This window comes from Magallana gigas, chromosome 5, assembly GCF_963853765.1.
Source record: "Magallana gigas chromosome 5, xbMagGiga1.1, whole genome shotgun sequence".
NCBI lineage: Eukaryota > Metazoa > Mollusca > Bivalvia > Ostreida > Ostreidae > Magallana > Magallana gigas.
Window position 1 is genome coordinate 44,757,636 of NC_088857.1, and position 120,998 is coordinate 44,878,633.

Below are 120,998 nucleotides of genomic sequence, written 5' to 3' on the forward strand. Positions count from 1 at the left end.
CTGACCTTTGAGATTAAATTACATTCTTCGTTATATATTTAACATTTTTCTTAGATATACATATTTTTAAATAACTTTGATGCAAGAAAAACTTGTCGATAATCAAATTTACAATATACATGTATATATATGCAACCTATTATGACTGGAACAAATGTGAAATATTTTCTTTCCCACTAGAACCACTAGAAGTATTGAAAATAGTATGCCACTTTATGTACTGTTTGTCTTGCTGAATTTGATTAGGCAATAAAGGGCAAGTTTTGTCTAGAATTAATTTAAGAACTTAAAATTAAGATAGACTCAATTTTTAAGACGGTGAACTTTCGTGACTTTTATGTGCAATATGTGTGGATTTTGTAAGTGTTTAGTATCTAATTACATGTATCAAACTTCATTCAACCGTGTTTTACGCCTTTTGTGAGTACTAAAAAATTTTTGTAGGCGTAGATTGTGGAAAAAAAGTGTAGGGAATCCCTTAAAAATCAATGAAAGTGAAAGTTGTGCAACTTAATTATTCTATCAAAGTAACAATCAGTATGACCCGTTGTTGTGTACCTCAATATTTGTTGGGTTCTTTGAAAGAAAATTCACATGGATAGCAATTAGATTTTGAATCAGATTGATGCCCCGTATATTAAAATCGATCACGTACAAGCTCTCGCCATACAATCGTTCCATTTTTTAGAGCAAACTCTTTGTTCATCCGCCAACGAGTAGGTCTGAATAGATTGTTTACAGTATATACGGATTTTTGACACCTCATCTCTGTCAAGATCGGCGTAGATCCATTTCGTGGTCTCATACAACTAAAATAAGTAGGCGAGGTCACATCAATTAGAGATGTGTACACACAAATTAATCCGAAATTGGAAAAACCCTATTGATATTTTCTGTAAACCATACAGTTCATCTCCTTAAAAAATATTTCAAACTCACAGTAATATGAATACTGCTTTTTTCATACCTTTATTTTGCAGTGTCTTTGTTTTGGTGTTTAGGCGTTTATTTGTGCGTAGGTTTTTCCCCTTATTTTTTGGATGAATTTTATTCTACATGTTCTTTTATTCTCGTTTATTAACACTGTGTTGTACATCTCATGCAATATTAAGTTTTAACAGTTAATAAATATCTTTTTGTACTTTTACATATATTTTCAAGTTATTTTCTTCATAAATTCATCATTTATTTTCTCTGACATATGTAATATACAATTACAAGAATGGCTCTTAAATGCATGGTTACATTTTATGCTCGGCATCATAATTTTTTTTTCAGTTTTGATAGTATCAAGTTTCATATAATCGATTGATTTTTTTTCCTAACATATAATTCTGATGGGTAAAATTTCTAGGTGAAATACTGCTTTAATTAGTGTTTTTCATATAACTGAAATTAATTACTCATATGTTTTAGGACTGTTGTTCCAATTCTTGAAAATATCTATTTCACTTTAGATAGTTATTAGTCTCATAAATGTAAAAACGCATAAAATGTATTCATTCTATTTAATAAGTACGATCTTTAGCAAATTACAATATAATTTTGCAAACTGTTTATTTACTTTTCCTAATATTATAGTACAAAAATGCGTAAACTTCCACACTTGCTGTGACAAAGGTTATACGAAGTATCGATATGAACCAAAACTATTTAATATTTTGTCCATATATGCTTCCTAAAAAACGTATGTAGCAAGATTATTTAGTTATCTTAAAGGGTCTAATGTGAATACTAGAATGTGTTGTGAAATGAACAATGTCATGATCAAAATTTTATTCGTTTTTTAACTAAACAAACATTTTCCTCACATCATATTAACTGTTTATTGTTTTATCTCTAAGAAAAACTTAATCCAAATTATTTTTTGATATTTTGATAGAGGGAAAATGTGTACTCTTTACCGTATATCTGCGGTATTACATGTATATTTTTGCCACACTTCCATTTTCAGAAAATTAATACACATATCTATTTACATACATGTACATTTTTTTTAATTCTTAAACGCAGTTGCAACAGTTGCAGAGTATGAATAAACAAAGCTTAATATGGTCAAACTCTTAGGAAGTATTACAATATTTAGTTGCAAAATATTTGTTATTTGTGACTGCTTTTTGTTGTTCTCTTTGTTATTGTTTATGCTATTCTTATAACGAAATTTATTTAGTTAACATGCAGTTATAAACTCATATTAATTAAATTGTTGTAAATTTCAGTTTAAGCAACATTCACGAAAGAAAATCTGATGGAAGTAGTATTTTTAGCATTGGTGGTGATGACAATTAGCTTGCATTAGTAGTACCAGCTGTAGTAAAATTTTGTTAACCTTCGTGCAGAAAGCGCGAAGATTTTAGCGATCTAAAAGACAAATCGTGACGCATTTAACCCGGAAAAAACTATATCACTCTAGGTTTGATTGAATTCTCTTTGTTTACGAAGAAAAAACATACATAATCATACCTGATAATACATAATGGGTGATAAAAAGGGCAGGTATTGCAATTGGGCATTCCTGGTAGATCACAAGCTCTGGAGGCCGGCGTTGACTGGGAAATCCCTGCACGTGGAGATTTCTACAGCTATCACGTGCTCTTGTATTTAATTAATTTGGTTCTTATTTGTGTGACGATGCGATTCCGTTTCTATATAAAGATATTTACACCTGGTCGATCTTTTGTTTTACTTTCACTTACCTGTTCCGCGTTGAATTTTCAAAATGCTTTTGGAGCTTGACGAGTTACCGGACTGGTTGGAGTAAGTACTTTACTCATTTTTTTTAAAAGTATATTTTCTAGATTTTGAAATATGCATATGGTGTTGCAGCATAGTAGGAAAATATACCTTGATACAAATGTACTTATTTTTTTAATTTTGCAATTGTTTTGACAAAACATGTGGTAAAATTTTGAAATGTTTGTTATGTCCATAGGCATGTACTTCCATTTTAATTAGTCATTTAACAATTTTGCATGCAATAATACATTTATACATATAAGTACAGCAAGTTTGTACCGTGCTTCATAGACTTTAATCTATGGAATTTATCAACTTTATCAAAGTTTTAAGCAAAAGCCTTATCACAAACCGTATAGATTTTAAATTTTATAACGGATGGCTTGGACTTAATTCTCTACTATATACAAATGCTTTTGGGGTTTCAATTTAGAATTCTTTTGATTTTAAGAGAAATGCAAACCAAATCTACCCCCCCCCCCTACCCCTCCCCTTCTTGGAAAAAAACAGAGAAATATTTTTTTTTCAACAGAATACATCTTCTTTTAAAATATATCCGATAAGATTATGTTTGCAAGTCCAGTACGTTTGCAAATGTTATTTTTAAGGGGAAATGTTTGCAAAACAATTGTCACAAACATTATATGTAAACACAATTCTGAATGAATTCAAAAACGTGCAATTTTTAATTTACATTTGTTGAGTATGTTTAGCCAGGGTCATGTCATTTCCCAATACCTCGGACCTATTTTTCGCATTCAAAATTGTAATCTTTATTTTTTTATTCAAAGTAAAAAATATTAAATTGAAATTAGATTTAGCAAAATTTCTATCGTAAAATTTACAATCATTGCTGAAAAAAATTAGTTGAAATACAGTATGTATTATAGAATGTATACACAATGTACATGTACATGCTGAAGCTCTGAGGGGAGTTTATGTTTAAACATTCGTAGAAAAAAAGTAATTATATACATGTAAATGATAAAGACATTCAATTTTTTCCTACTTTAAGAGTCCACGGAAGAATATGCGTCGTTGTGAAAAAAAATGATGTAAACCATAATAATTATTTAGCTGGATTTGATTGGGATGAAATAAGTACATTACAGGGTAACTTTCATTGAGTACATTGAGTTTGTAATGCATGCAATAAACTACTGTTTCCAGATTACCTCAACTTAATTAAGTTTTTAACTGTTTAGAATTTATAGATCTAAAACACGTTTCTTTTTAAACTAACTACGTTTGTCCAATAGTTATTTGTTTCATGCTTGTTACACGTATTTTGATACTAATTTGATATTGCAACGTTAGGTATCTTTTAATATTTCATTCTATAATTTGTATATTTTATCATCCTACATATTTTACATTGTTGTTTTTATCGTCTTGTGTTGTTATTGTTGTTTGTGTGTGTATGTGTGTGTGTGGGGGGGGGGGGGGGGGGTGGAGGACAAAAATAGGGCTTTGGAGAATTTGAATGCAAATACATGTACTTCTTTAAAGTATGGAATGTTTTATAATCGTTAACTTCTTGGTTAAAAACAGCAAAATGCATAGAAGCCTAAAACCGGACCTTTTAGCAAATACTGACACATTGGATCAGGTTTTTTTTCGAAATCAGTTACTGTCAATCAAGAGAAAAATTGAGAGAGAGAAAGAGAGAGAGAAAACGAGAGAAAACTCGAAACAAAGACTTTAAAAGGGGGGTTCTTTATTCTCTAATAACTTTCAATATGGTTATTTACAAAATAGTGTTTTGGTTTTAGGTTATAGCTGTATAAGAATGCGTTTCGAATACTTTCATCTCACGCTCCAAAATAAAGAGGATAGGCAGATTTGCATGAAACAAAGACAAGTGATCGTTATTCATATTTTGTTTAGTTAAATTCATTGCTACTTTCATTATATTCAATGCGCTTGTCATTGTTTAAATGCAGTTAACTTTTCAAATTATTATGATTTCGATAGTCCATATGATCATGTTTTTTTTAGATAGGGTCAAAAGGGTTTGGAAAGAGGAATAAAGGGGGATTATCAGAGAAAATAAGCAACTATTTTTTAATGCATTGGGATGTGTACTTTCCAAGAATGCCGTTGATTTAATGAATAACTAGCTTAGCATGTAAAGTTACTCACTTGTAAACAGATAGCTCAAGAGGTGGTGAAATGCATAGTTCACATTAGGTAATTTTTCGTAACTCGAATTCCATCGCTTTCTTTCAGCTTCGCCGGTACATGTATATATTAATCTATTTCTTCTTTTAAATGCTGTCATGACAGGTGTTAGGTACATGATTATATTTATTTATGTGTAAAGACCTGTGCGATTTCAAAGAGTTGAGGTTTTCAAATTTAAGTATGATGCAGACGATATAAAATATATGCACCGTCCATATTTATAGACAAACTTCATATATATTAAATTTTTCATCATTTCCTTAGTTATGAATTGCAAGAACAACAGAAAAATGCATTTCTCATTTTTAGACCAGACAGGCATGATTTTTTCTAACTCATAGTTATCATTTGATGAATGATTAACATAAAATATGAAAAATATTCAACTCATGACTCTTCTCAATAAATTCCCCTTTCTGGATTTTCCCGCTAGCTCATGGGCGATGCTAAATATAAAACACAAAAATCCGACATTGTCTTTTCAAATTGCATAACTATTGTACAGTGCTTCTATTTTCTGAAAATGCAGGCATAATATGCAAATTATACAGGTCCTTGATTGATGATAATAAGGACATCAGTCACGTGGTCGCTTTGTTTTGTTTTTTTTGTTTTGGTCTTTTAATTGTCGTAGTAAACTTTAATCACTGTCTGTATAATGAGTCAATTCTCAAACCCATCAGCTGGTAAGTGTAAGCATTTTTTTTCATCTATCCATTTACCGGTTAATATCTTTCATTCATTTTTCTTTCGCTCTAACGATGAAGGCATGTTGAAATAAGTGGTTTAGTACATGTTAAAATTGTTGTGGTGTAAAAAAGGGGGTAAGAGACACAAGGGATGTTGTATATTTAAAGTGACATAACAGTTTGGGCCTAAGCCGCGCAGCCAACAAACTGACTCAGATTCGTGAAACCCTCCTCTGATAATCGTCAAGGGTCGGGCGAGAAAACTCGAGTGCGAGTTTCCCGAAAATCCGGATGCACTTGTGTTTTTCCTATCTGTTCATGTGTCGCGCAGCGGAAAATATTATTTCGTCAAACTAAGCCGTTGCCGGTCTAAAAAATATTGCTCTTTGCTTCGTTCATAATGTGATTTGTGTGCCAGTCGATTCATCAATTATTTGAAATATTGAAGTCAACGTCAACGGGAGGTTTTAATCTTCTAAGGGTACCGGAATATTGTTCATTCCAAAAAGTATGTTTCTCCATCCTTATACGAAATACTGCAACGCTCGGTGAGTTATTTTTAGATAATCTTCCTGGTTCGTTGCTATTTTCGATGAATGAAATTATTTTACTACAGTATTTATCATGATGAACAAATAACACATGCCTTTCTTCTTTCGCTATGCATAGTCTGTATTTGTCTGTAATACTAAAATATTTTCATAAGCATTTGATTTGTATTCAAATTTGTCTTTGAAATATTGTATCTTTAATATAGGTAAATTATGTTAAGGACCCCGTTTTTGGAAATGTCCAAAAATACATTTTCAATAGTATATATTTTGAAAGTTTTTTTTTATTTTTGGGCAATAAATTATTAAATATATATTTGTTTGAAAACCCGATTTTGAACTGAAATTGTGAATATATTATATATAAACAGCTTCGTGTGTTTTTATTCTTCTTTTTAAAATTCTGTGTGAATCACTTTGTCCTCCAATTTTATGCAAGATCGACTGCACTTTCTCTGCATGACTCTGAGCATTGTATATACACATATTAAGTCAATAGTCTCGGTGGGATTGCTGCTTAGTTGGTTGGTATGGTATAACCGTTATTAGGAATCGAGGAATCCTAACAGCACTTGTTCGTGATCATATAAAAAATAACTGAATAAAAATGAAGATTGTCTATACTATCTAGATTGAATATACATATAATTATGTACATTGTCATGAAATGCGAACATACCGTTATTGTATACATCTTAAATAAACCAAGGACATTTATAGTCATAATTTCTCAACCATAATTAAGCGCGCCCTTTTCGAACACCAGTTTGTATTCGCTATCCTCTTTACTCTGAAGTGGCACAGAGTACATCAACTTACAGTTACGATCCGACTCAAAATACTCGGGAGGAACATGTAAAATCCTTGTCTACTTCTATATATCTAAATTGTGTCACCGACACTTTGAAACGCACATGCGTTCATTTCCATGCATGTGCATGGGTGCATACATCACCATTACATTCGCTCATACATTGCAAAGACAATCATTTTAGTTGGTAAGATGCATCAATCATTAACATTAACCATGTTTAATTTCCTTTGTTTGAATTATTTTTTGCAACTTTCAAACATTCAGATCAGATGATCGTTCACCTTAAAATAATCAAACACATAACTTAGCTGTTTTTAAGATGACCCACTCATATATACAATGTAGTTACATAACATTCATTTCAGGCATATAGAAGGAGGTATCAAATGTGATCACACTTCTTAGCTTTGAATGTTTTCTATCATATATGTTGTTTACTAAGTGTTGTTTGCGAAAACAACTGAGATATTGTCGTCCTAACAATATCAACTGTTTGTGCAAGGACAGTGCTATGTTTTGTTTAATTCTCAACAACCACATTCTTCTCCGAATTTGGACAGGCATCTTTTATAGTTGCTTGTTCTCCTGTTTAAGTCGTTAAGATAATCTTCTCATTTTCTCTGACTATGTTTGGTTTCTTAAAAAGGATGTTTTTCATGTAAAATGTCATGTTGTATATTTTGAATTTACTGGGTGTAAATACAAAATTTACAACATGACAACTTTATACCCACCCAGTAAATTCAAAATTTACAACATGACAAAACTTTAAAACAATTTTAAAGCGGCGTTTGTTCTACCCAGAAAATTTGACTTGTTGTTCTATAGGGTAGTTGATCACGCATGTAGCTAGTCTAATTTTTGGGAGTCAAAATCACCAAATTCTTAGGTGGTCGGGTTTCATTGGGTAGAAACTTTAAAAAATAAAATATTCTTTAGATAAGGTAAGTTATTATCTGGGTTGATGTTACATGACCCAATGATCAAAAAGTAGACGCCATCTGTGTTTATACAAGCAAACGCATTCCATCATTTATTTTTTTCTTTTCAATGTCAACACTGATTACGTGTCAACTTCAACTTGCTGACACATCGTTTAAAGCTATCGCATACAAGAAGCTAAAAAAAATAATAATAAATTAAAGCTAGAAACACGTATTACATGTAAAAGCCGAGCAAATATTACTGAATAAACACATTAACATTACTGAAAATTTTTAATGGCTATAAAAAAAAAACCACCTGGCCGATTATCATCATCATCATCATCATCATATATAGCTTTTATTTAAGCATTGAATCATTATTTTTTGAAAGATGTGGTCTCATAACTGCAACGGTGTGTGCATACAAATTGAATCACGCGCGCTAGCGCGTAATGAAAATTTGTTTGCACACATCGTTGCAGTTATGAGACCACATCTTTCAAAAAATAATGATTCAATGCTTATATTTACGTTTTTTAACATTTGTTCTTTTTCCGGATATATGATTTATTTAAAAAAATATCGGCCTTATACAACGAGTAATGCGCAATTAACGGAAGTACCATTGGAACAGCCGAATTATGCTGGCAAAAATAGTGAACAGCCTTTTAAATTCTACTAACACAATTTTATTTTTCATTCTGTAATTAGATGAGTTTATTTTTGGTATACTAAGAAATTAATCAATTGAATTCATTTAAATCTTTAAAATATATTTACATCCATGAAATATTAATCAGCCCAAGTATATTATCATGTCGTGATCCGGTTTGAAGTCGGGAGGAGAGTCAGTCATGTTCTGAAGGAAGACTGAATGTATTCATACGCACCAGATTTGGTGATTGGGTCTTCTGTGTTATGCATAAATATCACTCAAATCTATCAATGCAATTTAATGGGAGGAAAGAAAGTGAATGTAAATATTAAGCATTGAATCATTATTTTTGAAAGATGTGGTCTCATAACTGCAACGGTGTGTGCATACAAATTGAATAACGCGCGCTAGCGCGTTATGATAATTTGTTTGCACACACCGTTGCAGTTATAAGACCACATCTTTCAAAAAATAATGATTTAATGCTTATATTAACGTTTTTAAACATTTATTACCTTCCTGCAAATATGATTTATTTTTTAAAAGCTCCGCCTTATTCAACGAGTAATGCAAAATTAACGGAAGAGCCATTAGAACAGCCGAATTATGCTGACAAAAATAGTGCTCAGCGTTTTAAATTCGAATAACACAATTTTATTTCTCTTTCTGTAGTTTGTCGGATTTACTTTTGGTATGCTAAGTAATTAATCAATTGAATTCATTTAACTGTCAAGACATATTTACATCAAATAATAATCAGCGTAAGTATAATATCAGGTCGTGATCCGGTTTGAAGTCGCGAGAAGAGTCATTTCATGTTCTTCGAGAAATACTGAAGGAATACTGAATGTATTCATACGCGCCAGATTTGGTGATTGGGTCTTCTGTGTTATGTGTAAATATCACGCGAATCAACCAATGCAATTTAATAGAGGGAAAGAAAGTAAATGTAAATATTGCTCATTATCAGTGAAACTTTCATTGTCACCCCAAGGATAAAGCTCTGTCATTCAGCCCACTGCATGAAATCTGACTGAAATGTAATTTAGAGGTGATTAAATGACATACATGTAGCTACGCCATTTAGTGATCTTTCATTTAACTTATCTTCATCATAATCTAAAATTTGATTTAATCATTATCATTATGTTTATGAAATATCATTGTCGTCGTCATTTTTATACATCACATTATTATATAAATACCGTTAAGCTTATCATAGGCGTCGGAACCGGGGGGGGGGGGGGGAGGGGGGAGGGGGCACTTTTTTTTGCAAAGTTAGAAAGTTAGACCTAACCATCAGACACATACATGTAGCATCAGGGACAGACCAGACCCACACTTTTTCTCGCAGCAAACATAATTGTTCCTAAATTTACCTAAAAAAGAATAAAATATTAATAGTAATTTTGAAAATTGGAGTTTTACGTATAGTAGCCCCCCCCCCCCCCCGGATTAGGAAATTCATGATTTAGATTAAAAGAAATTTGGGGTTTTATAGGTATACTACACCCCCCTCCCCCCCCCCCCCCCCCCCCACGGATTAGGATTTCTAAAAAAGAAATGGGAATCCTCCCCCTCCCCCCTATTTTTTTTTTGTTTTGCTTGTGAAGATTTCTGATGGTTAGTCTAGCCCCCACCCCCACTTTCATCATCATCAACACAACGACATCATAAATAGACATGAGTAGGAGTTTTCATAAAAAATAATTGAAAAGGTTTTTGTTTTATTCTAAGATGCAAAAACCTGTTTGAGTTTAAAGTACACGAACAAAGTATACAAGTTGTCCTCAAGCAAACTTATACTTGGTCGGTACATGTAACACGCGTTCCTTGATATATTTTGATCCTTATATATATAATACATTTTTCGATAGCGATGAAGTGTGGCAACACAATTATTGTTTAAATTAATTAAAAGTGAATTTCAGCAAATAAACATTCGACGCTTTTACTTGATTTTGACATGCTGAAGTTTCTTAACAAATACCAGGTAATTCTTTTTTTTTAATTTATCGTCACAATACACACAATAACGCGATTTGAAAAATAAAATTAAACAGTATCATAGAAAATAGTCAATATTCCTTGAGAAGAGTAATGTGTATCGACAAGTCAGTCTCAAAATTCAGAAAAAAAGCATCTATCAAAAACAGAACAATTTAATTTGTAATGTGGATTTTAAAAAGAATCAGAATGTTGCAAGTATATACATGTAAGTATTATTTTTCAACGTTCACCTAGGTAAATATTTCCTCCAGACCCACAGTACAAACACGTGTTCTTAAGTAAAAAGATACAGATCAAGTTTTTTTTTTTTATTTTGCACTGTTTGTTAAATTTTACATTTTAAATGACGGTTGAAGGTAATTTTTTTCGGAGGCCTCGAAAAACGAGGGGCAATGAAACTAGAAACTGGATCAGAATGATTGTAGAATACATTTACATCATGTCCACACCCCAAATAAGATCGTCATATTCCATTATATCCTAGATAATATACCCCGGTTATAAACAGCTAGAGTCTAGCTGTCATACTTAAGATATGGTTTTAGGTTGAAAAGGTAGATTATTGTAACATTTTACAAGTGACCGATTATTCAACAGTGTGCATTTAAAAAACAACACCTTAAAAATGAGTATACTATTTCCATATTGCGCCTGACATTTATAAAGGCGGAAGTAAATTATACTTTGTAATTTGCTTCACTGTCAGGGGCGTATAACACACCTTCATTATCACAAACTTGTAGATCCGCCTATGATAATCATAGGCTTTGTTTACATGCGCGAGTAATTCGGAACAACGATACTAGCCTCTCACAGAAACACACGGAGAAGGAGAGAGTGGTTTTCTGTTATGTAAATTAGGATTTTATATTTATCAATTTAAAAAAAAAATGGGGTCAATAGTTTTTTTTTCAATTATAAGTGAAGGTGTGTTTGTTTGTGTCGGTGAATGACCCCGTATTTGACCTTCCGAGAGCATGAGTATCGAACGTAAGAGTGTACACATAAATTAAATGCCGATCTGTAACTCGTACAAATCCCGGATAAGGAAAAGAGCAACAGAAAAAAGAGATATGGTATGAATGTGTCCTGTTTGAAGGTCAAAACGTTCCCTGGCTTGTACTAACGTGGCATAACATCGGCGTGTTACACAAGGATGTTTAATTGAGTGTTAGTCGCCATTGACTATGTGTGATGGACTAAAACATGGATTCTCGTGGAAAGTAAAGACGATATACTTGTGATTTCTACTGACGGTGTTGATTTATTATCTTAGTTACTGGCGTTTACATGCACAAGCCAGCTAGATATGACGAGGAAGTAAATTCATGGTGATAAAAAGGCACGAGGCCGCTACCGCTGTATGTATCGACTCCCAATGATTTGAACACGAAAGGAGGAAGTAGAATTGCTTGCTGGAGATTATGCTATGGGTGGCCATCGTAGACGGCAGGTAAAATCAGGATTTTATTCCCGCCAAAGAAATATACACATTATTCAGTTTCACAGTTGTGTCAGTTTTTGTTTTATATATCATTTCCTGTTCGACTATCCTCGATATATTTCTTGTTTTAGAGAGCGATGGTTGTGAAATACTCAATATTGATTTTTTTCTTCGTCCGAAATGGATTACTGACTCGTCTAAGACAGGCTCTGATCTGCTCCAATTTAGGTTTAGTGGTCATTTAAACCCTTTCGTTAAATCAAAAATTGTTTAAATCTTTATATATGAACTAAATCCTACGCCCATACATGTATCTACACGGCCTTTAACTTTATATTGTACATGTACACGCCTGCGGCTAAATATCTGTGTAGTGTTTATAAGGAAGTGTGGCCCGCTATGATAGCGAAATCTGAGCACGATGCCGAAGTACCTCGGCATTGTTGCTATGTTTATCTTGTGTTCAACGTCGTAGCACATCCTGGATACTAATGTGTGTACAACTAGTTATCTTCACAACCTCGAATAATACGCATGTGTACACACATGTACATGTACGTGTGCGTTTTTCTATGTTTTCTTCTCTCGTTTTATTACGCACATTTATAACCACTTATAATCCACCGGGGATCTCTTAGATTTTATTTCCTCATTTTTTCACAGTTTCCTGACCTTTCTCGATGCTGGGTAAACTGTGTTTGTACAGGCGTTGTATTCAATAACTCAGCTATTTACCGATACATAAAGTGTATAAGAATTCATAGTTCTGTGGAACTCTGGTTGATATCAATGATAAGTTAAGAAAAATTCATATGCAGATCAGGGAGCATGTATCCTCTATTTGATCATTTTCTACCTTGGACATTTTAAATACAAAAACTGTACGAGTTATCGTCCTTACAACGTTGGGGCTTGGTTCACGAGCTTGCATTTTTTATCACAGTTTTTTCAATGTAAGACATAACTGTAACCATAATCTGTTTTCCTTTTTTGTTTTGAAGATTTTTTAATAAGATCATTAGCCCCCCCTACACACACTTTTAATTTGCTTCCGACAGCCGGGTAGGTTTCATTTACATAGCCTTACACTGTTTATTAACATGAATATGTTTATTACTCTATTTTAAACCATTGCATACTATATATATATATATATATATATATATATATATATATATATATATATATATATATATAAGCGACTGCCAAAGCAAGGATTGACGATGACATTCTAACTTCGGCAAAAGAGCAAAACATTTATTTCACAACGGGTGAGTGGTTTGTGTTGAATAAAAGATTCGATATAATTAAATCGTATTACACTTAGGTAAACACGCGCGAAAACTATACATACTATGAATGTTGGAAGTAAATGTCCTTCACAAAATGTGTATAGTTAGAAATTAGTGTTTTAATCTATTGATGGGTTTTTCTTTCTATAGAAGAAAACGAATAGATGAAAAATTTAAACTAATCAATTTAAAACTGATGTTGATTAATTTCCTCTAGTTAAAATGGAAGCCCTTACATGTATGCTTGTAATACATGTATGTATTTTTACAACGCTATATAGAAAATCAATTCTACATTAAAATTAATGTTTTTGAAACAGTAAAAAAGTTGCTTTTCTAATCGAACGATCGATAGTTTTTTCTTACTAAAATACATATGATAATTTATACATCATACCCCGGAATACAATTTCCTTACTAGAATAATTCGATTACAAAAAGACCTTAAGTAAGTCTAAATCAGACAATGAGTTGTCTCTCTTGTATTGAGCCTGTTATATTCTCAATTTTTTGTAATTTCAAAAAAAATATCAGTATTGATTTGACTTACGAATCCCGATTTCAAAATAATGAAGTCATCATAAAGCAACGTCCAGGGTTTCTTATCCGCTTATTTAAACATTTTTGTCAATTTTTTTGTCATTTGTTTTCTATTTTGGGATATCCACGTTATAGCATGAAACCCGTTGAGTTGTTGATTTTCTTTTTTATTGTATTGTGGGTTGTAAATTATACAGTCTTGATAATTTGTGGATACCCTTTATAACTGTTAATTCTATGGACACATGATAAACACCAGTCTTTCCAAAAAGTGAAAAGGCATGCAACCTCTATCCACTTCTCCGCGATACAATATACCTGTACTGTATTTTGATTATGAAAAACGTGTAAACGCCAGAATCGGTGACGGTTTACGCTTCGAACGATGTTTTGACTTACAACTGAGTGAACAACAGATATGTTATATTTATTATCCTTACATTAATATCATTGTATTCCTACAATATAAATTATTTGTTCTTTACAAAAATTTACATTATCGGTCCCGATAATCTTATTTTTTGTAAAAGACACAACTTTTTGTGCGCAATACATACATATTTTTTTTTGTATGGATGGAACCGTAGCTCTAAGATCCGTCATCCCAAATTTCCCGCTGTGCTACAGTTTTTCAGCTAGCCCCAGGTTAATCCATATTCATTTCGAATGCACCCTCTTTGTAATTGACAAAACAGACAAAACAAAAGTCGGAATATTTATAGCTCATTATGATTGAATTCATCTTTTGAAGTTGGAAATAAATTTTTAAAGAAATGAAAAAAGCATCATTTATAAATTTTATCAGCTAAAGGAAAAAATCCTGTCATGGAAATGGTGAATATGGTGGGCGGGCGAGTGGCTGTCAAAAGGGCATCCCTATTGTACGGATTACTTCTCCGACAGTTTTCAAGATAGGAAGTTGTTGTTTTGCAGATCAATTGTGCATATACATGTATATATCAGAAATATGCGTTTTATTTTGATTTTGATTTTTGAGCATAAATGAAAAAATACCATCAGTTGAACTTAGTCATTTTTTCGCATAATATTGCATAAAGGGTAACCCTATTATACGAAGATCTTCTCCTGCAGTTTTCAAGATCTGAAATTTTTGATTTGCAGATCAATTGTACATATTTCAGATGTGTGCATATTAAATGGATTTTGATGATCGAGTATTTATGGGGAAAAAATACCAGCTGTTGCCAGCCATTTTCTCGCATACTGTTGCATAATTATAGGATACCCCTATTAAACGGATGGCTCCTCTTACAGTTGTTGGTTTGCAGATGTGTATATTATTAGGATTTTGATTTTTGATATATGAAAAAAAAACACCTGTTGAAATTAGTTATTTTTTCGCATACTTTTGCGTATAAGGTACCCTTATTGTACCGATAGCTCTTTCTACAATTTTCAAGTTGGGAAGTTATTGTTTTGCAGATCAGTTTTACATACAATGTACATGTATATCAAAGATGTGCATATTACTTCGGTTTCGATTTTGTCAAAAAAGTACCAGCTGATGAACTTACTCATTTTTTCGCATAATATTGCATATAGGATACTCTTATCGTACCGATAACTCCTCCTACAGTTTTCAAGATAGGAAGTTATTGTTATGCAGATCAATTATACATACATGTACATGTATATCAGACATGTGCATATTACTAGGATTCTGATTTATGATATTTTTTGTAAAATAAATCCGCCTGGTGAACTTTTATTAGTTTTTGGCAAAATATTGCATATAGAGTACCCCATTTCTATGGATAGGTAGTGTTTATCAATTCAGGGTTGACTAATGGATTATGGATACTGTTCAAAAGAAAACTCGGTCTGCTGTCAGACAGCTTTTCTCTTGTTTCTTTTGTAAAAGGTTTTAACATTTGTTGATTTTTAATGCATGTATTGAGATTTATACCATGTAGATTTGTTGCTTAACTCCACGGCCAAGTATAGTTGAATCAAAACTCAAATCCGGGGGTGGGGGGGTGGGGGGGGGGGGGTTAGAGTGTAACCGGTTTTGATTGGTTCTGACATTTACACACTCCATAATCAAATAATAGATAGAAGTTCTGTACACATATTACAACAATTGTAACTTTGAAAACATTACGCTAATGTTTTTGGCATGTTTCCCTTTTTGATTACATGTTATAAACAAAACATTGCATACATGTATAAAGTCTTAAATGCAGGTCTGTAGTTTCCGGTCTGAAAAAAAATTCGGATGAATGACCTAGTACGTCCATCCGATTTTTTTCAGACTGGGAGCTACATGTACCTGCGGCTAATAAATACAGTCTTTGATGCCATTGGAAATATTAATATCATTTATGATAGGAATTTGAATAAACGTTGTCACTGCTAAACAAAGCGTTTGTAAAAGTGGTGTAGGCGGACAATACGAGATTGGCTTCGTCAGTGGTTGTATCAAAACGATCGAATTTCATCAGAAATAAGGCAGAAAATACTCATTAGATTCAAATACAAACGTATGATTACTACTGAACCAATAAAACAGTAATCCTGATTTCAAAATTTAAAGAATATATTTAATGGATTTTAATTGATATCTACATATGCAAATGCTTTTAATTCTTGTCTGGGTCGAGTTTTTGTCTCATAGCTATAAAATGTCCACAGATTTGATAACGAACGCATGCAAATCAGATTAAGCTAAATCCGCTCCAGATATCAAGGGGAGGTTTTGGAAATATTAAAGCTTATCTACCCGTGTTTTTATTTGAAGTACATGTACTCCGAAACTTTTGATAAAATAAAGAGAGCGGTATGTAGAATGTGTATGCTGATATTATCGCAGTGACCTATTTGTATATCTGGTTAGATTAAGGAAAATTTCTCCATAAAGATGACTTTAAATTTCAGTCTTCCTATGTGCTATCCACGGATGTCTTAGAAATTTTACACTAATAACATGATAAAGAAAATCTGGTTCCATATGTTGTTTATGTCAAACTTTTATGTGTATTCCATAAAGAGATAATTTAACTTACACACTTCTATTCAACTGATATCTCCCAACCAGGATTAATAGCTTAACAATACATGAATATTATTAAATATATACATGTACGTAAAATTAATGTTTTGAATACGAGGATGCTGAATTAGACATTCTGCTCCATCGTGCTTGCAAAATTATGGAACTCGCATATTGCTTGTAATTTGACCGTTTTGCGTTTATCTTCACTTCAAAAAGCTTTGAATCAAATTCACAAGATTTGCTACATTTTTTTTCTTAGATCTTGTTGGCTTTCGGGTGCTTTGTTGGAGTGAAGTTTCTGAACGGGTACATGTTCTTACGAGTTTCAGTTATGAGTGATAAATCCTTGCCTTCGTATTTCATTCCGATATCCACATTGCGCAAAGGGAGATAAGAAAAGTGCACTCTAAGCTAATGGCAAACACAATGTGCAAAACTTGATAATGCATTTATATTTACCCAAACAGAGGTATTTTAACTCTGCAGGTAAGTCGTGGTTGTAAAAGGTAAACTTCTGAGAAAGAAAAAAATCGTGTCAGCCACTTTAATCCTATTTTCTTCCTTTATGGTCCCGAATGGACACTTTTTCAGACAATTTGATACGTTGACTACGTATCAACGGTAAATGTGTCCTCGTCAAAAGAACCCGGAAGACTTGTGTTTTTGATTTTTTTTTTTTAAGTTTGTTCTTGCCTCTGTAAGCATGGACAGGTCTACTGTTATCTGAGCAGACTTGAGGGTATTTTTTTCTTTCTTTTGGATGACTGTGTTCTCCTCCTTTTCTGATCGACCTGTGGCTAAGTTACCTTAGCTCAATGCAGTACAGGTTAGTTTATACTTTTGTTTTCGGGTTTTTATTTTACTTTTTTTTTTATCATAATAATCTTTATTTCAATTATGTATGTACTTCATAGTCTTATGAATGAAATATTGTGATGTATGTATTATAATTAGATTAGAAAATTCAACGAAATCTAACCTTTCTTTGGTTACAAAGGTATCTGTCTTCTGGTAGTAAAGAAAAACCATGCATGCAAAATACACATTAAAACACCTTTCTACTTGTGAGTTCTTACCTGGAACAGATATTTTTGTTTTTCTGATATCGCGAGCTATTGTGTAGTGAGAGGGGTGGGTGCTATACGCACTGAGCTGTGTCATCAGAATGCAGACAAAAATTGTCAATAATCAATCTGTTTACAAGATTGGAAGTCTTGTCGGCATATTCAATTCTTTAAATAGCACGTACAGGAGTTAGTTACTGAGTAATATGGTAAAAACATGAAAAAGAATCAGATTACATGCAATCCTCAGAATGTAATTTTTGGTACACGCGTACTGTAGAATTAAGTTATAAGTGTCATAAGGAATGCTTCACAATTACAGTTTTGCAGAATATGAAATATAATAGGGACAATTAATTGGCTGTATGTGGCAATGAACCAGGGCAACGGGGTTGTTTCGCATTCATTTAGAAAAAGAATCCAAATATTTTTCGAGTAAATATGTTTTGAGTGTATATTCTTTCTTAATCGTTTTTGCGTTTGTTTGTCGTTGTCATTTTTTTTCATCTCTGTGTTCTTTTTAAAAAATACAATAAGTAAAGAATAAATAAGGAAACATTTAAAAGTAAGAGGCGTCTCAAATGAGTGTAAATGTTGACAAATTGACTTTCATCGAATTATGAGGCACTTAAAGGCAAAAGATAGATTGCACTCATCTATTTGAATCGAAAAGCTTTGAGAAAAAATTCAACCACTTAGAGCTCTTTATCATAGCGTTGTTAAAACGCACTTAGAAATTCCTTGGCTAAGGAGTGACCACACGGCTCTACAAGTACAAAGTAACAATAGTTGGGGTCCATTTTGTGTTGGACGATTGACAACATAAATTGTTCTGCAGCTCTATTATCACTTTGTACCCTGATGTTAGACGTAAGGGCGAGGAGTGTGGGAATATTTTACCTGCCGATGTTGTACAAAATCACGGATCAGGGCGGGGATAATAGGATGTCTACTATTGGCCCCGGAGCGTGAATAAAGAAAAAACCCGGTCTCATATTACAGCTAACGTAGCTAAAACGAAAGTATCCGGGGATGTTTTTAAACATTCAACAAAGTCGGTATATCCCCTCTCGTCGACAGGGTCAGTAATATTCATCACAGCACGGGGTAAGCAGTGATTTCCGATGAGGTGAGGCTATATTTGGGGGAGGACCGGGGCTTAGGGTGGGGTGAGTCGGTATCTCTTACCCTTTGTATTGATTGTAGATAATCCTTAATTATTTACATTAACAGTTAACGCAGTAAATTATGCGTTTTAATTATCATGCCTTGGTTATTTGTTTAACGTCATGCAAAATTTAACTATTGAACAATGCATTAAATATGCCGTAAAATAACAATAATATTGTACTTTGTGATCGATCATCATGACCTAAAATCATTTCTTAAAATGTGTCCTGATAAGTTTTATTTAAAGTAGAAGTTTTATCTAACTGTCTGTGCAGAAAAATCTTGATCCGGAGATCAAATTTTTCCAATAAATTCATTCCGTTTATTGTCAGTAGATTTAATAAAATTTTAGATTTAAATTTTAGTGAGTTTAACAAAGTTTTATTAATATGAAGGAATCGATGTATGAAAGACAAATATTTAGTAATAGAATAATTTACATTTTTGTCATCTTAATCATGTACGTATAACCTCAACCTTTCAGAGAGAGAGAGAGAGAGAGAGAGAGAGAGAGAGAGAGAGAGAGACTGTTACAGCTAGAAATCAGAGTTAATGATAAATCGGAGAAGTATACTTTGTTAATATTGGACTTTTAGTATATTATTTGCATACAGTCTTAAGTTTGATCTTATTTTGAATTTGAATTCTCCCTACATTTCATTTGCCCCGTTGTCCATTTACTTTTTGTACATTTATATTTATCATGGTACATGTAAATACATGCAGTTATGTAATTTGTTATACAATCTACATGTATATGAACAGTAGATAATTAATACAATGGCATGCTCAATCTGGATATTAAATATTTGTTGTGCTGCTTGTTGAACCTTACCCTTGGTCACAAACTGAGGCTGATTTTTTATGCATGCAGTAAATAAACCGTTGCTTAGTTGTTAACCTTGGTGTATTCACACAAGTATAATTATTCAGTTTGCAGTGTTGTCAATATTTTTTCTTCCTTGTTTTGCGAAAAACAGGAACTTAAACTTGCAAATGTGGGTCACATCTGTTTACATACTAAGTAAAAGTGTCCTTTTTAACCAATATATTTCTTTAAATTTATTTCCTCGTTTCGGTCGATAAGTAATAACCGTTGTACACTTGATAGCCGCTCACTATCAAACATTTTTAGTTTTTACGTATATAATGAACGTGTTATGAAAGAAGTTGATATTTTACATTTGCAAATCTTTTGTAATGTGTACATGTTTGTACGGCTAGAGTTTAAATGCTTCGAAAATTTCAGATTTTATTAATTCATTTTTCCCCTAATTTGAATTTTCGTTTACAGTCAAAATTCTATCGTTGTAAATGGGTCTCTGACTGTAACGCTTCTAGTAAAGGATTGATCTGTAATTTGTTTACTAATATTTTGTACGTAGAAATTACATAAACTCAAGTGTTTCTATGAATAATATTACTGCATTACTTAGATTTAGAACAAGCTATCATAAACTGCCAATTTAGAGAGGCAGATGGAATAACGTACCTAGAAATCACCGCTTTTATAATTTATTCATTGGCGATGAATATCACTATATCATGATATATCCAGATTTGAAAGAATATAGAAAAGCCTATTTACCAACAATGTATTTTTGACGACCGAATGCTTTCAACTTTTTTGAATTATTTTCATGTAAAAAAATAGCTGTTATTAATAACCAATGTAAATTTATCAACATTAGAAATGAGAGAGTCAACTCTCCAGTTTGATGTGTGCAGTATACACTCTTGCTTTTTATATAATATTGTATGTATTGTATATTTTCTCTATGTTGTTTTATACAATATGAGAATAGATAAAATGAAAAGAAATAAGATTTTTTTCTAGACTTCGAGGGTTTGATTCTTAAATACAGACAGCTACATGTGTATGTCAACTTTAAAAAAAAAAAGCCCACTCCATGTATTTGAACGATTTGGGGGCATTGACATTTTATCGATATAACCATGTATAAATATACTTTTTATTTCTTTATGACAGGGCCGATGTCTTCAACGGGATTATGGCGGCCCACATTTTTCCGTCGGTAAGTTCATGATATGAAATTGTTTTATTTTAATTTTATCATTAAAAAAAAAAAACTAATAACAATAAATGATATCCAATTTTTAATTTTTAGATATTTATTTTATTATAGATAATCTTGACTATTTAATTTTCACTTTATCAGAATATATTTATTAATGCACACTATCGACATGACTTTGTAGACATTAAGGCCCATTTACATTGTTTTCAATACTAAAGGAATACGTTTATTTTTCTCATGTCCAGTCAATGTGTCAATTGAACGTTGAATTGAACATCTTTTGAAGTAATATGCGGGCATGCATCACTGATACAGTACAGTGGCTTGTAGGTCTTTGGTAGTTACAATTACAGAGCCTTATCTTTGGGGGGGATGGGGGGGGGGGGGGGGGGGTTGTCAGTGAAAAAAAATCGGAGAGGGCTACATTATTGCAACTAATACCGGTATTTTGAAGATACATATTCATGCCTGCTAAGCAATTCAATTGATGTTTGTTTTTTAATGGTCATTCTGTTGCAAAAACAAAATCGACAGTGACATGTATGAACTGTTTGTATGCTCTTTCACAGATTTTAATAGGTACCAACATCACATTACTATGTTTTGCAATTTTATTATCTTTCTCGTTTTTTTATTGGGGAAGGGGGGTATATCATATCTGACCACAATAGTATAAGAAACACGGTCGAGTTGTCATGTTGCCCAAATCTTAACATATCCCCCCCCCCCTCCTCCCCCCCCCCCCCCCCAAAGTATTAAATAGAAAATAATTATTCGGGGGGAATCACCTTTGGTGCATATTTCTATTAATATACTAAACAGCTTTGTCAGGGTAGAATGCCTTGTACCTATCCAGAAAAAAAGGTCATTTAAAAACCCAGGCAGGTAAGGTTGACGTGTGCTATATTGATAAATATTGCGACCCAGATCACTACTGTTTACCGAGAAATTTAACTTCCTGGTCTGGGACGATTTTGCAGCTCGCCGATGTGTTAACGGACTCGCTGACAGCCGAAGATTTTGGACCCCTGGACCTGTCCTTAGGCAATATGGCGGGCACTGGCTCTGACGGGCGCGGTTTGGACGAGAGTGACTTCCTCAATCCTTCAGCACTCTCCGATCCTGAAGGTAAGAGAGAAAAAATGCAGGGCTGATAGCAGCTCAAAGCGAAAGTAGAAATTGCGTGGTGAATATTTCCCTATTTGGATCCAATCGCGTTTTTTTTTTATTTTGACAATGCTGCGTTGCATGTTCAGGTGAAACAACTACCTGCTTTTTATTTACTTGTTTTTATTTCCTTCTAAATTTCTGCTGATTGCCCCTGGTCATTGTAAACACTTTAGCATACGCTTCATTTATTTTGTATCATTTTACGTTAATGGACTTCTATTGCTACTTTAGATTTATCGTTTGAGACAGAGATAAATTTTACAAAAAAAAATATTTTTTACGTTCACGTATCTGTAGTTTGAAACATAAAGAACGTCTCTTTTTACACTATAGATGCATTGTAACTTGGACTTATTTGTCTTCATAGACTTTCTCTTATACCATACCTCCATCGAAAAAGTCCAAGCATTAATAGCTTTTTACGTAATCAATATTACAAATAACTGGACCTACCTGGGTCATATTAGGAACGGAAGTTAAAATGTGGGTATTTTTGAAAGGCGTGTACAAGTATTACATGTGCATGTTTGGTGTGTCAGATTGAATCGATAAGCAGGGATCCATACAGTAGGTCTCTCTCTCTCTCTCTCTCTCTCTCTCTCTCTCTCTCTCTCTTATATTACTGATAAATTATCTTTGTGTTTACATAAATAATGTTTAATCTTCTACATTTATACACAAAGTCATTGTGTCCAGCAATGGTTACTTCGTACTGATTTGTGTAATAGGGAAGAAGTGCAAAGTTTATATTTGTGGTATACATGTAAATCGAAAGTAAATTTTATTTAAAAAAAAAAAGGTTATGTGTATATCAAAAAGCGTACCCTCAAGTACAATACCATTTTGAGCTTTAAACATTTGAACATGGTATAATTTCCTGAAAAGTTGATATTTTCATAAGTTGTGAAACTGAAAGAAACTTGAACAACATAGTTTACTTTGGGTACAATGCACCTTTTACAACTCATGGGGAATCCCTTGCGAGCTGCAAACGACCTTGGATTCCGGTGAATGCTGGGTAGTTCCCAGAAATCAGGGATTCCATTGTCTCTGCGCTCACGGCTATTTAAATATCTCAATAATGGTCGGTGATATGTAATGTTTAAATGCTCAGCAAGGAGCCATTCATTCAGTACTTCCATGTCTTCTCTAGTTTCGTTTCATGAATCAGCGATGCATCAACGAACTCATTTCCCCAAACTCTTAAATTTCATGTAAATAAAGGATATCTACAAATAAAAAGAAACGTTTTACATGTAATTCCAATTGACAGTTCTCCTACTGTTGTACATGTATGAACAATGCTTGTATATACCTGCATACATGAGAAATTTAATACTTGGTATTCAGAATTCTCATGATCTATTTATAATGTCCAATAGTTAAACTTATCTGTACCAGGCATATCAGTGCAAAGATTTTCAATTTTCGTATATGGAAGTAAATCAAACCGGATAAAAGATAAAGTCTCGTACACACCGTCGGCGATTATTTATATAACCCGGTATTTGTTTTTATTTTATAGAGTACGTCTTAGTAGCATATGGATGGCTTTTTATCACACAGATACACAAATATTTATTTTTCAACGTTAGAAATGACTTATGAAAAGTTGAAACTAATCTAAGAGAGAAAGAAGAGATTTGGAAAACGTCCATGGTGGCTATACAGAATGCATATAATTTTATGAACATTTCTTGCATTTAATGTAAATTTTTATGATATCTTAAATAATTGAATTAGGTTGCAATATTTTACAGCGGAATTAACAAATGCATCTTTGTATTCGTTCATAAGTGTACAAACGGAATTTGATGGAAAAGAAATAAAAGTGTCTATATGTCCATTGAAAAGCTCTTGACATTTTTTGCTAGTTTTCCTTAAAGACCCGGACGAGGAAGTTAAAATGCACATAACGCTACTTCAGCGACTTTAAGTTTTCACCCCTTAAACAAGTGTGTTTTTTGATCTGCCATGCAATCTCTATAAAATCTCCTCGTTTTCGGGCTGCCCCGGGCTTTCTCGCTAGCAGTCAGTAGCGGATTTAACGTGTGTGTTGTGTTTTTTGCAGACTCCAGTATATACGAGCTGTCACAGCCCTCCGACCTTCTGGTCCACTTCCCTATGTGGTCAGTCTCCCAGCCCCTCGTGAATTGTGACGGCACCAATGAACTCGGACAAGTTCAGTACGAAGTAGAGGTACCGACCGACGGGTCACTGACGTCATACCCCCACAGCCCCGGATCAACGGGAGATCACTCGGACTATAGCTCAGGTATGCCGTTCATGACGTTCTTTTATATTTTTAAAAAAATTTATGTTCTTACTTTGTAAATATTTTGCTGACAGACTTGTGTAAATTATACCTATATTATGGTGTGAACACAATGCGTGTACAAACCTCATTTATTTTATTTTTTTTTGTAATATGAACTGTTTTAAAATTTTGAACTGTAAACTACATTTTAGATATTCTCAATTACAATTCTGTAAATTTGATACAAACTATTAAAGTCACAGCTTTCGTTCTTGCAGTTTAGTAGCTAACGTTTAAAATATGGTGACGAAAAAAATATTTTAAGGTTATAGTTTTGTTTTTTTTCAAAGAAAATACGTCACAAAGCTCAATACATGTTCCATACCTCCATAATTAAGGAGGTGTATTATATAATAGTGATTTTATTTTCCGGTTATCAGGTTAAATTTGGTAAAGTGTTAAACTTTCTATTGCCAAGAAAGTACAACCGCGCATCTTGTCTTTCAGATTCTTCTGGCGCCGATTTGAATCATCGACAAGGAATGATTGCTCTTCAGCGCATGGGCCACTCTCATCGCGACCCCGCCCTATCAGAAATAGAAGTAAAATCCGAACCCAACACGGGTCTTCCGGATCCATCAATCTTGCCGTCCAAGTACTATGAAGATGAAGATGACGTCATGAGTGAGACGGACAGTGACGAACATTCCAGTAGTTCGGAGAAAAAGAAGCGCCCTGGACGGAAGAAGGGACAAAGTAAGTTTTCACTTAAGCTGCTTCATGTAATAAGTGCCCTCATAGTGTATCATTTAGATTATATAAAACCTGGAGTAGTTTTAATTTTATTTTTCTTCGAATTACCTTCCCCTTTAGAATGTAGTAAAGGCTTGTTGGTCTGGCGAAAGCTACATGTATTTGCCCATAGTTCTTTAAATATTGGTACACCAAGTTTAACCCAAATACCTTCCGAAAAATTATGTATAATCTAACAATAATTATATAAATTTAAAACAACATGATGATAAGATGATATATATTATTACACAGATAAAAAACAATAACAAATCGAGTAGAAATACAAAATGATAAATATAATTTCCTCGATATACAATTTATAAATAGGCGCGAAATAATTACTTAACGAATATATTTACTTTTTCGAGTTGTTTTTCGGTTTTTATAACTGTAATTCAAATGATTTTTTCAAGTGTTGATTTTAATTTTCAGCGTCCAGTGTCTATCATCTGTGGGAGTTTATCCGCGATCTTTTGCACGACGAGCGGTACTGTCCGCGGATTATAAAATGGGAATCGGAAGAGGAAGGGATTTTCCGGGTTGTCAAGTCGGATGAGGTGGCCAAACAATGGGGCAGCAAGAAAAACAACCGGTCCAAAATGACCTACGAAAAACTCAGTCGTTCACTCAGGTGAGCTCCCCCCTGTCCAATGTATCAAGGAAAGACAACTTCTTTAACTTCTTTTTTGAAACATACACTGGAGTTACTTTCCTTTTATTTTTAAACGACGCAAGAATTAAGCTGAAGAATAAGCCTTTTAGAGCATTTTGTAAGACAGTGAGTTATAATTGCATACAATCAATTTACATGAAGGTATAAATGTTAAATTAATTTTGATAAACCGAAACCACAACAAAACGCCACAACACAATTCAATTTGGCCGACATATCTAACATAATTAATCAATTGTCAAGCACATGTATATCAAAGAAATTAAGGATAGCTTTGATTTGCATGGTAAAGTCATTTGCAACTGTCAAGTGGGCTTTTATTCAGTTTGCCATTCACGTTTATGACAATTTGGGTAAAATGAATGCAGATTTTGACAATATAATAAATCATTCTTCTTGATGAAAATGTGTTATAAGGAATATTAAGTAAATATTTTGTCTTTTGCAGATATTCAAGAAAAGAAGGCTACTTTGCAGATATTCCAAAAGACAGAGGCCTGCCAAAGAAACTGTGTTTTAAATTTGGACCAAAAGCACACGGCTGGCATAAGAACTCACTGTAGTGATCTGAGTTGATATTTTAGAGGCTGTATAATACAGCAACTGTTGCACTGATTAAGTGCAACATCTGGCAGCAAAATGAGACTTCCGTGCGAGAGAAGCTGCTGAGTGACCCCGATTTCTTTAATCTCATTCATGTTCACAGCTGACCCTATTGTTATATGCGTGTATATATATCTTCTTCTCACACCACAAATACCTGTACATACACGTACTAACGGCCGGTGTCTGACATTTTGCATCCCAAAGAGAGAGAGAGAGAGAGAGAGAGAGAGAGAGAGAGAGAGAGAGAGAGAGAGAGAGAAAGATAGAGAGAGAGAGGTAAACTTGTAACTGATCATTCACATCGTCTGGATTCGAAGACGTTAAATGGTGGAGTTTATTTTTTTTTTTAGTTTTTACATTTCTATATTTCATTTTTTCGGAATTGTAAATAGATTTAAAAGTGCTTGTAAGGTATGATAATGGTTGCTAGAACCAGCACATGTACCGGAGTACTATAGTAAGTACATACCGGTGCATTAATATGTGATCGGTATGGTTGATGTTACAGTAGATTAGTGTTCGACCAGTCGGCCATGGCTGCATATTCAGTGTTCTTATGGTGGAAACTCTACCGGCGACATATATTAACAATATCCCGCACGGTAGAAAATGATCATATATGATATTGATTTTTGTAAATTTTTTCAAATTTATACTGACACAGAGATATGTATATTTATGCAATTTATAGACTATATTTTTAGCCATATCAATGATAGCCTTTGTAAATACATCTGATCTGTTTAGATATACTTCAGCTGCTGTTAAAAGTTGTTGGTATAGTTTAACATAGATGAAATGTTCTTTTTGCCATAAAAGCATGAAATCAAATAAAATTACGAACTATACACAAAATCCTTTAATCGTTTATATACTAAAAGTCTTCCAATATATTACAAGATCTAAAAATGGTTCTATTTACGTTTGCATTAAAATTTTGTAATTATTAATGTTAAGTTTGCCGCGAATTTAAATACTATTATAAAATGTTTATATTTAACTTAATTTGTCCCAACACACCTATTTGACCTCAAAATTGTAATTTTTCTCAGTCTCGTTTTACTTATTCTAATCCTATGTTAGTGTCACTCGAGTGATATAAATGGTTAAATATGGTTTTTGACACAGTTATGAATTTTTTATTTCGTGTGATGTCTGGGTTGTATACTTCCATTTTTACCTAAGGAACAATTAATTCTTCGAGAAAAAATAGTTAACAGTTGCCAACTAATTTATGATTTGAAAACTCATGTAGTTTTACTGTATGCGAAATTAAGCATTAACAATTGTTTTGATTTTATTCATTCATTCATTCTTTATTTCCTCTTTCCAGAGATTGTAAACACATACATATCAAAAATATATTAGTAATATAACATCATACAATATATTAAGTTATTCAATTCATTCCATCTCACGGCAATTTGCAACAGATGCGATCTAATCAACACCACGGTGAATCATGTATTCACTTCATGTACATGTATGTCGCAGAAATTATAGAAACGTATGGAGGGTTATAGAAACGTATAAATAGTGCAACTGTTACAGCAAGCAGATTGTTGATTGCTAGCAAGAGAATGTGCGATGTACAAAGAGCCAGATCTAAAACGTAAAATTAACTTCATTTCAAACGATTTTTACGACATTATATCAGGTATTGCAAATAACTTATTGACGTGTATTTCTTTCATGCACACTTTCACATGCAAGACATTTTATCACCTTCTACAATTTCAAATGTGTCTACGTGCTGCAGCGATTTCCTGGATGTATATGTCACAGGCACTAGTACTTGACTTTATAATTTTTTCTAATAATGAAAATAAATACCTTCTACCTACAAAACCTTCTACCTAAATTCATAACGTCAGGTGCCTGTGGTACACGTGAATAATTTATAGCAACTTTCCTCGAATTGGAAAAGCGTTTGTCGCCAGGAAACATTCCCCCCCCCCACCCCACCCCCCCCCCCCCCCCCCCGCCCGTCCTGATTTTCTTACAGTGACGTCTTTTACAACTGACCGAGAGGAAGTTTTACCATAACACACGTTACATGGAGAATCATGTCGGTTATATATGAGAGCAATCGGATCCAACGCACCGCTTGACAAACAGGTCCGAAGAGTCTCAAGGAAATATAAGGGGTTTATATCTAAAAAAAAAAAAAGAAATCAGTTTAAGGATAAAAATTCTAGACGCTGTAAACATCAGGTATAAAATTACGTAGCTTAGTATAATTGAAGAGGAACTACGGTAAGGGGGTCACGTTTAGATATTTGTAGGGTAGCATAAAAACACCCGTCATTTTACAGGTCCAGAATCTAACATCAGAGTGATATATATTCATTAGATGAGCCCTGAGATAGAATATCATTTTTATGTGAAGATGAAACAATAAAAGCTGTCAGTGTGAAAACAATCCGGGTTTTCTTTCGTATGAGCAGTATCCTTAATCCAGTTGTCGATCAGAACAAGAGGCCGATAGGCCTTAACGGTCACCTGTGTACCATAGCCCATACACAAACATGTCGAGCAGATTCGTATATGCATTTAATTAAGTTTCATTCTGGAGAAAACAAATTATAATATATTGTAATGACGACCACCTTCCTGCCTGAAATCTTTCAAAAAGGACTATGAGACCTATAATTTAGCGAAAAACTTTTTTCAGGAATGAATTCAATTTTTATTAGTTTTATATGCGTAAACTGTTCCAAACCATTTTATATCGTATAAAAGTAATAAATATTGAATTCATTCCTAATAATTTAATTTTATGCTATCAATTATTGATAAAAACAGTCATTTGATCTATAAAAAGACATCAAATTGTACAAAATTCAAACGTAATGTCAGGCGGATTGCTACATTTTTGACGTTAGTCTCACTTTGACGAAGGCAACATTCTTTATACGATATAAAATAAATTATTCAACCGATCAGAAAGCGTTTTACAACCAGAATCAAATTATAAAGATCATAATAGAGTTCATGACCTGATATTGAAAAGGTAAAATAAAATAGTCGAAAATAAATTTTCCATATTTGTTAACTTTCAAGATAGGTTTTATGTGTATATATTTTTATAGATAAACTAAAACAAGGTGGCTAGTAGACATATTCTATTTAAAACAACCTCCCATCCCCTATCCCCAGAGGCAGACAGAAACTCCCCCTGTGGGCATTTAAACAAAACACAAATAAAAGAGAACAGCTTTAAAAAATTGATGCACAATAAATGTTTTGTCACTTCGGGACCAACAACTGAAATTTCTATATGTATCGGTTTGAAAATACTTTTTGGTATTTATACCAAAATCATTTTACACGTACTGTTTATCAGTGAATTTGGTTATAGTCATTTATTACTTTACAATTAATGAGTCTATTTGTTTATTTAAAGACTTCAAAAACTGTTTTTGTTTCAATAAATAAAATACTTGCATAGTTTTTTGATCATACAACTTCTTAATTACATGATAATTTAATGATTAACAACTCCATTATGAAGAAGCAAGGAAAGATAACTCAATTAGCTTTCACAATATCTTAACTTATACACAGCTTCATTCTTTCTCTTTTCTAAATACACATATATGTGAATAATCTCATTACTTTCATTGAAATTCCTGAGCAGAACAAAATAATAACACAAATATACCCTCCCTCCCAGCCATATTATTAAAGATGTCAGCTTAATGTTTATCAAAATATGCAGTCAGTTTTTATTCTGTGTCAGTAGACCTTTTTTAAACATTCTCTATACATTAACACTAAATGAATTCCAAGAATCCCAACCCTATACACTATAAGAGTGTTTTGCCCCCCCCCCCCCCCCCTTAGTGTCAGAACCCCTACCTTGGGTGACATGAAATTATGAAATTTAAAATTTTGGTAGAGGACTTTCTGGTCTACAAAATTATGAATTCAATTTTCTCTACAGGTGTGTGGGAGTAGAGATGATAATTTTTAAACATTATATGCATTAACACTATACATCCATTTTGGCCCCGCCCTAGAGTATACATCCATATTCTAGGGGACATAAAATTTACAATTTTAATGGAGGACTTCCTGGTTAACATAATTATGAAGTCAGTTTTTCTTACAGATGTGTGAGAGTAGAGAAGATTTTTAAACATTATATGCATTAACACTATATGGCCATATCCCTCCCTTACAGCCTGAACCCCTGACCCAGGGGCCATGAATTTCACAATTTAGGTAGAGGAGTTCGCGGACATCATAACCATGCATTCAGCTTTTTTCTCACATCTGTGGGAGTAAAGAAGATTTTCTAAGATTTAATACATTTTCACCATATGGTTATATTGACCTCGCCCTAGGGCTTTAATCCCTGTCCCAAGGGTAATGAATTTCACAATTCAGGTAGACACACACACACACACAATTGAACTGCAAAACAAAAAAAAGTCCTATCTTAAAAACTATAGGTACCCTTTTGTTAAAAATGGCTAAGCTCAACAGCTGATATTTTTCTCATGTTATATCGTGTTATATCAGATATTAAAGTGCATGTATTATGCACATCTCCGATATATGTACAACTTATCTCCAAAGCAAAAACCTTCCTATACCGCCCGCCATTTTCACCATTTCAATAACCGCATTTTTCCTAAATAAAACCCGAAAAAGCGCATTTTTCTAACCCTGGACGATCCTTTCCAGTTTAGAGAAGCCACGGAATAAAAATTAGTTTTCACTAATTGTAAAAACAGTAACATTAATGTAAAACTATCTTTCTAATTAACTGAAATACTGAAAATGTCTTTTTGACAGATATAAATCAAAATTTACCTTTTTCCATCGACAAATCAATATCAATTTATTCATTACTTCTATTTAGATGAACAAATGTCTCTATTATAGGCGGTTCAACAAATGAATCTTTGCTAATTTTAAGCTCACTTAACACATTATAAGTTAGTACGAAATAGTTTACGTTTTCTTGGCTCTTTTTAACGATTTTGATATTTTACTTGCCAGGAAAACGTCCGGGGGAGAAGGAACGGACGTTTTAACATTCACATGAGTCTTAACACATTTGAATGTACAGTCTTTCTTAAGATTATTAAAATTCATTTTGGTTATCTTTTTTGGGTGTTGATTTTAATCAACTCTCCTATGCAGTTACTCTGGCAAACCGAAAGTGTTTGGACCCAAGCACAAATCATCACCGCTGACAAGACGTAGATCTTGAAAATAATAGATACATTCGGTGAACTGAATGCTGTACCATTGTTTTTCAAAAGAAACGTATTTATAAATACCTTGGAAATAGTCAGATTTTATATAGTACGAACAATTTAATTGTTTTTTGTAGTTGCATGTATTCCTACGCCAGAGTTAAATATAGTCTCGTTCAACCAGACGCTCGGCTGTCTCCGTAAATCTCCGACAAGCAGAGAGTGTCTCTTGGTTGTCGGATATTAACGGAGACAGCCGAGCGTCTGGTTGAACGAAACTATAGAGTTCAATATTGCTTGGATCCAGACGTGTACAATTTTTAGAAATATTTCGATTACTGATTAACAGTTTGATGGAATTAATTCTATCTTTAGATATTACACAACATGATTCATACGGGGTTTTCTCGAAATTCTTGTCGGAAAAGTTCGAGAATTCATATTATAAAAATGTGCGAAATTCAAATACAGATTAGAAACTACTTGCCAGGCAAAATAACATATCGTTATTTTAAAATTGATAATGATCAATAAAATCAACCCCCGACAGTACTTCAGTACTTTGATTTGTATCTAGTGTCGTTTTCAATGCAAGTAAAATATCAAGATCGTTAAAAAGCCTGGAAAACGTCAGATATATCGGACTAATTAAAAGTCTACACAATAGGACAGTTTAGAATTTACATTTTCGTTGACTTATGATTTAAAATCTTGTCGCAGTATCATTTATTAATCAGTCCAAAGAGAAAAATAACATCCGAATAAGATGATGAATTTCACAGAATTATCTTGACAGCTTTAACATCAGAGATGAATAGGATGCGAGGAAATAAAATAAAATCGATTATCTGAGTCACTTGCATGTCTACGCATCACTGTGTAAAATGGCTTCTCTTACAAACATGGGGATATGTATTATGTGTATGACAATCGCAGGTGAGATTCTCTCTCTCTCTCTCTCTCTCTCTCTCTCTCTCTCTCTCTCTCTCTCTCTCTCTCTCTCTCTGTTCATATATGAAAAAAACGAGGTGAATATAATATTTAACAAATCATATTTATTATAAATCTTATATAATTTTACAAGCTGTAATAAAATCTATCTTTGTATTTAACAATCAAATTATTATCCGATAAAAAAAAAATGAAATTTAAAATATGCATTTATAAGATTGCTGTACAAAAAACATCTCTTTTTTTTACTTTATTTTCTAATTTGATTCATATGCACATCTTTTTGAAATATGGCATACTAAAAATTGCTGACCGTTTTGGTACTTTGGAATGATATTGCTTAATTTGTAAAGCCTTATGCGGACTACAGTACTGTATAACAAAATCAAAATTAATTCATCAGTTAAAACTAAACGACAGATGTGTACAAAAATACATTTGAAAATAAACATCGCAAACCATTCATTTATATGTAAACTTTCATCCATCTATCAATACAAATTAAATGGGAAATAAATAGGAGATATATGATTAAACACAAATATAGTGGTACATGTAATGTAAATCAAATAGTTTTCACATTATAACCTTCGTGAGTGTACACGTTACATCTTTTAGAGGTAACTGGTTGTAACTCGCTGTACCAAACAGTGTACATAAATAAGTAGTTTTGCTTTCGACAAAAAAAAAAACAATTTGGGAATGAAAAAAAGTATACGGTTTTTTCAGGATATAGTTATTCATGTGTCAACAACTTTAGTGGCTTTATTATCCGATTTTCTCGACTCCTATCAAGATAATTTCTATATTTGTAGTACTTTCTGCAGTTCCGTTCAATGTCGATGGTTGTGATGAAAGGGAACAGCATGATACTGCGTTCTGTCGGCTCATACAACGATGCCTGTACACGAATGACCCACAAACGTTCTGCAAACACTATAAAAAGCACTGTTGTAAATTGTGCCAGCTAATTGCCAAGAATGAAAATGATTTCAAAAACCAGCAGATAGGTAAGCCAGGGCGATGTTCCACATAAACCACATCTACTGGTTTTTAATTGCTAATTTGCACAATTGAATTAAGTTTTTCTTTGTGCCTAAACTGTCTAGCTCATGATAAATTAATGGAATTCATTAAATATGACAACGTATCATGGGTGTCTGACGTTTTTGCAGATGGCCGGGAGTGTATACAGAATCTCTGAGGTGGATCAGAAGACAATGTCTATCTCCGGTAAAACCATTCCAATAAAGCAAATTGTCAAACCATATATATACAGTTTGCTTGTTTATGTATACTAGCACGTTTCAGAATGACATGAAACTGTTATGAAAACTTCGGATTTCTTCTGAGGTTTAAATTTCTATTTCCTAAGTTGTTAGATGACAATGAACCAGCATTTCCAGCAAAATTCAAAACATCAGGCTCCGTGCTCGGGAACGCATCTCTATGTCGGTCGAAAGATGACTCTATACCAATAGAGGACACACGGCTTCTCTGCAAAGAATCAGACAAACGGCGCAAGGCTCTTACTTTACCCATGTTTGGGTTTGCATTTCTTTCTAACCCTAGAGATTCAGGTAAGATCGAGTTCTTTGGTTCTAAGGAGGGTGATTGGCGATTTAAAAGAGAGTGCATATCAACAACTTTGTTTGTTGGGTTTGATACAGTTCGGTCATGCAGTAGCGAATGCATATCAATTACTTGGTGACGTTTATGGGCGGATATTTCATTTTTCATAGGATTCATTACGTTTTTGATGGATTGCTGTCGAGTTGCACCTGTATTTGCTGCACGAGATTTGGCAGTTGATCCCAAAGTTACACGACTTCTTTCAACTTTTAATGAATTTGAATTACTTGAAGGTGGTCGTTGCGTTGCATCAAGTTTTATGCCCTGCTGATTTAGTGAAAGATTCTGGATTTCAGAGAAAACGTCTGCAGTGGCAATGCCCATTGTTGGTTTTTCCTGTGTGTGCTTAACCGTGTTTCTTGCTGCTTTGGCGATATCAAGAGGTTTAGTAGGTTGGCTTTTAGCTGGATTTTCAATGGTCAATTCTTTGGGCCCTGAGGCAGCGCCAACAAGTTTTAGTAAGGCATCCTCTGTTAGTCTACCCGATCTGTCCAGAATACCAGTTCCTGTGGCCAAATCCACGGGTCCAGCCAAGCTACCAGCTTCCGGTGCAACAGGTGGCAGTGGGTCTGCAACAGGATCCATTATCAGTTGTTCAAAGATACTCAAGAGATCCGTTTCTGATGCTGAATTTAGCGGTGCAGTCACGGGATCAATCGGTTCCGTGTTTTCAAGTTTAACAACTGATGAATTTGTGTCATATACGCTGGACGTTAAAGGATCCAGATTTTTGGGCTCTGCAGTTTTGACTGCATTTATGAAGGTTTGGGGATTGTTACGATTAGCTCTGTGTTCTTCCAAATCTTTCTTGATTATATCCGCCGCTTTTTCGCCAATCATGATAACCGATGCGCGAGTTAATCCTGTACTTTGGGGCATTATTGATGCATCAGCAACTCTTAATCCTTTGATTCCTTTAACCCTGCAAAACGTTATATCACAATTTTAGACGTCTGTAATAAAATATCATGATCCTTAATTATATTATAATGCTAAGTATTTGTGAAACTCACCTTAAAGAACTATCAACTACAGTTGTGTTATCATCTAGTCTTCCCATTTTAGCAGTTCCAACTATCTGGTTTGAACTGTATCCTAAATATCGGATATAGCACCTCCAATAGTCTTGGGAATTGGTTGGGTGATTTTCGCATTCTTTTAGATCTTGTTCCAATTCCGCACTGACAGATTGAAACGCAACAGTCTTTGCAAGTCTTTGAACGAATTCAACACCTGAAAAGAAATCAAATTGTCTGCATTAGTCTATGAATCTTTCATATCATTTAAGACTTTGAAACTCATTTCCAAGTCCAATAATGTTACCTTTACGTAAATCTTCAACATCTACAGATTCCTTCAAGTAGTTTGGGTCAATGATCGGTGGATCGTTTGGGTCGGCACTCCTTAATCGGACAGTACCCCGGCTTTCGGCATGCATCAACGTAATCTCCAGCAAAACGCCGTTTTTGCCCCGTCCTTGTTTGTACCAAGTGTCACGCACCTAGCAAAAGACGTAACAGACATTTTAAAACAAAAATACGGGAAAACGTCTTTGCAGACATGGTTGAGACATGAATGAACTTTCGGTGTAAATCGCTACTGCGTACCTGTTTTTCAACATTCATCTTCATCAGGAGCGAGTGGTCGTTATCTGGTAACATGTTGATGACGGTTATTGCTATGTCTGCATACTTAGACGGTTTACTCGGCAGCGTTCGTAGAAAGAAATGGGCATCGGTAAGTCCATCGGCAAGCTCGCCTGTTAAGAAAAAAAATAGCTTAATGCCAAAAAAATATACTGCAACAAAGGTAAATCGAATGTGTGGATCGGAAATCAGTATGATGCTTTAAAGTCATACTATTGGCTTCCGGGGTAACTTATATTCAATACCTTGCCTTCGGCCACCAGGAAAATTCTATTAATCCTACAAGTTAAAGTTATACGCACCTCGTCTAAGGTAGATGTAATCTCTCCAGCGTTGTACGTTCTCCATGGGTTTGTCCGGCCGGTAGGTTGGTACATTAACGTACATTCGTAATGGTACAGAGAAGCCGTCTTGTAAATTGTTACCCACCGGTAAGTCTTCTAGAACTGTTATCTATAAAAATAAAGACATATTTTATTCCATGAAGAGATTTATTTTGATATGTGAATTCTAACTGTTAATGAAGAATGTGCTTGTATCATTTTTGTTCAAGAAATTACATTTAAAGCTGCTAAGTGTTCGGGCTTGCCAATGCCAGAGAGCATAAGAAGTTTTGGAGTTTCGATGGGACCTGCTGCAAGTATGACGTCATGGCGCACATTGATGGTATAGTTCTTTCCTCGGTAGAAAAAATTGACTCCGGTTGCTTTCAGATTGTACTCATTGATATTTATCTGCAAAAGAGAGATTTTTTTATGACAGGCACGTTCAAAGAGGTTTGATATAAAGGAAATACAATTAGAAGTACTGATAAAAACTACCAACCTTCACCACTTTTGCCTCGGTTTGGATGTCTAGATTTACTCTTCGTTTGACAGGATTTAGGTATGCTTTAGCTGAGCTAATTCGATTTCCCTGCTTTATAGTGAGTTGGCTTCGACAGAGACCTAAACATGGAATGAAGTATTAAAGTAATACATGGACTATCTATTTCACCTATCATGGTAATGTTAACCATAACTGAGGCCATTGTAAACAATGAAAGGTTTTTACCAATGTTCTCGCCTATGTTACATTCTATCACTGGCCAGCCCATTTCGGTAGTTCCAGCTTTAAACATAGAGTATCTGAGTGAATCGTCCGTCTGTTCCGTGATATGTAGAGGGCCGCATTGTCCCCGGTGATCTGCAATTAATCATTCAAACATGTATACCACATGTATAATAAATAAATTAACCTTTCGATCAAACACTAAATATTCTCTGAGTGGACTGCATTAAAAAAAGGCCGCTCTCTTAAACCACGTACTTGTCAGTGGGACCCGTTTGATGTTGACATCTTCTGCCATCTTGAAAAAATCTTTCACGTTGGTAAAATTCCAGCCCGTAGCACCGGATTGTTCCCATTCGTTAAAAACGTGCTGGCTTCCTCTGATGTGTTCCATTGAATCAATGGCCGAGGTACCTCCAAGTACCATTCCTCGTGAAAGTCGAACTTTCTGTTGATTAAGACATAAACAATGTATATGTATGAGTGGTGAAGAAAATCATTATGTGTTATTATTAATTATTTTTGAAAACGTTTAAAGAATTATGTAGCCGCCAAAATTCGTCGAAGCTTTTATGCATACTAACTGCAAAACTCAAACATTTGCAGATTTTTTTTTTCAGAGAAACATATTGATAAGTAATAATGCATAGACAGCACGTGTCAGTGCATGTGTCTTGGTATGCATATGTAGTCAAATTCTTGAGATTTCTGTGGCTATAAGTACCTGCTCTTTGAGGCCGCCGCAGCAGAACTGTTGAGGTTCAGTTTCATACTTCCAGTCCACGCTACTACCCACCAGACTGTATGCTAGACCAGGCGTGTCTATCACGTGACTTTCAAAAATATCATCGTCTGCTTTTCCCGCCTCTAATAACAAGACCCGGATGTCTGGATCCTCGGATAGCCTTGATGCAATAACTGATCCAGACGTACCTCCGCCCACTACAAGAAAACAGAACATGTCTTTTATTGGAAATATATAGGCCTGGTTCTGAAGTATGTAAACATATGGATAAAAAAGATTTTTGATGTTTTTGAAAAAAAAAAACTGATGTGGCCAAATGAAACTTTATTACGAAACGTATGTTCTGAATTTTTCTTCGTACAAATTTAAAAGTAACGATATGCTTGCGACTGTTTAAGAACATTTACCAAATAGCATATTTCATGCACGTTTGGTTTTTTTCCTTGGAAAATATGCAGATTCTAGGTATTATTGAACACCTGGTAAATTCGAAGCTCATATGACTGATATTTCAAACGCAAACCATAATACGTTTGGTTTTGTGGGGTTTATTGTGTTGAATACATACAAAAAAGTGATTCATTCAATGCTTAAAATGACCTCTATTTAGAAAAAAATTATGCTTTAATTTATGCAAAGCAGGATACAAATGTTTAACTTAAGTTTATAGTTTTCATCAAAGTGAATGTCACCATTGTTAATTTTTCATACAGCTATTATTAAAAAAAAATCTAAACGTCATTTTGCCCCTTTACATGTAAAGATGAACACTGTTGTAATTGCTTTAAATCCACACGTGTTCCTAATGGCTTAACGAGAAATTTTGTGCCATCTCTGGTTTCAGATTAAAATAATGAATTTGTTTACAATGTCTTTGAAAAGCTAATTATGGATTTCAAATGAAGCATTGTTGTCAACGATGTAACTTCAATGACCCAAGGTGTCATCTTTGATGATAATATCAATTAATTAAACAGTGAGGTATTGTGACAGGACCCCATTAAAAAGCTGGCTTTTTGTAAAAAGTGTAGATGAATGCCATATGTAGATTCATATACACTGGTTTGACTTCTAAAAATCATGATTAGCTGCCTATTGTTTTAGAAGTGATTGTCAGGGGGTTTGATCGATCACCAATCAGGATCTGTACTCGTCTACATATTAATTCTAATTGATACAGTTAATTGAAATATGAAAGGTATCGGTTAAACCGTGTGTCTAATATATGAACGCATTATGTCATCCAGAATTAGCTTATAAAATTCCATCCTCATCACCATCATCAATATCTAAGTCTATTTCTTTATAATTTTTATTTTCGTAGATAATTTTCATATGTCTGAATGGTGATATTTTTTTAACCATTATCTTCAACCATTAAAAAAGACAATTAAAATAATTCTTATTAATCGTAACATTTTCTTGGCATTACATGTAACTCGTTTCTGATTGATTTATTTGAGATATGGATAAAAAAATAACCTATTTATTTCAAGATACGGAAATGCAACTCATAAATCAGACGGAACAATATGAACAGAAAGCTTTCTGTTCATCTATTTCCTTCATATAAATGCATATTGCATCAGTAGTAAGGGCTTTGATAATTACTTCTTTCATCCCCACCTACTCAATTGCTTTTCTGTTTTTTGTTCTGCAATACATCAAACTAAAGTCTTCAGGGTTCGCCCTATAGAAAGTATACCCTTTTTTGCACGTATTTAATTTGCGTCAATTTCGTAATTAAAGAAACACTAAGGTTACGTATTTATGCTACATGTACATGCGTTTAAGAACATTTATATAAGTTGCAAACTAATATATTAAGGCTTGATTTGATTTTTATAATATTTCATTAAAATAATTATAAAATAATTATTGATGCTCTATTGTAATTATCTTTTTTGAAAGTCTTACAACTTGAAGTAATATTGTGAGATAAATATGAATGCGTTAAAGATACTGTATATCCTCTGTTCATATAACTGAATACATCTTTTATAAGACATTCTTGTTAAGAGTTAGAATGCCTCCTATATATCAAAGAACTTACCAACTATGTAATCGTATGTCCCATGCAAAACTATGCTGCAATCCAGCTGTGCATCTATTACACCGGAAACGACTAACAGAATAAACAAACAGATTCTTGGAAAGGACATATTTCTTCGAAATTTCTTTTTCTTCAGACTTTTTAGGTAATTTGGCAGACCCCTGTGAACTGAGCCTTCTTTAATGCCCTCTCTTCTTTATGGTGAAAGCTCTTAATGAAATTAACTTTTAAACTACCACAGTTATATATGAAGGTAGACCGCCGAATATTTATATATATATATAAACTCATCAGAAACATCAATGGTTTGGGCTTGAATGATTGACTGCAATAGTCATGCCTTCGAGAATGATTTGCATACCTAGTTGCTGGTTTGTTCTTTTCAATAGTCACCTTATGTTTCATTTCACTCATTGAATTCTAATGCATGCTAATAGAAAAAATGAATGATTTACGACAACCACAAACTAGCGGATGTTCGACCTAAAACATCCCAGTGGATGACGTATTTACTCTCAGAAAATCAAGAAACAAATAATCAAGATTATTGTTTGGTTGGTCAGTACCATATAGCATTACGTTTGTATAATCTTTAGAATACGTTAATGTAATATCAGAAAGTACAAGCATGATAAGAAATGGCTTCAAAAGTATAAAGAATAATTGTCATGTGTAAATCTAAATCACTGAGTCATTTTACTACTGAGTCAAAGATCAAAAAATTATTATGAACTATTTCAGCTTTTTGAAGAATATTATTTGCATAGCAATCTAGAAATAGAATGTTTAGCATTAAGCATGTCTCAATCACAATTGTGCAGATTGAAACAGGGTTAATATCTGTGTTGTCATTAAACAATTAATTTTTGGAGCACTTTTAATTTGAATGAAAAAATAAGTACTTTTAATTTGAATAAAAAGAAATAACATAATGTGTGACATATTTCTTGAAGAAAAACAACCCAGAAAAATTAACTAAATAATAATCCATATAAAATAAAAACTTTTAAAATTTGGAATTTGACCATTTGTATTGTGATTTAAAAATGCTAATTCAATTTCACTTTAAAGAGGCATGATCACGATTTTGGTCAAAAATTATTTCTCCGATTTTAATGTTTACAATGCTTCAGTAAGGCATTTTTAATATGCAACCGAAATTTTAGTGTCATTTGTTGAGTTATAAGCAAGTCACAGTGCTTTCAATTCTTTGCTATGTAAACAAAGCCTTTATTTACATTTTGAAAGTTGAAGTGGAAATTACAGTTTTAGACCAAAAATAATGTGTTAAACGTTAGAAACTGTTTTTTATGCTTATAATGAATAAGAAGATATACAATTTAGTTTGAAAAAGATTGTTTGCATTAAAAAGAGTTGTGAACCCTATATCTTGCTCATAACTCTACGATTGACTCTCAAAATTCGTTTGGTCATTGGAAATGCATTCCTTCAGCATTGTAAATAATAAAAACAAAAAAATAGAATTTGACCAAAATCGTGACCATGACCCTTTAAGCCTATGTACATCAACGTACAATGTATACAAGTATATTTAAGATACATGTGTAGACCAAGGAAATTGATATGTCATAAAAAGAGGAAATAAGAAAGGATTGTACATGTATGTAAGGTATAATTACTCAATAAAAAACATAAACGTTGATAAAAGAACTGTCCATAGTAAATTTTAAAAACGCTTTCAATAAAACGTGAATTGCAAAAATTTTTATTATCATTAAAAATCTATACAAATACAATAGACAACATATAGACAAATATAAACTCATTCTAATTAAAATTTGACTTGTAAAACCGCCACGAATTAATAAGATTGCTTAACCACTTTACAAAATAAATATATAAGAGTATTTTATGTATGTACAATGTAGAAAAAACATTGATGGGGAGCAATACATGACAATCATTACTTTCATTAACATAGTGTATTGTTGTGATACGTACATGTATTCATTTGACATATTTTTATCTAAAAGCTCTATCATAAGTTCATAATTTTTTGCGACATTCATTTTATGTCCAACTCAAGAATTTTTAAGTTTAATTGTTCGTTGTGTTCACTCAATTCTATAATAAAAGAAAATGTTGACCTCAGGGTTTTATTTTCGCGGTTTTATCGTATGTCCATTTCTAAAATAAATGTTCCTAATTTAAAGCTAATTGCCTGTTGTCATATGAATTTGTTTTCATTTTCATACTTGAAATATTTTCTTTAGATATAATAATCAGTCCCTTTTGAATCAAAACTTGTAAAATTAGCTAACAATCAAAAAATATGCTGAATGTTTCCTACTATTAACCTCTTCTTCACCTGTTAGATTTGTTTGACATCTGAGGAAACATTGAGGTTTATCTATCTTGACCCGTTCGTGAAGTGGCACAATAACGAGGTTTGTTAAAATCTTATGTTTAACCTGCATTAATTCCCGCTATAAATTGCATAAATTGTTCAAATTTAGAAAACGAAAATTGAAGTAAATGAACGAACATTTTCTAATCGACTGTCAGAAATGTCCTCGGAAATGTTTTTCTACGATGTCAGACTGATTAGCCAAATGAAACTGTCATTTATTTTTGTGTTGCGGCATTTGGCTCCTGTGATTTAAATATCAAGTACATCAAGTCTTTATTTATCAATCCTGACTTTTACGAAACAATAAATAAACCTTACCTTAAGCTTAAGTGCTTTATAAAAACTAAATAAGATATTTAATAATCCAATACATTTAAATACAGAAATTATCATAATAAATAAATGGATTTTATTAACTTAAAAATTTATCTTTTATTGATTCGTGAGTTATAGCTCAAATACAGTGCTTGTGTATACAATAAACTTTTTAACTAAATGTGTTACATGAAAAGGGCATGGTCACGATTTCGGCAAAATTATTTTTCTGATGTTAGTGTTTACAATGCTCAAATCCAGTTAGGCATTTTTAATAGGCAACTAAAATTTGAGTGTCGTTTGTTGAGTTTTAAGCGAGTTACAGAGCTTAAAATACAAAACATTTGTTTACATTGTGAATGTTGAATAGAAAATACCAGTTTTAGACCTAAAATGAATGCGTTAAACGTTAGGAACTGTTTATCTATGTTTAAAATGAATAAGAAGATAGACACATCACCTTGAAATATTTTACAAGTATATTGAACCTATGTAAACAAAATCAGGGCACGAGCCGTGTTTACATGAAAAAGAATAAAGAACCATGTAGCTTGCTTTGAACTCTACGACGGACTCTCAAATATTCCATTTGATCATTAGAAAATCATTTTAAAGCATTGTACATAATAAAAAATGTCCCCTTAAACTCTTCACACATAAAACAAACCGGAATAAACTTAACTTATTAGCATCAATTTTTTTTCTTACAAAATGCAGACGTTCTCAGATTGTTTCTATGCTGTGATGAACGGTACGTCATCTAATATACCGAGAACGCCTTGCATACAATAAAAAGTTTTAAGATATTCGACAAATACTTATTTCTTAAATTTTGATGAACGCTAATTTACTTAAATAATCTCATGCATGTAACTCTACTTGAATATTTTAATTTCGTTGTTTTGTGTCCATTACAAGATTTTTTTTAAATCTGTATATATAGAATGCAAATTGTATTATGATATCAATGGTTGAGTCATCGACCGAGTACTTTCAATCATATTTTGTGTTAAAAAATGAAGTATTGTATGATTTATAAAAATAACTATGATTCACTTGCCTATATAACTAAGAGTTGACACGTGTAAGGAGTGGGAACAGCACTCGCCCTAACCATCACGGTAGGTGTTGAATTAGTCGCTTTGTAGTGGTCCCACTCGAACTCCCTGTGCCATCATGTGTGTAAGAAGTCTACAGATGCGATTAGATTAGTTTAGATTAGATTAGAGGAATTAGATTACCATATTTTTATTTCTTGTTCTTGTTGATTGAGACGGTACAAGTAACCAGCAGATACTGGACGTGTTCAAAGTTTTGAAATACATGCAATTTAAAACTTTAATCTTCCCGTTATTATGGCAGCTTTTTCGGGGATTTCCTTTAAGTCTAAAAAGATTTAAAATTTGTTTTTGTTAATAATCAGAGAAAGTTTATCATATTAAGTTTGTAATGTAATGAGTTTCAATACAGAAAACAACATATTTCTGGTAAACATCAGGATTTGTAAACATGCTGCTACAAGTTGCTGAAATTATTCTACGCACACAGTCCAAATCTTACAATTTAAAATGATATGCAAGACTTATATAATACATGTATTCATTAAAGTCCCTCAATTTAAAATTAAGTTTGATAACATAACTCAAGGGAATCTTTTCTAACTATAAACAATACTTTGAATCTTAAAATTACAGTTCAGTCATATTGCGTCATGATCACCCTTCAAACTTTGTTAAGATGTTGGATTTTACAATAAGAGGACATTTAAGTTCGTTAAAATGATGTCTTCATACAAAAAATGACGTACAGATTAAATGCAGAAAAATACACTCCTTAATTACCTGCACAACATTTCGATTATCATGTAACCTGTGACTTAAAGAAATCAAAGAAATGTAAGTACTGTCTTTCCACAAATATTTATTTAAAGATAACATTTAGTGCTATGGCTAAAATTAGTCTTAACACCAAATGTTTATTGTTAATTAACCATTTATGGGAAGACAGAACCTTTGTGATTGAAACGACTACAATGTCTAAATATGCAGTTTATTTCTACGTTACAACAATAGAATCTATTCATAAAACCAATCAACTGTCAATGTTTTCAGTAAATGATAAAAAGCATTGAATAAATGGTTTTAAAGTAAAACTAACCTGCTAAACAACATTTAATTAAGAAACCCGACCTTCAGGTCATTTATGAGTATTTCAAGATTTTAAACAAACAACATAAATTACTAAGGGTTTATCTGTTCGTAAATATAACTCCATTATTGTTTTCATATTTCATGATAACAATTTTTGTGGTTTCTTTTCTACTGCACTTACTTGCATGAATATTATCAAGATCGTTTGTTTTCCAAATAAACAAAATTCTATTGAGTTCTATTTCAAAATACATCAAATATATCGAAATTGTTTTCCTCATTTGGACTACTTTACCTAACAAAAATATTTACTATTTTGTTAGGTACGGTTTTTATTTCAAGATACAACAGATACCTGTTTTGATATTGTTATGCTAGCGCTATAAGATTTATGAGATGTTCTAGTTACTTTCACTCATTTACCTCATTTACTTTTATTAACAAAGTACTGATATTTATTGATAAATATAATTGAAAACAGTTCGTGTTTAGTACTTCAGATCTGTGAGGATTTTTATAAATGCTACTTGATGCAAAAAATACATTGGGATGTAAAGTTTTAAATGAGTCAAAATAGAGCCTTATATAAAACTTCGTTATCTCGAACTAGAGATGGGACTGTTTGAAAACTTCGAGATATCAGAGTATTTGAGAAATCGAGGGTAAAATACTTTAAAAATAAGTGGTTGGAGCTTACAAATCATTTTGGCATATCCATTGTATTCGAGATACATGTTACAGTATCAGTGTTCGAGATATCGAAGTTCAACAGTATATATATCTATACAGTAGAATTAATATTAACCAACTCCTATTAAAATATTAACATGATTTAACTTATAAATATGATTAAACGTTTAGAACACATACTGCATACAAGAAAATAGTCGCGCCTGTTTTATTTTCGCCCCTTTCGCCCGCTTTGTCACGTGGTGAATATAAGACTGGACAAATGTAAACATTTTTTAAATTACTGTGTTAATTAAAAAGAGTATCTACGTGTATCATCATATGGCAAAACCGTTTGTAAGTGTAAAAGGGCTAACAAATTAAAGACAGGGCTATAATAACCATGTATATAGTACCTACAGTGTATGAATACTTTTTGTTGGCTTAAATTGTAGCATTCTTAAAAATGTACCTTTTTCAATGAGGAATTACTTTCAATTGAAAATAATTGAATGTAATTTTCTTACAAAGGGAGTAGTAAATTGGATGATGTAATTTGTGTTATTTTCATAACATTTTCCTATGAAATAGCATTATTACTCATCATATAATTATATAAACTCGTACATGTACATGTACATATAGGTCTTCATACTAACATGTACATAATTAATTATTATACAATTGTATATTTGTATTTACTTCAGAATACTGAGTACAATAATGTAAAAATGCAGTTATATAAGCCAAGGGGCGGACACGGTATGCATTATAATCTTGTAATTCATGAGATAAAATATGGTAACAATGACTTCAAATGTAGATTGGCAAATACAACAAGGTGATATAATACTATAGTATGGTATCAATTTAGACTTTGGATCTTAATAGGAAACAAACTACCAAAACTACAAAAAACTAATTAAAAACAAAAAAGAAACTACATTTTTTTCATTCCTGATTTTTTATAGAGGGTTTTATGTATTACCATTTTATGAACACTGAATAATGATATATTGTATCGAAAAATTATCACATGTCTGCAATTGAATTAAAATTGAATTGCACCAATATGCAAAAAATTACACTGTGATGAGGCAATATTGGAATTTTATGCATTTTGAATAAAGAGGCATTGTCACAATTTTAGTCAAGTTTTGTTTTTATGTTTTTATTTTTAACCATGCCTTAGGAATGCATATCTAATGATCATATGAAATTTGAGAGTCCGTCGTAGAGTTATAAGCAAAATAGGGCTCACAATTCTTTGTCTTGTAAACAAGGCTTGTGCCCTTGTTTTTGTTTTGTTTTGTTAGGTTCAAATAACCGTAAAAAAATCTTTTTCAAGCTGATTTGTCTACCTTCTCATTCATTTTAAGCATATATAAACTGTTCCTAACTTTTAACACATTCATTTTAGGTCTAAAACTGGAATTTTCAACATTCAAAATGTAAACAAAAGCTTTGTTTACATAGCAAAGAATTGTAAGCTCTGTAACTCGCTTATAGCTCAACAAATGACTCTTAAATTTTAGTTGCTTATTAAAAGTACCTCAATAAAGCATTGTAAACATTAAAATCGAAAACAAAAATTGACAAAAATCGTGACCATGCCCCTTTAAACATCGAGATGCAGTGGGGTTCATTGACACTGCAAATAAACACACAAAATGGATTTATAGGTAGAAAACTGATATAAACACACTTAATACAAAGAATATCTAAGGATTGAAATAGAAAAAACACTACTTGGTAAAAATAATATACAAATAAAAATGATCGTTGCATTTATGTGCACATAATTCGCTATTGCACATCACTACACTAACGCGATAAACGATATCACTCCAGTAAAGCGATAAACGATATCACTCCAGTAAAGCGATAAACGATATCACTCCAATAAAGATATAAACGATATACTTTTAATGAGAAATATTTTATAACATGTCCCCAATTCCCCTGCACATTTACATATAAGGGATTTTTTCCTGAGCTAGAAACTAGAATTTAATTCTTTAGAAATACCGGGTATCACATTTTTTCCTCATGCATCAAGATCAGCCATCGGTCTGCATGTAAGGTCAGTCTAAGTTAAGGCCACACGAGAATCACATCCGGGTGAGCCTCCAGATTTCGCGGTTACAGGAGGGACAGTAGTGTATGACCGTCTTAAGTCTCTTGTCTATCAGCGGTAGCCACGACAGGAGGCCAAAGATGCTAATAAAAAGAGGTTACATTAATAATTTAAGCAAGTTTGTCACTGAACTTAATACATATTTTATACTATACTTGATTGTTTAAATGGTAGTTCATTGTTGGGTTATGCAATACGTGTTTTTTTTTAAACCAAAGCGTTATATGAATTAAAAACATATGACTTAAGTTTATATATGAACGCAATAATATTTGTAACATAACATTCTTTTTACTTGTATGACTGTGGTGTAATATCTAGAAGATAAATAATAAAATAAGGTTATTTTTTCTCCTTGTTTGCTAATCCTGTGTCGTATTAATGTTACTCTTAATTTCTGTGTACTATGCCATTGCCTATATAATACTCACCACGTCATTATCATGAAGCACATCACAAGAAATGGCAAGAACCCCATTCTATAGTTGACTACAGGCTGGACACAGTTTTTACAGTGAGGGCATATTGTCTCATCCGGGTGGTAATAATCATCAACAAATATCAAGGGGTCGGCTTCGTTACTCTCCTTTGCGATGATAACAGGGACATCTACAAGTAGGAATTAAGACTAGACATTAATTATTTGATCAGTGTATGTGTTAACCACTTTTATTCAATCAACCATTTTTCATCGACTACTGTTTGTGTTAACCATTTTTCATATTGAAAAGTGTATATGTTAACCATTTGTCATAACTGAAGAGTGTTTTTGACAACCATTTGTTATTGAATTGTGATTGAATAAACCATATCTCATTGAAAAGTGTTTGTGTTAACCATATCATTTTGAATAGCCTATAAGTGTTTTTGTTACCATTTGTCGTATTGAATAGTGGTTATGTTAAGAATGTTTCATTGAATAGTGTGATTGTATCAACCATTTCTCATTGAATGGTATTCCTGTTCACCATATGTCATATTGAACAGTATCTGTATGAAAATAGCATTTTGCGCATGCATCAATAACGGTATTAATCATTTTTAAAGATATCATGCATGGTTTGAAAGAAACATTGGTTTTCCATTTCACATCAATAAAGACGATGGATATATCTTTGTAGAAATGTCATATTCAAATGGAAGTTCTAGTATACTACAAATATATGCAGGTATATCCGTGGCAATAAGTCTATTCAGAAAGAGGTATAGCGCCTTTTCCCATCATTTCGCCTACACCTGTGTTTGGACGGAAAGTAACAGTTACTAAAAATAGCTTCAGGTACCTAGCAATCGCAATATGATTTTCAAAACCTGGATACACTGTACTGATTTTATAATGCTGTCTGTAACAACTGATTTGTCATAAATTCGGGAAAACTCTGTGTATAATAGTAGTTGATATTCTGAACCGTGATAAGTTCAAGCAAAATGTAATGGATCTATTAAGTATAAATAGAGTACATGTATGGTGTTAATGTATTGAGTGTGCTCATACTCAGACTGAATTAAACAAGATAATTTTAAAAAAAAAACCCAGAAGAATAGATATATGTAACATAACCTCTCTATTCTGTTTATGTTTCAATTTAAGTGAAAAAAAATACTACTTAGTGAATTCGATCCAGCAACCACAAGATCAAAAAGACCTCCACGTTACCACTAGGCCACGCATCTAACAAATTCAGAAGATGCATTTTCAATATATATGGCTATATACATGATTGTTTTAGAAAAGACACTAATTGAAATATTTGTCTAATTTTCAGTACGAAGACCACGTTAAACCAAACCTAATTCAAACTAAACGTGTACTACAATACCTGCATAACATAATTTTAATCGAATGTCTTTGGTTTAGAGTGGTTCAAATAGTCAAATATCCAATTTTTTATCGTATACTAACTACTTTCCTACATATCCCTAACAAAACCTAAATATTCTAATGATGTCGTGTAAGATAATTAAGACTCTTAGAGCATGATGATTGTGTAATTTGCGTTTCTTTGAATACATTTAAACCTAAATATTGTATAATATTGAAAATGTCTGATGTCTTGCAAAAGGCTACATGTATATCTGAGGCCAAATCGTATATTAAGTGTGCAATATACCTCTTTAATTCAATACTATTACTTATTAGGTAAGTTACTGACTCACTACGGAAATATATTGGGTTGATCAATCTCATAGATGGCGAGGCGAAGCCGAGCCTTCTATGAGATTGATCAACCCAATATATTTCCGTAGTGAGTCAGTAACTAACCTAATAAGTGTTTTGTTTTCTCGAGGACTATCAAGCGACATATTTATTCACAAATAGCGATGATCTAAGCAAAGCCATGTATAAGATGCCTAACATCTCGTCCAATTTAACTCGATCATCATTTAAACTCTTCAAAATTTTCAATTTCTCACAGAACAAATATAGAGATATATGAGGTAATCACGTGCTATGTTTAAACCAATGAAAATGTGACATTTCAGTCCAAGGGAAAACAAATATAATTATTGTAAAATTAATGCAAATTAAACTTTTTGACTGTTAAACTTTGATTTGTAGATATCAACTCTGAATTCAATCATTTAGTTTTCATGGGGTCAAAATTGTATTTAGTGAAACTTTTAAATGCTGACTCAACTTTGATAGGTTTTAGACTGGAACATGCCGCCATATTTTTTTCTTTTCTCACCTGTACTTGTAATTGTGTATTTAATTATTATCATCCATTATTATAATACAGACTAAATCAGTCAGTTATAAACAAAACAGAATATAGAGCAATCAACGTCAATATTATACAATCATTTATAAGTATAGATAGCATATGCATATGCAGTATAAATCTACGTCATCAATAACAACTCAATAAAGGATGGCTGGCCATTCAAACGATTGCAGTTAGTACATGTTATATCTAAACTAACATAACTGACAGTTGTTTACCTTTATCACAATCAACGACACTTGAAGCTGTGTTGCACACGTTTTGATCTTCTTTTGTATACGCGATTTCCTCCTTTGTCGTTACATCCATTATTTTCACTCATACACGCCTTCCTGGTTAACGTTGCCACTACGGTAAACTTTTATGATGACTAATCTTTAAAATGTGTTTACCTCGAATTGGGAAGATTTGGTGGATTTAATTTCACTTCATAAAACTTTTACTAAAATGTACCAGTTTTGAAAACAGCAACACGTATTTACACTAATTAAAACATACCCATAGGTCACATAGCTCACCTAAGCAACAATGTCCAACGTTGAGCCACATGCATAATTATACATTATATAAATATAAAAGCTTTAAAACACTATTATACTTAAGAATTTTATTTACACATTGTTTCGCGAGATTCACAGTACGCCAAAAATAAAATTTCATTGTAATAGGAAGCAGGAGACTGATTTTGTCTGAAGCATGAATTTTGATATAAACTGAATGACGTATCAATGAAAAAGGGTGGTGCACACATTTATGCATAAAAGTTATTGTATGAAGTGGCAAAAATATTTTTCAAGCTTTGTACCATTTCATTTTACAAGAATTTTGGGAAGAAAACTGTTGTAGAATAGATGAGTCTGTATAAAAATTTAAATAAGGAGACCGCTGCATGCCTTGCTATAACATGTACATGTATTATAGTACACATATACTACGGGTAATTATTCACAGTCTATATATATATATATATATATATATATATATATATATATATATATATATATATATATATATATATATATATATAGACACACACACGTACGTACGTACATGTATCATTAGACACACACACGTACGTACGTACATGTATCATTACTACAGTTATAATTATCCAGTTATCGCACGAACACAATTCAAGAAATATTTAACTACAGTACCTGGGGTTTCACATGAATATGTTGGGACAATCATTTCTCGATGAATTATATGTAAAAATCTGCAATCTACTTTGGGCCGTTTTTGTGAATTATTTCGGGGGTAGGGTTACCTTCTATACATTTGAAATTAGATCATGGAATTTATGAAGATAGGAAGCAGTACGGGTATCACTATTTATTGCATGAAAGATATAACTGTATAAAGGATTCAAAAACAGTAACCATATTAATATCTATTGACAGTGTAATAATAAATGTTTTTCAGTTGTATGCCACGAAAAATGTAAACAGCAGTGTAACGAACATAAGTACATTATGCGATTCAAGTCGTGCGCCATCATTTCCATTTGATCCGCTCCCATTTGATCCGCTTCCAGTATTAGAACTTCCGCTCCCATTAGATCCGTTGGAGTTACTGGCACATCCGCCAATTTTCGCGCACTTTGGAACTGTACTTCCCACTTTGTATGATTTCACTGCGTCTAGAAAAAAAGATGATGATGATGATGATGATGATGATGCATCTAGTATGGTAAGAAAGTATAGTTTGTACCACATTGCTATATACGCGATTATTTTACCGCGGGGGTAAATTGCGGGAGGGGGTTCAATATATAATTCGCGTTGTCTGTACTGTAAATATAAATTAAAAATGAACTTAAAGATGCATTTGCATCTCAGATGAACGTAAGCTATAAAGACTATTTGGGAAGTGTGTGTGGGGGGAGGGGGGCAGGGGTGTTGAAGACATTTATTTTGGTACGCAACAAGAAATACCTACAAGGACAAATGTTGCACAGAACCGGACAATCAAACGCCACGTTACTGAGCCGAATACATTTGTCCTTGGTGTAGGACAAAGTTTGATAACATAATTCAAGGGAATCTTTTCTAAATTTAAACAATACTCTGAATCTTAAAATTACAGTTCAGTCATATTGCGTCATGATCAACCTTCAAACTTTGTTAAGATGTTGGATTTTACAATTAGAGAACGTTTAAGTTCGTGAAAATGATGTCTTCATACAGAAAATGACGTACAGATTAAATAAGGAATAAGGAGTCATTCTTTGAGTATTATGAGGTGATATTTTCGGTCGGGGCGTGATCAAATCCAATAAAGCCCGAAGGGTTTTATGATAGATTTGATCACGCCCCAACTGGATTTATCATCTCATAATATTCAAAGAATGATTCCTTATTACTTATATTTATATAGTTTTAAGCCATTGTACGATTAACTATTTAAATATAAATAAGCAAACCCCACTGGCGCCCCAATTTGTAGTTATGGGTTTTAAAGTACAAAATCGATACGTAGTGTTATCACAGGCAATGGCACTGGAAAATGTAAATATATGCAGATATATTTCTTGGAAACTTACACTCCTTAATTACCTGCACAACATTTCGATTATCATGTAACCTGTGACTTAAAGAAATCAAAGAAATGTAAGTACTGTCTTTCCACAAATATTTATTTCAAGATAACATTTAGTGCTTTGGCTAAAACTAGTCATGACACCAAATGTTTATTGTTAATTAACCATTTGTGGGAAGACAGAGCCTTTGTGATTTAAACGACTACAATGTCTAAATATACAGTTTATTTCTACGTTACAACAATAGAATCTATTCATAAAACCCATCAACTGTCAATGTTTTCAGTAAATGATAAAAAGCATTGAATAAATGGTTTTAAATAAAACTAACCTGCATTAAGAAACCCGACCTTCAGGTCATTTATGAGTATTTCAAGATTTTAAACAAACAACATAAATTACTAAGGGTTTATCTGTTCGTAAATATAACTCCATTATTTTTCTCATATTTCATGATAACATTTTTTGTGGTTTCTTTTCTACTGCACTTACTTGCATGAATAGTATCAACTAAATATGGATACTTTTAAAGATCGTTTGTTTTCAACCTATAAATATGATTAAACGTTTAGAACACATACTGCATACAAGAAAATAGTCGTCCCTGTTTTATGTTCGCCCCTTTCGCCCGCTTTGTCACATGGCGAATATAAGACTGGACAAATGTAAACATTTTTTTAAGTTACTGAGTTAATTAAAGAGAGTCTCTAAATGCATCATGATATGGCAAAACCGTTTGTAAGTGTAAAAGGGCTAACAAATTAAAGACAGGGCTATAATAACCATGTATACAGTACCTACAGTGTATGAATACTTTTTGTTGGCTTAAATTGTAGCATTCTTAAAAATGTACCTTTTTCAATGAGGAATTACTTTCAATTGAAAATAATTGAATGTAATTTTCTTACAAAGGGATGAGTAAATTGGATGATGTAATTTGTGTTATTTTCATAACATTTTCCTTTGAAACAGCATGATTCCTTATCATATAATCATATAAACTCGTACATGTTCATGTAGGTCTTCATACTAACATGTACATATACAATTGTATATTTGGATTTATTTCAGAATACTGAGTACAATAATGTAAAAATGCACTTATATAAGCCAAGGGGCGGACACGGTATGCATTGTAATCTTGTAATTCATGAGATAAAATATGGTGAAAATGATTCATATGTACATTGGCAAATAAAACAATGTGATATTAATTAAATACTACGGTATGATATCAATAAGACTTGGGATCTTAATAGGAAACAAACTACCAAAACTACAAAAAACTAAAACAAAAAAGAAACTACATTTTTTTCATTCCTAATTTTTTTAGAGGGTTTTATGTATTTTATCTATTTTATGAACACTGAATAATGATATATTGTATCGAAAATTTATCACATGTCTGCAATTGAATTTGAAATTGAATTGCACCAATAAGCAAAAAATTACGTATACACTGTGATGACGCAATATTGGAATTTTATGCATTTTGAATAAAGAGGCATTGTCAGAATTTTGGTCAAATTTTGTTTTTATCGTTTACCATGCCTTAGGAATGCATATCTAATGATCATATGAAATTTGAGAGCCAGTCGTAGAGTTATAAGCAAGATAGGGCTCACAATTCTTTGTCTTGTAAACAAGGCTTGTGCCCTTGTTTTTGTTTTGTTTTGTTAGGTTCAATTAACCGTAAAAAATCTTTTTCAAGCTAATTTTGCTATCTTCTCATTCATTTTAAACATAAATAAACTGTTCCTAACTTTTAACACATTCATTTTAGGTCTAAAACTGGAATTTTCAACATTCAAAATGTAAACAAAAGCTTTGTTTACATAGCAGAGAATTGTAAGCTCTGTAACTCGCTTATACCTGAACAAATGACTCTTAAATTTTGGTTGCTTAGTAAAAGTACCTCAATAAAGCATTGTAAACATTAAAATCGAAAAAATATTTTTTGACAAAAATCGTGACCATGCACCTTTAAACATCGGGATACAGTGAGGTTCATTGGCACAGCAAATAAACACATAAAATGGATTTACAGGTAGAAAACTTATATAAAGATACTTAATACAAAGAATATCTAAGGATTGAAATAGAAAACACACTACTTGGTAAAAATAATATACAAATAAAAATGATCCTAGCAATTATGTGCACATATGTAGCATGTTACATGTAGCACTTAATTCGCTATTACACACCACTCCAATAAAGCGATAAACGTTATGAGTTCAATAAAGCGATAAACTATATGCTTGAGAAATATTTTATGATATTTCCCAAATACCCCAGCACATTTACATATAAGGGATTTTTTTTCTGAGCTAGAAGCTAGACTTAGCTTCTTTAAAAATATCACATTTTATTCTTCATGCATCAAGATATACCGGCCTTCAGTCTGCCTGTAAGTGTAAGGTCAGTCTAAGTTAAGGCCGCACGAGAATCACATCCGGATGAGCCTCCAGATCTCGCGGTTACAAGAGGGACAGTAGTGTATGACCGTCTTAACTCTCTTGTCTATCAGCGGTAGCCACGACAGGAGGGCAAAGGTGCTGTCAAAAAGAGTTACATTAATGATTTAGCCACGTTTGTCACTGAACTTAAGGTACCTCACTACACCTAGACTTACTGTATACTTTTTAAGACACTACGTCACAAGATGGCGATTTAAATGTTTTGTTAAACTGTTTATATCATTCGATTTGGTTGTATATCATCGTAGCTCAGTATTGGGCTTCTGAACCGCAGATCATGAGTTCGAATCCGCCTGGAATCTTTTGTTCATGTTTACTGAATTAAATTTTCGGAAATGTAATTTTTCATCCAAAATTGCTAATTTTTCCCTATTTGACTTAAATAATTCTTATCCATTATGATATCTATCATAATCAAGTATTTTTCTGCTGATTTGAGAAAATATTTCAAGGTGTAGTGGGCCACCTTAATACATATTTTATACTATACTTGATTGTTAAAATGGTAGTCCATGGTTGCGTTATGCAATACGTGTTTTGGCTTACTCTTTTTCAAACCAAAGCGTTATATGAATTAAAAACATAATTACGACTTAAGTTTATATATGAACGCAGTAATATTTGCGAATTAACATTAATTTTTGATGACATTTTTTTGCAAAATACCTGATATATGTACTGTATTGAAATGAACACTATCACAATTTCTTTTTACTAGTATGACTGTGGTGTAATATCTAGAAGATAAATAATAAAATAAGGTTATTTTTTCTCCTTGTTTGCCAATCGATGTGTAATCTCGTATTAATGTTATTCTTAATTTTTTTGTACTACGCCATTGCCTATATAATGCTCACCACGTCATTATCATGAAGCACATCACAAGAAATGGTAAGAACCCCATTCTATAGTCGACTACAGGCTGGACACAGTTTTTACAGTGAGGGCATATTGTCTCATCCGGGTGGTAATAATCATCAACAAATATCAAGGGGTCGCCTTCGTTACTCTCCTTTGCGATGATAACAGGGACATCTACAAGTAGGAATTAAGACTAGACATTAATTATTTGATCAGTGTATGTGTTAACCATTTTTATTCAATAAGGTTTTCATCAAACATTTTTCATCGAATAATGTTTGTGTTACATGTAACCATTTGTCATATTGAAAAAGTGTATATGTTAACCATTTGACATAACTGAAGAGTGTTTTTGACAACCATTTGTTATTGAATTGTGATTGAATAAACCATATCTCATTGAAAAGTGTTTGTGTTAACCATGTCATTTTGAATAGCCTATAAGTGTTTTTGTTACCATTTGTCGTATTGAATAGTGTTTATGTTAAGAATGTTTCATTGAATAGTGTGATTGTATCAACCATTTCTCATTGAATGGTATTCCTGTTCACCATCTGTCATATTGAACAGTATCTGTATGAAAATAGCACTTTGCGCATGCATCAATAACGGTATTAATCATTTTTAAAGATATCATGCATGGTTTGAAAGAAACATTGGTTTACCATTTCTTATCAATAAAGACAATGGATATATCTTTGCAGAAATGTCATATTCAAATGGAAGTTCTACTAGTATACTACAAATGTATGCAGGTATCTCCGTGCATGGCAAGTCTATTCAGAAATTCAATTCAATACATATAATTTTTGTAAAATTAATGCAAATTAAACTTTTTGACTGTTAGATTGTGATTTGTAGATATCAACTCTGAATTCAATCATTTAGTTTTCATGGGGTCAAAATTGTATTTAGTGAAACCTTTAAATGCTGACTCAACTTTAATAGTTTTAGACTGGAACATGCCGCCATATTTGTTTTCTTTTCTCACCTGTGCCCGTTACAGGTCGAAAAATGAATGTGTATTTAATTATTATCATCCATTATCATAATACAGACTAAATCAGTCAGTTATAAACAAAAAAGAATATATCACTTATAAGCATAGACAACATATGCATATGCAGTATAAATCTACGTCATCAATAACAACTCAATAAAGGATGGCTGGCCATTCAAACGATTGCAGTTAGTACATGTTATACGTAAACTATACAATTTTAACATAATTGACAGTTGTTTACCTTTATCACAATTAACGACACTTGGAGCTGTGTTGCACACGTTTTGATCTTTTGTATACCAGATTTCCTCTTTTGTCGTTACATCCATTATTGTCACTCATACATGTCTTCCTGGTTTCCACTACGGTAAACATTTATGATGACTAATCTTTAAAAGGTGTTTACCTCGAATTGGAAAGATTTGGTGGATTTAATTTCACTTCATAAAACTTTTACTAAAATGTAATAATTGTGAAAATTCACTGCGATTAAACCGGATGTAAACCAGTCTAGCAAATTCTTAGGCACTTGGGTGTATAAAAACACCTTTTTCTTCGACGTAACAGCATTGGAGCGGAACGAATGTATACATATGTCGTAAGTAAAGTATACTTGAACGATTTATCGCGAAATTTCGTTTGAGGAACGCCCAGACTTCGTCAAACCCGATTTCGCCCCCAAAAGAGTGTCCTACCCTTACTTTTTTATACATGCACATTCAATATATTTACAATAACTTCCAGGGCCCGTGATTTTACTTAAGAATCTTATTTACACCTTGTTTCGCGAGATTCAAAATACGCCAAAACAAAATTTCATAGAAATGGGAAGCAGGACACTGAGTTTGTGTGAAAAATGAATTTTGATAAACGAAATGACGTATTTTCAATGCAGAAGGGTGGTGCACACATTTATGCATAGAAGTTATTTTAGGAAGTGGCAAAAGGATTTGTAAAGATTTGTAACTTTTGATTTTGCAAGAATTTTGGACAGAAAATTGTTGTAGATGAGTCTGTATAAAAATTTTAAAAAGTGGACCGCTGCGTGTCTAGCTATAACATGTACATGTATTATAGTACACATATTCTACGGGTAATTATCCACAGTATATGAAATTAGATAGATAGATAGATAGATAGATAGATAGATAGATAGATAGATAGATAGATAGATAGATATAATCAAAAAAAAGAAAATGAACAATTCCAAAGTGAATAGAAACTTTGGAACTGTTCATTTTCTTTTTTTGATTATTTATAAGGTGTGATATCACCTTTCACTTTTTTTGAATTATAAATATATATATTTACTACGTACATGTACATGTATCATGGTACTGCAGGTATAATTATCCACAGTTATCGTACGTACATGTACAACAAAAAAATTCAAGGACAGTACCAGGGGTTTCACATGAATAGGTTGGGACAATCATTTCTCTATGAATAATATGTAAAAATCTGAAATCTACTTTGGCCCGTTTTTGTGAATTATTTCGGGGGTCGGATTACCTTCTATACATTTCCTTGTTTCCATATCAGTTGCACAAATTTATTCCTCATAATTTAGTTTGCTTATACATATCTTCAAGTAAAATATGCTTGTGGTAAAATTAGATCAGGCAAAAGATATGAAGCAGTACGGGTATCACTATTTATTGCATGAAAGATAAAACTGTATAAAGGATTCAAAAACGGTAACAATATTAATATCTATTGACAGTGTAATAATAGATGTTTTTCAGTTGTATGCCACGAAAAATGTAAACAACAGTGTAACAAACATAAGTACATTATGCGATTCAAGTCGTGCGCCATCATTTCCATTTGATCCGCTCCCATTTGATCCGCTTCCAGTATTAGAACTTCCGCTCCCATTAGATCCGTTGGAGTTACTGGCACATCCGCCAATTTTCACGCACTTTGGAACCGTGCTTCCCTCTTTGTATGATGTCTCTGCATCTAGAAAAAAAGACGATGATGATGATGCATCTAGTATGGTAAGAAAGTATAGTTTGTACCACATTGCTATATACGCGATTATTTTACCGCGGGGTGAATTGCGGGAGGGGGTTCAATATATAATTTGCGTTGTCTGTACTGTAAATATAAATTAGAAATGAACTTAAAGATGCATTAATTTGCATTTCAGATGAACGTAAGCTATAAAGACTATTTGGGAAGTGTGTGTGGGGGGGGGGGGGGGGGGGTTCGAAGACATTTATTTTGGTACGCAACAAGAAGTACCTACAAGGACAAACGTTGCACAGAACCGGACAATCAAACGCCACGTTACTGAGCCGAATACATTTGTCCTTGGTGTAGGACAAAGCACAGTAAGAGGGATCCTGTTGTCCACTGCAAGTCACTGAAATATTAAAACATGATACATGTACATGTCATTGCAATTACTACTATATTATTTTTGGTACCAACAATTTTTTTTGCTTCATTGTTTACTGTGCTCCATGATGACTTACGTTCGCACTTTTTGCCCGTATAGACATTTGTACCTGGACAGGAGCATTCACAGGTAGTGTGATTCTTCTTGGCATTTGCTTCACAAATCGTTGTACCGCATTCTGAAATGTAAGTGGGAGTGTAACCACTAAAATTAAAAACTTTATTATTTTACAATGTGTAGTTAATTCAAGATTCGGATCACGTTTTTAAGTGTGATCTCGCACAAACAAATGCAATGGGGAACAACGTTATAATTAGCTGCCAATTTCGTAACATGATCATCGAATAACACGTACAACTTCTGCATGACGTAAGAACCACGAGCTTACGATAGTTACCACAAAAAATGAATCATAGTTTTTAATTTCAAACGTGATTGAATATTCGTTTCAAACATCATATTTTGAAAATTGTTGACGCACCACATAAACCGTTTCCGTCGCTGGACTTACAAGGTGCGCCATGCTTCTCGTAGGGGGTTCCCAGTCGGCTAGAGGGGCTGTTGCCTCTTTGCAATGAAAACAGGTCATGTGTAGTGTACATACTATCATATACACACTAGTTTAATAAGATATATGTTTTAGGTTTTTACAGAAGAGAGAAGCCAGTAAGAGTTGACCAAGTATACTTACGCCGGACCGTAGTTACAAACGTAGAAGTGGGTACCATTGCAAACACTGTAGCCACAGCCGAGAACGTAAGATTCCGCCCAGACCAACTGAAAAAATATCAAAATTTCAGGCAGATATAAATATATATAGGAGCTGAATCTATCGATATTCATTGCAAGTATCATTGAGTGCCCCACAATAAAATCAAATACATGTAATTAATATACATGTATAATATGCATCGGCAGAACTTCGCATGGAAAAGATCATGCTGCAATTTCAAGATACATGTACATGGCAGTGGCGTCGGAAGCAAATTGGAAGTGGGGGCTAGACTTACAGTGTATCAGACATTTTTAATAAGTTTAAAAAAATGGTTAAATGGTTATCGTTATGATTATGTATAACTTATAAAAAAAAAAGTTAGGGGATGGGGCTAAGCCCCACCTACATGTAGCCCACCCCCTCCCGGGTTCCGACGCCTATTCGTTACATTTTGACATCGCGGCATTACCTGGGTATAATGGCCAATTTTCATATAGTCGTTTGTGTTTCCACCATACACGAAATCTTTTTCCTCGTCGTACCAAAGTTTGACCACGGCGTCCCACGTCATAGAACCAAAATGGTTGTAGGCGAGGTTCTGTCCCAGCGTGAATCGACCTTAAGAATATGATTGGAGTGCATGATATCTTTGAATTTGTAAACGTTATGACGCTTAATATTAATAATAATTTATATTCAAAATAAAAGATTTCTGCTAATAAATTTGAATTTGATTGATTTGATCTTTGTCACAATACTCTTTTTATAAACTGCCTTCAAAACTGATTTTATCGAGGTCTCTTTTTTTTATCGAAACGGAACTAATTCAGTATCTATAGATGTATAATGATTAATTTAAAAATTCTGCAATATATGAGTGTCCTGAATTTCAAGTAAGTTTAAATTCACCTGGAATAAACCGTTCTCGGTTTCCGTCATGTTCCGTTTTACAGTTTTCCGCCCATCTTTGTGCAATCTTTGCCACTTCCGGGTCCCAGACCATCTTAAGCATGTTTTGTACGCCGTTCTTAGATACTGCCATTCCTCGGTATTTGTTGTGGGCGGCAAGCGCTTCCTGCGAACTCACGATTCCTTAACAAATGAAAATAGCTACTAATTTCTGTTTAAATTTCTAAAATGACTCGTATGTTGAAAAATAAGATTCCTCATTATTCAGTTTTTCACTTAGCCTAACTTTTTACATGTATGTCTCTGTACACCTATTTTATTGTAAAATAATTATCATGTTCAAGCTAGATTCCCATTACTTCACTTTGTTCTTGGAAGAGGGTTTATTCATTAGATTTTCAAATTTATTTACCTTTTATTTTCATTGGACGTGAAGTTTTCAAAACGCTGTCATAAATATTATCATAACAGCTTGCAATGTAAATATTTCATATAAAGGTACATGTAATCTTTTTCTCCTCTATAAAATTCAGCTTATAGGCCTGGGACATATTTGCGAACTTTTTGCAAACTGTAATGATGGAAGTAGCGAATAAAATTTGTTAGCTTAATCTATTTCTAGGAAGTTCATCTTTCAGTCAATTAGCTAAAAAAAGAAAACTACACATGATCACAAAGGTATCATTTAGTATGCGCTTTTTTTTCAAAGGGCAACACAATTTTATCCAATTTGATTAAATATTTCCAACCTCTCCAATACTACCAACCACCAATTTCCTCTTTCCATTTAACATTTTTAGAAATACTTTATGTATGAATTCATTAAACCATTTTCAGTCTACCTGATGAAGTCATCTATCGGGTGACAAGTGTTGACCCGATGACAATAATCGGTGTCCGATGGCAACGCTCAAGTGTCAGAAATCATGATAATGGCGCGAGGTTGCGAATCATTTGTGCTACAAAGCCCGGGGAATTAACACACATCAACGGACATCAAAGACCCGGATTATCTCTCTTACCTGGGCTAGAATTCGGAGCACGGGGAAGACACGCGGTGTGGTGGGGGTACACCTTAAATTTATCATCACAGGCCGACTCCGTAAAGTCTGAAATATACAAACGAATGCGGATTTAATATCATTGGTCAGACACAAAATACCGAATAAAAACTGTGAAGGACTTCGATAAATCAAATTATTCTAAAAATAAGTGATAATCGTCATTCTACAAATGGCGAACTCTAATTAAATGATATCATTTCAATTTAAAAAAAATGTTAAAAACCATCAATTGTATTTTATTTGTATTTAACATAATTACATGTATTACTATATAAAATCACAGGATGTTCTTTTCAGTTTTCGCTGTTTCAGTAGAATTTTCTGATCAAATTGTTACTTGCTTTATATATACATACTGAGTTAATTAAAGTTTGTCAAATATCTACACGTTATACTGACACAATGGATATGAACATGAATTCCTGTCGTGTTATTTACAAAGTCCCTGACCAATTATTTGAGGTGTCGACGAAGCTACGGCGATAAATGATAAATGAGGACCTTAGTATTTTTCTCTGTCAAATTAATAAACTGATTGATATTGATGGATTTTCTTTTAAAATGTAACAGTTTGATTGAAAAAATATCAAAACATGTATTGATGACTTTCGCATTAAATAATGATCAATGGCATGTTAAACGCAAGAAAGCTAAAGACAATGATATATTTCAACTTTCCGTGGAAAAAAGGGAATACTTATATACTGTTGGAGACACATGCACGTTTAGAATCTTGTATGCATTGAAAGTTTTTGATTTAAAAAAGAAAACTTTAAAAAATTTTTTTTTTAAATATTTAAAGTTCGGATCTACCCGGTAGATTAATAAAATTATTCACAGTTTCATGAACTTTGCGGAACTCCTGCACTCAATCAGTAAACCACAATTGATGATCAGTGACTGCTTATTTGCTTGCTCATCAGTTTGACAATGCAAAACCACATACTGGGCTACAGCCGCCAAGTAATTCATCTTGCAATTAAATATACTTAAAAAATAAAAAATATAAAAAAGTAAAATTCATTCGTTAATTGACCAATGATTTTTCAAATTATTTCAGGAATCACATAAAAAAAATTTTTTTTTAAATCATCTAACAAACTTTTATAATTTTATCTTTTTATGTTTGATCGTCTTTTTATTTTATTGCCGGTGTTACATGTTTTACAAAGGTATTTGTTCATAAAAATCTTTTATCATAAAGAATAACAATGATAAATCGACCATTGATGGATATGTACAAGTATTTATCCACCTATTTTTTTTAATTTTTTTTTTTTGGCATTTGATTTTGTCTTTGTAAGATAAAAGTTTGATAAATATATAAATATAGTACCTGAAATTGATAGCAATCTTATGATAAAAATGCAATCATAAGACTGTGATTGAATATATTAAGGAAAGAATATAAAAATCAGATATTTTTATATCCAGAAGAGAGAGAGAGAGAGAGAGAGAGAGAGAGAGAGAGAGAGAGAGAGAGAGAGAGAGAGAGAGAGAGAGAGAGAGATTCACATACCCCACCAAAGGCTCACTCCGATAAGAACATAAAGAAAGCTAAACTTCATCTTTGATCTGTAACACAATTAGGTTTGTGAATGGTCCAGTTGCTCTCCCTTTTAATTCTGACTTTTAAGGGAATGTTATCGAAAGAATAAAATTCTAATATATCCCTTTCATTCATATACCAATTCATTTTAATTGAGCGCATGCGTCTTCTAATGATAAGGTTGCTTTGTAACCATAAACTTATGCCTGTAACACCGGGGTGGAGATTAAGGTTAACAAATACACGTCCAGTAGTTCTAACCAAATCACGATACCGCGATCGAGTTGTCTATTTTTTGTCTTTAAAATTAAACATACAGCAATACATGTATAAAAACATCATGTCAAAAGATATTTCTTTCTTTGAATTTATTTGATATTCATTAGTGTAACATAATTTACATTTCATTGTTTGTATTATCTCTTTTTCTATTGCTATGATTATTTCTATTTGCTAACGGGGCTAGTAATTGGAGTAACTATATATAGAATTATTGTTAGGACATACCCATCTAAAAAGCGAAAAAAAACAACAACAAAAAATGAGAGTTATACTTGCACATTGTCCAAATTAAATAACTAAAAATTTATACAAATACATACAGTCATGTATAATTATTAAAAACGTAATATTTAATTTATTTCAGACAATTGCCAACAACATCATGGAATATTATCGACAACATCATGGAATATTATCGAAATAAAAAAATATGACCATGACCTATACATGTAATGTAATATGATTCATAACTTTCAGTCAAGGTCAGAAAGATTAAAATTTTCAGGATTACGGTAATCGTCAGAAACACGGATCGAGGCGTTAAAAACTACTCTTTTAAAAAACTATAAAAGAGTCATTGAAATTCACAATTTACAGTGTACAACAACTTAACACATATTAAAGTTTAATTTTTTATGTGAAATTAGGACAACCATCCAAAGGTATTTTCAATTCATCATCCAAACTTAACCTTTCAGAGTTACATCTAGCATCTCATATTCATACGTATTCTCTTATTAAGATATTATCAGTCGGGCTCGAAAGACTACAATTTTCAGTACGAGTTGTCAAATGTCTTTTAAACCGGAAATGGAGATCCAGAAAGGTTGAATGAAAGAGGTTTAGATTAGATAGCTAGTAATCCCATTATAATCATCTTTCTAACGTTTTAACACCTTAAAACCATAGCATGACATCGTCTGACAGCTTTCGACCATTCGTGAAAAGTTGGTACTTCTTGAAAGTTGTCAAAGTTGTTGTCTGATCAAGTCTTCCTAGTTTCTGATGGAAAAATTTTTGTTTGTTTTCTTGAAATCTTTTACTCATTTAAGTGATAACAATGTGCTTCAGAACATAGTTTCTGATTGAATTTCATCAAATAATGTGAAGCCAACTTTGTTTACTGCTATTATGATAATACTTTCGATTATGACCCAACTTTTAAACTCATGCCACTTGTCATATCCATGTACATGTATGATGCTCCCATTTGATAGTTTTTTGCGATAGTGATTCAAATGATATTCATTTAAAATGCATATACACTATGCAGTATTTCATTTATCTCATTTTAGAAGTTCTTTTAATTTACCAACTGCACGCACATTTCCTGAATAAATGTTGTCTTGATAAATATATTTGACCACTTAACATGCTTGAAGGCCTTGTATGATGCATATGACCATTTTCATTGCTACAGTAATTTAGTGCATTAATGTAGCCTAATGTTTATATTTCTCACTTAAATGTGCACACAAAGAAATGAAGAAAAATGAAGGGCTTATTTGTTTGTTTTAAAATCTACAGAAATAAATGTAGTATTATTTTGCAATGTTATATATAGATTTATATCTCACTTTATCTAAGACCTTACCAAAACACATTTATACACTGTTTGTCTTTTTGTTTGCTTCTCAACAAAGAACCCTCAGGTGTGACCCGGCAGCTCAGTAAGGATGAGGTGGGGCAACAGGCTCGAGTTCTCCTCAACCAGTTCATACAGGACAGACTGGCCACTGAGCAAAGTGAAGAGCAAGTGTTGCATATGGAGGATTTACAAGACCCCGGCACACCCACAGGTCAGCTTTCCTTGAAAAATCTCAGGTTGTAAATCCCCATTACTTATGATTACATTTTCAATAAGGATATAAATTCTATCTGCGAATAGCTGTAAATGAATTTGATTTTGACAAACTTCTGAAATGGTTTTTTTCTTGAAAGGAAGATGAAATTGGGAGCATACTTACAATCTTGATCATTTTACATGTGTACTTTCAAGCTAATGGGTAATTCTTGTGAATTTATTACACTTGGGAAATTATTTCGATGATATTTCAGGTCCTCCACTGGAATATGTTCGAGAAATTGGCAGAGCTTTACGTTGCATAGGAGATGAGCTAGATAGAAATGAACAAATTCAGAAGTAAGTATTTTTAGATCACCTGAGTCACTCAGGTGACCTTATGCAATGAAATTTTTGTATGTTGTCATGAACATTTTTAACTTCTTCTTGAAAAACACTAGGCCAATTCTTTTTAAATTTTGTATTATGCATTTTTGTGGTAAGGAGAACATACACTGTAAATTATCAATTTCATAACTCTTGCCCCCACAAGGGCCCTAGGGACAGGGCAAAAATGGTCAAAATTTGACCATTTAAAAAAAATCTTTTTCTCTACTCCCACACATTGAAAATAAAAATGAATTTATAGTTATATAGACCAAGAAGCCCTTTAACAACAATTTAAATTTTATGTCCCCTGGAGTGAGTGTTTTGACTCGAGGGTGAGGTCAAAATGGTCATGTTGTGTTAATGTGTATTATGTTTAAAAATCTTTTTTTATTTCTGCTGATACTAAATAAAACTGACTCCACATTTAAAAAGGCTATGATGCCTTTTACCAAAATTGTAAATTTCATGGCCCCCGGGGTAGGTGGTAGGGGTTGTCTCTAGGGCAGGACCAAAATGGTCATAAAGTGTCAATGCATTTACGGTAATGTTTAAAAATCTTCTTCTTTACTGCATGAAACGGAATTGAAACTGACTGGATATTTAGAAAGAATATAAAGCTCTCTACCAAAAATATTTTATTTTATAACGCCCAGGGTATGGGGTTTTACTGAAGGATGTGGCCAAAATTGTCATATAGTGTTAATGTAGACATGTATATTAAAGTTCTAGAATTCTCTTGTTCACTTCTACTTACTGTTTAACACTAAAAACTGACTGCATATTAAGAACGACAATAAAGCTGTCTACTTAATTTCCTGGCACCTATATGTAAGTCTTGGGGGGTGGTATTAGTATACAGCCTACTCCGGATATATTGAAATTCAGAGGACCATGCAAAATTATTTCAATATATCCGTATTTCAATATAAGTAATATTGACTGACGTGAAGCCGCCATTTTTGAAAGTTCAGTGCCAATGTAAGCATAGAAAACCAAACCCGAACAAATTATTTGGTCATCATTTATCTATCACAGTGAACAGATTACATAAAATATTAGTCCTTGAAAGTTTGATTAAAATTATATCCGTAAGTTTTGTAAGTTTCATTTTGTTACTATCTTAAACCTTGTCATAATCTCCAATCGCATTCTTTTACATTTAAGAGAAAAATCACTAGACTTAAACGCTTAAAATTCTGCTGAACGGTGCTTGTATATCATCGTAAGTGTACTCGCGATAATCTCAAAATCCTTAGCTATTTTGAATTTAGGCTTTGTCCTTTTATCAATAGCCATAACTACATGTAGTTCGTATTTAGTGTCCGAAGATAAGGTTTTTCTTTTCCGTGGGGTTTCCATATTACGTCTAGCCTCAATACATCCGTATATATACATGTAAAAACAAAAAATTTTACTTTTTAAAAGAAGTATAAAAACACACGATGAGAACTTATCAATTAACACCTTTGTATATCATTAACTGGGCATAATTACTGTCACCAACCGTGACGACATCCGCCTGGGAGTACTTCAATATAACCGTTATGAAAACAACTAATTATCACCTATGGGGACCAATCAGTGGCTTCAATATAAGCGATATTTCAAAATAACCGATTTCATTATATCCGTTAAATCAATGCAAAGAAAATGAGAGGCAAAAACTGGGGATTTATTTCTTTTTCAAAATAAACGGAATTTCAAAATAAGCGATTTCAATATAAGTGGAGTAAGCTGTATTATATTATGTTTTAAAAACTTGACAGTAGATATGCTGAGAAAATATTAAGGCTGTCTACCATTTTTTAAAATTTATTTTAATTCCCTTGGGAAGAAATTCTGTCTGGTCCTTGGGGGATTTAGGGGGTGTTGTTTAGGTGAAAAATGTATACAAGCCATTTTTATTTTATCAATGAAACTATAAAAGCAATCTTGACTGTGAACAAATTATGGGAAATTATTTCCTATCATTAAAGTCTTGTACCTTTCCAATATGCAGTCATGCTCTCTTATTATCTTAAAGTTTTTCACCAAAATTATAAAGTTCATAGACCTCGTTGCAAGATTTCAGGTAAGGGAGGGTTGTATTACCCTATTTTAGATTTTTTTCCCTCCAGAATGAAGCTTTATTAAATGCATATATGAGATTCCTTTACAGGTCTGTTTATTGCCTGTGGGCCTTTTGGTTAAAATACAGTTTCTAAAATTGTAATTCCCTTTATGAGTATCAAAGACTTTTTCACCAAATTCTGCAACAAAATACTGTCAATTGTTATACAAAATATTTTAACACATCATTTTTGTGCATTATGTGTTATTTACACTCCCTAGGAAATTTTTATTGTTGATAATATATGGATGTAAATTTCTAAATGATAGAAAATGAATATCAAAATGTTAAATTTTACCAATTGTCTTATTTTTACACATTGAATCAGTAAATGTTGATATAAAAATATTTGTCCTTTAAGCCTGGTTGACCAAGTAACCCCAAGTGCAAACCATGAAACTTTCTTCAATGTGGCCAATAGTTTCTTTTCTGATGGTGTATACAACTGGGGCAGAGTGGGATGTCTATTCTACTTTGCCTACAAAATGGCAGTAAAGGTATTGAGATGTTTGATTCATATTCACTTATTTAATATTTCCATCCACTGAGAATTTTCTACAATTTCTTAAGAGAGAAATGTGATTATCTTCATACAACTTCAAAACCTAATCATGGCCTAACCAGTTTATATTAATCTGCATTATTATGAAGACAGGTGTTTTTTCTTTCAATTGTTCTTTAAATTTCAGGCCTTGAGTAAAATTAACTTGATCAGATCTATAGTGAACTGGGTGGTGAACTTTATCACAGACTACGTGGCCGGCTGGATCATAGATCGAGGGGGATGGGTAAGTGTGTGTTTCACCGTGAAAAAGGGAGCTAACTCTGTCAGATTAGTCAATGCAATCTGCGGCTAAAAAAGAAAGAAGTTTTTAAAGCATTTAATTATAATAATATAATAAATACATGTACTGCTAAACTCAACTTATATTCGACCATTTTAGAATTGTGTATTATTGTTCAGGTTTATTATACCCCACACAACATGTTTTTGTTGATGTTTTTGACCCATCAAGTCAGTCAGTATGTCCTGGGTTTTTTTTATCAGCGCAACTCCACTTAAACAGCTGCACAGAATTGCATAAACTCTGTAGGTACGTGTGTATTTAGGCACAATGTGCAGATGAAGAAATTCCTATTCCATCATTTTTCTGGGAAGTTGGACCCTGTTGAATTTAGAATTCTGTTGTTAAGACAAAAGTATAGATGTGCATATTTGCAGGAAGTTTTTATGTGATGATTTTTCTCCAATTTTAGGAGTCATGCCCCTTTATTTAATTATTCTGTGTATTTAAACTCTACCCTGCTTTTTATTTTGTGTAGCATTGTCAAGTTATAAAGGAGCATAGGGTATGTGAGCTTGCTCACTATATCCTATGTTATGCCCCCTTCAAAAAGGGAGGGCATATTGCTTTGCTGCTGTCTGTTGGTCGGTCTACCAACAGTTTCCGTTCATTTTCTTCACAGAGGATGAACATCTTGGAATGAAATGTTGTATACAGGTTTATCATGATAATATCTAGGTCAAGTTTGATATTGGGTACGATCAAGCAGTTTTTGACAGAGTTATGGCCCTTAAACGTAGAATAATTTCTTATTTGCAGTTTCCACTCATTTTCTTCGCAGAGGGTGCACACATTGATATGAAATTTGGTATACAGGTTTATCATGATAATATCTAGGTCAAGTTCGATATTTGGTATGATCGAGCAATTTTCGACAGAGTTATGGCCCTTGGACGTAGAAAAATTCCAGTTATTTGCAGTTTCCGCTCATTTTCTTCGCAGAGGATGAAAACATTGGAATGAAATTTAGTATACAGGTTTATCATGATAATAACTAGGTCACATTTGATATTGGGTAGGATCGAGTCATTTTCGACAGAGTTAAGGCCCTTGGACGTCGAAAAATTCCAGTTATTTGCAGTTTCCGTTCATTTACTTCGCAGAGGATGAACATATTGGAATGAAATTTGGTATACAAGTTTATCATGATAATATCTAGGTCAAGTTCAATATTGGGTATGAGCGAGCAATTTTCGACAGAGTTATGGCCCTTGGACGTAGAAAAATTCCAGTTATTTGCAGTTTCCGCTCATTTTCTTCGCAGAAGGTGCACATATTGATATGAAATTTGGTATACAGATTTATCTAAATAATATATGTCAAGTTTGATTTTGGGTATGATAGAGCTCTATTCGACAGAGTTATGGCCCTTGGACTTAGAAAAATTTCAGTTATTTGCAGTTTACGTTCATTTTCTTTGTGGATGTTTCCAAGGGAGGGGGGCATAAGTGTTTTACAAACATCTTTTGTTTACATTGAAATACATATTTATAATGGCAAGGTTATTTATCAATTTGAAAGTTATTAAATGAACAGAGTTTAAGTTTGCATATTCAAATTACTAGCTATTGCAACCTTTAACATGGTTTTTGAAAATAAGTAATATAGCTTCTAAACTTTTTCTATATTTTGTTTCAAATTTTAGCACCATGAATAACCTTCTTTAGCTTGTATTGCAATGTTTTTCCTTCCAAATTTATTTATGGTCTAGCTTTCTGTGAATTTATTATTTAAATAATACATATTTAGATTCCTTGCAATCTTTTATGGCTATGGTAAAGGACATAATGTCAAACAAATCTTCATTGAACATTATTTATTCTATAGGATGCCATCATAGAATACTTTGGGACCCCACAGAATCAGTTTTTTGGAGTCGTCGGCCTAGGAATAACAGTTTGTGCTGGCCTTTACCTTTGGAAGGCACTCAAATAAAACTGACATAGAACATTATAAATTCCATTTCAAATTATGAAGTTTGCAATTTACACATTTTGTCATGAATATTTTGAAATTAAAAAAAAAAAATATTGCTGTAAGTTTTTAAGTATGATTATACACATACTTGAATTCAAAGTTTATATTAACATTTTGTAGAGCTTTATTGTGTGGATTTTGTGATCTTTTATTAATAATTGCAAAAAAGAAAAAAATTGTTTTAAAAAAATATGTATTATTGGCCAATGTCATCATATATAATTCTTTTTTACATTTCTCATTAGTTGTAATGACTGTTGTCAATATAATTGACTTATGATTGTGTTATTATTCAACTCTGTTATGAGAAATGACTTGAAGCTTATTATTCGCCATCTGATACGATTTGCACTGTTTCCTGATAAACATGTACCTTAAGAAGATTCAATGAGATTTAAAAGTGTTTGGTCTTTTACTCTGGAAGTGCTGTATTGTTGCTTGTATTTAATACATTGTGGATAAGTTGATGTAGAGAGTGTTACTATTTAAATACACATATATTTTTTTTCGCTTTGGTAAATAGACATATGAATGTTTCATTAAAAAAAAACCAAAATTTTTCAGGGAAAAAGGTGGCAGTGACCAGCTAGTAACAAAACTTTGTGTCTTTATAGATATTGTGCTATTTTTTAAAATTAATCAAGCAGTTCTTTTGTCTAAAGTTTTGAGAATTATCTCTCTTGTAAAATAAAAATTATACATGTACCTTAAAACTTGAAAATTTTATAATACATGGATATCCTTTAAGTGTTTTGAGAGCATAATACAAGTCTGCATGTACTAATGCTAAATTCAAGGTAGTTTGGGCAAAACTTCAGTGTCGGACCTTATTGCCATGCCCCTCACAATGGTGAAGATAAGTGATTGCTCTTTGAATCAGTATGCTACATGTAGTACCTATAAATTATGTGAAGTAAAAGACTTGTTGGAGAAACTTTATGAAATGCTCAATTTTCTCAGAGAATAACGTGTTTTGTGTACTCTTTTTGACTCATTAGGATTTCAGGGTTGGTATATTGAAAGAGATGATATGGTTTGTTATGCAGTGATTATATTACAAAGATCAGGTGTTTTGCAATATAATATATACACTGTAGCTTATTCCATAGGATGATAGGATATAAATGGTTGAATGTGTTGGATTTTGACTGCTAGGAGGGAACATTTTGTACAATACATTATTGTATTACTATTTTTAAACATTTGTTGTAATATTTAACATTATGTTCTGCTTTATGAATGAGATAGGTGTTCGAATGGGACACATTAATGTGGTATTAAATCAATAAAGGTCACCTGAACGTACAATTTATGATCATTTGTTTTAATATGTGTACCAGAAATAGGTCTGGAGTACTTTTTTCACAACAACAAAATTTTCTTTGTAAGACATTTTTTTCTATAAACCCCCCCCCCCCCAAAAAAAAAAAACCCAAAAATAAAAAAACAAAGAGAAATTCTTTAGAGATTCTCCTTGTAATTGAACAGATGAAATTGAAAGATATAACAAACCATCTATTTTGAACGTTGTACTTTCTACATGTAGTAATTTTACTCTAGCTATTAATCTCGCATTTGAGACACATTAATTCGGAACATCCTCCAGTTCTGCTGAAATGTGTTCAAATCCAGCAAAATGACACCAGCAAACATCAGCGACAAAATCAAAATGGCGACCGCCCCAATAGCCTGGCCTCCAGGCGCCTCTTTGGTACTGATCTTCCTCTTTTTGATCCTTAAACCTTTTAGCTTTTCCTCAAACTCTCGTGTAACGTACTGCTGATCTAGATAACTACTGCCTTGTGATGAAGTGAATGGGTCTACTGAGGTACCAAGTGTTGATGTCATATCTGGCAATTTGGTTTTGTCGTCATCCCAGGAAGTGTGCGAAGACTGAATGGTATTATCGGACTTTGATAACGCTACAATGTCAGTGGTACTCAAGACATCCGATATTTCTGTCACCATTTTAACTTGAATATACAAGACAACCGTGAAGTGATTTTTAAAAGAAAATCTCATTAAACAAATATATTACATGTATATATCATTATCATAATTTCATTATCACATTTTTTGTAACTATTACATTTAAATATAAGAAAATAAGAAAAGAACTCGTTGTTAAGGAGGCTCACCACACCTTGAAATATTTCTCAAATCAGCAGAAAATTACTTGATTATGCTATAAAGCATTATAGATATAAGAAGTACATGTATTATATGTCAAAAAGACCAAAAAGTGTGCAATTTTGGATGAAATATTATATATTCAAAATTTAATTTAGTCCAAGTGGATTCTAACTCCTGATTTGCGGTTTACAAGTCCGATACTTTAACCACTGAGCTTTAATTACGATATGCAACCAAATCGATTGATACAGTGTTAGAAAAACATATTAATCGCCATCTTGTGACGTAGTGTCTTAAAAAGTATAAGTCTAGCTGTTAACATAATGGACAAATCCATTCATCCTCACCTTTCCGTTTACAAATAAAGTACAAGTTGTTGTCACACTTTCCCTCGTACCAGTCGCCACTGCTATAGATACACGTGTCTAAAAACAAAATAAAGAACTGAATCCATATTGCCTATTGGTTCTCTCATTCTGCATCCTCTATTTTGATGCAAAGCCACTTATTTAGAAGTTATCTTTTCATTTCTTTTATTTAACGTTTGATTTTTCTATGTATTTGGTCAACGGAAAGGACAGAAATTGAAGTGATACAAACTTTAAGGTTAAAATCAAAATTGTTTGCAAAGAGCAGCAAACACTATCGTCAAGAACATTCTGTTATACAAAAACACATCTTGTTATTAAGATCAGTCAGCATGAATTAAAATATAAACTTTACACACAGGTGTATGCCTAATACAAAAATACGGAGACAAAATCAGAATCTCTGTACATTGGGTACCACATACAGGGGTTTTGGGCGGAGTGGTAGTCCCACTCACTGGGGAGGAAATCCACGGGGGTCCCATCGATCCAGGTCTGCTGATTCAGGAACCTCTCCATCCCCAGCCAGACGGGCATTCCCACCACCTCTGTCCTGTGTGTCACAAAAGGAAAAAGAATCAACAATATAAAGGGTATACAAGGAAATATTCGCCCCCGTTTTATTTTTGCCACCTTTCGACCTCGTTGTCTGCGGGCGAATTTATGACTATGCAAATTCCAATGTATAAATTGTCTCTCTTTAAACACAACTACTTCTGGGCGAATTCAAGACGGGGCGAAATCGTTTGTAAGTGAAGAAGGGCGTAAAATCACGGGCGAAAAAAACCCTGTATACAGTAGTCGATTTAAAATTTATTGAATTTAAAATCTAAAAGACTACTGTTACAGTTCTTACGGAGGCTGTAGGATCAACAAATTAATCATAAGATCTAACTTCACATTTTTAAAATTGATTTATTTGGCCATAAGCTACATGTACTAGTATTAATCAGTAAGGAAAAATTCTCAATATCTGAGCTTAAAAATTTGAATATTTCCTATATCTCTGTATGAAGATCTGCTTCTAAAGAAATAACTTAAAATTTTTAGAATTACCCTATATTCGAGTTTTATTTTATAGTCTTGATCACATTTATATCGGGCCTACCTTATATTTTCCACCAGCTGGCTCTCCTGCTCGCTATGAATGCTAACCAAATGTGAGTCGCTTTCTTGACACTTTTCATTTGCAGCTCTGAAAGAGACTCCACCATACTCTGTGAACAGCGAGTAGCAGAAGTCCTCCTGACATAGCCATGTTGCAGGAGACGAACGGGTGACTGTAATAATGTTAATCACAAATCAACTAAACGGGTACATCATCCTTGTGTTTTGGCCTGTACAAGGAACATTTCCTCAATACTAGTGATTTAAAAAATAATAAATAACTTAATATATTATTAAAAGTATTTTTTTTTAAATTTAATAACATGAAACTTATGTTTTATGAATAATTATGTCGAGACTTATCGACCACACTTGAGTAAATTTAAAATCAGATTACTTTTTTTTATAATTTCAATTACTTACTACGTACCTTCTTTAGTTTTGACAACTGAATGTACATGTAAGGATATGAATTATAAAAATGTATGTAGAAAAATACATTTTAATTTACAAGTGTATTACGCACAACTTTTGTTGCACGAAAAATACTCTATATACTGAAGTATATTAACTGTCAATGATATACGATTATCAACATTTTCTCTGAATTTGTGACACAAATGATATCAATTTCTAGACAGGTATATTTTTACATTGATAATTCGGTAATTGCAAAAAGCTGACACAGCAACGTTTCGCTTTTTATCACTATTATTTACCAATTTATGCGCATTTACATGTATTCCATTTTCCAAATGTCAAGGCTTAGGATAATTGTTTTCGCGTGTAGGTACATGTACGTGGTCAAATAACTATTAATTCCTGACAAATACTCTGTTTTTTGTTTTGTTTTGTTTTGTTTGTTTTTTTGTTTTTGTTTTTTGATCTTGCGTGAAAAAGGAAAAAAAACACTAATACGACTTTCAATCCGAATTTCATATTTTTGAGTTCTTAAATCAATGTAAACACTTTATATTTCGGTTTCTTTTTATATTTCTAGTAGTTACTTGTCAAACATGCATATACATGTATTTGATATCTCTAATAATAAACTTGAGAAATGAAATTTGTTACAAAAAGCAATAATTTTCATATCTAACGAACAAATGCAACTTACCGACCAAAATATTCGAAGAAATCACATACAACAGAAGAATGCATACGTTCATTTTTCCTTCTCTATATTGACAATGAATGTGTTGTTAAGCGTCCACAGAACTCAATTTCTGATTTTATATTACTGTTTTATGCGAGTTCCATCGTCTTTATCTGTTATTAAACCCTCTTCATTGCTGCATCAATGTTTGGTATACCGATCTTGTTGCAAATCATTGACACCAAGAATACAATAGACTATCGTATAGAATTACCATACTCAAGAATACAATAGATTGTCATATAGAATTACCATACTCATTCTTAGTAGTCCAATATATATGTAAATACATGTATAAAGCGTGTTGAAAGCGCTTCCCACCTGAACTTAATTGGCATTCACAATTCAAGGTCGGTCCCGACACCGGGAATACGTTTCATTTTACACATGTTGGAGAAACTCAGCCAAATTATTTATATATACGCTTGCTGACCGTTTGCTAATTTTTTTCTTTAAAAAATCCATTTCATAAACATTAGATATGTGCACGTGATTGCATTCATGTGATTGGTGAGAATTCCATCATGAAAGTGTGATTAAGCCAATCGGAAAATGGCATGAATTATGCATGAGAACGAAAAAAAAATTGAGATAGTTGGCCCACAGTTAGTACTTTTGAGACTGACCCTTGTTTTTGACGATGATTTCAGACTTATTGAAAAACTCAAGCAACAGCTGCAGAATATTTGTTGTTTCTGATTATATTGTACAAGCATTATCGATGGTACATTCATTGCACAAAAAACTGCCTTTTGGTTGTTCACAGGGCCATGAATTAAAAAATAAAATGCAATATTTGGACCCTATATACCTCCTATGAACTACCTGTAACCATAAGTGCTGAAATACATATGAGCAAAGTAGTCAAACTCGTTGCTGCTTTCTGAAGCGATTTAAGAACCCACTGTTTAAAAGTACAAGTTGACCCACTCGTCATGCATGAGTTCATTTAAAAAGAAACAAAACTTATTATAATGATTACACATTTTGAAATATATTTATATAATCATTAAGATACAATCTTATTTGATTACATATGGATTTCTTATAAAATATATATCTCGAACAAAAGCAGAATTATGTTTCATTGTACAAGTACTAGGTTACTCAATATAAGAACAAATATTTCACTTCTTTTCATTTCTTAATATTTTGTGACATAAGTATTTATAGCATACATTCATGTAAGTCATCAATAAATACCTTAATATTTTAAGAAACCATATAGTGACAATAATGTAATAGACTGGTAAGGAATAAGAAATTCCAAATACAATATACATGTAGTAAAGTGCTAAAATAGAAAATTTCTGCATGGGTATCATAAATGCGTGTCATAAACTGACATGTCGTCATCTTGTTCATTATTTGGATCTCTGCCAACAACGTCATCATCGTGCACAAGATCGTGCTCTCCAGTCACAGAACTACACTCGCTGTCAGCATCCTCAGAGTGTTTCCTATTGGAATGTTTTGTGGTGTCAAAAATATCTCCATTTAAATCACTAAAACTGTCAGTATGTGACAAAAGATTTCCACTTCCTCTGTAGCTTTGTGTCAATCTGGTGTCTGTGTCTCCGATGTGATGGTATACTTCCGGGATCGGCATGGATATACGTTTTAGAGACTGTTGCATTGTTCCGGAAATCCACAGTCTACCGCTGGATTTTGAGATCCGGTTGGTGATGACGTCATCATTGGTGTGTTCTATGCTGGCGATATGCTGAGAACTGTGGTGTTTATCGTGTGGTTCCTCATTGTCTGTATGTGACACATTGCCGTTGTGACGCATCACTTTGGTAGTGAATGCTTTAACAGTACGAGCACTCAAATGGGCCTGGAAATATAATTTTCAAGTTTTTATATTTATTGGTTTCTTTTCTGAATTTCAAATCTCCAGTTCTAACTAAAGATGGCACGTCTGTGCTTACATTGGATCCAGATCATGTAAATAATAAAATTTGATCAAAACATTGCTTTGGAAAAACTGAGTGATGCAGGCAAAATAGAGCATTCATCAAGTTATAGACAAACCCTTTTCATAGACGATAACATACGTGATATGTAAGCTTGATTCCATTCAGCTTGTGTCGTTGGTGATAAAGGATGATGGAATCTAGGTAGGGGTATGGCTGGTTGTCCATGTAATACAGATTGTCTTCATAATTGATTCGATGGTGCTCAACAAAATCATTGGATCTGTGAAAATGGGAAGATATCATGTCTTTACACAAAGCTACAAAACCTTGTGCATTACACCTTTCAAATATATATATGTTACTGAAAAGTCAATTATTTACTATTCAAATAATAGAGCTCTTATTACCAAGCTCATAGATCCTTTAATTTTAGGTCATACTGAGTATTACATGTTGATCAAATAACCAGAACCTACAGGCTACATGATTGCAAGTTTTAGGTTTATATCTTAAGACAGCTAAATAATTGGTAAGAAAAACACCAAAACGTAAAATTATTCGATAATATTATGTAGAAATTAAGGTAATAAAGACTCAGTAACATGAACATGAATTGTCATAGAAAAAGTCTAAAAAATTTCCTGACCAATAAATATTCCAGTTCTTCTTCACTGAGATATGCATATCTATATGACAGAAAGTGACGAAAATAAAAACCTAGGACAAATTATACTGTCTTGTTGTTCAGTCACAATTTACAATGGGACTTTCAGAAGGATTTTCTACTTGATGTTTTGAAATACTGTAATTGATTGAGCTTTGTAGACCATAAAGGTAGATGAGCAATATCCTAAGTGATGCAAACCAGATTATGTATACATAGAAGATCATTAGTATTAGAGCCTCTTCGGTTACAGTACCTGACGGAGAGGTACAGGTGGTCGGTGTTGTAGTCCCTGTACAGGAGGTAGGTCCCTGCCAGCTCAAACTTCAACACACCCTCAGCGTCCACCCGGCTAAACAGAATGGCCGATGACCTACAAAATAAAGGATACTCCTAAAAATATTGCAAGAAGTTAACAGTTTTTCTTAATATTATCAACTGGCAACAGGAATTTGACACAAATATTGATACACTAGAGGGAAAGTATCCTTTTACTGAGAGGCCACATACATGTAGAAGATTCGACCTTGGAGTAAATTTTGCGTTGTATAAAAGGTTGTGAAGAAAATTTACATGTAACTGCTTACCAACAATAGAACTTACAAACACCTATATATAATCGACAATCTCTGTGCGTTTATTCTGTAAATGAATATATTTGTATTGTTTTCTATAAAATGACCCTTTTATATGAAAAGGTAATTCTAAAGACAAGATCAAGTCGCACAATTCTCATTAGCTACATGTATATGGTTTCTTACACGTATGTTTTTGTACACGTACATGTAAATGTAAATATAGTTAACAGTGACACTGCCAGTAGATTATGACTTTTCAAAGCACAAAGAAATATTTTTAAGGCAAGTGAAGTTTTACAGGTGGATAGGGATTGAGGTGGAGGATTTCGTCATCACTTTCTCAAGATACCACATCCTTATATTTTCTTGAAAATACCACCATTTGAAAAAAAATGAGCGTTATGTGAATCCGGACAACTTAACTTAATGTGATAATGTATTCTTGATAATATATTCCCAGTCAGAACCCCCCTTGACTCTGGCTGGTACTGTCTGAATGGTTAACGAAACCCGTGCATGTCTCCCAGCCTGGGTCCTTAAAACGCAGTGAATTACTGATTAAGTGGTCACACTATGATAAATGACATGTATTATTAAAACTTTGTTTAGAAAAGTAGATAAAGGGTATTTAATGAAATGGCGTATTGATCCCAGTATTAGATTTTTTATGTAGGCTGTCTTTTAAGAGGTCTAAGGGATTTATGAAAGATAACATTTTACATTCTAAAGGAGTTAAACAAATATCAGGCGGAGATGCTGACTTCTCAAGCAGTATCCCGTACAGGAATGAGGAATATATATGATGGATATGAAGAATTATTCAGAGAGAGAGAGAGAGAGAGAGAGAGAGAGAGAGAGAGAGAGAGAGAGAGAGAGAGAGAGAGAGAGAGTTACTGAGAATGGCTAATTTAACAGTTGCAGAGATTCCTCCGTTAAGTAGAAATAAACCTTCAATAAACTTGCAGTAAATGCATTGCAATCTCACCTGACTTTCTTATCGATTTTCCGCATATAATTCACAGAATAATGACGAATTGGAACTGCACCTTTACAAGAACCACATTCAAGAGAGAGGTACGCCATCAAAATTGTCGTCAAAACTTTCAATTAACCTTTTCCAAGACCATTTTTATCATCAAACAGCGGGAGAACAAATAAGAGATAAGAACAAGAGGAACCAATATTCAATTCACTTGCCAAAATTTTATTCTGAAATTTAAGCCCGGGTAAATACTCCTATCTAAGGGTAAATTCCCTATGCGTAGTTTGGCATTAAATGGTCGATCAGAGATGATAAAGTATTCATTAAAAATTGGCCTACTCTTTGGCAATCTATGTATTATACACTATAAAGATAGATTCTGCAACTGCATTGGGTAAATCAAGGTATACGGCCTTGGATCAGTATACACTATTTTTACAACCCGAGGACTAGAAGATGGCTTGTGAAATGGTTAATCAATAGAGGAAGGAGACTAACAAAGATCGTCCCAAGCAACAGCTGATATGATTCATGCACCGATTTGCTAGGGTAATTGATTGGGGTTTTATGATGAAAACTTGATGCGCCTTTAGTATTCTACCACAATGGGCGTGGCACATTGTTAATGACTGTAGGATGGCGTACCGTTTGGTCATGAAAAGAAACATTTGTACTGGTTATATTTATCTACTATGGTTTTGATTAAAAAAAAAATATATTATATATTTTTCTCTGATATATATTTAAACGCCAGATTACATCACTTACCTATATTTCTCTTTCTGAGGTACGCTAATCGTCACCTGTTTGCTTATACCGAAGCCCATGCGAAAATAAAACGGAATCTTCCTTTTATTTTTCAGAATCATGGACCACGTTAATTTAAGTTCATCCGGAAAACGCTGTTGAACAGTGGGGTCATCCGAGACACATACAAATTCTTCAATGAATGGTGAAGTATTGCGCCGAGCAACACACCACCCTGAATGTATATAATATTAACATTTATGACCCCCTTAAGTTTTCAGCAAGCCTTGTCTTGCCAAAGGTTTATCAGACACCTCGAAATTTAATGTCAGGTAATCATATTGATTCCCCTGTCCTACTTCAAGATAGTTTGAATTCCTCAGATCATCCACTGTAAGTCTTAGGTGAAATGGAAAAAATACACAGGAAATCGACGATTTCAGTTTTCTGACACAGGCAATGAAAATCCACGTATGTAACCGAAATGTAGTATTGTTTTTATCTGGATGTCACAAATCTCGTAGGATTATCCCTAAAGACGCCCTATATTGTAGTAAAACAATCCCCAACGTGTTTTTACGCTAAAGATATGAAAATTGCAATCAGATCGACAGCTGTGTTTTTCGCTGCAAAAATCGATAAAAGTATGGAAGAAGATAGAAGAAGGGGGTTTTGACCAGGTATAACATTGTTGTTAGTCCTGTGTAGGTGATATCGGAGATACAGGTAGTCATGGGCCCCCTCAGTGTGAAGGTGTGAAAGGGAGACTATCTATAATTCATGACATGCTTCACAGACGTCGAGTCATATTGCGATGGTTCAGGTGTCTTCATTAGTAATTAACCCATTCACTAACATGCCGATACACTACAATGAATTTTACATATACGTACATCAACGAGATGCAATGCATTGTGTGGTTATTTTTGTTGTTAAATTTGCAGTAATGTCTTTTACTAATTAACAATTTTTAATTAGTCATAGACTCATTGACAATTAAGAATTGTTATTTAGTAAACGACAATAATGGAAGGGGGGGTCGTTTATGAGTGTTCATGTCCTTAATCATAATATAGTTTGTCTGCTTTTTTTTTAACTTACAAAAAACAAACAAACAAAACAAAAACAAAACAAAAACAAAAAAACACATACACTATATATTTACAGAACTTGGGGTTTTCCCCTTTAACTGGCAGTCCATACTATTTTGTTTATCCTTGGTCATCCTAAATCTTTTTAGCAATGAATTTTCAAAAACGTTTTACAACTATTATTACAAAGTACATATATTGTCACTCTATAACTCTCTAACTTGATTGTATTACATACTATTGGGGGGGGGGGGGCAGGACAGGGGGGCAGGATTTTGGAATTTAATTTTTTTTGCTTGTCAAGATTTTTTGGATGAGTCTGCCCCCCCCCCCTAACCTTTAAAAAACGATGCTATGTGCCTGGGCATAACAGGTAAAAAGAGACTTCAAATATTTATTTTCATCCCTGTTTGATTAGACCGCCCAAAATTAATTTTACGTTTAACGTCGCTTCAAAATACCAAACAAATGATTTCTTTTCACTTATATTGATACAAATACAGTACGTTATCAAACTACATATACATGTAGGTTACACGTACCTCGTTAGTAATGGCCTTTCCTGACAATCCCATTGAGTATCAGATTCAGAATCCATATATTTTGTTCTATAAACATTTCAAATTTCTACAAATTACAGTATTTTAGTAAAATCAGACTGGAAAATATCAAATTAAAAGATGGGTTTGTCTGTGCTTTTAAAACTTAATTTCTACTAAATCTACGTGCGCTGGTTACGTTTAACATAGAATTAACTTTGGAAAGCCTTAGTAACATTGAAGGGTCAGAGCTAATCTAACAGAAATAACAAAAATGTTTCCAGTTATGAGGAATTGCCCATTATATATATATGTAGCATCTTTAATCCAATGGTATTCTCTACTTATTTTGACAGCCAGTACAAATTGTGTATTTATACATGTATATTTACATTTTAAGTGTTTCTGCCTGTGATAACACTAAGTGTCGATTTTGTACTAAACAGTCCAATAAATTCAAATGACGTGTAGTTGGGGCGCAGGCGGGGTTTGCTTATCTATATTCGAATATTTATCGTACAATTGCCGAAAATCATATGAATATAAGTAATGAGGAATCATTCTTTGAATATTATGAGGTGATAATTTCGGTCGGGGCGCGATCAAATCTATCATAACGCCCTAATATCATATAAAGCCCTTCGGGCTTTATTGGATTTGATCACACCTCGACCGAAATCATCACGTCATAATACTCAAAGAATAATTTCTTAAACATCAGTACATGTAACAGTAAATCGTCAGTCCTTACGCTTCTATTAACAATACATCCGTTCTTACTTAAACAAAGGCCAGGCACACATGTAAATTGCAACTGTGAACTTTTTGGAGAAAAAAAATAATAATGTACAATTATGTACATGTACCGTTTCAGTGTTGTAAGTAAAACTCATGTTTATAATAATAAAAGGGGTAAAGTTCTGGCCCTGTCGTCACCAATTACTCAATTCAATCCTTAACTCAAATCATTAGAAGAACAGTGCATACATTTGAGGTAAAAACTCAGATCTGAGGCTGTGGAATAAGAAGAGCAAAGTTGGTGATGGCGGAGCCCGCTTTGTGGCCATACGGGCTGTGTTATGAATGATCTACTCAGTATTATTTAAAAAAAAAACCATATCCTTAAAGATACATGTACTATGTATAAAACTAGTAAAGCAAGTACATATAAGTGAAACTTAAAGAGAATTATACATTAAAAATTAAAACTCACACGAGCAGTTTCCTCCTATACATGGACATTCTTTAAGTCCTCTGACCTGCCCCCGGTATTGTTAATGCACACTGATTTACAGATACATGTAGCAGTGGACACCATTTAGCCGATCCTTTGACACCTAATTAGATCAAATTGTCACATCCCGCCATAAACCCGTCTCCTGTGAAGCAACATTTACAAACTAGGGCACGAAAATTGGAGCAGGTCACAAAACTACGGCAAATTACTTAAAAACGTACACGTGTGTTGATTGTCTTCATCCATATTTCACACTTTGAAAAAAAGTCTCAAAAATAATAAAATAACGATTTAAGTTTACTTTTACTTATTTAGAAGAAAAATAATTATTTTCTTTAATCATATCATCACATGATGAAATTAGTTTATATTATTTAGTATTCAGAAAGTTATTTGCGTTCAGTCTTGAGGGAATTTTCTCAGAAAAGGACGTCATTAATTCAATAAAATGTTATCATGGTGACATCACGGAAATGCATTTTTATTGCGTTATCTCCTTAGCATGTCATGTAAGCTTCATAATGCTATATTGTCCCTTTCTCGCTGTATGTTCAGGTTTTATTTTCAAATAGATATAAACTTGACGTTTATGCATGCATGTATATTACAGGAAATCTTAGTTCATAGAAATATACGAGCATGGTCCCGTCAATTTATGACTAAAGACGATTATGTGTAAACCAAGAAGGTGTAATAAAATCTTTCCAATGAACAGAAACGCCTTCAGTAAGGATTCCTTATACCTGTGCATTGCGCGCGATCTGACATTTAAAAGTTTGGCCGACGAATCACAATTTGATTAAACTCATTTTTCAAAAATAAGAGGAATATGTACTACAATTTTTTTTACTATGAAGAATCACTTATTAGATTACCTTGTGGTAAGAAATTGGGGATTGAATGATTAAAATGCCTAGTCTAAAAGAAAATTCTGAGATATCCGGCAAATTGCACTATAGTAATTGTAAAGGTCAGCTTTAGCTGCACAATCAGACCACGAAAATGAATGAACTTCGGTGGACAGGAAATACAACGACTGTTTCATAATACAAAGTTTAAACTGGTAAAACAATTTCTACAAACTTGTCATCTTGTCTTCTACTCAGTATCAATGAAGATTTTAGAATATGCAATATTTTTTTCAGATTTAAAGTTTATTTATACTTAAAAACTCAATCGTTTTCCCCTATATTTCAAACTTGTAATCAACATAAACCAACTAAAAGTAGACGTTGTGCAAACAAATTATGCCAGCCATGAGAAAGTCATTATCTATATGGCTAATTTGAGATGAATTTTGCTGCAAATTTGTACCAGAAAGGAATTAATGCGAGGTCTGTTAGTTAAATATTTTTTTTGAAAAATAGATCTAGATCTAAACATAAAGTTTAGTACGAATAACTGTGTTGTTAACACAGGCACTTGTTTCTGAGAAATTTTTTTTACCCTATAGTATAATAATAACACTATTATACTATAGGGTAATTGTTTTTCTTCTCAGAAACAAGTGCCTGTGGTTGTTAACTGCTGTTGTTATTGTTGTTGTTTGGTTGTTGTTGTTATTATTGTTGTTGTTTATTAAACTAGAAATTATGCTGTTTTATATATAAGAATGAATAAATGCTCGCTCCAGTTTGGAATATCCACACTTAACATTTGTAGTAAAATGTCTTTGTCTTTGATATTTTTATTCATGCTTTTCATTACATGTTGAGATTCAAATATTAAATTAATAAAAAGATGAACAATCTTAACTAAGTCAACCGTGAATCTACAACCAAATCTATGTGTACAGAGTACACAAAATACTACATGTAGTATGATAGGTAACGCTATCGCGATATAACATCGGTAAACCATGTAACTACGTTTTGAATCTCGCCCTAGGACACAAAGCAACACGATTTCCTAAGATTTGTAGAGAGTTATCTCTCTTACTCCTTTATTATTACATCGATAAGCATCACATTTTCGTCATATTGCAGCTAAGAATCCGGGATGTGGTTAAGGTTCATGAATCCTCAGATACAAATTATGTGAATTTTATAATAATATTCTATAGTACACATTTTCATAATGCACTATTAATACCTTGTGATAAAAAAATGAATATTTGAATGTCTCGTGCGGTTCTCACAAGCTCGAACATAATCACAAATGTGGGTCACATAAAAGGTGAAAAAATACAATATTAAATTATCAGAGAATGAAAATATTCAGAAAAATTCTTGATAACAATGTACAGCATTAAGCGAAATTGAAGTACATGCAACAAGGAAGCAGTGCTAGTTTTCGTTTTATTTGTAAGAGTTACCGCTCCTGAATAAACGACCCACTCTTCAAAAACTTCATTTTATTTTCCTTGGACATCCGACAATTAGAATAAAAAAGAAGCAACTATAGCTAGTGAGGGTTTAATTTTACTGTCAAATACTGAGAGCATTTTTATGAAGTGACTGAAAGTTACATATGTTATGATCGAGAGTATTGTTTGATGTATGCAGTGCGATACAAGATGCATAGTTGAGAGTGTATACACGTACCTTTACTTTTCTGTTAACCTATGATGTATACCAGGCACGGATCTAGAGGGGATGGTTCTAGGCCCCCCTCCCCAAATTTCAAAATTATAAAATTAATATACATTATGTAGTAAAGTTAAAGAAAATAAGCATCGATCCCCCTCCTCCAAACGGTTAACAAAAAACACCCCCCCCCCCCGACAAATTTCTTGATGCAGGTAAATATGGTAGATTTTTGATAGCAACTGCACATCAGCTCTATGTAAGGCCTAAGTTTCATCTCATCAATCAAACTAACGGACGTCCGTCAAACGGCAAAGTTCAAGATTCGTCAGTTTATGTTTCCCTGTTTATCGTACTTTCCTCACTCGGTTAATTTAATACGATCAAATGTTTAATAAAGTTCGTTGTGTCTGGTCGAGTTTTCAAAACTTGGACATTAACGGACTAAGGTGTTCGCTTAAAGTAGAGCAGTTATTTGCCTGATTGCGTTTTGTACGAAACTCCTATACTTGACCGATCTGATTCCGTTGATTTTCTTTGATGTCCTTTGGTTCCGAGCCAAAATCGCAACTTCTTGGACCTTTCCGTGAGTCGGCAAAACTTTTGAGAAGTTTTCTGTGTCACTACCGGACAACTACCAGTCGTCGTTAAGAACGTATTATATTTTGTCGACGATTTTTATCCGCTGGACATAGTTTCAATTGGCCTGGGGACTGGGGCATAGCACACTACCAACGTTATCGTGTATTTAATGTACGTGTACGAGTCAACTCTTGGTATTTGTCCTTTTACAAGAATTAAAATTATTGGGAATCATAGTTTATACATGACAAAAGTAGTCAGGTTGCAAATTTTATCTAAGAAATAAAATATGTCGGAAAGGACATGCAGAAACTACTTCATCAATGTTGTGGTTCATTCTGATCGTCATGTCTGTCAGATTTATCCGATTTAATCGATGGCGGGATTTTCTGTTGAGGAAACCAAACTCAGAAAATAATGAACAAATATTTTTTAAAAATCTATCAAGAAATGCATATATTTATTTATTTTTGTATCTATCACATTATCATAGTCATTTTAAATAAGAACACTGCAAAACGACGGATATATATTCCCATGTGCTTCTCACTATTCTTTTCTTATTTTTACAATAATATTTTACTCAATTCATGAATGTGCCTAACAATTCTTTGATACACTTTATTGAACTTTGTGAAAAATAACCGGAACAAATCGACATATAAGATCAAATGTATGTAAAATACAGTACAGTAACTGAATCTTTATAATTTTCGAAAGACAACGTTTCAAATGTCGTTTCTGCATAAAGACGTTTTATTCGATACACCAGAAAACTCGATTTAAATCAGCATTTTTCTTGACTTGAAACAATTAGCCATGAACATACTTATTCATCGATTAGGAATTGTAATGCGATAGTATGGGACACTGGGAGATGATTATATGTATCATTTTGTATGAAATAGAATTTCTGGATTTTTCTCTCGAAGTTTTTACTGTAAATGGTCAGTTTCATCAAATGAACATAACACAATGGGAGGTTCCTCATTTTGTTGGGTCGCACCTTATTTGAACAGATACATGTAAGATACTGTCGGTGAAAAAGGATTTAGCTCATAACTATACTGCACGGACAAACTAGGAGGTTTCTACATGTGGCATATTGATATACGATACTTAACTTACTTAGTGAACAAATGAACCCCTCCCACGCTATATGACAAATATATATACATATACTTTTAAAGTTGACTGATTGCCGATATAATCTTACCCAATTTGAAACAGAGACGGTCATATCGACGCTAGTTACTGTTTTCATTATGTATGCATAATGCATGGTGTAATTTTCTATTGATGAAACTTGGGTATATGAAGAGCTTTTCATTTAGGCCCACGCAACCAAGTTAGTTCTTTACAATTACTGATAAATGGGAACGATTGGGTATTAAGTAACTTTTGGGATATCGAGGACCATATGTGTTTCTTAAAGTAGTATCAGCTTGACGACAGCTGACCATGCTGAATAGCACTAACTTCGGTCTCTTCATATGTCCAATTGAATTCTTATAAAACTCTATTATTTGATTATAATTATTAGACCGATCATGTATATATTTGCCTACTTAAACCTTCTCGACATTCAACACATATTCAATACTGGAGGAAAAGATTAATTCAAGCCGAATGTAACATGTTTTATCGATGCGCCAATGCGCATTCAATTATCTTCTACACGCAAAATAATAAATTCACGACCAATGCATTTTGTATGAAATATGATGATCGATTTGATGGCTGGTTTCGAGTTTTTTTTTTATAATAATGATGATTTATGTTCGTTACACTTCGGTGTACGTTCATCTTCCGTGTGTTTCATACATCTGGTAATACTGCTAAGATAAAATATGACTACAAATTCGTTTTTATTTTAACATTTTTTTTTCAGAACAGAAAATGGAAACATCATTTTTTTTAAATAAATTTCAATCCAACACTTTTAGTACAGAATATAGTATCATTTTAAGAATATATTCTTCGAAACGTGCAAGCCCTGTCATGAAAAGTGATTTCAAAAACAAGAAAGTTATACGTTTTTAACGCAATTCAAAATAAAGAGTTATTTTAACAGAAAAGCAACATTTTACTTAAGACTTAAACACAAATATTGAAAACATCCCGCACCTGATTTGCACGTGTGAATGGTCTAATTTGATTTGACTAAGATGTATTTATTCTGAAGTATGTGCTTTGCACCAAGGACGCGGACTGATTTCAACACGCGCTTTCAAAAGACTCCCTTGTAAGTGTTTATTCTGCTCATTAAATTAAGCAGCATTTTTATTTAAGTAACTTGTAGCCATTGAATATAGCCTTCGGCGGTTACTTTAGGAATTAATAGTTTATCCTTCGCCATTGAGTTGAAGATAAACGAACAAATGGTAGACAAAGATGGGGGTAGAGCTTCGAGTTTTCGAGTGCTTCGCTCTTTTATTCTTGGGTAACTAATAAAACAGACATCATGAGGGAATTATCCGTCTCCTATTGGTTTTAAAACTTTATGGATCCTTAATGTAAACTCACCAGATTCAGGCTTTTGAATGAGACTTTGCAATCAATTTCAAAAAACAAATAATAGCGATTAAATCCTGTCAATAAATTTGTTCATTTTCTTTTAAAAGTAGGAGTTCCGTAAACTTTGAATGTTTGTTTTTTAAAGAGAAATGTTTTTCACTTTATGTCAACAGCCGAAAGAGATGCCTGCAAATCGCTCCGCTACTCATCTGATTTTTATTAGGACTTTTAAAAACGTAGAAAAATAAAATATTTGTATAAAAGTTTGATTTGAATACAGAAGAAGGCATTCAAATGATACGTTTTTACCTCAAGTCGAGAATCCGGTGAAGGGCCCAGTTATTTATAAGGTACATAAACCGTTTCAAAACGTAAATTTTTAATCAAATGGAGGAATTTTAACAACTTTCTTCTCAAGGCTGAATGCAAATGTTGACATTATGAACATGAAGTGTTTAATTTATCTGAATAGAAGCTTTTTCTGGGGGTCGAGCTACAGATTCAATATGATAGGATCACATCGTAATGTAGGACAAATTGTGACTTTAAAAAACATTGCTAGAAATTACTAAAAATAAAATAGATTATCAATATCAGGATAATGCGGAAATATTCATAATAAAAAGTTATAATTTTTGTGTAAAACTTTGACACTGTTGCTTTTTCCATTATGACATTACTCAGATTTTGCTACAATTGATAATAGCCCCGCTATATTTTGCTGCTAGTAAATTAGATTTGTTGTTGCCGTTTCTTTCTTATTGCGGTTTGATATTACCATTATTGTTGTTTCGTTAGATTTGAATTGTAGTATTAATGCTAATTTCAAGGGCTATTTTCATTCATAAGAGCCATAATGCTGTTGCTATGCAAAGTTAATTTCATATAGAAGTATACGTACCTTACAGTGAGAATTAACTCTTATTTTGGTGAGATTGCGTTTCAAATTTTGTTGAATTTTTTTACACTATGATGACATTTTTGTTAGATGCAAATATGAGACCCTTTTGACTTTTGTTAAAAGCACAGCAAATAAAATTCACTGCCATGCACACTCTGCAAAACAAAGAAATAAAAGCAACATGATAAAAATTTCAGGACCCAAGACTAAAAACTGAGAATTCATAAACATTTTGATATCAGTTTTTTTTTTTTTTTTTTTTTTTTTGTTTGTTTGTTTTTTTTTTTTTTTATACTTTTCAGTACTTGAATTGAATTTCTAATCTGAATTTTCATGTCCAAATGTCAAACAAATTGTTATAAAATGAATTGTATAAAACGAAATAAATGAATACTAAGTATATTTTTCTACAGTCTATTAATTTTTAGTTTATGGTCTTGGGATACATGCAAATGGTAGTCAAAATATACCCCAATGTCTTAACTTTTCACTAAAGACATAAGAAATTCAAATCATCTTTCAAAATTGTCTTTATGCACGTTTTGAATTTAAAACCTATATAACTGTCATTTAAGAGTACACTGTAAACAAGCATTTTTGAGAATGATTGAAATGATAGAGACTTGGCTGTTCGTCAGGGGCCGATCGCGAATCCTGTAGTTTTATTAGACTAAGTAAACGGAAATAGCGTTCTGTCTTAATTTGGCAGATATATAGAGTATAAGATGTTACCTACGACTTTTTTAGATTTCATGTCATCAATCTTTCTTCAATATTTTAATTAACTGTAAAAACCAATATTGGAATGAGTGAATTCTAGAGCTATAACTGTAATGTACGTCTTGGATCGTTTACAAAAGCATTTTGAGTTGACTCTTTGTAAAAATGAAAAAAAAAAATTGTTGTTTCAGTTCGCTTTTATTTAAAAACAAAAAAAAATGTTATCATCTATGAAATAATTTAAAAATATTTCTTATGCATGAAATGAAGCATAATTTCATAGAGCCAAAGAATACGTGACAGTCTGTACGTCTTTGAGATTGGGGTTTTCTGACGATAAAAGGGACGTGGTGCGAAATAATCCATCTTTTGGTAAATTTACCCCAATCATTACAGATAAATAGTTTCACCCGGGGACTAGACAAGTATATTGGATTTAAAACGATTTTTAAAGAGTTATTTTAGTAAGTGATTTTGGAACGGGATTGACTTTTAAACGATGTTTCCATTTCACGATTAACCAGTTACACCAATAAAGCATTATTTCCATTGATCCTACATACTTTAAAGGATCTAACCAAATATACAACAATGGACAGTACCAATTGTTACGCAAAAATTAAGGGAAAGAACGGGATCTTTTGGAGATTTTGGTCATTTCAGACCAACATTGACCACTTTCCCAGGGGTATTCAAGACAATGTTGTCAATATTATATATCCAGATTACAAAATGTAATTTTGTCCCCTGTCTTTGGTAGACCCCAAGTAGAGATTCCGTAAAACAGTATGAAAACATGGAAATGTTTGATTGAATAATATGAAATTATCGTGATAAAAATTTTCCCAACGTTCAAATACATATGGTAACCAAATACCATTGCGCTCAGTAAAAAAGAGAAAAACATTTTTTAATGTTAAAAATAGTGTTATTGAAGTATTTACTCACAAATGGGATTCATTAGTAAAGGCATACTGTGTAGATTATTATGCATGCTATTTACTTTTTATAATATTTGAAAATAAAACATGTAAAGCGTACCTAAAGTAATTTGGGTTTTTTTTTTGTTTTTTTTTTGTTTAACTAGATGCAATGTTATACCAGTATTTTGTTTAAACTCATGTATGGTTTTCTTTTCATAAGAAAAGGAAAACGTGGATTTGCATTTGTAACATTTTTTTTTTAAATTTCATTGAGAAATGATTTTCCTCGAGTGCATTTGTTTACATGTTTAAAAAATATACATATGTAGTTTGGCATACCACTGGGCTTTACGAAGACGTTTGTTCCTATGGTACATATGTTACAACTGCACCAGGCTTTTTTACAAGCAATTTACATGTATTTTACCCCGTACAATTTTTCTTTTTACCGAATATGCCAGATAGGATACTTTCAATTGCAGGACAACACCTTTCAGTCAATAAGCTTTATTAACATGGCAGACAGCATGAAAATTATACTGACATTACTCCCAATTTTAGTCTGATAAATTCATGTACATGTATATGATTTTACTTTGCATGTCTGCGATACAATGACTGGTTTCTGCATACTGAGAACAATGACGTTATTGTTAGTATACTATTGTAGTCGGTTATTGCGCATGCAGATTTTTTTTTTTTCTTCGTTTTTTTTTTTTTTTTGGGGGGGGGGGGGGCTAATTTTCATTTCACTTTATCATTTTTTCAGGGGCTAGACTGAGGTTTGGGGAGCAGTTTGGGGGTTTGAGAAGAAAATTGGAAATGGGTCGATCGTATTGTTGATAACTAGTAGTAACTCTCTCTCTCTCTCTCTCTCTCTCTCTCTCTCTCTCTCTCTCTCTCCTTTTAATCGCGCTGGGGGCATAAATCAGTTAATTATATACTCTTTAATATCGAAATACACATACTTTAAGTGAAAATCTATTCTGATTTTAGGGACAAATTTGTTGTTTTGTTTGAGAACATTGAGAAAGTATTGAAACTGGTAGGCACAAAATTAATAAATACACTTAGTTTATGAAAATAACATTACTCGAGAGTTACAATTTTTATTTACCCGAGACTTAACATACTTAGTACATTCTGTAGTTGTTTAAATACTGCTGAACTCTAATCTAGTTTTTTGAAACTTTTATTTGATCCATTGACTTAAAAATTATCCAAACAGGTTGGCAGGTAATAAATTCATAAATTAATTTACGTCCTAGTAAATGAAATTAAATTTGCTTGAAATTCAAATATTTTATTTAAGATTTTGAATATAAATGACAAAAAAAGTGGAGGGGTCTCATAACAATAGAAATTTAATGAAGAATTTTAATTTTTATTACAAGTACTTGTATAAGTAGTTGTAAAACACGTAGTAATTGTTGTAGTATTGACTCAGCACCACAACAGTGGCCGCATGTAAGACTTAGTCTAGTTTTCAGAATAATAATAATGAGCAGGCAAACTCAAGTTCAAATAACATTACCGGGGTTTGGAGTGTTTGACAAAGATCAAATAAATGAACCTTGGTCATTTAATGAGATATTGAGAGGACAATTGGGATCAGCGGTCCTACTCAAGAGGCAACTAGTGGCGCACTTCGTTCGACTCCGGGCTCAAATGTTTATTTTATGCCCAATTTCACAATGTTATCAGGTTTAGACTAATCCCCCCACTCTGGACCCAAGGGCTGCCCATTTTGACCATTCTATAGGGCGCACGTGTTTCGGACAATGCCGTTTTAGGGCAGATTTATTTAAGACTGAATACCTTTTCTTGAACATCTGATGAAAATGTTTGTCTAAGAGATTTACGAGGCTATCATTATTTCCTGTAAAAAAAAAAAAGAAAGCTAAACTTTAAATGATACTTTATTTGAGAATTTTCCTTCTTAAATATTAACTGTTCTTAGCAATCACCCATATAGATACAAAAACGTATAAATAAATAATTGGTAAGATATTGAGTTTCTATTTCTATTGAGAGTGATAAGTACAAATTCAAAATATAATCTAATTTGTTAGTTATCCTTAAATTCTCTGTTTTCAAAAGATACAAATTAAAGTCTTAATGCGATAAAATCTTAGCACACATTTTACAATGCAAACTTTGTTCATTCGTTTTTTTTAAATTTCTTATTACATGTATTTCATTTAGTGTAAGAACAATCAAAAGAATTATAATAAATTTGATTTTTACAGCTAAAACAAAGATATTAAGAGCATAAGGAATTGTCACTGTGTCTTATAATAATGTTGCAGTTCATTTGCGTATAAATATTTGTAAATAAAAAGCAACTGCACGTGAAATATATGTACAAAAAAAAAAATAATTAGTGACATCGCTATCATGAAACGTCAATTTCATCCTCGCTGTCGGAGCTGGTTGTTTCTGCATCATCCATTACATGTTCGTTATCAGATTCAACTTCTGGAAGATCGTGTAAATGGTGCACGGGATTAGATTTACAAGGACTGAGATTATCGTCCATTGGCTTAGTCTGTGTACACTCGGACAGGTTGATAGCTTCATGTCTTTGTTTACTGATAGTCTCACCCTCGTCCTCGCACTGATTTGATTTGCTGGGCAATGTCGCGTCACGTGACCCCCCTCCCGAAAGCAACTCCCTTTCTTTTGAATTTCGCCACTTCATTCTCCTGTTCTGAAACCATATCTTCACCTGAAAATTTGAAGAAAAAATAGGGATATACTGTATATTGGAAGCTGAAGCATTGATATTTTTGGAACGATTATCGTAGAATAATTACGTCCTTGTACTGAATGTCAATTCTAATTAAAGGCGGAAGACTTTTTTAATACATTTCAGGAACGTTTATCGCAGAACAATAATGTCATTATAATAAATGTCAATTTTTTACCATCCCACTATTACAGGTGATATAAAAGGCATTCGAATAAAGAAAACAAAGTGTAACATCTCAGATGCACAATATGTTCTACGAGAATTAATTTGGCACATTTCAAAATGAAAATTATTGCTACGCTTATTGAAACACATGTTGCTTTTCAATTCATCCCGTAATAAATAACTGAGATATATGACATTTATAATGGTGGAGTATTAATGTAATCACGCCTGCTGTTACATGTACTTTTTCACTTAATGTTTAGTGATTCATCGACTTGTAAATATGTTTTAGCAAAACTGCCGGACAAATATTTCCCTTTACGCTTCAAATTAATCAGTTTACGTTTTCCGGTAAATTGGAGGGGGAGGGAGGGGTGTATTCGAAATTTCGAATAGCAAATGTTTGAAAACACTTGAGATGCATTGTTCATCTTAAAATTACTCGCGGTGGTGTCCTTCCGTCATGCGCAACACGCGTCTAAGATGTTCAAGAGGAGGAAAAATTATTAAACCAGTGATTGGTCATTAAACCACTGTTTATTTGTGTACGTCACTAACAGCTGTTCGGAATTGTTCAAAATGCCCCTCGGATTCCATCAACATCGATTAGATGTCAGGAGAAAAGAAAAAAACTCTGTCGCTATTAGCTAACTGTGAAGATCTCCCCGTGCATATGATGTACTGCAAGACAAACTTAAGAAGGTTTGTATCAATTGCCCGAATCCGCCCGAGCACGCATGCTCTAGGGGCGATTTGTAAAAGAAAAGGCTAACCCAGGAGAAGTTGCAGGCACTTTGTATTGTAATTGAAACATCTGGAATGGACACTGTATAAGAAATAAATGGAAAAGCGGGCGACTATTTTGTGCTTAATTAGTCGTTTAGATTTCATAAAAGTCGCTACAGTGTCTGGAGATGACACGAATTTTATTCGTTATTGTCGCTGCTCCACGGGAAGTCTTATTCATGCGCGCACATTTTGCTAATTACAAAAGCAATTTATGTATATAATCGCATGATTAGATTTTATCCATATAAAGATATGTATCAAATGCATATGAATCGCAGTTGGGAAAAGTCCCGAAGCATTTCCCTCATACACGTATTAACATGTAGTTCAATTGCAAAGTTCTATTTCAGATAAAATCGAACATCAGAAATATCATATTTTTTAATAAGATTTTTTAATAGTTGTATGTCCAAAAACAAATTTAACATTTTACATTGAATTTAGATTTTATAAGAAAAAAAATTATTGTAGGTGACAAGTTAATTACCTGGTATATATATTTATAAGGAAGGGTTTCAGGAAATAAATTTTGCATGCAGTATGAAATTCATACCTGTGAATCTTTCAAGCCCAGTTTTGCCGCTAATTTCTTCCTGTCTGGTTTACTGATGTACTTTTGTTTCTGGAACATTTTCTCCAGACCCTTTCTCTGCATGTCTGAGAACACAGCCCGTCTCAGCATTCCTCTCCGGGGCTTCCCCCGCATGCTGCTTAGGAAGGTGAACGCATTGGGAACCGGAAGTAAGGGGGAATCTGAAACAAAAAGCATTTTGAAAATTCAGTTGTCATTATTTTTTTAGTTTTCAATTTTATTTTTTTTTTTAGGTTTTGTTGTTAATATATTAATTTTTATTTATTTTTTTGTTTTAAACTTTTACTTATAGCTACTAAAGTGTTAGTTGAATTTGCGGGTATTTTATGTCATGTATTTGGGTATCTTGTTCCGTGTACTTTCGTTGAAGTTATATATTTTTTTTAGATAAATGAATAAATAATAGAAAATAAATCGATACACACAATTTTTAAGATGTAATTCAAATCAAACAAATGATTGAGGAACGTATAATCAATCTTGGATATATTCTCCTGTTAAGAAGATAAGAAATCCATACAACTGAACAAAGGTAAAACTATAAATGTGTACTGTTTGCTCTTTATAATTAACAATAAATATGTATATCATACGACGGAGTTGAAAGACTGACAACGATTGATCCCACAAATAAGCCAAGTCGTAAATAAAACCCAAGGACCGTGGCTTGATTGATGAGTGTCTTCATTATTTCTACCATCATTCAACTATCACTGGTGGCCCTCAACATCCGGGCTATCTTCACCACCTCTTCGCTATACCCTAACTGTATACGTTTTGTCTGTGGGCGATGCAGTCATTTGTCAAACGATCTCTCCGGCGATTGTGATTATATTACACGATAAATTTCAATTGGGTTTTATTGGGAAAGAGAGCGATTTAGAGCGCCAACTGTTGCACTCATTTCATGGACGATAATTATATGCTGCACACTCAAATTGTGATCAATATAGGTGTAAATAACGTATATTTTTACTTATCGTCTAGATACCGGACAGGATAACCAGCATTGCATCTCTATCTCTCTCTATCACTGTTATCCGCCTCTACTTAAGTTTGCATTAAATAATCAAGGGAAGTGGTCGTAAGATATTAGAAAGATTTCGGGTCGTATTTGCATAAAAAGCAAATTTATTGAATGATTTATTGAGTTATGTTCACATCTGGATAGGCGATTTCGTTGAATTTATGTTTTATTTCTTTGTATAATAGTATTTATCTTTGTGTAATATTTCATAACCATTTAGTTGTAAATTTGCAGCAAATGGTGTGCAAATAAATTTCGAGTTTTATTAGCGCAGCAGTTGTTTGATTTATACCTTTTTTGGCAGCAAGTGTGGTTTATTAATACATGTTTTAATACATATTTACATTTATAAACTTTAAACAGAATGTTAAGATAAATTGTCAATGATAGAAACAAATAAATAAAAGTCACTCGACAATTCCCGATTTATTTTAATTTTTAAAGTTCCGGCAAGATTTATTCTTTCTTCCATGGTTATCACAATCTCATTTGCATTTATTGTTAATTTTCCCCCGCAGTAAGAGGCGCGATTGATACTGGATCCGACGTTACCAGTGGGTGGTATGACGAAAAAAGGGTTCCCCGAGGTCAGACAACACCCAAATCAAAGGGGGACACCGCTAACCGCGTCATGTAAATCTCGCGGGTAATTCCGGGTTGTCTTTCCCCCTGACTCGTTACATACCCCGTAAGTATTGAAGGGACTCACCGGAGAACATGCAAACACGTGTGCGTCTTTCATGTATCTTTATTCTAAGGTCAAGTACCTTGCAAATTAAAGGCTTCTATTAAAATTATTCGAAACTCAATTTAGAAGAATGTTTGTAGTGAAGAGGTCCTTTTTGTCCTAACGTTTTTGTTTCGTAAGTGGGTGATACATTTCAAGCATCAAATATTCATTTGATTTGATTTAAAAGAAGAAACGGACCCAATCGTTTTAATGAACAGAGGAATCTCTTTAATGAGGCATTTGACAAGAGATAGAATTGCAATGGAAATGTTAAACGTCAAGGCTTATAACATTTAGTGTTTGATAATGTACCTAGCCCAGGTTCACCCCGGGAATTTTCGCGATCTTGCGTATGGATGGCAAATATTTTGATTGAACTCTTAAAACGAAGATGACCATTAGCACACACACAAATATTAGTACTCGATTGCAACAGTTTATTATATTAATTGTGAATTGGCTTTTATCATGTAATTATTGCCCATGATAATATCTTTGAGGGAACAATTAAACAATGCCCGGACCATCTCGTTTCACGGCCTGGGACAGCCAGATATCGCCCTGAGCCTACTCGGCTCTTGGTCGCTGGCGCCGCCGTGACATCCATTTTTGTGAAATAAACAATTGATAAAGAAAAACTCGTTAACACGGCCATTAAATTGATAGATACATCAATATGGGGAACTCATCACATGAACACGGAAACAGGAGTACAGGTACTAGTATATACTGTGTAGTACCTCAGTATTACAGGTGATGTCCTGCAGTTATATATTTTACATAGACATTTTGGTATGATACATTTTCTGTTAATTTTTACGTTATTCCATTCTTTCCCCCACATAAAACAACCGAGATGATTCCCATTTCTTTCATAATGATATCAAAAAGTGAAAATGAACAGGGAAGTCTTACTTGTGAAGTACGGGTGTCGTAGCATTCCCGACAGGTGCGGGTCGTAGAACGGATGCCGCGGGAGGAATGCGGTAGGGTGCGGCAATCCTTGTCCTAGCCCTGTCCCACAGGCCTTCAGGTAGGAGGCCGGGAGTCCCGGGAGCGACGAGGGAGGAGTGGTGAGGGTAGAGGTGCACGGTTCCTCCACTGAAAAAAACCCAAGAAAAATTCTTTTTTTAAATTTACTGCATCACAGAGAATGTCATATTCGGATGTACAAATTGTCTGCATTTAGGAATACTTGATTTATTTTGGAAAAAAGAATACCCAACGAAATAAAATAAGCTAAATGCAAGCGTCTTTTAGAAATGTAACCCTATTTTGAGTCAGAGAACTATTAAAAAATGGACAAAAAATTAACGTAAAGGTACATGAAGACTTGAATCTTTTTAATTTTGCTGTTTTGATTTACAAAATATGAAAACAAATATTACACTTACCTTGTTTTTGTGCATCGTCTTCTTCAGAAGATCCAAGGATTGCATTTACTCCGAATTTGAGGAAGGGGGAGTTTGACGGATTCTGTCGTGTCCCTTCCCCCGGGGACTTTGGCTGAGGTGGTAAGACTGGTCTTCCGAGGGGGAACTGTCGGGACAACAATGAATGGTTCCTCTCCCTCAGTAAATTCTCCACAAGGAACGAGGGCGAGGGTCCGGGCTGACCCAGCCCCTGTGTACAGTCCAAGTTCGCTGCCGAGCGCAAGTAAGTCTGATACAGTTGCGAGGGCGATATCACATTAGGAAACATTTTCACTAGATAAAAAAGTCCTCTGTCAGGAAAACTTGTTAGAAGAAAATTATATCAAAATAATCTGTGGACCATTCAGAAAATCACACTTTTCAGCAGTCGCAGCTTTATGAAGTAACTTTCGAGAACAACCTGTTTTATGTCATTTTTTTTATGAGCAGATACGATAAAATTTATTCGCTTTGATTATCTTCTAATTCTAAACAATTTGCAAAAGCGCTATTTTATACATTATAATATCAACAAATACTAAACACGTGGCCCCTAACCAATCAAATGCGTAAACGGTCCCCAGCTTCCAGACTATTGATATTTTCTCTGCTCGTCTTCGTTCAAAATGGGCGGGGCTTCGGACCGAACAAATGAAGCGATTTAAGGGACAGTATGATATCGCTAATTTACATAGGATCGAAAGCATTTAAATATGGTTAAGCATTTCACGGTTCTAGGGTATGAATTTAAGAATGTTTTTTTAATGACCGAGTTAAATGTTAAGATAGAGATTCGGAAGACAGCGATTCAACGTAAAATTTAAAAAAAAATCCGGTTTATCAGAATTCTCACAAATCCAAAGTATCAATGGCGCAAAGACCCCGACCCGTGGTTTGTTTGTACAGGGGATATAGATAACGATTAACAATACGTTGTTTTTATAGGCAATCAAAGAGAACATGTGATACAAAATTACACCACTGTCTGCAGCCGTATTTGGTGAACAGACGGTACGCATGACATCTTGCCGACCATTACGTTAGTGATTGGCGTTATATGAAAAGTTAATTGAAATTTGCAAGTTACGCTGGAAATATTAACTCGCATATTGTAATGCAACTGAAAATAAAAACTTTTTTCTTCCTACAGATTTAACAGTGGAAAATTTTAATAAAAAGAAATCAAAATTGTAAATTTCACATCATGGCAAGAAGATATACACACGCTATGCATAAAAAAATGAAAAGAAACAAATTAAAGGGAAAAAACTTCTATCAGACTATATAACAAATAAACAGGGAGAGAGATAAATAATACAATTTTAGAAATGGATATTTACAGATTAACTTTACCTAGACATGACTTTACTTTTATTATATTTAATTAAATTCGGGGTATAAATGTTTCTCAAATTTCTGTCGTTCAGATAGCGTCACTTGAGACAGTCCGCTTAAATCGCATTGTAAGATTTTTAATCTCTTCATTGGGAGTCAAGTGCCGAATAGTAAATACATACTTAAAGAGAGTCTTAGAAACTTGATCATTATTTGGTCCACTTCGTGGGGCATGAAATAATTATTTGCAATTATTTTCACGTTAATTTTAGTGACTTCTCTTCACCCTGAAATGATCTCTGCAATGTCTTTTGGGTAATTTGAAAATTCGCTGTATCGGTCATAAATCGAAGGGGAACCATTTCCCTCAGAATGGACCAACTGCTCGCGGGGTGAAAGAAATGACCCTCCCGAGACGGATGGGCGTTGACCTGTTTAATTGCATGTGACCCTCGTATGACAAATGCGGTTCAAATCATTCTACAGAAGACTAATAAATAAACTTATAATGCATCAAACGTTTGCGGGGAACGTGGAGGTTACGTAGGTCCCTCGCTGACCAAGAAAACTGTCCTCAGATAGGGGGATTCTTATTACGGATGGGTTGACGAAATTAAGATTGGGTTTCCTCACAGCTGGACGGCCACGCCGACTATTGCGCGGTGGTAATCGGTTACACGCCAAACAGAAAAGACCAAACTCGCCGTACAATATTGGATGCACAGATACGGATTTTTGACCCGAAAAAAGAGATAAAAGTGTTTCAGGAATAAAAATGAAAATGAAAAGTTTCAGTGCTCATAAGGGGTTATTCCTTTCGGTTAGTTTGAGGAATTACATTGCAGAGACAGATGGGTGATCAATTATTAATCGTTTTGTGATTTCTGAGCTGTGTCATCTTGGCAAATTCCTTTTTGAAACCCAATGAAATGTTTTTCCCTTATCAAAAAACGATAGTTATGGGTAAACATAATGCCCCTTTTTAACAAAAATATCCAATAACGTTGAATATATTTTTATTCGTGAAATAAAAACATAAATGGGATTTACAAGTTTATCAGCGCTAAAGTCATCATGAATGGAATGAATTTACAAAAATGAAAAGAAAAAAAACACGAAAAACTTTAACTTACTACACAATATAAATTTCTGATTAATGAAGTACAATATCTAGCACCATCTCTGTATAAAGAATACTGTTAAATATATATAAATGTTGTTGAAAGTATAGAAATTTTGAAATATTACATGCACACATATTTTAAGTTTAGAAATTAAATAGCAACATAGCGAGAGACTGCAAGACTCGGGTAAATAAGTGCATTTGAAATTTAAATATCATAACGTGGATCAATCGTAAAGAACGACTGATCTTGTTAAATCAAGTACTTTGTTAAATAAAGGGACAAATTTTAAGGCTTTTATGTTTATTTTTCTTTAAAAGGATTAGACAAAAATGTGTGTAGCATGCGCATATTTTGGAAATAAATTTTACTAAATCCTTTATTTAACATATCGCGCAAACTAACGAGCGTTCCGTCTGTACGGAATGGCAACCTTAAAAATAGTTCTAAAAATATTCTTTGTTTTAATAAAACATTTCATTCATCATAAAGAATAAATGCTCCAGTTTTTCCATCAGGCTGGTTATTTTGACGCTAATTTCAGATGATCCCATTTCTCGCAATTAGCAACACACGACAAGCCTCATTGAAATGCAAAATGACGAAATCCGCGCCCGAATCACGTGTCAATTGTCATGTCATATCGCATTTCAGATTTGGAAGCGTGCTAGATTTCCGGTTAAAATTGTTTTAGTCTTGTTCGATTCGGTAACTAACCTTTGTCACTCGATAGATAATCCCACCAAACTGTATTTAATTTTTACTCTACCTGTATTTAAGACTTTAAATATTTGATGTTGAATGAAATCAACTGATCAACATTTACATATAAATTATGTGCATTACAATTTTAATGCAATTGCAACATGAGGGATGTGTTAATATTGTATGAATGTAAACCAACATCACAGTATCATTTAGTTTGAGAAGGATCATGAAACAAAACCCTGTGAAAAAACGTTCACCAGTTCTTAGAAGAAAATTTCTTGTGATATTTTTTCTCTCTAAGAAATGAGAATTAAATCACCCTTTAAAAACGTTTTTTTAAAAATTACAAATAAAAAAAATCAGAATTTTGAAAAAATTAAATTAAGGATATTTGTTACACAGTCCCTCGGCATTTGTCATGGAAATGTTGGGTATGCAGTTTTGTATGCATTACAAACTTCCTGTTTCTGATTAACTTCTTAGCACTGCGTTTTCACAAGGAGCCAACATGTTTCTTTTCAACCTTTTAAATAACACTGATATACAATACGACACCCACTGCATATATAACAGACTGTAACTGATATCAGCATTTGAAAATATATACCGAAATGCGTTGTTTTTTTGTTGTTGTTTTTTTTTGGGGGGGGGGGGGTTACTTCCTTTACTATTCGTCGTAATGGAACTTAATATGCAAATATGCGCTGCACATGCTTTTAAATAATTTTACATTTACGTCTAAATGACAACCTGCAGAGGGAATTCATCATTCAACGAGTCAAATTTAAATATGTTTACTGTAGTTTTCTTACAGCACTACAAGATCAAGAAAAAATATCAAAACGAGGAAGCAGTCATGTTACACGAAGAACTACACGTTTTAAACATACCTCGTTGTTACACGTGCACGAACTATCTTTGTTTTTAGGCAATGCAGTTGTATTGAATTTTAGTAACAAAATACTTTTATGTGTATTATCCTAACAAAGAGATAGGATTGTTTTAGAGTCTCCTTATGAACACGGGGTCAGATTCTCATCGCTACTACCCACAAATTGAGGGCCAAGGGTTCTCGTTTCCTCTGACAACCTTATTTTAGTGCGTTCTGGTACTTCTTTTTGTTGTTCCAAATGTCCACAGATTGCAGTAAGGTGTGTTTTTCTTCACACTGTAAGTGACTTGAACAATAATGTTTTCTTAGAATTGAAATAATCACCATGATACTTTAAAAACTATAAACAAGGCAACAAAATGACAGATGTATCTTCTTATTTTACGGGTTACATTACCGTCTTTTGAAATGATTCTCTACAGTGTAAAATATAATACAATGTACCTTGACCTGATAATGAAATCAATGTGTGATGTTACCGTTTGTGAAAATCTCTCTCTCTCTCTCTCTCTCTCTCTCTCTCTCTCTCTCTCTCTCTCTCTCTCATATTCCTTCTAATATCATTAAACGACAGTCCATTTTTAAGATATTCGATATTTTAAGACGACAAAAAATGCTAGTAACACTATCAACTAGACGGAACACGTTTGCAGCTTTTTGAGCCTTTGATTCTTTATTCATTTCTTTTTAGCAAAACTGTTTCTGATTTTTAACTTTATTAGATCATTAAAGTTATTTTATTCGAAAGTATAAAAATACATCGCACTGTACAAGTCTCCAGTGATCAAGAACTCTAATAAATTTCTCATGAACTTTTAAAACATGTTCGTTCTTTACATATGCAATATGCAATAACATTGAAGAATCAGCAAAAGAGTCGACGTACAAAGGTTCGAACTTTTAGCAAACTACTCTTTGAATGAATTCAACTGAGGTCGGACTTTTAATAAATGATTAACACTGCAAAAACAAGGTGCATGCTTTTATGACAAGTAGTTCGATTTATTTGTAATTATAAATGCATGAAAATATAAAAATATACTGTTACTGAAATCCTTCGGGGTTTTTTCTTTCTTATTATACAGCATGGTTTGAGTGTGAGCCATGATCTCGGAGGTGATTCAATGACCTCAAATGCAAAACCTGCCGTACTCGTTTAGGAAATGTATCTGATCGTCTGCTAATTGTTTTTTGAATCCGCCTTTTCGACAGCTCTAAGACATCAGGGTAGAACCTTATTAGGAAGAAAAATGGTTTCATTTGGTAGATTTTCCAACTTATTTCGTTCTTGGACAAGAAATGTGGAATAATTTATTTGTTTTTACAGATGCTGGAAGTCTCGGTGTGCAATCCTTTACACCCACCCCAAATGGAGGACCAGACAATTGAAAGAGAAAAATAGAAAAATATTCAAATGTTAATATTAATTCTATCTTCGTTGTGACAGGGCTGCTATTCGGATGTGAAAGTTAATTCCAGAATTCAATTTATTTATTGGATCACATATCAGTCTTCTTGTGGATGGGTCCCACTGATCTAAAGAACTTAGCAGTTACATCATTACGGAGAATGAAGGCTCACAAATGTAGAACTGGATGGCATCATTGGATTTCATCGGCCTTAATTAAAGTAAACAACATTAGCATCTCCAGACCAATCCGTTTGTTAGCACTGTTTTTACAACTGTTCGGTGCTTTTCAACTTTGACTTAAGAACTTCATTTCATAGAAAAAAGTCACAAGGTTACACATTTTTCTTACTTTGAATATTTTTCTTCATAGTTAGACTTTAATTGTGTCTTCTCACTTTTCAATTGATCGTATGAATCTTCTTTTTAATATAGTTTACTAGAGTAATTTGTTTTCTTTGTAAACTTTTACAGACTTATTGGTCTTATATACAGCGAAAAACTTACAGATTAACGAAACTCTTTATTTTTTATTCAAAATATATTCTTAACATGTATACTCTTGCATAAAACTTTCGAAAGTCAAGTGTTTTCAACAAATATAAACACGAATACCGCTATTGACATCTGAGTAAACAAAGCAGTGCTTTACATGCTGTTCGAGCACACTTTGTAAGTTAATAAAACAGTAATACGACAAAGCCTCCTCGTAATGATAGACCTAAGAAGGCTTACGGAGAGCATTTCTTTTATGTTACCGGAGAAGTTAAAGGAACTTCCTACCGAGGGCCAGAGGGCTCATGGCGAACCCTCTCCCTCTTGCAAGACAACTGCATCTCGTGCTTGCTGTTACGTGTGACGATGTCTCTGAAGTACAAAGGTTTCCTGCCAGAAGACAGAGCGAGCTTCTTGGGCGTCTATTTGTCACCCTCTTACTACCGTTTTCGTAATAACTTCAAGAGAGAGAAAATCGTAGAGCAATCAATCCTACGATGAAAAAAAACCCATTGCGTTTCTTCTCTTGTGCTCTTGGAAATTTTTCGAAAAGCACCTGCATCGTGTGGGTAGGTAGGAGTCAAAGTTGGAACGCTTGGATCAGCCAAACAGACCCAGGCTAGGAACAGCCAACAAAGAAGCATGGCTCGGCACTGCATTCTCAATTTGTTGTCGTAATTAGAGCTTTTTGCTGCATTTGTTTAGCGATAAAAATCGACGTCATATGCAATGGGACACACGCTGAAGGTCGCCAGTTTCCTCAAGGACTGGACCTCTTGCAGCATTATTTAACGAATGCCTTCTGCGCCAAATTCATTACATGAATCAAGAGCGATTATTTATCTATTTCAAAATTTTCTTTAACCCGGCAGCTGGTGATTTGGAGACTTTCTGGTAAACAGAAGAAGCGGGTTCTGTGGATGCAAAAGTTGGCGCTGCACATGGAGCTACAGACAGCCGTGTACAGAGAGCAGAAGCAGCTGCATTCTCCGTCTCATAAAAGAAATTACGTAAAAAGAAAAAAGGTATCATGCTCAATGTAATAAACTATTGATAAAGATTTAGAAGAGATAATAAGCTTACGCGCCTTGCTTCAATATAATGCACAAAAAACTATGTGCAGTTGTATTTGATTCCTCTTTCAGCTGTGCTAAAAAAGCAGCATTTGGTGATCTGTAAAAAGGGTGAAATTTAATTTCATTTTCTTTTATAATGGATAGGGATATTAAACCATCATTTCGAGATTCATTTACAGTAATGGCTTTTGATAGCATTAGTCTATGCGTGGAAAATACGCGTGAAGAAAGAGCTGGCAAGGTGCACCTTTATTACAAAACAGACACTCTGGATTACCCTACCATATGCCATTCTCAATTTTAACCAAATTCAGCGATGGACAAGATTGTACTACACTTTTAAGAAAAGTACAAACTTCTTTCGCGAAGTGAAAAAGTTTTCCCCGATTTCAAACTTTTGTAATTCCCGCGCCAATGGCCACGCACACTCTTTTCAGCCAGTAATCGATGCAGTTGCATAATACGGATATTATGCCTATTGTTAGCTAGTTACGCGATTATGGTAGAGCGCCGGCTGCTCTTGGGAGAAAAAGAGAAGAGGGGAAAAATCAACGTGATACCTCTTTAAGGGCATTGGAATCCCCTTAAACAGGGATGTGGACAATAATGTGGGATTTTGGTTTTAGAATCGGTGTAGTTTATGGCTTTATTTTATCTATTTTGTTCGTTTTATATGTGTATAGTTGTTTTTGTTCATGGTAGTTTGGGCCAAGTTCTTATCAAATTTAATCAGTTTTGTGGCTCTTACACTGGCGAAAACAAAGATTAGATAATCATAGAGTACTACAAATGCCTTCTTTTGTTTTTATAATGTAATAAAAATAAATAGGATACTCATTCTAGCACTGTATAGCAGAAACAAACAACAATCGAGAGGAAATAAATGTAGAAGAAGCATGGCCTTGGGATAGAAATAGTTACAGGGAATATTCCAAACTAATGATTTATACATCTTTTTGTTGACAATAAAATTTTATCACTTTACGTTATTTGTGTTTGGATTCAATAGTTCAAGGTAATACCGAAAGGATTCTAGTCGTAAAACAGTTCACATAACAGATAAACTGACATATACAGTATTTTAGTTGGTAATTCTTGCCGCGAGTCTGTTTTTAAATTCCGAAATAAGCTTTTTAGCGTGCATGTTTACAACGTCCGCGATCATGGGAATGTTGTGTAGACCCTAATAAATCTACGCTTTTTGTCTCCACCAATGGCCAACACAATGAGGATGTCACCTATGTCCTCCGATTTTTTCCCGCTGGTTCTAGAGGAGTTTCCCACTGCCTGTGGACACCCCGTCGATTTCTTTTATTCAGTACCCGGTGTATATTTCACAAGATTGTGTTCCAGTTGATGTTAAATTGAGGCCCACTTCGTCAGTTCTTTTCATCTAACAATTGTGTTCAAATAAGGGGTAGCGACAGAGTCTAACACCTCGTACAAATGCAATTAAATTTTGATGGGAATAGAATTGCTTTTATGAATGTACATGAACGGTACTTGTCCAGGGTTACCTTCACGCGCACTTTTTTTTTGTCGATGCGACGCAAACGTTTGGCTTTTGTAAAGCTATAAAGTATACTTCAAATGGAAACGATCTAGAAAAATTTCTCACTACTGACTGCATTTGATAAAATACCCACTTCTAGAGAATTAAGAAACTGGTTTAAGATCCCTTCACCTTGTCTATAGTTTTCATTTGATTTGCTTCTACAAACACTCAAAATCTGCGTGTATAGTAAACACTTGTCCTCTACACAGGTATTACTCGGGACTTGATATGAATTTGATTTGTATTAATATTTATGATTTGATGAATAACTTGCATAATCTAAGAAGATTTTTTAAAAATATGCAATTAACGATAGTGCTGCATCGTTTGTGAATAAAAATTACTTTTCATAAAAAAAAATTTGGTAGAATCAATCTTCTCAATGAGTGACTCGTCTGCTTGGATGTCTTAAATGCACCTGACATGAAAATGCTTGGAAACAATATGTCACGGGGAGAAAAAATAAAACAAGATCAATGAAATTATCATTTCGAATTATTTTCTGGTGCAATTGGGTGGGAAAAGAGGAGATATATTGGCGCCAAAAGCCAGTCATATTCCGTTGTCTGCTATCTGCACGCTCTTCCTAATTAGTAACATCATCCGAGATTTTTTATAAGCGTAACGTTTAAACATTACACAAAATGACACAAACGCGGTTCAATTTCTTATAAATGTGATAAATTTTCTGATTTAGTCCCGACGTTCCTCAGATTTCTGAGTGATACACGATCTAGATTTTGTGGTGAGGATTTCGCCACGCGTTATTTTTCACCTAGATAAAATCTACTAAAGGCGCAACACCTGTACCTCAAATGAAGAGACTTCCTATAAAAAATGGCTTGTCAGTGACTAGTCGATTTGAGTCCACGTATACTGATCGTATTTTCCGTAAACTACCTCAATAAAGCATCCAGTAGGCACGACAATAATTCACAAGATGAGAAAAGGTATTCGATAATGAAGTGCAAAATTAATATATCATCGGCGTGAAATTAGACGAAGATTGGCGGAGAATGGATTTTAATAGGTGAAGCGAAGCGTTGAGTTTTACCGTATATAAACAAACTATACATCTATTCGGCAACAAGTCGGAGATCCTTTTTATTTTTAATGCTCGATTTAAATTTCACACTATTCTGGTACCGAAGCGAAAAGGGGTGCTGACAAAATGGTCGCGTGGCGAGGGAGCGTCCCAACACGCGACCGATTGTGTGTTGTCATAGGTTCCGTCACTTCACTATTTACGGCGGAGACCCGCCGAAGATGGGACTTGATGAGCCGGGGTCAGATAGGATCGCGGATCACGAGAATTAAAGGACGGGATCTCCGCCTTTGTTTTTGGAGGACCATTATTCACAGGTAAATAACTTGAGGTGTCACCTGCTGGAATAGAGAAACAGTCGATCAACCCCTCCCTCCCCGTCCAATAGTAAAACTAAGGATTTTTTCAATGCCGTATGCGGGACTTTCGTATATAGCAAAAAATCATCGTTCAAAGCAAACAAACATACATAATTAAAACAAAATAAAAAGAAAAACCACATAAAGACAACAATACTGCTCCGAAAAAAAACCCCACAATTTATTTTGTTTTCCAAGTACAGAATTTTTTCCAGAAAATTTAAATATCTTAAAATCATTTATCTAAGGCCAATTTGATGTAGTCTTAACACTCTTTTTTTTTTAGAAGAAATAATAAAAGTCCACAGAATATGATAACCTTCAATTACAAAGAGCTCATTTTGCCAAAACATTTCATATACATTGAAAAAACAAAATAGAAGTCGTTTAATGTTAACCGTAATGAAAATGGAACGAAAAGATCATTCTATCCCGAAAAAGAAACGTGTCGCGTGCACTAAAAATATGCATTCAAAGTACATTTCAATTATTGGCCAATCTAGAACATTTATTACAGTTGCATGTAATTTTTTTTCTGTGGCATTTATGTGAAATTCTGTCCAAAAATAAGTTTACATGCAATTTCCCTTTTTTTTTTTTTTTTTTTTTTTAAAAACAAACCGGTTACATTTATCTCCAAAAGAGTATTCACCTTTTAGAAGATATCCATACTTGACTACACGATGGTTTTTGTTTTTTGGTGAAAATTTTATCCCCAAAAAATTTTAATAAAATTTTTACAAAGGGATTCTCCATTACAATGCTAACGAGATGTTTACGATTTCGGCTGACATTGTTTTCAAACCGCAGATGTTGCTAATGACTCCGTACTAAAAAGAGAATTTTTTCCCTAAATAGTAATTACATAAACAGATAATATCCATAAAATTCTAATGATTCTGTCATTCTATACCACCAAAGAAAATATTTTCCAAATAAGCTTTTGAATTATGGCTTCAGCCTTTGATTTCAACAGGTCCCGGTTTTGTGTTTCCTAAATACATAGCATCGTCAAGCATATAATTGGAACAAAATCTTATACAATATTCGCTTCATTGGGCCATTTAAAAAAAAGTATTCAGCTCTCCGTGGAAAATTCTTTGAAACCGAATATTTCTTAGACGGCGAGTTTGATTAGCCTACACTGCCATTGGCCTGAGCTTTGACTTCTGAGAAACAAGAAAATGAAAACGGCCGCACCTGTCTCTCAAATGCGAGGTTGCCATGCTTGAAAGATAATCGAAACACTACGGAAAATGCCGGATCTCATCAAGTCCATTCTTATGCATTGTCGCCCTTTAGAAAGATATTGCCTCGCCATCGTAATGATTAAGGGGTTTGTTCGTTGGCCCGAACGGGTCATTGGTTTTTATTTTCTTTTGTTGCATTTACATTGTTGTTATTTGAGATGTTTGAAAAAAAAATGAAAATGTTTTTTGTTACATTTGATAGCTCAGTTTTTATATATTTTTTTTAGATATAAAATTTATCTGATGTCGTAAATGCCATATTCGTTAATATCAAACATATGGGAGATTGAAAATAAGTAATTTGTTCGATTTTGATAATAGTCAGGAAGTTTAAGAACATTTTTTTTTTACGAAAGATTCGCTCCATTTGCTTGAATGCATGACTAATTTTATATCCTTTTTTATCTATTTTATATCAAATCGCTATTTTGAATATCCAATTTAGAAATCCTGCATCGATCAGAAAGGTGTTATGAATTTTTTACTGATATCATTCTGTTTTCAAAAATCTAAAGTAGATGATTATTCATTTTTTTTCTGTCTGAATTAACTTTTGTTGCATGAATATTGTTGGTGCGTGTAATATTTGACAGCACTTAATACATATACATTTATATTGTTTCTAAAAATGTCTCAATGTCCAGTTTCGAGATAGGTTTCTTAATTATTATTGCTAAAACAAAGTATATTTAAAGAAAAAACATTTGTCCCTAGTATTACAAATGAAATAAGATAAAAGTATATAGGAAAAATCTTTTTTATTAATTTTACCAACAAGCATTGGTCCCACATTTTACTACAATTTTTTTTTCGTGTATACATGTAATTGTATCATACTTTATACATTGTAAACAAAGGGATCAAAGGTTTACTCTCGAGATAGAAATATGTACAGAACTATAGAGCATCGAGATAATTTTGACGTCATTGAAATATTATTTATGAAAACAGACCAATTCATCCAACGCCAAAATTTTCAGGAACAGTTGTTTAGGACTGCTGTCCACTCAACGTAAGGCAGTTGGCAGCTATTTTATGGTCTCTTATAATGACCAATAGCCTAATATGTTAATACATTATTCAATCATTTATACATCTTTCAAATTCCGCATTCATAAATCTGTGGCGATTTCCATTACGAACTCTCGCTCGTCGACAAGTGTCCATCATTGCTTCTTAATATCTGCGAAAAATACGCTAATTGCGCGATTAATATCCAATATTCTATGTAAATACGTTATAGTAAGGCCTGCGATTCATTTCTCTCAGCTCATGCAAAAACGATATGGAAATTTAATGAAAGTCTGGCCATTGTAGGGGTCAAAAGATTGTGGAAGTCTGCAGCTCTCTCCTGTCATCTGAAAAGCCATTTATCTGCCTCTATTAGTTTAAGATATTAACAAAATCCATTTTTACACAATAAGGTCCTTGAATATTGCGCTCCTAGAAGACCATCGTTTGCAAATAGGTCCGTAATAATGTTTAATGCACGTGCACCGGTCATAACTAACATCCAAATTCATTTAAACATCAATGCCAAAATGGCCAGGGATTACAGCATGTTAGCCGAGGAGATAACACTTTCTTGTGTTTTCGGACAGTTCGTGTTTCAAAAGTCCATTGTGGTGCTAGCCGGCGACACGAGGCGGAATTCAAACGGTCACTTCAGACATCTCGCACGCGTTTGTTCGGTTGACAGGTACAGCCATAACATGACATATATTTTTCACGCTAATTCGATCTCCCTGCATATTTTTATTACGGACTTATCCGCAGTTAAACAGCGTTAGATCAATCCCCATTATTCCCTGATCAATGGACGCAGCATTAAATCATGAATTAATTAAAATGTCCTGTAAAATTTATCGCCATTCCTTTTGTGCTGTTGTCGTGCTGGACAAGACAATTTACTGCCACTATGTGCACCTCGCAGAAAAAGTCACCCCCCCCCCCCCCCCCCAGCGCCTGGTATGTTAGTCATAGCTCATCTCTTTACAACTAAAGTGCGATTTAGTATTTTAAAAATAATGATACAAAGAAAACGAATGTTTTTTTAATCCAGGATCGAGAAATGTATTGAATGAATATATATGAAATACAGAATAAACTGATAAAATAATGCTACCACCACCGCAAAGGAAAAGAAGTAAAATCAAACTGGATCTCCAAGTCCAAAAGATATAGTTTGTAACCCAATAATTATAAATTTTAGGAATTATCCATCAATACCATACAGCGTTTTATTATTTGACAATGATTAAAATATTTTTCTTTCATAAATGATTTTCGGATTAAAATATCAATCTATGAAACTTAACTAAACTTTCGCTTAATTTTCAAAAAGAAAAAAAAACTTGAAAAATAACACGGCGGTTTAAAACTATCAACTTGGGGTATACCAAAACTTAGTTACTGTATTTAAAATTTTATTGAATAAAAAGCAACTATATGCAATTCATATTACATGTACATGAATAAGCAGTCTGCAAGACCCATGATAAAGATTAGAAACATAAAGAAATATAAACGATAAGTGGAATTTATATTTCTTATTCTCCGTCTTTTGAATACGTTAATTTTTCGTAGTTCTCGATAAGTCAATTGTAGCATATAGCCATATTTCATCTTGAATATTGTCCTGGGGAAAAAGAAATCCTTTCTCGATCTCCATAATTAAATGCATGACGATTTCGCATCTGTATTGTTATTTCAGGAAATTGGTGGGAACCTGAGAAAAAATTATTTGATTTCATAAAACGAAATGAATGTTGAGATGGAGAGAAATTGTCTTCATACTGCGCTCTATGACAAATAAACAAGCGTTCTGTTGAAGCTGATTGTGATGGATGGATCCAAACCGTGTTGTTTTCAACACGGGAATCCGGAATGATGCTACTCGCATGTCCTCATACGACTCCGTATAATAGTCATCCTCAATTTGGGACATGACATTTAAATTGAGAAAAATTGGTGTCACCGACGATAAGCCCGATACTATGTCCTGCAGATAATTTTTCAAGCTCTAAACGATAATTTTCTATTTATTTGGGGTGTATTATTACGAGTCAACCCCCGTACTATTGTATCAATTAAATTTCTCTAGACCAGGTGAAGACAGGTTCTTCAGCTTCTATGTGAATCGCACTCTATGTTAATTCCTTTATATCCAATCCATTTGAGAGCTTCATTCTCAGATAAACTTTATCAACATTCGTAAGGACAAATTTGATATTTCAGAAACCCTATACCTCATTGAGTCAATTCTGGTGGGTTAAGCATCAGCTGCAGATTGGCTGATATTCTTTTGTTTCTTTAATACATGTTGTTTCATTTTCAGTGTTTCACTATTCAAACAAGAGTTTTTGGCGGCAAGATTCTGTGTCTATTTTGGATGAAACAAAGATCGAAGGAAATGAAAGAATGCCTTGCATTGATATTCTTGCGCAACCCCTGTCATTGTGGGTTTTTTTTCGGTCAAGTATTCAGAATAAAAAAAATGATAAAATCACATGTTTAAAACCTAACAAACTTTAAACATTTCTCCCCCTAAAAACAAATTAAAGGTTTATTACATTTGTATTGGATATATTTTTCTTTTAGATTGACTCATTTAGAATTTTCAACCAAATATAAAAGCATGTACACTTGCTAGCAATAAAAATTGGATTAAATTAGATTTCTCTATTTCGTTTACCAGTCCAAAAAAATAAAATAAATAAACGATGAATTAAACAAAAAAAAATATTTTGTGAGTATTTTTATTTTTTTTGAAATTTTTTATTCTTTTATTCTGGAGGAAACCTTATCAATGTGCAGTACCGTTCTGATCTTAATTCTATGGTAGCAAGGGGGAAAAAAGATCGAAAGAGGAAGACACAAAAAAAAGTTTAAATTGCGGCTTCGGCAGCTGGCAGTTTTGGTCAGTAAGTTGATAATGCAGGTCCATTGCATTCATTAACCCTGACATGCAGTGCCCCATAAAATAGTGATGTGCAAAATGCTATAATTTTGGTAAACTAGATCCTTTTCTCCTCAAAAAGAAATTCAATTTCCCTTGCACTGACCGCCACCCGATTGAATTATGATCTAGAAAAGAAACACATTAAATGGTCTGCGCAGGCATATGGCCCTCGCCCGGACTTCGATGACAGGCATTGTAGCCGTTGTTGCAAGATCACCTAATGAACCTTCATCGCCCATGTAAATCTTCTTTAATGACTTCTAGCAGCGGTCAGCATTGTGAGAGGTATTCCGAATGCCCGGGTGCACGGACAATCGTTGGCGTCCTTATATGCAGAGGATCCCATTACATGTCCCCACTTAACCCTCCGTAATTATCCGAAGAAAAGAAACTAGAGGTCGGTAAAGTTTAAAGTGGTCGGCACGGTTATTAAAAAGCCTGTAATTGATCGGGCTCGATGATCAGGGAAGTTATTACCGTCTTCCTGGAAGACGGTATGAAGAGTTGAAATAATTTACAGTCTTCGGGTTGTGCACTTCCTCTCCTTTGTGATTGGTAGAAAATACATGATGTGAAAATTTACATTTATTTCATTGGTTGATATACTGTTCGGCACAAGGGAGATAATTTTCTGATGATCAATTTTACGTACGACTTACATGTAACAATTTTCGTAGATTTCAAATCTTAAAAAAGTGAGAAAACAAAAGAACAATAAAAATGGCTCTTAGTGAAATTCAGGCTTTCATTTTTCTGTTAACTTGTTAAAAGCAATATTCTGTAACATCTCTTGAAATAATTTGTTCTTTTCTTTTTGTTTTGATTATACAAATACCAATGAAATTTGATACGGTATGGCTAATATCAGTAAACAAGTTAGTATATTAGATACGGAGAAACTAATATCAGTAAAAAAAAATAACAGTAAAAATGAGTGATACTGAATGCAGTTGTATTAACTTTGATTTTACTACAGTAATACAACCCTTCCTAAGATCTCTTTTTACCTACTACAGTCGATTTCAAATAAATAACATGCTGTAAACAATTTTCAACAAACAATTTTTAAGCACGCACGCTTAAAAGGCACACATTTAAAAAAAAGTTCGGCACGCTATTGCATGGAGAAGAAGGCGACATTTATATAAAAAAAGTAATTAAATTGTCTTTGATATCTTATTGCTGTTAAGAGTTTGCTTAAAGACGGTAAGCTTTTTCTAAAAGCTAAACTTGTTCATCTTTCTCTTGTTTACGAACTATTTGCTAGCGCTCGAGAGCTAGCAACTACGTTAGTCTTTTTCACTGGAATACGCATGCTCGACTCTATAGTAGGGGATTCTGGGAATCCTGTGCTACTGTAGATAAACTGTACCACGTGAATTTCGTTTTATCATCTTCACATGAAGTTGAGCGTTTTATTGTAAATATCAAAAAGTAACAGTAGCTTAGGTCTTATAATGCAAAGTTATTTTAAATGTTATAATAAATAGCAAGCTTTATCTTAACTATCTTCAAGTTTGGAAAACAACCTCGGATATGTTTTCCAAACTTGCCGGATAGGCCCGAGAAGATACGATTGCAACAAAACAGTACCAATGGTTCTTGAAAATTTCACCTCGAAATTGAAATTACAGTAGAAACATAATGATTAAGGCACATTCACCACCGTACACCCCTCTGCCTTCCTATTGTTAATAAATCGATTCAGGAATTTAAACCAATGTTTTAGAAATCTGCTTCTGTGTTTTATGATGGCTACAGCGCTAGCTCACCAATCTTTTTAAAAGATAAGCTTGTAATGCATTCTTTGTTTTTGAATGAACAAATACATATTTTTCCATTGTCGTATTTAGTAAATATTGCAATGGCACAATGGTCAAACAGAGAACTCTCTCCGTGCTAGTGCAGTAGAGAATCCGATTCTGAAACATTATTTTATGTGTAATTTTTTAAAATTAGTTGCAGTATATGAAATCACAATATAAACTATTCCACTAGGAACCCAGATCCCGACCTCTATATACCGTAAAGGAGCGTTGTTTAAAGTCTGACTGTGTTTTAATTATATCGACCTACCCTCACATAGACGCTCTTCATCAGCTCTCTAGAAGCAGGAATATACGAATCAGAATTCACTCTGGAAAACATATTTACTATAGTAACTCAACGACATCAGCAACTAACAACTACAATGTTTTTTTGTGTACTGTAACGATTTTAACTTCTTTTTTTTTTTTTTTTTTTTTACAGAAAACCTGGGTATGTTAAAATACTTTTGCCCCCTTTATTGAATCGATTAATATAATTATTATTATTTGGAAAGCTATCCCCATAGATAAATAGCAGTCTATGGCTTTATTAATAATTTTTTCTTCAAGTAGGTACGTATTTTTGTTGTATTTTTTTTTACATCCAATACATGGCAACTATTGTTATATTTATATATAAGTAGTAGAAAATGAATGTTAAAATATTGATAAATTAAACTTGAATATAAACAAGAGGCCCACAGGCGTTTACGGTCAGCTGAGCAACATAGACCATTCGCAAAAGGTTATGCGAGTGACTCAAGTGACCTTAAAATACATGTTTACTATATGGAAATATTTGACAACACCTCCACCCCCCCCAAAAAAATAAAAAAAAATCCTAAAATCCTGCCCCATGGATGAATTTCACAGTTAGGTAGAGGGCTTTATGGACATCATAATCATGCATTTAGTTTTTCTCCCACTGACGTGGAATAGAAAAATTTTTTTTATAAGATTTATTACATTTTCACTTTATGGCAATATTGGCCCGCCATAGGGTCTGAACCCTGACCCAGAGGCTATGCATACGAATTTCATAATAATTATGCATTTAGTTAATCTCAATTATATCTAAGAGTAGAGAAAAACGACTTTTAAAGTTTTAAGACATTGTCACTATGTGGCCGTATTGACCCCGCCTCAGAACCTGAATCCCAGACCCATGGGCCTTTAATTTCCCAATTTAGGCAGATGGCTTCATTTGCATCATAATTACACTTTTAGTATTTTCCCCAATATATACATGTATGGGAATAAAGAAGGAGACCTTTTTTTTTTTTAGGATTTAATACATTTTCATTATGTGGCCATATTGGCCTCGATTTTGGGCCTGAACCTCCATGATTTTGAGAATTTTAATAGATGGCTTCATGGAAATCATAATAACGCAATACAATATAGAATATAGAAAAAAGATTTTCTAAGATTTAAGACATTATCATTACATTGTATATAGCTATATTGGCCCCGCGGTAAGGTCTTAACACCTGACCCAGAGGTTATGAGTTTCTCAATTTGGTACAATGATTTATGAACATTATAATCATGCATTTAGTTTATCTCATCTTTATAGGAGAGTAGAGAAATAGATTTTCTTATATTTAAAACCTGTTCACAATATTGCCGAATTTGGCTCCACCTAAGACTTTGAACCCCTGACCCATGGGCCTAGATTTTCACAGTTTTGGTAGAGGGCTTCATGGACATCATAATCATTCATTCAGTTTTTTCCTCACATGTGTGGGAGTAAAGAGGATTTTTATTTTTTAATAGGTACATGATTTGTAGTTGATCTAATATGGTTTATATATAATTATGTTCATTAAATTATAGGTATTATGGGGATGGAGCTCCGCTCACATATGGAATTTACTGACAAAGTATAAACCATAGAGTACATGTAGGTTAAGTATAAACCATGTAAGAAATGATAAACTTATGAGCTATTCCTGTTTGCCAGGCCTTTAAATCTAAACACAACACAACAAAGGCAATGCGTTTAGATGTTTAATGAATCAAATAACACAAATGGATAGAATGTACAAGTGCTTAGACACCCGGAATATCTTTGCGATATCAAATTGCAGCACATCAAAAATCTTTTTGTCAACCTCCATCAGTGATAAAACATTTTCCTATCACGGTCAATATTTTGATCGAGAATTATGGTCGGATAATATATTGGATGAATGTATATAACCGTAAGATCGGACCGGTGATAAAATTATTCTAACTTAATTTAGTTACAACACCCAATCGAACTTTAATTTAACATTTTACGAGTACTTTTGTCATTCATAATGAGAGTGTATTTTCATTCATTATATAACTGTGGAGTAGTTAGCCCATAACAAGGAATGATTAGAACCATTTTAGCAAGAGTTTGGACTTGGGTAGTTGTGTCAAACGGCAATGTAACGTAGGCCTGTCTATTTCATTGCTGGCCTCTCAGCAATGGCGCTTTGAAATCAACAAGATTTGTCTGGCTTTTGAGCTACATGTACGACTACGCAATCTGTGTATATTTCACTTGAAAACAGCGTCATTTTTAACTTGTTTTGACGAAAGAAAAAATTACATGCTACTGACTTGTTAAAATGGTTCTAATTAAATAAATATGGACTCATGACTTATGACAATAAATATTATTATTATGATAATGAACATGGATATGGAATCAGAGTCTTTTCTTTAACAGCGTATTCTCATGAAACCACGTTAATCTTGAAGCAATCAATCTATATCATTGGTTCGTGCAAAGAGCAATAACTCTTAAGGCCCTGTCACACGAAGCTGCGTCCCCACGGCGTGTTCACGGCATTGTAAAATTCATGGAATCGCCGAAGGATCGCAAGGAAAATTCAGAAAAATTGTATATTTTACAAGTGGAGATATCACGGCGTCCTGACGGCGACCGATGCGTTCTTACGGAGCTCCCACGGCGTGTAACTGCGTTTCCACAGAGTTATACTTGGCGTTTAACTGCGCTATCGCTGAGTCCCCGCCGAGCGCTCATGAAGTGCTAGGAGTTTTTACCGCGCGTCCACGGCGTGCTCTGCGCGCTGACTGCATGCACAAGACGTTCTTTACTTCTTGGTGGGTTAATATTAATTTGTACAATTGTATGGGAAACAAACAAGAATTTACGTTATTAGTTGTCAGAAAACATAGAAAAGATGTGAAAACATCAGAACCGAATGGCATGAATTCCATCTACGTCTATTGATAGGTCTTGGAATATTAGCAAATGCTACTTTTTACATAGTCATTTACATCCAGTTTGATAATTATTACATCGCTTGCTATTGTACAACAGCCATTGTTCGAGTTTTTGTGGTCTTGATGACAACGCTCTAGAAACGCCGTGGGAGCGCGGTATAAACGCAGAAGAAACGTCACGAGGGTCGCTGTGTGAATGCAACCAAATGAAAAACAACTTGTTTAAACGCTGTGGATGCGCAGTGAGAGCGCGATAGAAACGCAGTGAGATCCCAAAGGACTCCGTGAGGTCTCCGTGCAAGCGCAATTGACTCATCACTGCGTCTACACTGCGATTAGCTGCGTTCCTTGAGTGCACAGACGGAGCTCTCGTGGCGCTGTTGGAGATCTTACGGCGCTCTAACGGTGACCTCACTACGCTTCTAAGGCGTGTTTATCAGAACGCAGAGCCACGGCGCGTACTTTGTGCATGTTCAAAGTGCGCGCCGTCGCATGGAGTTCTTAAATGTTCAAGGCGATCCTTGTGTTGTTACAATTATATAGTTTCATTCATTTTAAATTACAATGATAAATTGAATGCAGACTTTATCACATCTTGTTGAAATACAAAGATACAATCAAAATGTCCATGAGTATTTTGCATTGCCAATGACATGAATGTTCCCATTTGATAGTATTGAAAAATGGTGTAAGGTGTTCTGAAAAATATTGAATTGGTAATAATATCCATGAATTTCAAAGAGTTTTCCGTTTATACATATAAATCCCACTAATAAATGAAAATGCCTTTTATCAATCACTGATATGATTGATGTATTATTAAGAAAATTAACAAAAGATGATTGAAACGAGAACTTAAAATGAACTATAAATTAGATTATCATAAATTTAGACACAAAATTATACCTGTAGCAACCTTTGTATTTGTATCAAAAGCTCCTCGGCCTCTGATAGTATTTCCAGTGTGATGTGTCTTTCCAAGGTAAACCTTGCTTAAAAATCCACAATCTGGACATTGGACATACACAGTTTCTGTCACACCTGCTGGCTTAAGACCCAGTGAATTGGTCAAATGCAGGGATTTGCTACAAGAGCTACACTTGTCTAATTGTTTTGCTAAAACTCCTAAGTCTACAATGAATCTACAATAATCTAAGTCAACCAAATCTGTTGGCAAATCCTGAGTGGCACATGTAAAGTCTGTATCACTTTCACATGTACTGATAGTTTCTTCATTTTGACATTCAGTTTCAGAATCATTCTGAATTTCACTTTCAAATGTTGAATTAGAGTGGTTTTCAATAGATCTGTGACAATAATCATGGTCTTCAGTTATTAAATTGACGAAATTCTGTCTTTTCTGATATAATTTTGACGCCCTTATCGATTTTAAATGTTTAGACTTTGACA

General features: G+C 33.4%; 9 protein-coding genes and 2 long non-coding RNA genes across 19 annotated transcripts; 4 read left to right on the plus strand and 7 right to left on the minus strand.

Moving 5' to 3' along the window:
* Positions 1-2,704: 2,704 nt before the first annotated feature.
* Positions 2,705-27,267, plus strand: LOC105348386 (ETS-related transcription factor Elf-3). Of its 5 annotated transcripts, none has more exons than XM_066085781.1 (7): positions 2,705-2,757; positions 21,079-21,124; positions 22,108-22,255; positions 24,369-24,572; positions 25,062-25,310; positions 25,782-25,980; positions 26,471-27,267. In XM_066085781.1, exons 1-7 carry the CDS (start codon positions 2,720-2,722, stop codon positions 26,583-26,585), a joined length of 999 nt encoding a protein of 332 aa, XP_065941853.1. In that variant the 5' UTR covers positions 2,705-2,719; the 3' UTR covers positions 26,586-27,267. The 5 variants fall into 5 exon arrangements, with proteins under 5 accessions (XP_065941853.1, XP_065941852.1, XP_065941854.1 ...); XM_066085780.1 differs by lacking the exon at positions 2,705-2,757 and adding an exon at positions 5,943-6,157; XM_066085782.1 differs by lacking the exon at positions 2,705-2,757 and adding an exon at positions 11,518-12,018.
* A 5,292-nt stretch (positions 27,268-32,559) lies between these two features.
* Positions 32,560-34,059, plus strand: LOC136275792 (uncharacterized). 2 transcript variants are annotated; one of them, XR_010714287.1, is made up of 3 exons: positions 32,647-32,774; positions 33,605-33,799; positions 33,965-34,059. It is a non-coding gene; the product is annotated as an uncharacterized lncRNA (long non-coding RNA). The 2 variants fall into 2 exon arrangements; XR_010714286.1 differs by having other exon boundaries at positions 32,560-32,774; positions 33,605-34,059.
* Positions 34,060-34,084: 25 nt separating this feature from the next.
* LOC105326263 (uncharacterized GMC-type oxidoreductase Mb1310-like) lies at positions 34,085-40,659 on the minus strand. Its single transcript, XM_011426186.3, has 11 exons — positions 39,916-40,659; positions 37,842-38,059; positions 37,376-37,565; positions 37,121-37,252; positions 36,893-37,014; positions 36,628-36,801; positions 36,370-36,520; positions 36,029-36,180; positions 35,745-35,922; positions 35,435-35,654; positions 34,085-35,343 (listed from the first exon to the last, which is right to left on the minus strand). Exons 1-11 carry the CDS (start codon positions 40,022-40,024, stop codon positions 34,116-34,118), a joined length of 2,874 nt encoding a protein of 957 aa, XP_011424488.3. The 5' UTR covers positions 40,025-40,659; the 3' UTR covers positions 34,085-34,115.
* A 4,755-nt stretch (positions 40,660-45,414) lies between these two features.
* Positions 45,415-46,928, plus strand: LOC136275793 (uncharacterized). The gene is made up of 2 exons (XR_010714288.1): positions 45,415-46,658; positions 46,704-46,928. It is a non-coding gene; the product is annotated as an uncharacterized lncRNA (long non-coding RNA).
* Positions 46,929-47,078: 150 nt separating this feature from the next.
* LOC105326262 (cell death-inducing p53-target protein 1-like) lies at positions 47,079-50,725 on the minus strand. Its single transcript, XM_011426184.4, has 3 exons — positions 50,502-50,725; positions 47,989-48,166; positions 47,079-47,640 (listed from the first exon to the last, which is right to left on the minus strand). The coding sequence occupies exons 1-3, from the start codon at positions 50,590-50,592 to the stop codon at positions 47,532-47,534; spliced, it is 378 nt and encodes a 125-aa protein (XP_011424486.3). The 5' UTR covers positions 50,593-50,725; the 3' UTR covers positions 47,079-47,531.
* A 3,140-nt stretch (positions 50,726-53,865) lies between these two features.
* LOC105326260 (cell death-inducing p53-target protein 1) lies at positions 53,866-57,665 on the minus strand. Its single transcript, XM_034464340.2, has 3 exons — positions 57,408-57,665; positions 56,160-56,337; positions 53,866-55,380 (listed from the first exon to the last, which is right to left on the minus strand). The coding sequence occupies exons 1-3, from the start codon at positions 57,493-57,495 to the stop codon at positions 55,272-55,274; spliced, it is 375 nt and encodes a 124-aa protein (XP_034320231.2). The 5' UTR covers positions 57,496-57,665; the 3' UTR covers positions 53,866-55,271.
* A 1,133-nt stretch (positions 57,666-58,798) lies between these two features.
* Positions 58,799-63,926, minus strand: LOC105326259 (cysteine-rich venom protein latisemin). The gene is made up of 9 exons (XM_066085785.1): positions 63,778-63,926; positions 62,217-62,303; positions 61,195-61,377; positions 60,755-60,903; positions 60,262-60,347; positions 60,052-60,137; positions 59,647-59,748; positions 59,418-59,534; positions 58,799-59,128 (listed from the first exon to the last, which is right to left on the minus strand). The coding sequence occupies exons 1-9, from the start codon at positions 63,824-63,826 to the stop codon at positions 58,908-58,910; spliced, it is 1,080 nt and encodes a 359-aa protein (XP_065941857.1). The 5' UTR covers positions 63,827-63,926; the 3' UTR covers positions 58,799-58,907.
* Positions 63,927-64,841: 915 nt separating this feature from the next.
* LOC105326257 (apoptosis regulator BAX) lies at positions 64,842-72,502 on the plus strand. Of its 2 annotated transcripts, none has more exons than XM_011426180.4 (6): positions 64,842-64,915; positions 65,733-65,888; positions 66,148-66,232; positions 68,734-68,869; positions 69,062-69,160; positions 71,045-72,502. In XM_011426180.4, exons 1-6 carry the CDS (start codon positions 64,882-64,884, stop codon positions 71,150-71,152), a joined length of 618 nt encoding a protein of 205 aa, XP_011424482.1. In that variant the 5' UTR covers positions 64,842-64,881; the 3' UTR covers positions 71,153-72,502. The 2 variants fall into 2 exon arrangements, with proteins under 2 accessions (XP_011424482.1, XP_011424481.1); XM_011426179.4 differs by having other exon boundaries at positions 64,876-65,036.
* Positions 72,503-72,711: 209 nt separating this feature from the next.
* Positions 72,712-76,591, minus strand: LOC105326305 (uncharacterized). The gene is made up of 5 exons (XM_020066367.3): positions 75,920-76,591; positions 74,804-74,975; positions 74,121-74,248; positions 73,675-73,752; positions 72,712-73,167 (listed from the first exon to the last, which is right to left on the minus strand). Exons 1-5 carry the CDS (start codon positions 75,969-75,971, stop codon positions 72,758-72,760), a joined length of 840 nt encoding a protein of 279 aa, XP_019921926.3. The 5' UTR covers positions 75,972-76,591; the 3' UTR covers positions 72,712-72,757.
* A 52-nt stretch (positions 76,592-76,643) lies between these two features.
* On the minus strand, positions 76,644-83,953 carry LOC109618502 (uncharacterized). Of its 3 annotated transcripts, none has more exons than XM_034464405.2 (4): positions 83,692-83,953; positions 78,798-78,914; positions 78,016-78,157; positions 76,644-77,795 (listed from the first exon to the last, which is right to left on the minus strand). In XM_034464405.2, exons 1-4 carry the CDS (start codon positions 83,718-83,720, stop codon positions 77,280-77,282), a joined length of 804 nt encoding a protein of 267 aa, XP_034320296.2. In that variant the 5' UTR covers positions 83,721-83,953; the 3' UTR covers positions 76,644-77,279. The 3 variants fall into 3 exon arrangements, with proteins under 3 accessions (XP_034320296.2, XP_034320290.2, XP_034320281.2); XM_034464399.2 differs by lacking the exon at positions 83,692-83,953 and adding an exon at positions 80,870-81,550; XM_034464390.2 differs by lacking the exon at positions 83,692-83,953 and adding an exon at positions 80,105-80,259.
* Positions 83,954-93,822: 9,869 nt separating this feature from the next.
* Positions 93,823-99,920, minus strand: LOC105342731 (homeobox protein DBX1). The gene is made up of 4 exons (XM_066085786.1): positions 99,333-99,920; positions 98,854-99,039; positions 96,143-96,342; positions 93,823-94,611 (listed from the first exon to the last, which is right to left on the minus strand). Exons 1-4 carry the CDS (start codon positions 99,637-99,639, stop codon positions 94,279-94,281), a joined length of 1,026 nt encoding a protein of 341 aa, XP_065941858.1. The 5' UTR covers positions 99,640-99,920; the 3' UTR covers positions 93,823-94,278.
* Between the last annotated feature and the right edge of the window lie 21,078 nt (positions 99,921-120,998).

Coding starts and splice junctions, on each gene's coding strand:
- LOC109618502 (XM_034464399.2), bottom strand. CDS start 80,970: ATGATTCTGAAAAATAAAAGGAAGATTCCGTTTTATTTTCGCATGGGC. Junction 78,158..78,797: donor CACCTGTACCTCTCCGTCAG/GTACTGTAACCG, acceptor CCATTTTCACAG/ATCCAATGATTTTGTTGAGC. Junction 77,796..78,015: donor GAATCAAGCTTACATATCAC/GTATGTTATCGT, acceptor TTATATTTCCAG/GCCCATTTGAGTGCTCGTAC.
- LOC105326305 (XM_020066367.3), bottom strand. CDS start 75,971: ATGAACGTATGCATTCTTCTGTTGTATGTGATTTCTTCGAATATTTTG. Junction 74,976..75,919: donor TTCTTCGAATATTTTGGTCG/GTAAGTTGCATT, acceptor ACATTATTACAG/TCACCCGTTCGTCTCCTGCA. Junction 73,753..74,120: donor CCACTCCGCCCAAAACCCCT/GTATGTGGTACC, acceptor TTTTGTTTTTAG/ACACGTGTATCTATAGCAGT.
- LOC105348386 (XM_066085781.1), top strand. CDS start 2,720: ATGCTTTTGGAGCTTGACGAGTTACCGGACTGGTTGGA. Junction 2,758..21,078: donor GAGTTACCGGACTGGTTGGA/GTAAGTACTTTA, acceptor TCTTTATGACAG/GGCCGATGTCTTCAACGGGA. Junction 24,573..25,061: donor TCACTCGGACTATAGCTCAG/GTATGCCGTTCA, acceptor CTTGTCTTTCAG/ATTCTTCTGGCGCCGATTTG.
- LOC105326260 (XM_034464340.2), bottom strand. CDS start 57,495: ATGGATGTAACGACAAAAGAGGAAATCTGGTATACAAAAGATCAAAAC. Junction 56,338..57,407: donor TGTCGTTAATTGTGATAAAG/GTAAACAACTGT, acceptor TCCTACTTGTAG/ATGTCCCTGTTATCATCGCA. Junction 55,381..56,159: donor TGCTTCATGATAATGACGTG/GTGAGCATTATA, acceptor TCTTTTTGACAG/CACCTTTGCCCTCCTGTCGT.
- LOC105326259 (XM_066085785.1), bottom strand. CDS start 63,826: ATGAAGTTTAGCTTTCTTTATGTTCTTATCGGAGTGAGCCTTTGGTGG. Junction 62,304..63,777: donor CGGAGTGAGCCTTTGGTGGG/GTATGTGAATCT, acceptor TGTATATTTCAG/ACTTTACGGAGTCGGCCTGT. Junction 59,535..59,646: donor TACGGGCAAAAAGTGCGAAC/GTAAGTCATCAT, acceptor TTAATATTTCAG/TGACTTGCAGTGGACAACAG.
- LOC105342731 (XM_066085786.1), bottom strand. CDS start 99,639: ATGTTTCCTAATGTGATATCGCCCTCGCAACTGTATCAGACTTACTTG. Junction 96,343..98,853: donor ACGACACCCGTACTTCACAA/GTAAGACTTCCC, acceptor TTTTTGTTTCAG/ATTCCCCCTTACTTCCGGTT. Junction 94,612..96,142: donor TGGGCTTGAAAGATTCACAG/GTATGAATTTCA, acceptor TCAAATTTTCAG/GTGAAGATATGGTTTCAGAA.
- LOC105326257 (XM_011426179.4), top strand. CDS start 65,000: ATGACATCGTCTGACAGCTTTCGACCATTCGTGAAAA. Junction 65,037..65,732: donor CTTTCGACCATTCGTGAAAA/GTTGGTACTTCT, acceptor TTCTCAACAAAG/AACCCTCAGGTGTGACCCGG. Junction 65,889..66,147: donor AGACCCCGGCACACCCACAG/GTCAGCTTTCCT, acceptor ATGATATTTCAG/GTCCTCCACTGGAATATGTT.
- LOC105326262 (XM_011426184.4), bottom strand. CDS start 50,592: ATGGATGTAACGACAAAGGAGGAAATCGCGTATACAAAAGAAGATCAA. Junction 48,167..50,501: donor TGTCGTTGATTGTGATAAAG/GTAAACAACTGT, acceptor TCCTACTTGTAG/ATGTCCCTGTTATCATCGCA. Junction 47,641..47,988: donor TGCTTCATGATAATGACGTG/GTGAGTATTATA, acceptor TCTTTTTATTAG/CATCTTTGGCCTCCTGTCGT.
- LOC105326263 (XM_011426186.3), bottom strand. CDS start 40,024: ATGTCCTTTCCAAGAATCTGTTTGTTTATTCTGTTAGTCGTTTCCGGT. Junction 37,566..37,841: donor GCGGCGGCCTCAAAGAGCAG/GTACTTATAGCC, acceptor CTTAATCAACAG/AAAGTTCGACTTTCACGAGG. Junction 37,253..37,375: donor CAAACGGGTCCCACTGACAA/GTACGTGGTTTA, acceptor GATTAATTGCAG/ATCACCGGGGACAATGCGGC.